Source organism: Gasterosteus aculeatus, chromosome 21 (assembly GCF_964276395.1).
Source record: "Gasterosteus aculeatus chromosome 21, fGasAcu3.hap1.1, whole genome shotgun sequence".
Lineage (NCBI taxonomy): Eukaryota > Metazoa > Chordata > Actinopteri > Perciformes > Gasterosteidae > Gasterosteus > Gasterosteus aculeatus.
In genome coordinates, this window is record NC_135708.1 from 11,483,626 (window position 1) to 11,627,804 (window position 144,179).

Here is a 144,179-nt window from a genome sequence, read left to right on the forward strand (position 1 = left end):
CATAGCCGTAGAAAGTCATCAGAAGTCAGTGTAACATGGGGACCAAAAGACAAGTATAGTAGCTTTACCCTGACTTTTTTGCATTTCATACTATGACATACTTTTTTGAAATCCTTGTCTTTGTCATAAATTACCATGACTTTTTCAACATTTCATTATATTCTATAACTCTGTAATAGTTTCTTTTACAAACTAAACTGTGACTCTTTTTGACATATATTACTGTGACTCTTGATTGCTTTTTTATGGAAGACTTTTGCCAATATACTTTACTATTACTTTATTCAACATACTATAATATGACCTTTTCTGTTTTCTGCATTACAGTAAAAATTGTTTTTCAACACATTACTTTTCCACGTATTCCACTATTATTAAGTAATTACTTTGTGTTACTTTGTGCGTAGCATCCTATAACTTTCATACACATACTACAGGATTACTCCAACAAACTTAAATATTTTTCTCCAGACCAATTTCATTCAGTTTTTGCATCGGGGTGAACCAATCCATTGATCAATTTGATCACTTTTTACTGCATTTTGCTGTAAATAATATTTTTTTCATGATGTACATATAGCTTGGTTAAGAGTTTCTGAAAAAGCAGTTTCTTGTACACTTGTGAAATCAAAACTTAAACCCTTGAGAAGCAAAACTAAGGTCAGCCATGGCTTCATTCATGTGACAGGGAATAGTATATTTTATGATTGTATTACATACCAGATTATGGACTTGAATTGGGTTATAGACCTATTCCCAATAGCTACTTATACACAACAACTCTGAGCTGGCTATTTTATTGTGATAGAAAATGAATAGGTCCTTTATATCGTCAAGTGCAATGCCTTTATTTGTTACCAAAGTGATTAAAATAAACAAATATATATTACATACATAAATATAATTAAATTGAATAATGTCAAAGTTCACATTGTTATTTTTCAAATCAACTTAGTTTTTTGTTTTGTCTAAATCAGGGAGTATACATTATCAAAACTTCAGTAATCAGGAATGATAGAGGTTTGGAAACTACAATGGTTGTAATCTAACTGCCTGTTATGACTTTTGGAAGACTGATCAAATTTCAAATGCAGAACAGCATGATGATCAGCATGTCATTAACCGGCCTGTTCCACTGCAACTAAAATGCACTCAAAATAAAGCCTCAGCCTGCTTCACACACACAATACCAATGTGCAGTGGGAGATTTGAAAAAATTGTGACAAGTACAAATCCCTCGGCACAATCGCTACATTTAAACGTACGGTAACTTACAGCTCCTGTACTCTTCAAAGATAGTTATGCTGATGCAGAAAGTAGTTCTGGTGTTATTTCAACGCACTTGCTATAAACAGTTGCAATACCATCATGTCTGCATCTACCGTAGCAAACTATTGTATGTGTGTGTGTGTGCGCGCTCATGTAGATATGGAAAATAGAAGAAGAGAAGAGTTTGGGGTTGCCGTGGCCCACTTCTTCTTCCCCTTCTCCTCTGTATTCCCTCTTTCTCTGCGGTGCTGTCAGTCTCCCTGGGGTCGGATCAGCGCCGCCGCAATAGGTAGGCCGAGGCTATCAAAGTACACTTTTAACTTTTTAAGACTTTGCAGGTTGGCTTTGTTCTCCTTTTCTCTCTGTTGTGTGGGCTCTCCTGGGCCCTGGGTTGGGGAGTCTCTCTGGGTGCTGGCGAGTGGCTCTGGGCTATTAAAAAAAAAAAAAAATGCACGTTATCTACTGGGAGAAGTATGGGAGCCTTTCAAATTGAAGTGAGAGCTCACGACCAAAGGAGTTTCGAGGGGAAATGGTGGAGGGGGGGGGGTGTTGGTTTCCGATGATGATGAGTATGCAAGTACTCACACACTCCGGGTACATGGTGTCGCCGTGAAGCACGCGATGGTGATCATTACAAGTCCATTGTTTGCATCCCTTCTCGGCGATACCTCGTTGTGTTCGTCAAACCACATACCGCCCCCTCCTTGTCCTGTACACATGCATTCAGACAAATACACACATACACCCGTTTCCTCCCCCCCCCAACACGTACACCCACATCTGCTAAATCCTCCACCGACACGACCACCACTTCAACCTCGTCTCCCATCAAAAAAGAAAAAAAAAGAAAAAACCCCGGGCTCAAAGCCTTCGGGATGATTTGATCAGCAATGATATCTGAAAACGGCCTCATAGTGCTAACAGGATTAAGGTGAGGCCCTGTCTGTTTTCAGTGCTGGAAATTTGCTAGGTGATTAAAACTGTTTCTCCCCGCTGGAACAGGAGCCTTCGCTGGCTTGTGGGACCGTTGCCAGGTAACAAGACATGGCTGCTGTGTTGACGGTGGCTACATGCGCAAAAAGGGCTAAAGCTACAGTGGGCTGGACGGAGATAAAGTGAAGCTCTGTCCCGTGCCCAATGCAGCTACCAAAGAGATGCGGCACCAAAGAAATCCAATGAAGCTCCACTCTCTGATCGTCTCAAAACAGAACGACGGATGTAAACTAAAACTAACTTAATTAGGCGAGACTTTACAAGCACTCTCCCTGAGGCCAGATCTCGATAGACAATAAAATGTTTGATTTAAATCATGTGGCTCCCTATTTGAATATGAATTATTATCACAAAAGCCACATTAAGTTCGAGGATTACTACACATGTCTTCTCAAAAACTGAACCCAAACACATGTGGTTCATTTCCCGGGTAATATCACCTTCATATTTGCTGTGATGTATAACAGTGATTTAGATTGAATTGGGTTATGGGAATTAATACCAGTTTGATACACTAAAAAGTAGTTAGTTCACCCTCCATCAGTGAAAAAAAGAAACTTGTGCCTTGACCGGTGCAACAAGGAAATAATAGTAGCATTAAATATTGAAGTAAGCCACTGAAAGGGTTTTGGTGTACTAGGACATAAGTTATACTTTAAAGTCTTTTTCATTTCACTTTTCAATTTGAGTCAAGCTGTAAAATCACCAACTCTAAGTTTACTATGGGAGGGCGATTAATTCTTCACTCTCACGCCGTATTCATTGAAACTGGATTATGTATGCATGGAAGGCCTAATGAGAACTTAAAAAAATGCATTTATTGCTTAAGCAAAAGATTTGACTTTTTTGATAAATGTTTCAAGTACCTAATAAATGGAGAATCAACAGACTTAGGGAACTGCTTTATTCACGGCTTGAAATTAGGCCATCAATCATTTGCAGTTTGTTAACTATTTCCCACCTTTTCACCTCCTTCCTCGGAGGTCTGGGCGATATGCAAAAAGGAAGAAGGGTAAGGAGGGAGTGAGCGAGAAAAATAAAGCATATGATAAATCTATTAAAACACTGGGGGCGAAACAAGGGACAAGAGGGAAAGACATACATAGGGATATGATATCCCCTAACTGGCCTATGATAATGAAGTGTATTTATAATTCATATGGTCTATAATAACAGGTCAGTGGCGCAACGTGAACAAGGTTAATCAGAAGCAAGAGGGTCACGGAGCGCCAAAAGGTCATCCTGACCTTTTATGAGCATATTGATTATGTTTTCAGAGCAATGAGTATCACATTGTAGCAAATGTGCGTTATTGTATTGATTCGGTGAGTTCTCATCCATATGGGACTTGCAAATATCAAATTGATCCCAATAAATTGTCTGTTATCATATTCAGGAGAACGTCAAAGCGAACTAAATATATCATTCCCGTGCTAACTTTCAGCATCCTGCAAAACCTACAATTGTTCCTATTCCCTCAAAGAGAAGTGTTGAATAACGGACACATTGTGCCTTTATTCTGCATGTCTATCGGTCCTTTGCGACTAGCCTCTATCTATGTCCAGGTGCAGTGGTCTGATCAATGGGAGAGTGAGACAGGAGCCTGTAAGGGAGCAAAAACAAAAAGAGGCTGTTTTATTCCTTAATGCAATCTGAAATGAATGGAAAGTGGCTCCTCTTGTCAGAGTTGATTGGGAATTTGTTTTGATCGGACCGACGCGTGAAAACGGGACAGGCGACATGAATGCATATATATATACGCCCTGTTCTACATCAATTCAAATGCAGGAGAAGGGAATATTTAAAATATATTCATGGAATGTTCTGTGCTATTTCAGCGAGGGATCACACAATATTACCTCCACACGGTGATAAGATAAGGTATTTTTCATATTTCCATGTATTTTCATTCATTTTCTCATTTTGGGGAGTGGAGGAAGAGTTTGGCCTCAGGCAAGATTAATAAGCATTTAAAACGGTTTCACTGCTAACCGGCAAATCGCAGTGTGTGTTTCAGAGTATTGTTCACCACTGAGTGGCCATGAATGACATAAATAGATTGCCCGGGTAAACCTCACCAGCGAGCTTTTGAAGACAGGACCAAATAAATAAACAAAGCCCATGTGCTTTACCTATAAGATGTCACACCTTCAAATGCAGCGTGAAAAATCACACACATATTTCAAAACCACATGCCAAATACGCAGCACACAACACATTCAGTATATTATATCTCCCATCTGAGCTATAATTAAATGTAAATTTGCCTTCCGGTGTCTGTTTTCCCCCCTCAAAAGGCAGATTTCAAAACACTTAACCCCTATTAGATACCAATTGACGACCGAGCCTAAGACGGTTGCTGCAGCCGCCGTCGGCGAAGACTGAGTCGGTGTCAATAGCTGGCTGGAAGCCTGTATATGTGGCTACACCCCCACCAACATCAACCTTCCTCCCACCAACAAAACAATGCACATGCATGTACAGTCCACAGGAATACAGAGACCTATACAAAAACTTGCATGCGTGCATGAGCGTACACACACAACTTGTGCCCAAGTAGTGCGACTGTAAAGGGGCTTAATAGCTGATGTTCAAACAAGCGAGTGCAGCCGCCATAATTGAAGCCCTCCCCAAATTGTGTTTTTATTTTGCTTCCCAGTTCTGAAATATAATCAGTTTGCCTAATTTTATTGCATTTCCTAATGATGCTCGCCCAGAGCAATTGTTCTGTGTGTTCCTTAGCAAACAGCGTGTGTCAGCTCGCTGAGATTAATCTTGATTACTTTAGCCCTTGATGAAGTAGGCTACAATAATGCTTTAATTGGGGAATATTAGCACATACAGAAAAAAGGGTGATAGATAGAGCAGGAGATGGATGTTTGACTCCAAATTGCACTAATTGTAATGCTGTTTGGAGTGATTAACTTCGGATGGATCAGTGGCTGTGGCGGGAGGCAGAACCTGAGCCACGAATAGGGAACAATATCCATGACTGCAGCTGTAGTTGTTGATGTGATTTTCTTGCACTGCGGCTACTGACAAAGATGGTCGTGTTGGGCATCTATCAGAAAAAGGAGCCACTGGCCCCACTGGGCTCGTGGTACCCGCAGGCCGAGTCCCATGTTTTTGTGTTTCAAATGACTCATTCGCTAAAAACAAGCGCGCAAACAAGGAAATCAGGGCAACCGCTTTCTCCCTTGCTGTTGTAAATAAAGAATATTCCTGAGCAGGTGCATGCCGGTCCACAGCGCAATCAACACAAGATACTCAATTCACAAGCTAAACAAACTCTTGATACGAACTACGGGAGAGCGTGATTGATAAACACTATCAATTGAGACCAGGTGTGCCATGAGACACACCTGGACCTCATCAAGGGGCGGGTACAAAAAAACGTCAGTAACAGACAAGTTGGAAGCGGAGCAGTGGGGGTCCGATTCCTTAAGTTTTCTAAAACTTAGTTTGGTGAACATGCTGGACACGAACTTGGTGATCAGTTTTGTATTTTCACGTTGTTTTTTTATTAAAACTTTCAACAAGATCAAGATCCCTCTGCCCCTTGACTGCTGCTTTGACATTTTTCCAGAATCCTCACCGCAATCCTGTTACAATAAGAAAAAACGCAAATACGTGCCTTCATTCAAAGTGCCCCCTGCTCTTACGTTGCGAGGTTTGATGTCAGATGTATCGTCAATTCTCACTCCGTCTTTAAAACTTAAATCTAACCAGCTCAGAGTTGCAGATTAATCCAGCTTTCCAACCTCATTACCCTGCCCCAACGTATAATACAGGTCTGAGGCCTGTCACGTCACTACTGAGGGAGACCACAGCACACACACACACACACACACACGCACACACACCCACCCTGGGGGGCAACACCCAAATATGCTCATGCAGCTCTCCTGCTATTCTGCCCCATCTTCACTTGTGTTCTATTGTACATGACAAGGGTGAGCGTGAACACACACACATTGTACAGTAAAGTGCATCACACACACACACACACACACACAGCTGCATGCCACACCATCATGCCGGGACTGTAGGAGGGACCCAATCTGCTTGGTTGGGACAGTTGTCGTCTGAGGTGTCCTACGCCGACTGGACATATGCTGACCCCTTCTGATTTTTATTTTTTTTGTGCTGACTTCCTAGTTGGTGCCACGTTGTGTCCCGACTTTTTTGCTGAGTTTTTGTTTGCGGGGGTGCAGAGGGATGAGTGGGTTGCTAGGAGTGTGCGAGAGATTGTTCATTGTGTGTTTGCAATAATGCAAGTGTCGCATTATATTTGTTTTTTGTGTGTGTGCATCGGAGGGAAGAAGGGGGCGGGGGGAGGGGGGGTGTACTCGCTGACAAAAGTAAAGAGGAAGCTTTGCCATCTCACCTACGCAAATATTTGCACGCACACACTCTCGGCTGTACCAACAAGCGAGTGAACACGCAACGGGAAACGCGTTGGTTTGTCTGTGTACACGCACCGACTAATCACAGAACAAACACACAATGCAGTGTCCCTCCACTCCCAGTCTGCACCAAGTCCACATGAGTGACACCTGACAGAACGTGTGTGACCAGAGTTAAAGGTAGACACACGCGCACACACACACACGCCAACACCTTCGACTTGTCACCTGCGCACGCCGCGGTGAGCTGAAGTGAAGACGGCACGGGGGGTAATGGGGACAACGGCCTAAGCGTGTGGACATTGGCGCTGTCTGGCGAAGGTGTGAATCTGTCATTAACGAAAACGTCTCAGCCCCCCCCCCCCATGCACGTTAAGGCCAGACACTCGCACGACAAACGCATGCGCGTGCACACACACGGCCCCCAACGGGGAGGACACATGGGCCAGAGTTCTTTGTTCAAAGAGACGCCCGGCGAGACGCAGACGCATCGGTCACACTTTACCGGAAACGTCACCAGAATCCGTTGCGACGCGTTTCACAAACGCTGAGCTCAAACAGGAGCTGTGCAGTTATTTGGTGATGTTAATGTATGACGACAACAAGCAAAAAAAAAAGAAAAATAAGTAACATTTTTTATGACATCTCCATCTCCCCGGCCTGTCTGTAATACTATTCAAATGGGAACAATGATGATGAGGCCTGGCCTCTATGAAGGGGGGGGGGGGGGAGGCGAGGATGATAGAGGGGCCCCAAATAGCTCGCTTCAGGGTTGTCTATGGTGCCATAAGCTGTTTTATTTCCATTTTTTTTGGGATGTAATCAGAAGAACAAATACAGTATGTAGTTGGCAGGGAGGTCTGAGGGTGATCCCCATCTCTGAAATCATACGGCGCATCATCTACATACTGTAGGCTACATGAGGCATTATGAGGAATGTGTCATCTTGGATCCACTCGGGGGGATGTGACCAGAGGTTCAAAATGTGTGTTGTTCCACCAGCGTTAAGCTGTGAAATCCATACGGGGCATATGTCAATATATATTCAGTGCCATCTATCCCAACATTAGAATATACATTTTAAATTCCAAATACTAAATGGACTTCTCAAAGAGAGTGGCCGTATTTGGCTTACGCTTGTCATTGAGAGCCCCCGTGTTGGATGTACACCTTGTTAGCTACACGCCTGTTTAATCCGTGAGTAAACAGTTGAGGTGCAGTCACTTAATGCGTTTTCACTTTGTCTAGTTGTGTGCGGTTTCCTCACGGGAATCACAAGGGATTTCTTTCTAATCTTCTGGGTTTACTTTGTGTACAGTCCAACAGCGGCTCGGGCTTACAGGGTGTTCTGACGTTTGACAGTCACCGCTGGTTTGTCTTGTTGGAGCTCAGCAAGACAAACCAGGGCTGTCAACTGTCGTTTACACACACACACACACACACGTACGTGTACGTACACACACGGCTACATAGAAGCAGAAGGGGAGCCAACTGTACACTAAATAAACCTGCTTGTCATAATAATGATGAGAGCCGACTCCATTATGTTCTTTTGAGTTTATTTCTCTGATTTACCGCAGTCGAAGCGACGCGCGCCTGGGACGGTCTCCAAGGTTGCTGTCAGGGGGAATTTAATGTCCTTGGCTTTAGCGTCTTTCTGGGAGCCTGTCACATCGGCTCAGCACTGACTGGCGTACCAGCCGGGACCTCTGGCATTGTGAATATTAATAGAATATTGATACCGCCAAAACGCAGCGGTGGGATCCTCGTGTCGTCTCCCCCCGTGCTCTCTCTGCAGGACTTTAAGCCCCTTCTGCCTCCCCGCTCCCTCTCGCATGCGCTCTCCTTTTTTTTGTCTTAATTCAATGAGACCATACACGTCTAATATTATGCAAAACGCGATTAATTACTGGTTTTACTGTCTCTCTCACATTCAAATGAATTATTAATTGAGCACAAAAATACAGGTGTGCTTAATGCTTCAATTATCAGCAGCAGTTTGTGGGAGCTTATTGGATGAAGGGGAAGGTGGTGGAGGCCAGACTATCCTCTCTCTCTCACACACACACAGGCAAGGATGCAGACGTACATGCACCAATGTCATTGCTGCAGCACACTGTGCATGTACCTTCACTTGGACAACGAAGACCTGGAGCTCCTCCAACTATCTTTATTCATGTTTCCGCCTCTCCAGTTACACCAACCAGTACGAGCACGACCCCACAGACGCTTTGAATCCTCTCATGAAATGACTTAACGGATGCTGGTTTCCTTTCCCACGCTAGTTTTGCATCTCATTAAGTGCAAGGTAAGAAGAATGACTCATATTACCAACAATCAAAAGCTGAAGATTGGAAATAAACATATTTAATATGTGCATTTTGACCTTAATCATCGTCATTAGGACTGTGTGATTGTGGTTTGATCAAATTCGATTGGAAGAGCCGACAAAATAAGCAAACGACCCCATCTTGGTTTAAAGGGTCCCACGTATAATGCAAATGACAATTACTTTAAAAATATGAAGGATACAATTCTTCAGGTCTTTTAAATAACCTTTTTTTTAAACAACCTTTTCCTTTTTTATCAGAATAATGAATTCTAACATGTTTTAAAACAAGGGGCATTGATTTTGATGTAAACATAATCATCAAAGAGCATCAGACTTAATTGTTCTGACAAGATACAGTAGATAGTTCATTATCAGCTAAGACGTGTGTGTTACTAAAATGCATTTGCTATAATGAACCCAATGTTTTTGTTAAGCTCGGAAATTGTTTACTGGGAGACCTGATCTAAGCTTGGCTTATGATGGAAAGAGGACCAATGTTAAAGTGTCATACGCTCTCTTTCACAAGGCGGAAGTTTGAATTCTTCAGTTTTGTTGCAAGAAGTACTGCGTGCACTCTCGCCCACCATACCGGGCGGCGTTGGCATCAGAAACTATTTTCAATAATTGATTCCACACTCTAATTGAAGAGCCCGACTGAACGACATAGCTCATTACTTTACTCATTAGTTAATTATCGGAGAAGTAGGACAAGTCAATAAAAGTGAAGGCAGTAAATTCCGATACTAATTAGCCGCGCTTCCTTCAAGACATATTTAAAGGCAGATTAGTTACCTGAATGTCCCACGATGGGATAGGAGGGGGCCGGTGGGGGGGTGGAGCACTGGCAGGAGAGCTAGCTAAGGTTAGACGCTCGGCATCATTAAAGTGGGAGAGATCATAGTTACAGCAGTGTGATGGAACTCTCCCAAAAGGGTTTTCCACCACTTGGGGATTCAAGGTGAGGACGGCTAAGAGAAGGAAATGAGTACGCGGGGAAACCTGAAAATGCTTCACTTATAATTTTAGCTCTGTTCCTTTCTTTCTAAATGATGTTGTCATCAATCAATCCAAAACATCAACAGAGTATAGAAAACCTATGAACATGAAACATTGACTAAAATGTTTAAAAAATATATAGCACAAGGCTAAATAAAAATAAAAAAATGCAATAACTCCTCGTGATTACAATCCGTAAAACAATACAGTAATTACTTAAATTGTGTTTTTTGACATATTGCTCCAAATTGATTTAATGAGGAGAAATTGACATATTGCTCCAAATTGATTAATGAGGAGAAATGATTAAAACAATCTATTTGCTTTTATTGTAAGCCTCTCTGCCTCTATTTCTTTTCCTGGCTAACGCTGCTTATAATAACCGTTTGACACATTGGGCGCACGGTGAATAGCCGTGACCGGGTTCATGCACTCCTAACGGGGGGATTTGCAACAGTACAGCGCAGATGCCCCGTCGGCCAATCACAAGGCAGGAAAGAGGGCCGGGCGAAGCCAGCGCTAGTGTCTTTTTCACATGCAAATGCTACAATGTGATAATAGACACCTGACATGGACCATGACTGAATTACCCTGCCTGTTTAATCAAAGGCGCTGCTTATTGCAGCCCTCTGTTGCCTCTCGCTTTCTGGCTCCCTCCTCTTTTTGTAGTATTCCATCAACCTCCCCTTTCTCAATATGCCTTCCCTCTTCATTGATATTCGTCTCTACATATTTTGTGATAGTCTTCCTTCCTCCTTCCTTCACATCTCCACCCTTGGCCTGTGTACTCTTCCTCCCTCCCTTGCCTCACTCAGCTGTTTTCACAGTCATACATTATCACTTTTTCCGTCAATTGGCTTTAATCGTGCTAAGTTTTGTGAGGGCCCATCAACGGGGGCCCCTTGGGGACGAGGAAATGACAGAAGGCGGCCTTTATTTACCTCTGTGGCCCCTACCGTGTCGTCTGCTTAATCATGTGGCTAATCGACAACACTGTCTCCCCGCTCGCCCGCACCCGGACAATGGGGAACCTCATTCATATTTAATACAATGGAGTGTTTAAGTCATTGCACGCGTCTGAGAAGGAGGATATTGTGTTTCATTGTGAAGGGCTCCACGGGGACCTCCTCCCTGCCCACCCAGGCCTCCCTATCTGCCCTCCTCCTCGCAACCGGCATATGCTTGGCACTTCTGGTGTTAAGCAGGCGGGCCCCGGCCCGTGCAGCTGGCTGGACGCGAAAGGCCCCGGCCTGGTATCAAAGCGTTCGTTCCCATGATTAATTCAAATGGTTAACTCCGCTTTTATCAAGGCTTAAGAAAAATTACCAAGACAAATATGTACTCCTCTGAAGAATGAATTACGTGTCATTAATGATGCAACAGGGCGTATAATGGGGCCTTTTTTTCCATGCACTAATCTGCTCGTCACCTCCGCGGCAGAGAGCACAGTGTCAGACGCTGGGCGCCATGTGTTGCCTCTGTTCTTTAATAGCTCTGAAAAAGGGGGATTCTTCCTATAGGAAGGGTCACGTCGCTGGTTGAAAACTTACATAACTGCAAACACGTCAATTGCAGCTGATATGTACATGTAGTGTCCCTCCCTGTCCGTCTCTTCCCCCCATGTCTCTCTGTGGCGGCCTCATCTACTCCCTGGTTCTTTAAAAGATTAACCAGGGTCATTAAGGACACCAAGAAGGTTCATTTTGTCGTTACGAGTGGCAAATTAATCATGGGGGGGGGGGGTGCCGTTTAATGACACACTTCCCTGGACTGATTACTTGTGTTCTTGCTAATTACATTGGTTAACTACAGTGCACCTATGAAGGTCCTTTTGGTATTTGGTCTCTCAGGTCCACCGGCCTCCTTAAAGACACACTCACACGCTTTATTTTCTCCTCCGAGCAAATTGAGAACATAAAAGAAGCAGCTGCGTGCGGCGCGGTACCCCCGACGAGCCCATTACTGGTCCGCCCGTCTGTGCCGCGGAAGGAACTTAACTGTGTCCTATAACCTTTTTTTAAAACGAGAGCGCGCCGCTCGCTGCAGCTTTAGTGACTCGTTGCTGCGGCGCTTTTTCCTCCTCGTCTCTCACCCCCTCGTCCAAAAAAGGGGAAAAGCACAAAAGCTCAGTGTCATTAAAAACCAGCACCATTAGGAGTGGTTCCCGCTTCATTTGTTCTCCATTATTACTGAAGACGGCTGAGCAGTCGGCGAGGGGTGTCGGGGGGGGGGTTGTAGGCGATAGAGTGCAGGTTAGACTGAGGGCCACAGCCCAGTTAATAAGGGAGGGAATCTTGGGCGAGGTAGAGGTCAAACTGGACGCTTCCTAGCACGCAGCAGAGAGCCATTCATTTGAATGGAAACGTCAGCAGAGAGCATTAAGGTCAACCGCTCGGGGGCCAACTCGGACCTGGGTGTGACTCCTGACACTCCACAGTGGACAGAGGCCAGATAATGGGTTAAGGAGCCTGATGGTTATCTTCTCAAATGTTGGCTTGTTTTCATTCCTCTTTTTCCTCACCCCCCCCCCCTCCCTCCTCCTTCCGTCCCCGCATCCCTCCATCCTGTCTCCCCACCTCAAACGGCGACTGAGGAGGGGTTAAATGGTCCAATTCCACCGAGACGTTTGGGGGGGAAGAAGATACGTGACAGATGCATCGCTATAAAAGTGTTGCTGGCGTTACTTAGAAAGAGCAACACAGGAGGAGACAATAATGAAAATGTTGTTCCCTTTTGTGATGTGTGCCAGTACTATTTATAGGGTGTGTGTGTGTGTAAACAAGTCCCGCCTTATGACTATCATAATTAGAAGGTTAATTTATTTATCTTTGCAGTCCCCAGCATTTTTTTAATCTCTCAAATGATTCTCAAAGTCTTTTGGAAGAGACTTTTTTTTTCGTCACCACGGTCTGATTTGTTTTTCATTTATTATCAGTTGTGAGGGAAATTGCAGTAATTGAGTTTTTACTGTCAGTATTTTTCAATTACAATACACATTTTATTTGAAGATTTAAATCAAAAGAATTTTAATCCCATGAGTGGGAAAAAATACTTTTGAAATGAGGAACACATTTTTGTTCAGGAATGCAACCCCTTTGAGTGGAAAACAGCAGACAAATATCCACATCTTCCTCATGTCAAAATCTGTCAGAGCATTTTGAGTGCTTTGATTTTTTTTCCTTCTCTTGCTCATATTGAGACGGCTTAGAGGAGATCCTGAAAAGACCTTTTGAAATGGACCAGAGCTGGCAGTCTGGCTATTTGGTAACCCCCTCCTTTTCCTCAGCCTGTTTTACAATCTCATTAAATCGGCCCTTTGTTTTGCCACTTTCCAAGCTCTGATCTCTGGCTTAGGACGAGTCAAGAGGCCGAGACAGTTTGAAAAAGGCTCCCTCCGCCACAAAGAGGCCGCTTGTTCACAATCGTTCCCCTCTCCAACGCCACCCGGACAAAAACGAGAGGGAGAGAGCAAGGGGGTCATTCACTGGCGGGTTATCGTGAGAACTTAATGAAAGTTTTATAACTCTTGAAATGTTTATGACCTTCCCACTCAGCACCGACTGATGGCTGATTCTGACAAGAGTTTGCAAGCTGAACTGGTCCTGCAGGCAAATAGAGAAAACAACATATAGAGATGAATATGTGGGATGTTTGTCAAATGCACTTGATAGTTTCTTAAGCGGACTCAAGTGTGAAATTAGGATGAGAGGAGGGAGAAGATTTCTTATGATTTACTGTTTTTATTAAAAACAAGCCGAGGCCTCACTGGCTCTAACTTCTTCCTCTTCTCTGCCCGGCCACTTTACAGTTATTGCTAAATACTGCTCTATTGTGGCCTTATTATGTAACGTTTAATGTATACAGGGGTTAAAAAAAATAAGAGACAATTGAAAAAATCCAAAATCAAACCGATTCTGCTGCTGTCACGGCAACGTGTCAAGATCCAAATAACGCACTCAAAAGTGTTGCATCAAGGAGCGAAATGAAGACTGGATGCAGCCTCCTCCACTCAGTAGACAGTACTTACTGAATTACTCCTCTTTGCAAGTACTGAGCAGAGATCCATCTTGGTACCGTGAACCTGTCATGGAGCAATGAAGGGGAATCCAGCGCCCATCTGAAACAAATGACAAAGTCTATCGCCCAAGGCCCCTCTCTCTCCCTCTTCTTAACAGCTACGCCGAGAAGCCATCACTGTCCACAAAATATGATAAAACCCATGCCATAATAGGATTCATAAACATGCCCAAATACAATTTGCTGAGATGTATTTCAGGAAAAGACAATCATTTACAACTTCTGAGGGGGATTTAGAATAAGTATGTTTGTATGCAAATCCGGCAAACACGTTTTATGTACTCCGCTCCCACTGATCATGAAAGCGCATTAGATTTATGGCAATGTGTGTGCATAATTGTGAAGACGGTTGGGTGGGGGGGGGAAGACGAAAGACGAAAAAGTCTCTGGATTTATGCTGAGACCTTTTTTGGGGGGTTTCGATTAGTGTAGAATGAGCCCAGCTTTCATGCCCCCGACATGGAAAACAATCGCTGCCACTTGGCTGAGTCGTGGGCATCCAGGCCCCCATTGCTTCCACATGGGATGCCGCCAACATTCGCTTTTGGCAATAAAGATAGCTGAGGACAAAAGACAGACAGCAAGTACCTCTTGGCAAATTCTTATTTGCAAGCAGGCCTTCTTAATTTGTACCCCCCCCCCCTAAAAACAAGAGCATCCGTAAGTGAAAAGTTTAACGAGGGGATATTTTTTGGAGGTTGGGGGCTTACTTTCATATTGGAGAAATCTATAGACATTGACTTGACATTATTATGATGAAAACATTATAAATTAGAGTATAATTTCCCAACACGGCTCAATGTACCTGGCACATTTTTTCATATTTTTGAGACAAACAACTCAATTCTTCTCGATTGGGTATATTACGACTATTCTAGCAGTTCCTGTCATATCCTGGAAGGTTGCAAATGTACGGCCTGTCTTCATCTGATAGAAACATTTACGGTCTTATCAAATACTGTAGGAAAGAAACTAAGGCCCCCTGATTGGCCTTCTATAGACATGCCTCTTCAAATAAAGAAAGCGCTACGATGGCTAAAGACTTTATGCTACCGTGGGCTTATGTAAACACCGTTATGATGTTTAATCTAATAAAGCCCAATTTACAAACTCATTTATTACCAATAAAGGAGAGAAGAGTAACACCTGCTTCATCCCACCTTAAGCTCACAGGGAGATGTGTTTTCTTTTCTCTCTCCGTCCTTCTGGAGAAACCGTTGTGTGCAATATGGCCTGAATGTGTGTGTGTGTGTGTGTGTGAGACAGCAGCCTCCTCTTCCTCAACCGTTGGTGGGAGAAAAGAAGGAAAGGAGCGTGAGGGGGGGGGGATTGACCCAGGAATCTGGAGTTTTTGGAATGAGAGTTCAAAGGAACTCCCCGCAGCCCATATAAACCACCCTCAATTGGCACAAAGAGGAAACTCAATTTGCAGGGAGCTGCGCTGTATACTTTTTATAGAGGAACTTTTAGTCATTAGGCCATATACTCCATCTCACTCAAAGAGCCAGTGGACGCGGCAGGAGGCCGCAACGTGCCTCTTCTACAAAAAAAGCAGGACCAACCCCCCCCGTTCTCCCCACTCCAGGGAAGAAAAAAATGTCTTAATGAGAGCCCAGTTAGTTCCTGTGTCTTGAGATGGTGTCCTGTTTGTTGAGCAAAGCAGGGGGATCTGCGTTAACCCTTCCACAACGAAATCTGCTTAGAAGGTGTAATCCTATCTAGTATGCATGTAGCAGTCTTCAGGCGGGGCTGTGCAGGAAAAACAGCCAAAGATGCTGTATCAAATTAAACATATGTGTGAAAAAGATCACACTCTTTTGGGTAACAATCAGTCCGCGTTGAGAGAGAATGAATTTCCTCTGACAATCTAGTTTAAGGTTGTCATATTCATTTTACTCAAATGGGATTTGAGAACAAAACAGTTTGAAACGTAATAAAAAACACACCCAATAGTTGATCTGTTTACAAAAACATTATTCACTGTGCATCCTGAAGGACTGAAGGCCACAACCGTTAAAATCAAAAAGGAAAATAATCTTTCAAACAGAAAAAAATACACTGGTTTGGATTTTATTTACTTAAATGTTTAATTTTAATACTAAATCCGTAGGTAAAATCAGATTTAAAATGTTTATAGTCATCCTTTTGGTCATCATCATTAAGATTATTTTGAATATTGCACAAAATTACAACTATTTAGGTTGTCAGTTTGAAATGTCTTTACAGGTAAAGAGGAAAATATGTGATGTGTGTTCAGACATTTAGAGCCTTTTATCATCCCGTTCATCTGGTTGCAGCTCAGACGTTGTGCTAAACTCAAGTCCATCTCTTCCATTTTCCACTTGATAATTTGGGGGTTAAACTGTCCACCTACTCAACTGTTGAGATTAAAAACAACCCGGAGTTTGTTTGGGTGTTTGTGGTGTCCTATTTTATAACCTTGTTTTGTCCACCTGGGTTCCCGCTAACCTTTTGAACTCTGACCTTAACACACAAGCCTCGCCCGCCATCATATTTGCCTCATTATGTCCTTTGTTGCCCCCCCTCCCCCCATTGTCCCCCTTCACCATGTATGGCAGATTAATGACAGCTAATAATATCTGATGTTCCTGGACGTTGCGTCGGGTAATGAGATGCATTCCCAATGGGTAGGCAAGGTGTCACCACTAACAAATTCACCGTGGCTGTGTGCAATTAGCCTGTGAAAAGGGTGGAAAAATACACTAAATCAGTACTGGCCAAGACGGATGAAGCGAGGGAAGAAAAATACCTCATTGTTACCAAACACCCAACAAAGAGGACGAGAGAGAGAGAGAGAGGGAGAGGGGGAAAACATGTCTCTCTTCCTCCTCCACATCCTTCTGCTGGAGGAGCTGTGGACAGGTTACCTTTATGGAAACATTATTCCTTGACTGCTCCCTGGCAGGAGTTCATTACAGCTCAGCCGTACGTTGAAATATTTTGTGTAAAATGTCAGCATATGTAAATGAGGACTCAGCACTCGTTTGCGTGTCGGGTTTTGTTAAAAGTTGTTGCAACCTTTCTTTCCTACTCATTTCTGGCTTTTATTTGGCCCGTCCTCGTCACTGAGGATACGGCTAAAATTATGCGTATCCGCAGTGAACCAACAAAAATATGCATATATTGTTTTACAATATACACCTCAAGAAACACAGTTTGAATTTATTTCGAATGAATAATACACCCTTAAATAAAGCGACAATTGATTTCATTATTTCATAATGTATTTAAAGCCAATAATATTTAAAAAAAACGAGTGTGTCTGTTTTTTACCAAAATTCTTGAACTTAACAGACAAACGTAACAAAAAACAAATCGATTTTCACTGTAACGTGGTCGTATTAATATCTGCACTAGGAGGCCACATTAAATCATGTTGAACAGCATTGATTCCTGAGGGCAGTTTAAATATTAGTGAGCATTAAATCAATATCAATGCAGGCTGTTGTTACACTCTAAAAGGACGCTGGCATGATTCAACATTTATGCAAAACAACAGCTAAACTCTGGCATAATGTCTTGGCTGGTGCCGTCCTCACTGTGCGGGCCCCGTGGCTACTCTAAATGATGAGAATGGATAGAGCTTCCATTCACAGCCATCCATGTGTGCCCAGTAGCTCAGAGCATCGACTAGTTGCCCAGTGATCCCCCCCCAATGTGACAGCTAGCACAACTCAAGCACACCACCCGGGCGCCTAATGCTGAAACACCGGCCACTTCCTGCCGTATAAAACCAGTGTCTGCGCTGATCATGTTCACATTCCAAAAGCTCTTCTTCTTCTATTCTCCTTTTTAAGACTTGTCGGAGGCAGACTTAGGAGCAGGGCTTCATGGGAAATCATTTCAGTCCTTTGAGGGGGGGGGGTCCTCTTCACATATGTTGCTATGCATGTATAAATGCATCGACTTTCAGTGTTGCATTGCTAAAAAATGCATTTCATGCAAAGGATGCAGAGGACGCCGACTAGTTACTGTGAGGAAAGGGGATTTGGTGCATTGTGAAGAGAACGCTGCAATACTCCCATATTTAGCAGTCAGTTGCTGGCTCTGCTTTGTGGCCCCACTGTACCCCGATGCACGGGCTCATCCGTCAGCCTAATGAAAATTGCATTCACACCCGCGCTACTTCTGCCTATACTGTCTACATTATGCAACAGATGAGCACTGGGGCCACGGTGTCTAAGTTTGATAGCATTTCTTAAGCAGGATCAAACTGGAAGCGAGGGAGGAGTGTTGGCAGTGATGTGAATTTGATGAGTTCAACAGTAAAAATATTCACTTTTCTGGTATAATAGGAATGACAAACAGGTCGGCGCCGGGGAAGATTTTTGGAGACTTTTTTTTTTTTTTTTAGGGGGGAGGAACCGTCTTTGCAATATCATTACGTGGGGAAGAATTGATATAAAAATGAACTTTTTGGAATAATTGACTCTGTGCTCATAACGAGAGGGGATCACGTCATTTGTTATGAGTCAAATGTATGCTACAATATAGGAAATCCAGTTAGGAGAAAAGTGATGAGTTTCAGGAAGGCACTGAAATCTACATGCAAATGCATAATAATCACACATCTACAATATTGCAATTTTAAGAAAAAAAATACCTTGAATTCAATTATCATGTGGGCTGGAATAATCATAATGTTATTGGAAACTCAATTACGGAGGCAAGCCATGTCTGGAAATTAGCTGAACTTAGCTAAGGCAAGTCAGCCCCTTGAATTCATCAAGTATGGATTATCACAATATTACATGTTCACTTTGATTCTGCTGTCCAAAGACAAACATTCACAGTCACCACTGCACACTCCCCACGTTTGTTTTATTCATGAACTGCGCTCTGATCTATTATACATACAAAACTGATTCTATGCTGATCGCCTGCGGCTAAGAGGCTCAGACATAGAATTAATTATATTATATACACATGCATGATAATTGTGTACGATTCGGTCAAACACAGAGGTATTTCTCTATGTGTGATTACCATTGTTGCTTCGGCGGCAATTATTTTCATTATTGTTGCTAATATTGTTAATGTTATTGTTTTCTCATTACAGCGTTTCTCTGGGGCTTATTTTGAAGATATTAGGATGTATGTGACGGCTACTCTGGAATAAATCATGGCGTAGGCTGACTGGGTCCATGACATTAATACATAAACGGCACACTCATATAGCAAGAAAATTACTTTGAAATTAAACACCAGGCCAGCACAGGTCGGGCACAGGAAATAGAGATAAGGCTGTTAATTCATTAAAAAACATTAATGAAATATCCCCCCTCTGCACAGTGTGCGTGGAGACGACCATACTTTTGAATATCGCAACATTAAAAGTATTTCCTCTGGCTGATGTGAAGGGTAGATCGTTCCTTATTATTAATGCTATATTGGTTGACGCTGGTGCTCTGCATTTCCATTCCTGAGCATGATTGAAAATATCAATTCCACTTGGTACTGGGAGCGTCACGCATGGTTTGCTTATCAAAATTCCAACACACACTGCAAGGTCCAATAAGATTCCACCCAGATTGTGCAATAAATATAGTGGGTTTATGCAGAGTTTACTATCAGCAGAGTCCTACGGAGGTCAATTGCATGCCCGGTTGGTGTGTCCAGTGAGGATATTGCATCTAGGGATGGATCACGGAACAAGGTTCTGTATTGATATTTGCATTAATTTAAAGTACACATGTGTGGTATAAAGTGTGTGTGTGTGACTGAACGTGGAAGCCTTTCAGTTCCAACCGAGAAAGAATCATTATTTTAAACTGTGCACCTTCCAGCTAACCTCCTTACCGGGACTGAACTCTCCGAGCACGTTAGCAGCAAAAGCCCTTTTTAAACCAGCGAGCGAACCGAAAAGGAGAATCGAGTGCTGTGATTTATTTATTTTTTCCCCGCCATCCAGCATCTGTGGTTCTAGTGATCTGTATGTTCCTGCCTTCATGTTTGTGTGAGAGTCTGATTCCGGTACCTTGCAGAGATCCTTCCAGTTCACTCCGTCTCCAGCCCAAACCGCTGTTCCCCCTGCACCGGGGAACATGCCGCCTCGCTCCGAGACGACTTCAATCCCCTATTATCAGGAGAGCGCACATTGCCGCTCACAAGGGTTTAATTTATTTGTGCCTGTTTCAGCCCAAGATTAAAGTTTAATTGGCGCTGACTGGCAGCTCCCAAGTTTTGACTAATTCTCCTTATCTGGAATCCTTACCGAGTAGCTGTGGGCAATGTGAGGCCTGCCTGCGTGCGTGGCAGCAGTGCCCACACACACACGCAGTCAACACACTAATCCCTTCTTTTAATTGGTCAAAACATGGAGTACCTGTGACTCCCTGTTTTATTTGTGCTGTGGGTTTTAAAGGTGTGAATGCAACCTGCGTGTTTGCGTTTGTTTACATGTTTGTGTGTTTGGTAAAACATGTGTTAGCTTCATTTCTTCCTGGCAAGGCCCCCAAAAGCTCCTGGATTGTCGGGTGATTAGACATGCATCGTTTTATTTACTCTGGACTTCATAATTGATTTGTAAAGGTGGAACTATCGTGCTTTTGTGTTCCCGGAAACACAAACTGAAGCTCGGCGACTTTGACTGTATGTGAGTGCACACATTCGAAAAATGCTGGGTGAAAAAACAACGGCATTGGATTGTGGGCTTGTGCTGCCACATTTTACGCCAGTCGTTCTAGCATAAATCATTATGAAGTGTATTACCGTAGAGGGATCGCATTTCCATAAGTGCGTGTTTATGCCAGAGTGATACACAAGCGTAAATAACACTGATAATCTCAGCCTGTGTTTGATCAGCCAAATCTGAGTCTGAGGGTGCAATCATTTGTGACCTGTAATATTAGTGGCAGCTATTAAAAGCTGGAGGATTTGCAAAGCTTCATTTAGTCCGTCGGGGAAATAGAGTTCCTTTGGTCGTAACTAATGTCTCTAATTCTAATGAGCGGAGCTTCTGTGCAGCTACATGCATCCTAAACTGGGAAGCACTGCATTAAGAAAGTACTCGCGAGGGCAAATGGACCAGTGTTCAAAGTCTTCGGCTGTGATCAGGCATGCAGACATTGGTACAAAAGCCTGTTTCAAAACGATTCCACTTTTACTGTGTGTGCTTGAGCATAGACTCCCTTTCATCCTAGAAATAATTATGATAAACCTATAAATGTCATGACATTTTCCATAGCACGTTTAGACACATTTAAATATGTGGCTTTGACACTTTTCCAATAAGAGGGACTTTTATAATGTGGGAGGAAGGATGGAAATTCTGCACTGAAAAAAAAAATGGAAAGATGGAAGGGAATGAAAAAGGTGGGAAAAGTGGGAAGGAAAGTAGGGTGACTGAATCGTCTTGGCCAGTTGAAAGCAGTTCCTCACATGCCAGAGCTAATCTGGTATAATGCCAAACTCACAGGTAGCCTCAGCGCCGTGTCCACCTGGAGACGGCGTGGCTCCGCTCTAATGCAAATAATGTGTTAACACACGGCCCCTTTGGCTGGACTGTGCAACGCCACGTGCCACCGCTGGCTACAGGCTTCCTGCCACACCGAGAACACGCATATGCAAAAACCCATCACAAAGATGTCCGAGTTGAACAAATGGCCAGATGTGACATGTTAGGCGAAACTTCACTTTCACTGTGCGAAATATACTCGTGGATGTCGGTTTGTGATTGCATTGTGTTTGCTAGTGCGGATGTGCGAAGCTCACGGACATTTTATGAAGAAATAAGTGGGCGAGGACACACACGCACACATGAATAGAAGCTCTTCAGGACTTGGGGAGACTCTCTATTCACTATGTGGGGCTTTGGAATCAGACGGCAGTGGCCTGGGACCGCTCAACATGTTTGTGTGTGTGCGTGTGAAGTGTCAGTGTGTTGGCGCGGGGGAGGTTGCCCCTAATGAATCCCTCAGGTCTGAGGGTCTCTTATTGACGGCCGCTAATTTCACCTGACATTGCCGAGTGCAGCAAACAATCGGCGCCCATCAATCAGGAGGAGATGTCCCCTCTCTGGTGCCGACGCGCGCGCGCTCGCACACACACACACACACACAGACACACACATTAACACAAGGTCAGTGGTTCCACAAGTCCCATCTCCAAGCAGAGCACCTGATCCTGACCAGGAGGGGAAAGGTTTCCCTGAGTCTAACGCTTCCTGATCTGCAGTGCTGAATACCGCGCTGGGAGGAACGCATCGCTACGACCCCGGCGTGACGTCGCCTTGGCTTGCTGCCACCTTCTTTGCACGGCCGCGTGACAACTCCTCTCAAAAACGCCACGTGCCACCACCTGAGTGGCTTCCTCTCAAGCTGAAGTCAAGCAGCACCATACAAACAGCACCCATAGACAGATGGTGTCACGGTGCAGAGCTGAAGCACGGGGGGGGGGGGGGATGGTGGGAGGGTTGCCAGTCGTGGTATAACGCCATCCATGAGGGATGCGGATGTGTGTGCCCAGGTTTTTAATAGCTGTGAGTCCGTTGGTGTGTCTCCTGCAGTCCTCCAAGGCGGCGTCAGTGAGAAACATTCCCGGATATCAGAGACACACGTTGGCTGTTTCTGCTGGTCAGCGTTGCGACAATAACTCAACAATGATCCGAGAAGTCGTAAAACTGACAAACATTAACAAATATTTGCCGCCTGTATCATCCTGCGACTGGTCCTTTTTATTTAGCCCCCTTTTTCCAAGGTCGTTACTGCGGGGGGACACACCATTTCTTTTCTTCCCGCCGTCCAACATCGAGTTATGATGAACAAATTGCGAGGCGGGAGTTGTTTACAGGAGGAAACAAAACAAGAAACACGGTTGAAAAATGGGCGCCGCAGTTAGCTGCTGCAAAAACAATTAATGTTGTTTGCGGTGGGCAAAACTGCTCGCGGCCAAAACCCATCTCTCGTTGTATGTGTGTGTGTGTGTAGTAGACGTCGCGGGTTTCTCACTGTGTCAAGAAAGAACATATTCAAATGTGTATGGCTATTAAATGTTAATTTGCACAACAGATGAATGTCAAGTACGGTGCTTCATCAACAGAAAGCCCCTCTGTTTCGGCGGGCAAAGAGCTGCGTTTCCGCTGCATCAAATGAGCGCTGGATTTTTGGCATTAACTTAAGTTTGTAGAAGTTCTTCACGTGTCTAAAAGAACACGCAGGGCAACCGGCAGCTTCCGACAAGAAGAAAAGCAGATCAAACGCTTTGCCCCACAGTGACACAAGCAGGAGAATGAGTCGTCCTCCACCTTTTCCCGGCACGCGATGATTCAACTCGTTGGCTCACACCCAACACTTGATCATCAAAACAATTGTGACCTCGCCACTTGTATCTACTCAGGATTTGGTTATTTCCTCAGCACTGTTTTCCGTTTTTAGAAGGTAATCTTGGGCAAACAGCTTGACTTGTCCACGGGCCAGGAGTGACTAACGGCGGTTGCCCACGAGCGTCGACCCGTATTATTGACAAATGTCACCAAATAAACCAAATCGCTGGAGATGGAAGAGTTTATCGCAGCCCGCTTAGCGTGCCGACAGATGGAGATTATCGCAGTGGTCGGCGGACGGTTGTACCTCCACACACGCGCGATTTAAAGATTTTCAAATCCGAACTCAAACGGCGTCGGAGATTGAGTCGTGCATTATGGAGGCCTTGATTGTTATGGAACATTCCCTTTGTTAAGTTTTTGTTCTCCCCGCAAGGCGGTGGCACTGAACTTTCCTTTTCTTTTACTTTTATCCTTTTCACATTACTATATCATTTCCTACAGGCCCCAGTTTTTATACATGAATGTATCATGTAGGTTAGAAAACAGTAACTAGTATGTATGAGGCTTTTACCCGTCGGTGACTAAACGGAGGCCCGAGCTTTTAACTGTAGCTCAGCCATGAAGCATTGTCCAGATGTGAGTCACCCCTCTTCTCGAAGTCTCACACACACACACTAAGTGTCCCTGTCAGTAGTGCTCAGGTACGTACAGGGGCCTAAGCACCCGACAGCTTCTCCCGCCCACGTCCGCGACAGAGACGGAGACGCGCACACACCTACACCCGAGTCGCTGAAACCGAGACGGGAGACGGGAGCGGCCCCGCGCCGCCCCGCGCCGCCTCGCGCCGCAGTCTGAGCTGATGTTGCTTGACACGGTCAAAAACAAAGCTCAGTGTTTCTCCGCCGCTACGTTAAGCATCGAGGCCGCTGTGTCAGGCCTTACCTGCTTCCTGTTTGAAGGCTCCATGGAAACCCGTTGTGACGACGCCACCTGGTCAGTGTCTGCAGAAGTCAGGGCGAAGGGCGAAGGGGAGGAAGGGAGGGAGGGAGAGACCCGGAGGAAGGGCACACTATCCTCGTGCACTCGTACTCTACCGAATTGCTTACAGGAAAACGTATATTAGCCAAATATTCCAGCACGCTGTCCTGTTAGCACATGTTGGTTCGTCCACCACGCTGACCTTTTGCACTTTATTCAAACACTCGTAGAAGTAAATGTTGTTGTACTTAATGTAATGAACTTAATGTAATAGTCTGTAGTTAAATATTAGATCATTACTGTATTTTTTTCCTGTCAGTCTTTGTTTCCATTTAAACAAATATGTTAAGCTGTTATAGTTTGTTGGAAAAACTGCAAATAATATCATGTCAAGAAGGGGGTGTTTAGACAAAACAAGACTGTCTGTATCGTTAGTACAATAAGTTGGGTGTATGAGATGTCAGCTGAGATTAGATGCCCGCACAGGATATGAAATCTGTGTGTGTCCGGTGTCCAGAAGGCCACTCAGTGTCTCATCATGATCAGATGTATGTCTCAGGATAAAGAACATGACGGTCCTTGTACAATGAGATCATTGTGCGTCCGCAAGTCCTTCCTGTTTATCATACCTCATGCCAGTATATATATATATTTATAGAGCTGGGCGCATGACTTGTATGTGTGTCAACTCTGTCTCCGGTTTGCAAACATTAAATGTCCCGTTTTTGATCGTTTTACACCGGTGTCGAGTCTTCATTTTTCTAACACAGTTGATTTGTAGCACCTGCAGAAAACTAAACGGTGGAAATCAAAAATGTGATTGGGGTCTGACTAAAGTAGGGCATCGCCAGAGAAGTGCAAAAGATAAAGAAGCGCAGAATGCCTGTGTGTGTTTTTCAGCCTTCCTCCCAATTGAGGCCACACTTTTAAGGTCAGCAGAGTGCGAGGAAGTGCAGCGGGTTGCAGAATGTTGCCGGCACTTAAGCTCGGCGCACTTCTGAACCTCATGGACGTCTGTGGCAAGGTCACTACAGGAAGCACAAATGGGAGCTGATGGCTCCGCCGCCGCGCTCTGCACCACACTGTGTGGGCACGAACGTGCAAAGGAGGCGTGCCGTATTCAAAAAGCGCTGCAGAAAAAAGAGCCTGGCCCGACATTTTTAAGTTGGCCCACACAGTGTGACGATGGGGTATGACTGATGCCTTTCCTGTCGTCGACCCGAGAGAGCTCTCATCATAATAATAATGTTGGACCACACAAACATCTTGAGCATCATTTTAATGGCAGTTTTTTGGTGAGTATTTATTGTGAAGAAGTTTTCTCACCAATAAGCGCAAGTGTGTAATGGAAATTCCCGATAAGAGGCCAGAACCGTCCACATCCTCTGCTCACCCTTCCTCTACTCACGACTTCTTCTTTTTCCTACTTTACGAATGCATTGTTTTACTGCAAATTATAACCATAAAAAGCCTCTGATCCCCCATTCTGTTAAATTAATAGAATTACGCAAAAAATGTAATGATAGCAATTAAGTCTTGAAAATGCAAATTTTATAGTCAAGGGCGATTACCTCATTTATAGCATGTGCTGGAATGATGCCAGACGAAGGTAATTTAGATCCGGGTTGCTCACGGTTACATCATGATGAATATGAGACGAGCGGCGCCTCATCACGCACCTCAAGTCGCCGCGCTCTCAATCAATTGGAGAGGCCGAGGCGGAGTTTAGGGGGGAATGAGGAACAGGACTGCTGTCAGGGACAACCCTTCTGCAGGGGGGAGGGATACATCAGGAGTAAATGGGACTGAGGGAGGATGGAAACTGGGTGGGGGTGTTCTCTAAAAGGTGGGAGCATTTCAAATGAGTGAAAAGGGCACTTCTGCACTGACCGTAAGCTTTAAAAGGGCCTGTTCTTGACTTCTATGACTTTACAAATATTATGCGTTCCAGCAATTCCTCCTCGGCAGGAACTGTAATGTATTTCACAATGAATGCTGACATTTCAGAGCGAAATGGATTCCAACACAGGTTTGATGGCGGCCTCCCAGGACGACGCTGCTTTTCCCATCTTCAGCGCGCCCTGTTAACCTCGTAATGTTTATTGCCCCGGATTAGGTATTTCACATCTAAACTCCACGCACAAATGACATTTAAATGCAAGGATTTTTAAACCGTAATTGCGTTTTGGCTGAGTAAAATACTCACATTAGTTAATTATTTGAGAAAGGCAGCTGTAGTGGAATGAGTCTTTTATGGGGTCTGCCTGGTGCCATGATCTCTAATAGCTTAACATTTCACTTTAGCACTCTGTGCATGCTAGTGCACTCTTCTAATCAACAACTGTTTCACGAGCTGGAGCATGAGGGGGAGAAGCGGGGCACTAAGGTCCCAATAGAGTACACTCTGTGTTTTGAAATTCCTGCCTCACTGTCTGAAAAAAAAGAAAAAAAAGAGATCCTTTTTCATTTGGTTGTGACAATTTATCCAGAGAGATTTCAGTGGGTTACCATCTACATAGCAGATATGATTCATATTACGCTTTCCAATATGACTTGATTCAGTTTGATTTCACCTCCAGGGAGATTTGATGGTGGAAAAAAAAGCAGAGAAGAGATAAAATATGAGAAATAGCGGCGGTATCCATCTTTGTTTCTTTTAAAAATGAAAGCCATTTAACTAACATTTCACCCAGGTTTTGCCATTACACAGTCTATTGACATACATTGCACCCGGGTTGGACTCCTTCTCAACCCCATCCATCGGTCACACAGATTGTTCCCCGGTAGGCAGAGGCCTGCCGACGGTAATGGAAATGGGGCGACGCTGGGAGCGTAGAGCCCGGAGAGGCCCCGCGTGATCCCTCAGGCCACGGCTGCCACGGGATGAAATAGAGAGACTATTACAGCCGAGTTGTAAAGCCCCACACGCTCCACGCACTATCATAATAGAATATTGATTCTATCAGATGCCAGGCCCGGGCCTGTCCCCGCAATGAAGGAAAGAGCACTAAAGGTCACTGTGTGAAAGAGCAGAGTGGGGGAGAGGGACAGAAGAGTGGACAGGAAAGAAAGAATACTGTTTCTGTATTAAGTAAATGCATCACGCGGTGAGAGCGCGCTACAAAACCATCAGGAAACGTAAAGACGACAAGCAGAGATGTGTTTATTACTGTATGAATAAAGTTGAACCAATCTTAACACATTTTTGCTGTTCAATTAAACCATCTTTTTTTCCCCTTTTCATTGCTGCATCTGTCTCCACAGCCATAAGTAACAAGGAAGCAATTTCAACCATTAATTGTTGATCAAGGCGGTTGGGAAAAGCGCCAAAGGAAAAGGATGACAAATAAGCGCCCACCACGCGAACAGCAGTACAAATTACACCACAAGCAGGAGACGTTTATGCTTGATTGGAGCAATTTAATGTTTTCGAGCAAAAAAAAAAAAAAAAGAAAGCTTGCGAATCCTGGGAGGACAGTTAAGGAAATGACTTTTTAATCATCCGAGGAGCCGCTGCGCCTTGTCTCTCCTGATGGCCCCGTATTGAAGACTTAAAGTCATTATGAAGAAGGAGTATCGGTGGAGGCCGTTCTTAGCAACAGTTGGACTGATCTTTCTTTGAGAGAGACAACTTTTTAGGGCGCGACTAAAGTCTAGACTTAACAGAGGAATAGTTTGTTTAGATGATTTGAAATCATCCACTGCTGGATACAGATGTGGAGTTTCTGTCTACCGACTGTAACGCGCCGACCATGGAAAAGTAGTTCTACCTCAGAACACCCAAACTGCCCCGTTGCAATGTGCGGTATGCGCTCCTTATTTTTCTTTACATAAACCATCACAGTCTGTGTACAACCACCACGTCAGGGGGAGGGAATGCTGAACAATACCACACGCACAACACATTAGGAAATTGACTAATCTCTGCTGTGGCATTATGGCCTGTTCAAACTTCATGATGAATTCTGTTTTTCCACGGCCCTCGGAAAATATATTCATGAAATTTCAATGTCCGATAAAACAAGTCATCTTTTGAGCTTGACTGTGACGTACAATTCCTCATTTCCCAGGCAAGGCCTTATTTTAGTCAAATAAATATCCATCTGTCTTGTTGAATTTTTTTTTGCTCAATTCAAACACAGCCCCGGTAATTGAACAGTTGTCGTTGGGGGGGGGGGGCGGAAAAATGAAACTGCTATTGTAGCATCAAAAATAATCAATTTGATGAGTCTTGTATATACTCCCATACTCAAAGTAATGTGATATTGATTCGGTGCCCTGATATAGTTCTGCTCTTCTGCCACAGAATGATTACCGGCTTTAGACAAATTCCAGCACCATCTTTCATCCCCCAGCACGTGCTTTGCTTCTGCCACGTCTTTTGTCTGAAATCACTGTGGCCGAAGCTCCAATTCCACTGCCACGTTGACTTTGTGTGTCTTTGTAATTCGCTTGGACAATGGAAGACTCTTTCTGTATTACTGAACAGATAACGGAATACAATTTGAACCGATCCATCTGCATCAAACCATTTTACACGCGACTCAATTTGCATCTAAAAGACAAGCAATGTAGTGTGTTTCTCTCCTTCACCTTCACACACACACACACACACACACACAGAGGCGTACCTTTAAGTTATTATGTTTCATAGTGGTGTGAGGCATTGTGGATGGTAGCTCAGAAAATCTAATACATTATTTAAATCCAAATCACCCTCCCCTGTCCGGCCATGTTATAGATGACAATGACGCTGCCTCTCACACACACACACACACACTCACACATACACACACACACACACACACACACTCTTTCCCTGGCTATTACTTCCATCCCTTTTCTCGCTGTCCTCTCCCTCTGAATCAAAGACATGTCAAGGACCAAAACGGATGGAGTGATGGTTGAAGCGCATGGTCGAGGGATGTGAGACGACGGATGAATGGAACTCAGCGTTGGAGAGACGTAAAGTTGGATGAATGAAAGGAAGGTGCGGCAGAGATGAGCGATGGGAAGGAAGTACGACGAGGGAGAGAAGGAGGCTGGAAAGGAGGAAAGATGGCAGGCGTCAACACCAGGCCAGTCCGTATTGATTAGTGTATGTAATAAAGAAAGCGAGACACTTGGCCCCAGAGAGGACATGGTTCACTTGGTGTCTGCTATTGTGTCGATGTGTGTGTGTGTGTGTGAGATCTGAAGCTGCTAAATATGCCGATGCGTGCATTTTACACAAAGAAATGCCTATGGGTGTCTACAGAAATGAATAAATGAAAAAGCATGCGTGTGTATGTGTCGGGCCGACGTACAGAGCACGCATGTGTGTGTGTGTGTGTGTGTGCACGCTGCAGGCTGCATCCCCTATGCACCATGCATGAAAACACCTCAGACACACAACGGGGGCCTGCTCATGGAAAAATCGATATGCCGGTGATAGAAATATGCTAGAATGTTCTCTAGGTGAGAGATTGATCAGAGCTCCATAGAGGGCCTGTCCAAAACCAAATAATGGTTAGGGGCCAGCGACCCCCAGAATCTCCACAGAAAACAATAATTATAACCCCGCCGAGTGCGCCTGGACTAAGCATAAAGGACACGATCAATGAAGGCTAAATGCTAACACAGGAGAGGTGGTGCCTCAGCATTGTGAATAAAACTGAGCTTTCAACAATAATTAGGTGCACACTATAATTGTCAAGATTGATGCTTTAAAAGGGTCCGTTCACTCCAAATGACCACGAGATAGTCATCAATTATTCCCTGATGCAACCACAACGGGGATTAATCTTTTTTGTCAATAACTTCGTTTACACTTTAAAGTGACCAACCTCCCTGATATCTGAAATCGTGTTACGTAAAACCTTTAGCTTTAGTTTCTACGTGAATTTATAAATCACCCGAGACCCATTTAACATAAACAATAATCACCTTTTTTAGATGATGAGTTCGAAAAAACAAAACTACAGAATAAACTAAAGAACATCTTTAAAATGTCTGTCCGCCTGCATTATAAATATTAAGTTGGATGCGCTAACATCCTGTATGCATGCTGGCGGTCGCACAGAAGTACAACACACGAGCAACAGAGCTGCAGACTTTGCTTCTATTCCACGAATAATTCAGATAAAGAACACTTGTCCAAGAGGAGTGTGTGTGTGTGTGTGTGTATGTGTTTCAAGCCAGATTGAAATCCAATGCACAATATGTTTAGGCCATAGATGGCTCGGTCAGGGGAGAAGTCTCTCCCCTGTCGGACGGATGGACAGATGCAGCCGAGCCGAGACCCTTGTGCAGGTGTGAGGCAGGAAACCATAATCAACAGGCAGGCCGACTAAAATAGTATTATCTTCAGTTTATTAAATTACAAGGCAACTCCTTATCACAAAACTGCTGCCAGCCTGAGTCCGCTATGAAATATTTCATGAAAAGTAGTTATTTTTAATCCCAAAAGAAGAATATGGCCTCACATAAAGCAGTGTTCTTTTCTGAAGGCTGGATTGGCCGACACCACATCCTGATATTACTTAGCCGGCCTATCATCAGCACCGCCTCTTGTGAGTGATGGGTCTCCTGCAGGAACCAACAGCTGTATGTGCAAATCATGCATATAAATCAATTACGGGGGCCCTATGTACTTTAAATGCACCCATTAATTAAGCAATGTCCAACACAATGAACCGTGAAGTTCATTACATTTTTAGCATTCAAAACCCGGGATTATTTGAAGAGTGCGTGAGAGAGAGTAGGAGACGGGTTTACCCGATGATCCATAGCTCACCGGCGGGCACACGCCAGCGGAACATTTCACGAAAGCCGCCATGAGACGAGGCAGAACAGCAGCGAGCTGTCCCAGCAATCTACGAGACGGGAAAGAGCCGATCAAAAGGAAGGGAACAAATACAAAATGACCGTGCCTAATTTTGAGCTTCCAACTAAAGCAAACACACACACACAACCATCCACACAAGTTTGTTTCTTTACGAGATCTTACGTGATTGCGCGTCACTGCACATCTATTCTGTGACTATTGACGTGTGTAGTAAATATTTATTTATGTATCAGAGCCCAACTCCTTAAGTGACAATATCAAATCGACAAAACTGAGTTCTTCTACAGCAATATGCAGGTGTTTTGTGTTTGGATGTGTGTGTGTGTGTGTCTACATGTGCGTCTGTGACCTCTGTGTGGGGTCGTGCCAGCCTGTAGTTTGGTTCAAGTTGCTGTGAGATGACAGGAGAGGTTGAGGGGGGGGGTGCAGAGAGAAGACGCTGGGCCCAGCTGCCTGGCATTAAGCAATGACCTCTGCATAATGAAAGATGGCGACAACATTTCCCGCTCGTTACAAGGTTCCACACTGTGACATTTGCATATTCATATATTTTTCCCTCCACCTCCCACACACACAATTTTTTTTTCTCCTCCTGTGAGCAGGACATCTGCCTCCCTGACACTGCTCTGGAAGAGAGAAAATAAATAAATATGTGTGCAGAGAGGCACATGATCCATCCAGATGCCACTGAAATATGGCACGATGTTGACTTCTCCGCGCACCCCGAACCGTGTGTGTGTGTGTGTGTGTGTGTGTGTGTGTGTTTTCCGCGGCTTAAGCACCAGGAAATGATGTTCGGGGTCAGTGGAGGAGAATACAGATTGGGCAGGGAAACCTGACAGAGGTCTGGAATGTGATGCTGTTTTGCATATTAAGGGACATTAATGCCCCCGTAGCACTGGTGTGGCAGGTTAAGCGTAGTTGGGGCCGACTCGATTCATGTCATGTGTTGCTGAGCTGATCGGAGCTCGGCCCGGCCTCATCTTACGTTTTTATTTTGCATAAATTATTACTAAAATAAATGAAGTTGTAATGAAGAAACATTTATTTACAGTTAAAAGTTGAAAATTACAAATGAAATAATATAAGTACGTTTTCTTCCGAAGAATAAAAGTTGTTAATACATAAAAGTCTGGTATATTAGGTTACACACATTTTTGTTTTCTGGTGGATATTGTTGGTTTTTTTTTTTAACAACAACCTCCTCCAATAGGTACCACACATAATTACATTTCAACATCAAACAAGAAGATGCCATTAATAAAGTTGGGTAAATATACAAGCACATGCAAACACGGGAAATGTACAAAGTTCTTCATCAAAAGAAATGCATTACAAAAAATCAATCAGAAAAGCTCTAGAAAGACAAAATAAATCAAAGCAGTAAAAACGGGAATTTGAAAGCCTTTTTATTTAGTTGCTAACTTCAATTCAAATGAATCGGGCTGAGCCGTCCCCGCCAACCGCGCCAGAAGAGTCGCCGATCTCACCGCGCAGCATAACGATCACCGCAGCACTTCTGAATACAAACTGTTTTATGTGAACACCTCAAGCTGAGGGCTACATAAATATAGAATTAGAAAAAGTGTTTTTTTTTTTCTTTTTATGTTTTATTTTCACACTCTACAGCAACATCCCCAGGTTGGGTGGGCTCTAAGCAGATGCAGACGCGTATACTTCAAAAAGTTGCAGTTCCCGTATGATAGCTCTGCAAAAAGGTTTTCTTTTAACTTAAATCAGCAAATGTGTGGAGCGGAGACCTGCCGGCGTGTTTCTCTCCCCTGGAAATAATTGCTCCCAGGGATCAATTTGAAATTTAAATTGTGGTGAAATGGTGTTTGTCATTAACAATCAAATATTTGAACCGTTGAAATACCTTTTGCCTCCCATTGTATCCGCGCCGTCTGGGCCCGGTACAAACATTGCACGGGGCTTTGTTTTGATGATGTACTAAAAAGTTGACGATACTCTCAGAGAACATCAAACGAGAGAAAAAGCGTATTCAAAAAGAAAAATCCTCAAATAATATAGATTTATATAAGGTAATTAACATATCAAAAGAGACCGGAGCTATTTGTATGCTTTTCGGCCGTGTTGATTTGGCTTCAGAGACCAACATTGTTTTGCACTGTATTATTTTTTTAAAAAGATATAAAGGGGAAAAGAAAACGAACAGGGGAGTTTGCAGAGGATAAAAATAATAATGAAAGGGAGAGAGGAGGTAAAGTAGGACAAATGGAGAAAGGGAAGAGCTCCCTGTCATCTCTGAGAGCCGGCGTCTCTGCTTAATGTTCATTAGGGGGCTGATTGAATCGGGGGGTGTAGCACTGTCACTGTTAATGGAGTGATCTCTAATTGAAGCGCATTAGCTCTGCGCGGTTCTGGCTAACGTCACAGGCAGACAGAAGGCCAGGATGCAAACACCAGAGTCTAACACATCCTGCCAATGCAGGAGATACATCGCATTAAACAAAACGTCATTATCTGTTGGACGCAAAGCAATCATGGGACCCCCGTGTCAGGCCTCCACGTCGGGCTTTGCTCATTTCATAGGACAGAGACATGATTCGCTCCTTCAGGCAACTCCGAGGCTAAAGTAAGGTTTGTTTTCTGATAATGACGGACAGGAATGGTCGCCGTCGCCATCCATAAGGCCAAGAAGTTGATCTGTAACGGCCGCCATGGATGCAAATCTTTGTCAATGAAAATGACAGGTTATTAAGATCCGATCTTGGTGGCGGGGGGGGGCACGGCTTTATTATGATCTATAAAACCCCTTAAAGCCCGGCCGTCAACGACATCAGTCCCGATTCCCATCTCCCTGTTCCCCGTGCAAGAGACACATGCTAATAAGCTCACAACCTTTAATTAAGCAATATGTGTAAGTAGGCAGCCATTATGGCCTGATTTGTGAGCCACTTCATTACGCTGAGCACTGGCTAGCAGACACATATTCAATACAAATCAAGCTGGCCTGGATATTATCCTGCTTAATGTGAGGCCAATATTGATATTTTATCACTCGTGTTCTGATTAGTGAATTCTCAAATCTTCATTTCTCAACATGTTGAGGCTGCGCTGAACGCCCAACAACCCGCACTCACCGGAAGCGTTTCATTAGGTTACAACACTGGCTGTGTTTACTTTCTCGGGGTCGCAGGTTCAAAATAATTTACAATAATTATTATGGTCGCAGTTATTCCGATGAGTCGACCTTCGCCTACGCTGTACTCAGCATGTCATTGTCACCTGGAATTGATACAGTATACATACATATTCTTTTACTAAGAGAGAAAAAAGTTAATATCTTTTATATACCACATTTACACCGGCAATATAGCGTATTTACATTTTTGATATCTAAATCCTACAAATATAGAAAAGGCACAAAGGATTCAAGAAATGTAACACCTACAGAAGCAAGTTGCAGACGACTCAAGTCGACCGACCGTTGATGAGAGGAGTTACGGTTCAACTACCTCATCTGCAGGTCATGCGGTGCTAAACTGGAGCCACGCCCACTTCCTCCTACTGGCTCAACGCGATTGGACCCTGATGGAACAAAACACCCGATGAAACCGTGTCAATTTTACTGAACAAACAGCAGGTAGAAAAAAAGGTTTTACAGAAGTAAGATGGTGTGTGTGTGTGTGTGTGTGTGTGAAAGAGATGAGGTGACGAGGACTTTGTGTACATTAAAAAGTAACACTCACGCCCAAATGCTTTCTTCCTTTTCCGTAGCCGTTGTGGTTCCCCCGCGCCTCCCTCTTCAGCTCTCTGACCATACGGCGGCTCGGCCGGGCCGGGGGCCATCCTGGTCCCACAGTCCGACCCTTCCATGTCACCAATCACCTTTTTGGGGGAAAAAAAAAATTAAAAATGTCACGGGACGCGATAGTCAGCGAAAGCAACATGAACGGAGGCTTAACAACAAAGGAACAATTGACGGACTTGGCCGAGGGGCCATATGCATCAAGCATCTTCGCGTACAGGTTGAACTGGGATGACAGTGGCTGAGATTGGCAGCAGAACTGCTATTTTCCTGGAGGCCTTCAAGGAGTGTTGTCATGCACGGTCTCCACCTCGGTCCCGGTGCTTCGAGTCGACTCGGTGGAGAAGCAGAAATGGAGACTTTATTTGACACACTACCTCCAGTCCCAGAGGGGAAACCGCTCTCAAAAAATCTGGGTTTGGCCTACTTGTGTACAGTGATGTGAAATTCAACTTAATTCTCCCCGTCATGAGCCACGATCAAGACTAAAATATAAATATATGAAGGACGTGAAGACAACACCTGCATGCTTTACGCACATCTTAAACAGCATCACAGTCAAAAGGTAGGCGGACGCTTTTTTTTTAAGTTGCAAATTACACAGACAGGGCAGCAATTGAACGTACTTGAAATATGTGCTTCTTTATCTGAAACTAGTATAAACCTGCCAGATAATTACATGCAGTGTACTTTGGAGAAGTCCTCTTGCAAAGCAGATATGGCTGCCAGGGAGGCATTAATCTCCTCATGCAACATACAGTATGAAGCCAAGGACACCCTCTTTCCCCCCCCTTATCTTTCTCTCCCTCTCTGTGTCTCTCGCAACCACACACACACACACACACACACACACATGCAGAAAAGTCATCACTCATAAGGCATACAGCGCACACTCACTTCCTGTATAAATCATATTCATATTTCTAAGCGCTGCCGATGACCTCACGGCAAATGAAGCGTGGGTCCTCAGCTCCGCAGCGGCAATCAAATGTGCGGCAGAGTAATTACAAAAGAGGGGTAGGAGGGAGAATTGATGCGGTGTGTCAATTAATGTAGCTGCAAGGTGTTTTGTCTTTTTTTGCTTTTTTTTTTTCCAAAGGTTAACTTCTTCATATTCTCCGCATGATAAATTGGGTCAATATTGGTCCGGCGGAGAGTCGCGGGCGGCGTGCAGACGGACGGCGGGCTGAGTCATGCTAAAGACGAGACAAAGGCTCCTTGTTAATGAGAGATCTGAGGGCATACCATGATGATGAGGTGTCAACCCCTCCCGTGCATCGTCTCACATATCTCTTCTTCTCTGATCATCACCAACCGCCGGCAATTATCGTCATTATGCAGCCTTGTCACTGTATTTATAAAAATCTATAAACTGTAAAAGGATATCCTCTGTATAATTATACAACACATGCATAATAACACAGTCCCTCATGCTGAGGTTCACATAAAGAAAAGCTAAATAAAACGCCATACTTTTTGGTTCTACAAATGGTTAAGCACCCCCCCACCCCTCGCCCCTACAAAAAAGGGAGGGGAAAAAAAAAGCACCACGGAAATTGCAAAGAAAAGTGTTTTTTATTTATACAAGTCGCTGGAGATGCTCATCATCAGCGCTTTTTCCGAACCATAAATAATTTGCGGAGAGAGGTAATATTCAAGCTGGCAGAGCCTTAGTTGTGCATCTTTAATGGAAGTTTTACAGAAGCTGAGCCAGTTCGTGCATATGCTGCTGCCTCACAGATGGAGGAAAGGAGACAAAAGGGGCACAGTTGGCTTGTCCTATCTTTTTATAAGTCCATGGACACTTAAATGCTAGCCCCGGAGAAAGAACGACACAGGGGGACATAAACCCACTGTGGTTTTAGGAGGGAGGATAATGACTTTGCCTGCATTAATTTCTACATCAGCCATCTTGTTTCCTCAGACGGAGTGGTTATGAGGCCTTCTCTGAAGGTCCTAGGTTATAGAGATGCATTTCTCTGCATAATTTCGGCCCCAACAGTTGTTGTCAGCAGTGCATTTTGCCAGTTGGCAGCTGGGGAACATCTGTTTCTAGGCGATGAGCGTTTGAAAAGCTACACCTCACTTTACCTTTAATGTCTTTTATTGGAGCACACTGATGAGAGCGCGGCTTTAACTTTTTTGTATTGTTGTGCTTCAGCGGGAAGATTCCTTTAACGTGGTCAGTATTACACACACCTGCCGTGGGCACACACACGCTGAATGGGAGCATACGATGGATCATTAATATTAACAGAATTCTATATGCAAGTCAATAAAGACTTCATTATTGTTACATTTTTACCGCAAACTCACAACTCCTTCCGTTGCGCTCCAACTTCTTGCTAACGATGCAACTTCAGTCAACATAGCTGCTCCGATAATGGCTGAATAAACAAGCGAAATATTTAGTTTCTCACTCTGCAGCAAATCAAACAGGGCACACCTGGCTGTTGTGTTACGTTCAAACATTGTCTCGCATTGTCTATACCTCAGGGCACTTCTTCCAGGACTTGCTATTTATTGTGTTCGTTTAGACACATTTTGGATGTAAATTTAGGTGTATTTTGCTGAGCAGCTGCCTCTGGTGCTTTGGTCATGTTAGTCTAAGGGAGGAGCAAGTCCTCCGGGGCATCGGCGTCCAGGACACTGCTTAAGACAACAGAGCTGTTAAAAGGAAATGAGCCGTCCGTCAATATTTCCTCAGTAAATGGAAACAGACTTCTCAAGTAGGATTAGTCTTTTAACTTAATGGGATAGAGGAGTCAACGGTAGTCAACGGTAAATTATGGTTTTTATCACTGTCATTCGACATTTCAATCGCCGCATACAATTTAGAGTTTATAAAAAAAGAACGAGGATATTTGATATATTGACCAATACTGATAATAATGAGCTGAAAAAGATGTTTGAGCATAGTAGGCTAAAATAAAAACAATGTTTTTAAATAATATGATATGTAAGCGTAAGCCAGTTGTTGACATGTCAAATATACCATATTCGGCTTAAGGTAAAATAAAATGGATCATTTTTTATTGCCCAAATAAATTGGATTCATGCGATGTAATACTAAGTCAAGTAACATGGCTGTGTGAATACATCTCCATGAAACAAGCTATCAGTGGCATAAGTAAATATGGTAAAAAGCCTTTTCAGGAAAACCCAGACAATTGCTTTAAAATGACAAATAAAGAACATAGGGGAACTTCTTTGCATTTCTATGGTCACTGCATCTCATACAGTAGCGGAACAATTTTCTATTTCATTCAATATTTTTCATCTATTTAATTTTTGCAGAAGTGCCTGCACGGCGGTTATTCCTCTCCGGGGAGCTGTCACCTTACATCTGAAGGCCAGTTTGTACACAGCACCCTGTCGCAGTGTGCGTACCGCTGCCAGAATTATATAAAGCACTAATAAAATCAGCTCAAGTGTTCTTCGGAGTGCTGGGGATGCCCTTTGGTGATTCCTGGATCTCGCTCTATACATAAAAAACAAAACAAAACAAAAAAAACAGTCTATATATTCAGGAGAGGATTAGCTTTGAATATGTAAAGCGGGGGTCCGCGCTGCGAGGAGAAGGGGAATGGCATTCTGCTCTCTCGGCGACTGCTGCGCGTCGGTGTCATCGCTCCCCGCTACCAGCGGGTGAAAGAGGACGCCGTCGGCGTCTCTTGCTGCTGGAGGTCCCTGCCTGTTAAGTTGCGAGGAACAGACAGCAGCACCCAAGGGACACGGTGTGTGTGTGTGTGAGAAAAGAGAGCAGCAGAGGGATGGAGTGTGAGAGGGTGTGTGTGTGTGTGTGTGTGTGTTTTCCAAGGACACTTGCACCTACATCTCACTTAAGGTGGCCTCTCTGAAACTCCCTTCACACTTTAAAGAATAGAGAGTCAGCACAGCGGTAATGATTTCGGATAGCAGAAATGGCATGAATTCATTTTCTCACTCTCGGTGAGGTAATGTTTCGGGTGGCGGCGTTACGAGTGTAGTAAATTTGCGTCGACATCTGCATTTTTCATTCTTTTTTTTTTTTTTTTTTTCCCCACTAGAAGTAAAGATCTGTGTGCGTTTTGTCTGCGTCAATGGGCGTGTGCTGTTTGGCTGTGAACAATCCACCCAGATGTCTCATCTGCTATGTGCAGGTCTAGAGGCCTAATGTGCCCACACACACACACACACACACACACAGGCAGTGCGACACCAGTAATAAATATACCATGCTGTGTGTTTACTCACATAAGCTCACCATCACTCAAGTTATGACGGAGAACCATTAGAACGCAAAAGAGCCTCAGAGCTAATTGTTAGCGCCTATAACCCCCCCCCCCCCCCCCCTCCTTCTCCCCCTCTCACCTCCTTCCTCACTCCTCTGACATTCAAGCATCAAAATATTAATTTTGTGGGGGCGATCCAGGTTGCTCCTGGGAGACTGACAGAATGATTGAGGAAAGGAACGACTTCCTGCTACTGCACAAAGTCACAAAGTGATACTTTTAATTAGGCAACAATCGGAGAATCGGTGCGTTTCTGACCCGCCTGTCACGCGAGCGCTTGAAGGACGAGGTCGCAAAGCTCGGCATTGTTTTTTTTCTCTGCTGTTTTAAGTTTTACTATTAATGCACCGTAGAGAATGTGAATGGTTGTTACCAGCAGGAGAGACAAAGGAAAGGTGAGCTTTGTTGACTCGTTACCTACATTTTTAAAAAATATTTTGCAAGATCCTTTTAAATTCTGGTTTCACCAGAGGAAAGGAAATCTAATCCGTCATGGTTGTTCACCCTTTCAGACCACAGAGCTGTACTGTTGTCTTTTTTATTGTTCTCAAAGAGGGATAAGGAACTACTCCTTGCATCCATTTCTGCCCTCCCCCTCTTGGAGAGGAGAGCGGGGGAGAGAGGAAAAGAGGGAGTGTTTTCTGAACCTCAAACTCATTTCTCCACCTTCTTTCTTTGTCCTCCACTCGTCATTTCACTTTTGAGCTACAAACTTCAGTCAGAGAAGCACTTTTTTGCAAGACTCAGTTTGATGCGGTTCCAGATGCAGAATTAAAGCTTATTTTCTTTAAGGAAAGCAATTGGTTTAGAGGATTATGCAGCATTGCATTTGATATGTGCTCCATCCAATGTTATTTGTTAACACATTTTTCACACAATGTACTTCTAAGACTACCCCTTCATTGTATTTTGCCAACATATTTTGTACAAAAGACGTTCAAATCCCACCTCGACGATCGCCCCGTCCGGCTGTCGAAGGAAGTGCCTGTATCTTTGTCTCAACCCACTCAGGTAGAGGGTGTAGACCGCCACGTGGGTGCTGGTCTCGCCCTCCGGTAGAGTCGCTCCGTCTCTCGGGAGGTCGGTAGGAGCTGCAAAGCCTGCCAATGGGTCTTCCACCGTGCAGATATAGTCGTAGACTGCAACCTAAACATGAACAAACATGGAGGGAGATGATGGTGTATTAAGAGGAGGCACTGTCACCGTTGTTGGCTTGTCCAAAATATTGCGCAAAACTCTTAATAATGAAGGCTTTATGGAGGGGGGGGCTCTTGAATAGTATTGCATTGTTATATTGTTAGAAAATCTGTGAGCACATAAATAATAAATAAATTGAAATTGACAATGTGAGTCAAAAAATAAACGTGAAAATACTTCAAACCTCAGCTGCAGTGGCAAACATTGGGTCAAACCCAATCTCAAAAGCCTGTGTACTCTACATTATATTGAAATCAGTCTGAGCCATTCCTTGTAAACTGCTGAGTTTATTTACATACAACTGCAGCCACCAGATAAGCACCATTTGCGTACAGTAGATCAGCAAGCCAATTCCTAGCAGTGCATGAGTCCTATGGGGCCTGATGTGTGGCAGGTAAAGAGACGGGTTGCGTTTGTGATCATGCATACCGATGTATAATCCGGCTGGCTGGCTGGTTTGTGACTGTGTGTGTGTGTGTGTGTCTGTTAGGAGATTACACACCTGTAATGCGCTGCCCTTCTGTATTAGGGTGAGACACGGGGAGCAAGCGGAGCGTGTAACATGGTATATAGGTCATGTAACTCGAAGTCATCCATGTGTGAAGATCATGGAAGCTCTCTCCCTCTCTGATAGTGTCTGCTGGTGACGGCTCGAATGTGTGCTGATACATAAGCAGATGATGTGCGTCATCGTATCCGGTAAAAGCTGTAGGTCCCTACACTCCAAGATACAAAACCGCTTCACCCCCAAAGTAAATCCCAATTCATTCTGCAGACGACCAGGCGGATTTGCCCTCACGTCAGTGCTTCACATGGAGTGAGAGGATGGTTTTACTTGTATGCAACAACATTATCACAAGTGTGTCTTATGTACACGTGCATGTAGTATCGGTAGCCACATGGGCCACGGTGCAAACCTTAACCTTTTTTACACCACAGACTCAAAACAGTGCAAACCTCAAGCCCGCACAAGCACGCACACACCCCTTGACACGCACCAATGCACGCACACACGAAAAGTTGGGAGTATTAAAACGGAGGACGTTTTTCAAGTAGCTTTCTCAAATTCAAGGTGACCCTCCAAATTGGCTCCTTAATTACGATTTGTCTAAAAAATACAGGGAAAGTAAAAAGGCAAACTCATTCTGGGTGCTGCGAGTAGCAGGGTCAAGCTGAAGGAGAGCTTTAATTTGGCGGTGCATCGCTGTGGCCCCACACTTACAAACGTTAGCCAAACACAACTCTAGGCACTTCACGGAGAAAAAAAAACACAGTGGGAGCCATTACCCCGCTCGTAATTAGAGACATTGCATAAACTCCAAACCAGACAGCCCCATGAGAAGAAAGCACCTCATTGTCAAAATGTCAAAGAGTCACGAGTGCAGAGAGGGAGAGAGAAGAGCAGCTGAGGATATTTAAGGAAGGTGTGTGTGCATGTGTGTGAGGGGGGTGGGGGGGGTGCATCTCTTCAGCGCTAATTAAGACGCTCATTAGTGAAATCGCCTCCACTGCGCCTTGCCTCCAGCTTGGCCTCGGCTCACACTGGGGGAAACTGATTACCTGAATTCCTTAAGTAATCAGCACCTCTGTTGGGCAGCAATCACTCTGTTTGGATAGTGCGCACGTTGATTTACGGCTTATTTTGCTCATTTTGGGGAAACACAAATAGGGTTGTGCAAAAAGTCATAGATGGCTCCCGATGCAGTGGTTCTTGGTCCGGTAAGAAGTCACACATTTTGGAGAGGACTGAAAAAGAAAACGTTATTTCCCCGCTGTGCTGGTGACAGGAAGTTTGCTTACGTCCCGGTCGTAAACCAAGCTGTACAGCTGCGATAGAAGCAACATGGATCCAGCCTCCAAACTCCAAGTCACTTTGGTTAAACACACCTGCTTGAATACCACAGTGTGGTCTTTCATGCGTGTGTATTTTGGCTTGCATGAAAATAGATTTTTCTTTTTTTTTTTTTGTTCTTCAATGTTAGCCATGCCACCATCCTACGCTAATTAGGACGTGAAATCCACTTGACAAGACCAGACAAAAGCCTGAAAAGGTGTTTGTGTGTTCGGTTCGGGTGATGCCATTTCATGCAATGCACCGTGGCTCTCAGGATGCATCATTGCTGAGACACACAAAGGAAAAAGAGCATTAGAGGGCCTGTCTGCTCTACACCACTCTGTTCCTGTCTGCTGCGTTGCGTTATGGTGCTAGCCTGGCTTCTAGCCCTAGCTTGAGTGCTCTCTCCACTCCACCATTGTTCCATTTGATAGCACTAAGTGACTGATTTAGGTTCAATGCCTGCATGGAGCAGACAGGCCAGCTGTGGGTTAAGCAGATAGCATTCAAGTGAGCTAACCCAATTGAAACCCAATCAAACCGGGATTTATTGCCGGGGTCTGTATTTATAAATCTGATTGAGTCTGCATCAGTCCCTTGACTTGCATCAGGAGGGACCGGCCTTATTTCTTTTAGCGGAGGACTATAAACGGCAAACCATGTTTTCCAGCAGGGACATAAATTTCAGGATTTGCAGACATTACCGCAAATGCACATGAAGAATGGGAGGGATGGGACGGGGACACAGGAAGTGGAGATGGCACAGCTGCAGACATGGCTCCATGGTGCACAAATAGTCTGTCTGTCTTTCAGGGAGAGGATGGGATTTCACGCCAACCGAATCGTAGCGTACCACATATGCGAACATAAGCAATCACTACTTAAATCCATCCATCCATCCATTGTCAAACCGCTTATCCTGCACACAGGGTCGCGGGGGGGCTGGAGTCCATCCCAGCCAACTTCGGGCGATAGACAGGGTACATCCTGGATTGGTCGCCAGCCAATCGCAGGACTACACAGAGACACACAACCATTCACACTCACATTCACACAACTACGGGCAATTTAGAGTCACCAATTAACCTGATCCCCAGAGCATGTCTTTGGACTGTGGGAGGAAGCCGGAGAACCCGGAGAGAACCCACGCAGACACGGGGAGAACATGCAGACTCCACACAGAAAGGCCACTGGGTGGAATCGAACCCAGGACCTTCTTGCTGTGAGGCGACAGTGCTAACCACCACGCCACCGTGCCGCCTCACTACTTAAATGCAGGAGTTTATTTTTTTAAAAGCACTGTGACTTGTGATAACATTTGACTGACCTGTCAATCGTTTTAATTCAAGTGTGAGCACATATGTGGTGAGATGGATTTTGAATTCCTTTGCTGTTCTGTGAGTGTGAGGCCAACACTGCCTCACAGATAGAGAGTTAAATGCACTATATTTTTAACAGGATATTATTTTGTTTTATGACCCATATTCACACATAAATTAGGATTTTAGCTTGGAACTAACAGCTAAAAAAGAGGCCACACAGTTTCTGGGAATTGAAGTTATTCTTCACTGGGGGATAGACTGGTCCAGTAATAACTGTGTCTGGGGTAGATGCATATAATTGTCTCAAATGTCTGACATTTTCATCACATTTCGCTGGGACAGTGTTATTAAAAGAGGACATGTCTGCTGTCTAGCATGTCCCTGCTAACAAAAAACAACAATGGTTCCAAAACTTTGCTATTTTCTAACTGTCATCAAAACCCTGTATGAAAATGACAATCACATAACTAGAAAGCACAATTCACCCGTAGTCAACAAATGCACACTTTCATCCACCATTTTGAGGACACAACCAGAAGGGGGGACGCACCGCTGATTAATAAACACAAACTAACAGGGCCCCAGAGTGAGCCATCCAAAGGCATTAAATATTAAGCTTTTATCGGGAGGGTGAGCGTACGTGTGTGTGTGTGTGTGTGTTTCGATGCATCTGTGTGTGTGTGATATACGAGTGCACACTGTTTGTACACGCGTGTGTGTGCGCGCGTGTGTGACTGAACTGAAGGGAGGGGAGAGAAGGAGAAGTCTCTGCGGCCTGGCAGACTGAGCCAGGCTGGCGACCGTCCAGGACAGGAGCCTAAGGCGTGGGCTCCAAGAGGCCTGTCAGTCCCCCGATCCTTTAATGATTGATCCAAACTAGATAGCCATCATTACCACTCGTGCACTCTCTCTTCCTCCCCTTCCCCTGTCTAATTTTACCTTCCATTTGCATGTTCCCATGAACTAATTAAATCTTTCCCCTCTCTCTGCTTCTTCCTCTCTCACCGTCTTTCTTTCTCTCTCCGTGTCCACTGGTATGAAAAATAATGCAGCACATTTTTGGCACATTATTATGTATGGAGTGTGAGGGCGTAATGTATTCCACTTGGTTGAAGTTCTCCGGACCCCCCCCCCCCGTCTGTGATGAGCACAACGGAGATAAGGCTCGCTGCGCTGCCTGGGTCAACGCCACGTGTCCCTTCTGTCCCCTCTCTGTCCCCCTGGCTGTCTGAAGCTGCTGACCTGTCCCACGTCCATCATCCCTGCCCTCTGCGACCCTTCACGGCTGTGGTTTTTCTCCTGCCACTTCCCGTGATCTTTTTGCTTGGTAGTTCTGTCCCACTTGGCTTTAATTTACAGTGTGCAAATAATTAGAATCTCACTTTTGCAAAGACTGGAGTGAAAATGTAAACAATGCTTCCCTGCGGGCGGGTGCTTCATCACTTTGACAGGTGCATTTGAATTTGCCTGGGTGGCGGACGGGCTTGGTTATTTATTTGTCAGTCGCACATGGAAGCCCCGGTTGTGGCTGCAACTGCGGGTCGGGACTGAGAGCCGGGAAGAGATTGGAGCTCTGTGGAGTGTGTGTGGAGTGAGGGGGTTTAGTTTTGGGAGAAAACAGGGGAGTGTGTTGGTTCTGCACCTGGTGCTCGGGACGGGACTGCAGCTGGTTCTGGTGGTGTTGGCAATGGGGCTGGATGTGGACAGATTCATCTGTAGAGAGGGCTGCAAGTAATAGGTGACTAGATTCACAGCAAGAAAGTGAAGTTTGGACGAGGGATGGTGCCATATTGGTTTGTGCTTCATTGGGCTGGATACCATGAATATTTCATAAGGCGTCGAGTCATTTTCTCGAGTCAAATTCTGATACGTTCCTCAACCAGAAAATGTTGTACTGTCCGAGGTATGTATTTGGGCAGTTCTGGTTGCTGGGCCCGTCTGGACCACTGCAGCATGTGAAAGGCAAGGCTTGCCTCACACAAACCTGGAGGAACCAGGTCGTTGACTCACGCGGCAATGGCTGAGGCCTGATGGCGTCCATGATGCTTTCCCTTAATGACTGGCTAAAAATGAAGAGGGGAAGGAACGTTCTCCTGCGCCAATTAAATTAAAAATAGTCCAAGGACAATGGGAACTTTCTAGCTGCAAAAGCTGCATCATTAAACCAAATATGCTTATTTGAAAATAGATAAATATGCAGTGTTCTACGCTAATAGAAAGGGCTTCCGCTTTATGCTCATAATAACTCTGCATGGAAGCTACTGGATCCTCAAATGGGCCGCTGATTTCTGGGTCCCATTGTCTGCTGAAGTGATTTGAAAACCAAATGCAGTCATAACATGAACATACAGTGGCCACACTGTAACAGACAGAGAAGAGTGCAGCATCAATTTTAGTTGTTATAAGTAAGAGAAGAGGCAGACATGGTTGCTTCTTTTGTCCACAGATCCTCTTCCACACACGCTCATCTACATGTTAACACACACACACACACACACATCCAGGCTCACTAACAGACAAAAGCCTCACACAGTGCGAGGCAACGCATGCGTGCATCACCAGTGCCTGCGGGCACTTGGGGCTAGGCAGCAGGGAGTGGGGGAGGAAGGAAGGGAGGGAGGGAGAGGAAACAGGGGTGAGGAGTGTGCACTGTGCAGAGGCTCTCAAAGCTATAGAGGTACAATCCCTCCACTACCCCCCCCCCCCCCCAAGAACCAGCACCTTGTCTGGCAGTGCTGGCCCAGGCTCGAGGCCTGCTAGCTGAGCACTGGGTTGACGCCACAGACACAGACTGCATGTATGGGCGCACACATACAACACAACCCAGACATACAACACAAGCTCATTGAGACACGCACACGTGCACTGGGTTCACGCGGCAATTTGAAAAATATAATAATCAGCGTGTATACGGTAGTACAGATACACAGGCTTTATACGTGTGGGCAAATGCACATGCTCATTCATAGAGATAGTAATGTGTGCACATGTACACACACAGATGCACACGCACTGGCTCCATACAACACATACAAGGTCAAGACAGGCTACAGCACATTGCACATGGCTGGGAACAGACCAAACCACAAAGCATGAACGACCACGACACACATGCATGGGTAAGCCAAGCAATGTCAGCCATTAGAATGGAAATAGATACGCTATTATTGTAAATTTGGCCAATATGTGGACGGTCTGCAGATATAATTGGAGCAGCTTGAAAATGGCATGGATGCACACTGTCTGCGTTGGGCCTGATTTGGCTGAAGCAAAAGTCTACGTCTGGTTAACCGCACCACTGGACAGGACAGGCCACCCATTCCCATTTGCATGCGGGGACACGCGCCGATGTGCACGCGCACACGGCGACAAAATGGCGAGCGCGCTACAGTAGCTTTCATCCACCCTCCTCTCATTACTGTGCAAATTAATACTTCAACTTGAGTAATCAGGGTCGTGCGCAACAACACACACCGTCCAAAAAGTAGCAGAGACCCAATTGGACTTTGAGAAAAGATAAACAAGCGACAATGAGTGTATTTACCGTCAGAACTAAAACAACTTTAAAAGAGATTATCTCGGGAGATAATATCTCTGAGTGCCTGAGATAATGCATAATTCACTGTTACTAATCTCTTTTTGGAAAATAAAGCCTACTCACTGCCTACGGTAAACAACTGGGAAAGTCACCCATTCTACTTCCACGGCATGTCTGACTCACCCTTTGCCCCAAGGGGACCACTTTTCCAGGTTTGTTTTAAAGACACCTTGAAGTTTACCTGCAACTTTATTTAACAAAGAAAAATATGTGTGCTCATGGAAAATATACAAGGATGATTAAAAACGATTAAATGAATGACTCCACCTGAAAATACGTAACTTTAAACCTGCCACACTACCACTCATAAGCCACATGCAAGCGATATGAAATATCAACAAAAAGATGGAATATATGATTGATATAAATGAAGCAAATGCAGATGCAAAGCACGTTAACGCAAATATTGAAAATGATATTTGCAATTTACCGAAACAAATCAGACAAACTATACAAGTCCTATTTTTTGGGATAACGTAGCCCAAACTAACAGTGTTTGTGGCCAAGACACTTTTTGGTAAATCCCCAATGACCCGTTTTTTTCTTTTTTTTTTAACTGGAACACGTACTTTCAGACGTTTCATGAGCCCAGGCTGCGTATTAAGATGCTGCAGACAGATGTCAAAGTTGAGCATTGCCTTTGATATCCAAAATTTGACTTTGGATTAGCTTCAACCTAATCGGGCCTTGGAGGCTGGAGGTGATAAGTATCCAAGCCAATAACCAAAATGAGAGCTGGAGAGTCCCACACACACACACACACACACACACTCTCTCTCGCGCGCTGTCTCTTTAAGGTTATGAGCGAAACCCTCATGAGAAAAAAAAAAAATCTCCAAATGTCTATTTCTCCTGAGGATGTCATGTGGGTCTGTTAAGATGCGACACCTGTCACAATCACCAGACCTTTCTCGTCCCCCCCGGGCCGCAGGAAGTGGCCAAGGTCAAACTCTTTAAAGGAGAGGAAGGGAGAGAGAGAGGGAACGAAGTGACTCACAACGGACAGTCAAAAAGAATCGGATCCGTCAAGTTCAGGCGGCGAAAAACCTCCGTGGAGTCTGCGGCTGTGAATGCATCTTCACACGTGTGTTTGAGCGAGTGTTATGTACAAAACCGACGTTGTGTTTATGCGAGGTAGGATTCCTCCAGCTAACCTACTTTTATGATACTTACCTCCTATTGGTCAACACAGCCAATCATTTTTTGAGAAACCACGCTGTATACCCAAAACCCTTTTTGTGTTTCTTTCATATATTCAAATATTTTCTCACTCTACAACGGCCCAATTTTTGGCCTTCTGTTTCACATCATGGGTTGGACGGGGAACCGGCCAGGACTCTGTCCAACAGAGGGGGAAGGAGGGAGAAGGTGGACGATGAGAGGAAGGAAGGAAGGAAGGACAGAGAAGCATCTCAAAGTGGTGAAAACCTGCCGCCAATTTAATCTCCCCCAGCTGCAAATGTTTTGACAGCTGACGGCCGAAGTTCATATTATGAAGACGTTGGAGGAAAAACGTCTTCCTCACACGTGGCGAGTGTCCCAAACAACCCCCCCCCCCCGTAAAACGCAATATTTTGAAATACAGCCTTCCGACAATCTTGGCTTGACCCATTTGTGTGACACATGGTACAGGCTGCAAACCCAAGACACGTCGGCTTTCTCTTTCCCTCCCTCCTCTCCTCCCTCGTCTCCCCCTGACAGAAAAGCCTGCCCAGGCCCAGGCTTTGCTAGATAATGACATCCTCTGCCTGCATTAATTGTGAGGGACACATTAAGCAATGGGGCTGACACTCCCTGTAATTAAACCGTTCACACCGACGAGTTCATACTGGAACACTTTCTCTCTCCTTGTGATGCTGGAACTGTTGGCCTGTTTAGAAATGGGAGGAGACGTTCTAGTGGTGTGATGGTGAAGAGCGCATTTACCTCGTGCAATGAGTGAACTCTGCCTGCGTTCACAGAACTAGAATGCGATACGTGGCCGACACAGAGGACTGCGGTTACCAATCGGCGCACCAATCCATGTGAATATTGTTTTCTTTCGGCTCATTTAACAGTTGGTGAGAGTCACTCACACTCCGCTCCATACACAATCATTCAAACGCTTAACTAGTGTGTGTGTGTGTGTGTGAGTACAAACTGACAGGACCTACTATCAATAACCTAACAACAACAGATCGCTGGGCTTGCCTTTTTATTAATCAAAATGATTTTATGATAATCTGCTCACACTGTTTCGTGACAAAGCACCTTTAAGACGTCGTAAGAAGTCGTTTTTTACTTATTTGGTAGGTCTTTTGATGGTTAGATATTTACTCTTCAACACAGTTCTTGCATTTAAATTCCAAATGTTCCATTTTAAAAACGTATGAAGGAGTTTATAAATATTCCATTTAAATTCTTAGTGAAATTTCTGTTACATTGGAAACGCATCAGATTTGATAACTGCAGAAAAAAATAGCAATTTGACTTCCTCCACCTGCTTGCATTGTAAAGCCTATTTAAGCATAGTTAACCTATGCTGTGGAAAACCATGAAATGTAATAAGAGATTGCAAGACAAATTTAACACAAAAAGATATCTGAATTAAATTGGTATTGGCAGGTATCCAAATGCAGGTATTGGAACAAAATGACTAGAGACCAGCTTTTGATTGGATCACACACGTCATGATGACGAATCAATACAGATTAGGAAAGTGGGTGAATCAATGGCTCCTTCCCTTTCTTCCTACCTCCCTTCTTCCGTTGCCCTTGCTTGGAACACCCATCTCTAAAATCCGCATTCATTTTAAAACCTAACTGTAAAAGTTTAATGATAGCATCTGAGGCGCTTTGTGGTGACAAAATCTGTCAACAGATATAAAGACACAGATAAGAACACCTGGCCGTACACACTCTGTCATGGCGGGTAGTAAAACGACTCACATTTAATGAACACTCCCGTTTGATGGATCTGATGCTAGTGAAAGACATTTTGAACGTTATAGAAAACGAACGTGCCGACGTGTTGAAACACTAATGGAGAAAAGCGCAGCGCCGTGCAGCTCATTAGAGCCAGAGGTGGCTTCACGTTAAATGTGCACAAAGAGCCCTTAAGAGAACGGCTGTGTTAAAAGTGGTTATTCAAGTCATTTGTTATCATAAAATCTCATATGTGTGAAAGGAGGTGAGGACTGTATACGTGTTTGATCTTTATCTGTCTTTTTTCCACCTTTTCTCTTTTAACCGCCGTGTCCCGCCTTCACACATTACCGCCCGGAAAAGTCTGTGACCTTTTCATGAACACAGGCATGTAGCCTTTGCAGTCATATCTCATATTGAGCTCCCTAATGCTCTAACTGTGGATGCTGTGCTTGCTCCTGTCCTTGCCTGCCTGCTTTGCTGTTGCCTCGGGCCATCGGGGCCCTCAGTGCTGTCCGCTGGAAAAAAGAAAAAAAAAAAAAGCTATCCGCTGTAATTGAAGAAGCCACTCTAATGTGACATGCAGGCTCGCGGAAAGGTTTCCATGCATGTGCTCACACATCCAAACGTGTATGATGGTGGACACACATGCACACCGTGCACGGGCCTGGATTCACACACAGGCCGCTGAGCACACGGATGCACACACACGCACGCACCCACTGACCACTTTGCTCTTTGGTAGAGGTTATTGGGGGGGTTGGTTCCACACACACACACACACACACACCAGTAGTTGCCCTCTGACTCTACACGACCCCTGCTGAAGCACTCCGCTCATCCTCTCCTCTGCTGGTGTTCCTGTGTTGCTGTTATGGGTTCCTGTTGAGGAGCTGAGGACTCTATTGTTGTGTGACAGCGGTTCCTGTGTATCATGTCACGGCTTACTGCTCCCTGTGTCCGTCTTCCTCTCCGAAAGCCTCTTCTTCCTCCGCTGGAGTTTAGATTTGAATCTCAGGTGACCTCATCCGCACCCTAGTGTAGGAACGGCGCAGCGAGACTGACGAATAAAGCGGGTGAAGAGCTGGTCGTCGAGTTAAGAGACCACGTTGACTATGAAAGCAATGGAATTATATTAAATAAGTTTTACTTAGAGGTCTGCAGGTTTATGCTAAATAGCGACACATCATAATATTTTGAAAGTCAACGCAATAAAGAATTCATATTTTGCAATGAGATTAAATGAAGAAATGCTGTTTTCCGTCACGTGGTAATTGGCAGGAAAAAGGATGACCTTGGTATCTCTTTGGTTAGATGATCACGACACTGCTGCATGTACATTCAAATGGAGAACACATCTGACATGATTAACAGCCAGCCTCCCAGACTCGGGATATCATTACCACTCCAATCTGTGCTGTTTGACTCTCAACAGGTTTACTCCCCATCAACCACGCTGCTGTTGCAAAGCACCTTGGGTGTTCCCAAACTTGCCCGCTGGTAACCCATTACCTAGACATACGGAGACAAACGGCGCGAAAGGTACGCAAATGTTGATGCAATCAGGTTGCGAAAACATCTCCAGGGCCACCGCACCCCCCCACTCCCCTTTCTGCTCTCTCCTTCCCCACTTCTTTTAATCTCTCCCCCCTCTCTTTCAATTATCACAATGTCACCAACCACCACCACCTGGGAAACTTTCCTGTACGTGGTATAACAGGAAAGGGGCTTTGCAGCGGGCGAGCCGGCCCTCCACTCCGTCATTGTCATGGCTGTGGCTCTGACAAAACAGTTTGCGTACCTTCTTAAGTATTACAGAAATTAACACCTCCCTTCCAGGTACAGTAATCAACGGGGTGACGGGAGACAATTAATTAGGTCCATCTGCATCACTGCCTTTTACATAATTAATGGGGCTCATTACTGAACCACTACTATTATGTGGAGCATGCTAGCACGCTCACTAGCTCAGAGCTGATGATGATAGTACCAAACGCGGCGGGAACGTCAGGGCTTCTGTGTCTTTGTTTGTTCGATTCATTTTGTGTAAATTGCCCTCTGGTTGACTACTCTGCAGTGTTGGCTGCAGTTTTCCAACTAAATAGGACAACTTCTTATTGCTTATTAAGGTTTTGTTAGCTTTGATGCTAAACCAAAGCTGCAAAAAAGAAATGGGTAAACACATTGGGTAAAAGTGAATGCAGAGATGTATTATTACACAATAAAACTACACATGAAGTGTGTAAACAGTGTGACTTTTGCTTTGATGGAACGTCGTTCTTTATCCTCCCTTCTTGCGATCAAATTAAAAGAACTCACATGGCGATGGATCCTTGACTCGTTAGTATAGCTGATACGCTCCACTGCTGACATCTTAACCCGAGAGTCATATTTAAACCTCGAAGCAGCTCTAATGATCATATGGCATGGATGAATCTATAATATAAAGTTAATTGGTGAGAAAGCAAAATCAGATTATGTTTCATTACTGCCTTGTGAAAATTACAAGTTTGATAATAATAGGCCATTTGCAAGTTGGTTATTGAACGTGGGTTCTTTTCTTTTTTTATTGTTTCGGTGCTGCAGGGAGATTTAGACTCAGAGATTTTGCTGACTTCGGAGTTACAGCACATCCAAAAATATAGTTTTCACTCTTTGCTTAAAATATTCTCCTCATTTTGTTTGTTCCTCACTATTATAATCAGTTCATGTCACAAAATGACACATGGCATTGGGAGGCCTCAGATGCTTTGCATCCCTGCAGATGCATTTCACACTTTAAAACCACATTTTGCAGCATAGTTACGCATATATTTTGCGTGTCAACAATTACTCACTTTTTTCCTAATGGTGTGGTGACATCATGCGTAGTCTACATGGGATGTGACCAGTGGTGACCGTTCAGGTACAAAAGAAGGTTGCCTTGTCAAGCAAAGTGCTAACCTTGATTTCTACCACGTTTTTTATTTAAAGTTTCCAGGCTGATGCACAGTCAAGAAACAAATTACTAACTGGTGTCCAGAGCAGCTGAAAAGACTTTAAAGGGTGCAGAATAAGAGTTTCTAAAATGAAAGAAGCATGTTTAATACTTGTTACTTGTGATTCTCTAAATCATTTTCCAGTTGCAGTTTCCCTGTCTGGCACCTGACATACAACTGGTATCAAATTAGTCAAAAACAAACAAGAAGCATTTTCAGTTCCTGCTTGCCCCACATCAGATTTGTTGAAAATGTCAATCTTTTTACTTTCAAGAGCGTACCGTTCAATAACTGTCAAAAATTGGCTCAAAATGAGCCTGCTGCTGTTCGTGTGAGTACCTTGTTTTTCTTCTCCTCATCCGTCCTCACTCTCACCCAGCTAATGAAGGCCTCGTGGCCGACTGTTATTAAAATTACGCCCTTGCCTCTGATATTAATTGGGTCCGTAATAAGGAATGCGTCGGTTTCATTATTTAATTGCAAGGGCACATTTGGAATACAGTTTCTGAAATGTATTTTTAATGAAAAACACTACATCCTGACCTAATCATATCAACCTTATTCTATCTAATTAAGGATGCAAAAAATCATTAGAGTTGCAAAATATTAGCTTCAGCTCTGTCGGGCTGCTCCTTTGCTCGCCTTCATGAATATATTTTTTTCCTGTCTCTGATAAATAGTTAATGAGGGAAAAATGACAAAAGATTTGCATGTAGCCAAATTAGTCTAATAGGGATATGTCTTTGCTGAGTTAGGAAAGTGACCCTTTTCACAGGAGAAAGTGTTACAATAATTATGAAATAATAGCATGAGCCATCTTATTTTGATGAAAAATGGCCAGCTTCAGTAATGTAAAAATCATGAAATGCAATAACCCTACATTTCCATCATGCTGGAGAATGTGTTAACGTGTAAGCTTTTTAACAGTTTAATAACGGCAAATTAGGGACAATATGAAATATGCTGTAATTGTTGCTTTGGAGGGAGATTTGCAGTAATGCGAGGATGATTTAGCAGTGCCACCACAGCAAGAGGCCATCAGCGGCTAAATGAAGCATTTTCTTAATCACAAACTTTGGGGGTGTAATTTCCTTCAAAGTCTCCAAACATTGGGAGGTTCAATTTTCTGCCACGAACAGGTCCATCACCCTCCAATTAGCATTAGTGTTGTCACCTCTGGCGGCCAGGGCTGCACTTCGTTCCGGCTTACAAGACAGGTGTTGAAGAAGGAAAAAAAAAGTAGTAAGTTACAGATAACACAATTCATATCTGGTGAGTGAACTAATGAAATGTGGTCAGAAGGGCGTTCCTTTTTCTAGCACCAACACTATTCATCATCTTCTGTCTACTTCAGGTCAATTACTGAAGATTTCTATGATCCGCCTTCATAGTGCTCAATAAAGCAGCAGATCGACCGTGTTCAAAACAAGCCTGTTGTAAAGACACTGACTGATGAACTGCAATCACTGCTTTTATTTATGTGACACATTCCAAGAGATACTCTATTTATTAACGGTGATCAGGAGACCGTTTCTATTCGGATTCAAACGCTCCTAACAGCGAGTCTTTCACCAGAAACCGAGAATCAAATGTAGATTCTGGTTCCATTTTACATCTTTACAACCACGCAAAACGCGTGCGAGCAAAGAGCAAAGGTGTTAATGAACACGGAGAACACCGAGCGACACTAACAAGTCCTGCGGAATAAATTAAAGGGGGCTGCAGTTTGATCGCTGGTGTTCCATTTCTCTTATCTCAACAATTCACATTTTTCAATCACTATGCAAAGATTCCGCAATGGGTGTCGGCTCGGTGCTAATACACTGCCCTTCCCTGCGTCATCCCCATCGACCTGCGCCGGGACCGCCAAACATGCGACAGCCTCTCCCAAGCAGCAGTCATTTCATGGGCACATGGATTTATGCAAACTAGAGGCCCGGCGTGGCCTACGTGCCCGTGCACCCTACTGTGTGTGTGTGTGTGTGTGTGTGTGTGTGTGTGTGTGTGTGTGTGTGTGTGTGTGTGCGTGTGTGTGTGTGTGTGTGTGTGTATGCGTGTTGATTGAGAAGTCTTTCTTTCATGAAATATCTTCGGAAATTGGTTTCCACCGACTAATCAGGCAGCCGAGTTTTCTGTTTTGGTAATTATCTTGTACTAATTAGAATGAAGCTGAAGACCTCTGAGATGAATCTGCAGCATTCTGAAATGTAACTAAAGAAAATGTGATGATATAAAATGAGCCTGTCCTGTACATCCTCTCGGACGTGACCACACTCAATGTGGTGTCATGGCTGCCGTTAAATGTTCCTTCTTGCGTCGCACTCATCAGTCTTTCCTTCAGCGTCACAACATGGCAGGATTTTACTGTAATACCTTGGCTACGCACAGTCTAATCTAACGTGTATCATCGACCAATTAACCGCCGTGGGTGTGAGGACCGTTTTCAAGAGCGGCAGCAGAGGCTGAGACGCTCACCTTGCGTCTCTCCCCATTAAAGCCTCGCCACTGCTCTGCCTTCTTGACGATGTAGCTCAGCTCCTGATTGGACAGCTCCAGGTCTTGAGGCAGGAAGTACTTCCCCTCCGTGGCTGTGAGCCGCTGAAAAACGTCCAGCATGCGACCGTCGTTGTGGAATCTGGAAGGAAAGGTGTGAAGTGAGGGAGCGGCAGGAACGAGGGTTGATCCGATCCGAGGTTGATTGCGACCGACCAACGGGAGCTAACGGAAAGTGATGCTAATGCAAATTAGCAATCCTTGCTTACCAACGGACACATTTCATTTAATTCAAAAGCAACCCAGACGGACTCCAATCAGTGCAGGTCATCTGACGCTGCTCTACACTGTGTCTGCTCTGCGATGGTCACACGGGGTCAAATGGCGCAGTATCATATGCACATGATACTAGCTCTGCGTCTACCTCCATGCTAAACATCTGCTCTCTTTTCACGATGGCTGGCTGCTGTGTAACTGGTTAAGGATGATTCCGGCTTGCTGGTAAAAAAACAATATGAATCTTCTATTGATTTCACAAAGCACATTTGCAGTGTGACGCTTTTACAAATGTCTAATACATCAATACAAACACAATAAAAGAGCAAAAGGAATCAAACAAATTGGCCTCTGAGTGGGAAGCACTTTGTTAACACAAGCGCCAGTGAGGTCTGCGTTTGGCTGTGGGTCTGCTTGGTTGTGCATCTGTTACTGTGTGGGAGTCAGATCCCGGGATGTTCTTCAGTGTTAATACCGCGCTTCAAAGATGGCAGATGCATTGGACGTGCCGGTTTGCGGAATGCGTCTGGAGAGACCGGCTTGAGTCACAAGAAAACGTTCGGCGCGGCAGAAGGCATATTGATTCATACCTCCAGATGAGCGCACATCACCAAAGTGTTAGTTTTCCTTTTGCACAGAAGGGCGCATGCAGCCACGACCTAAAAAGAATCACCATATCTGTAAACAAATGCCTTGGCTGACCATCAAAACCAGCAGACCTTGTGCCCTTCCGTAGAGATTCAAGTCAGTCAGAGGGTAATCAACTCTCAAATAAAACCAACATCAAGGAGACGGGATTTATACAAGAAGCTGGTACGGAGCTTTGAACTCAGCATCATTCCCCATCGCTCTTGGGAGGGGGCTGTTTGTAGAATCTTGACCTCAGACACAGGAATAGCATGTATTCATTTTCATCCTACACTTCTATCTTGCTTCTCATTCATTTATGCGGTCCGGCTCTTGGAGGATTTTACCATCTTTGCATGTTGGTGCTTCAAAACAGGCTCTTCCTTGGCGTTGGAAGTGCTCTGAATGCAAGCATGTGATACTTATATCCGAGGTTCGACCTGGATGGTAAGGCCCTCTTCAGCGCTTCCTGCATAAGGACATGTGTTAACTCACTTAATATATTCTAACGGAATATTCACCATGACATGACATGGACGTTTTTTGGGGGGGAATCGTTCGGACATTAAACAAATGAATTTCGAAATTCATCATTTTCTGTCTGTGACCAAATCCAATCGCTGAATATTGTATATAAAATTACCATAATATTGCTTAAAGTAAAAGACCTTCCAAACACATGGCAATTCACAATTTACAGTATATAATAGTACATCAGTGCATTGGACATGAGGACGTCTGTGCTACAACTGGTGTATCTACATTTCAAAACATGTCCCATCCGGAACCACAGAAGTTATGTAAAGGAATGCAAATCAAGTATAACATTAGTCGTATGAATCACTTGGTGTTTATGAAGTTTCAAAGACGAAAGAGATACAAAACACGTCACTGACGTGTATATTTGCAGCCAGTGAATAAAAGCTGCCTAATATGTAATTAAAAAAGGATAACAGTCCATTCTATCTATACATACCGCCTGAGGGATTTCTTTTAGAAATAGGTCACGCACTGTGTCAGAGCACCCTTCCTTGCAGCCAATAGGAAACTGTAACCCATAAAATGATCAGCCTTGCTTCAGCCTCGTGGCCTACATTCAACTCAAACCCGCGTGGCGGTTGAGTGGCAGAAGTCATTATTCCCGGCTGCTGTTTTAATATTGTCCATTTAGCCGGAGCCCGATAAGCGTCCCGCTTACTGAAATTAGATGGCACCCTCTCCTCGGCCGAACAATCTCAAACTGATTAATTCAATAAGTGTTTTCTTACATTTTGAGCCGTTAATGGGATTTGGTCTCGTGTGAGGGTGGGAGAACACACCTTGGATGAACACTGAGTTACATTATTCAGTCATTTATCACCCGGCGATGCCCTTCTATTATTTAAAAAGTTCAATAGCCATCCTTAAAGCTGGAAATTTATAATCTTTGGTGTGCTGTGCATGTTTATTTCCGTTATCCCACAGCAATACGCAATGACTTCTGCTGTCATTTTCTAAGAGAGAAAAAAAGAGTTATTGACCGGAGCTGTTTGGGATATTCTAACAGCTTTACAAAGGACACGAAGGCTTAGGAGAGATAATGTGTTAAAACTGTCTGAGGTGCTAAAACATAATACAAACCAAAATGTGTGACCTCAATCTGCAAGACATGAGTGGAACACACGCTGCAGTAAAACAGGGTATTTCTGTGCACCGTCATGCAGAAGCAGTCCATTTCAATATGTATGAAACGTGCAACAATACCGACCATCCTAATCGGATAGTGTAAGGCCGTTACATATTCACGCTATTTTAAAACACATCTAACTTTTGAATTCCCACCAATCGCAGAGCGTGGTGTGCTCAAAAGAGGCAACTGTGTGGTGCGTGTATTTCTGCTTTTGTGTCTGCTGACTGTGTGTGTGTAGATGTGTGAGGTAAATGCATAGCTGCATAAGTAATTCCATGCGACTATAAAATCAAAATGGATTAGATCAACATTTGTTTTCATTTTCTTTTCTCTTTTTTTTGTGCTTTTCTGTGGACAGAGAAGGGCAGGACTTGGTGGAACGTGGCACGAGGCTACGGCAGGGGGGGGGGGGGGGGGGGGGGGTTTAGTCATTTCTGAACCGGTGCATGAGAGTGGTGGGCTGGAGTTGTTTCAACAACGGTCTTCCCCTTTGATTGTTTTTTACTACTCTGAAGGCCGCGTCATTTCTAAGATACCCAAATGATAATTCCCTGCTATAGCTGCTCTTTGTCTTATGTCTTATGTACCTCTCTTCTGATGATTTAATAGCTTCGTATAAATATATGTGTATATACATCTATCACCATATTGTTGATATTTCTGCCAGTGAAAAATAACCTCATGCAAGTTGCTCATTCATCATCCCCAGTTTGCCAAATGATGCGGCATTGGATCCGGTCATCTGCCTCCCGTGTGTCTCACCTGAGGATGTTTATGGAGAGGATGGTTGTGGAGAGCAGAAAGAGGACCGTGTAGAGGAAGAGAGTGATGATCACTCCTGCTGCACCTGATTGGTCAACCCGATAGAAGTGCCAGTAAAGCTTGGCCGCGTCCCCCACTGGTGTGTCTGGGCTGTAGGCGAGACGCTGAGGAGACGGAGATTAAAATAAAGACAAACAAACATCCTTAGAAGGAGGGACGCTGTTGGGAAGCATGATGATGAGGATCACATGATGGCTCGAGAAAAAGCTTCACATGCGCTTCACTTGCCTTGCTTGCAACTTTTTAAAACCCAAAGATTGAAGAAAGGTTTATTTGCTGGGAGTTAGCAGAGCATTTGATTTACACGTCACTCACCTCTCAACTGCAAACATTCAGTCTTCCTCAGTGACAAGACCCAAGCCACAAACAAAAAAGACACCCGTTCAACCTCGCACATTGTCTTTCTCACCCCCCCCCACCCTCTTTTTTGTAATCTAAAGTCACTTTGCCAAGATAAAGTGAATTCCTATTTAGAGTGCACAAGTGTCCAAGTTATATTTAAGTGACTTACCCCGAGGACGGCGTCCACTGCAAAGACTGCCAGGGGGTCGAGGACTGTCCACACTCCCTGAGCCATGATAAACTTTGACGTGAAGGAAGGGAGTGAGCCAAACATTTGTTGACAGCCCCATCTGATCAGAACCAGCAGGAACGTTACTGCGTTCAAGGTCAGGGGACCCGCCACCACCATCGCCAGCTCCTCCCGGGTGTGGAGCAAAGAACTCTGGTAAACGAGGTCCACCGTGTGTGCGTGGAACTGGAATCTGAGGGGGGGGGGAGAAGGAGAAGGGTGATGTTGTGCTGCAATGTGAGTGTTTGAGTGTAAACTATGTGTATGTGTCAATGTGCGCCTAGTGTACTTGTGTTAGTGATGCTTTGCAGGGCAACTGGCTCCACCGATGTTGTGTTGTTTGTGGTTCATTCAATCATAGTTAATTAGTCTTATGACAATAACATATTATTTTGCTGTCTTACTGGCATTTAATACATGAGTATAACATATTCTGTGTATATAAGTTATGGATAAACAAATAAAGGATAAAAAAATGAACAGAATAACAGTATTGACACCTGCGCGGTTACTTGTGAGAGCTTTTCTTGGCCCCCTGTTGTAAGTTACACTCCCCGTTTACCGCAAGCCTCATGAGTCTCTTAATCTTCCCATCAGTCAGGGGGAGGCAGAGCCAGTGGTGTGGAGGGGAGAGGTCCAGTTTTTGCTCATTAATTTCCATCTGATTTGCTCCAAGAGTCAAGCCTCTCTCAGATACTGTCCATTAAACTGACAGCGGAGGTCCATTGTTGTTTTATCTGAGACGGTTCAGACTCTGAACACGGGAGATTTTATCCTCAAAAAAGGTACACAGCCTTCGAATGGCCAGGACACTTCAACGCTATTTTTAACACCGAGGAGTTATATATTCCAGATAAATTGCACTTATGAATCTCATTCCAAGAATGACAGTTGAATATTTCATTTATAAGGAATCTTGATTTAACACAATAAAACTTTCCAGTCCAATAAATTCTAACAGGGTTTTGACATCAGAGGCATCGTTCCACATGAAATCAAATTTGTGTCCCTTCAAATGTGATATCTGAAATTTCAAAACTGCATGAACAGGTGCTCAGGAAGGTGTATGTCCTGATCGGTGGTGGTCAGAAATACAAAGCCACAATATGATATATAATAATATACATCTATACATACTGACAGGGGCATCCAGTGTGTCAGGATGCACAATGACTAGTTTTTCTTTTACTTTAGTTAAGCTAAGTTGGGAAAGGAGAACTTGTACCAGAGTAATTGTTGGCGTTCTGACTTGTGTCAGTGTATAAAAGTAAAAGAAGAAAGGAGAGCTCACGGTGGACCGCACCAACATTGGGGCCCCCGAGGCACATTTGGATGTCCACTGGTGTCCGAGGGCGGGGGAAGAAGGAGGCAAAGAGACACGGAAAAAAAACGAGATCAAGGGGGAGAAAAAAAAACAAAACAGAGTGAGATAAAAAAAAAAGAAGGGAGGACGGCCTGTCATCACCAGCCCTTCTGACTGTCACTTGGCCCCTCTCTCTCTTTCTCTCCCTCCCTCCCTCCCTCTCACTGGGCACCAGCAGCTCTGGCCATCACATGGAGAGAGAAGTGCTCCGAGGGAGAGCAGCAGATATGGACATGTGGAAGTTGTCATCTGACGCTGACCCCCTCTGTTTTCACATTTTTGTGTTTTTTCACCTCCTCCATCCCCTCAGTCCATCCTTTGTTTTTAATCCGCCATATTATTTTTTTTTTCTCCCTTTACCACTTTCCATGATTTAATGCGTGATGTTTGCACCCCCCATGTTGCTGTGATAAATACAGCGTTGCAGGCATGTTTGCAGCCGGCTTGTTTTATTGTGATGAATTAAATCAGCACCATATGCCATTGAGATGTGATTTAACAGTCCTCTGGTATCTTATTGCTGTTTATTATCAATGCTGTGCACCAAATAATAACAACAATAAATTCCTTCCATATAATGTAACCCTTTGGGACTTAAATCCATGTGGTGAAATCAACAAACTCCCCCAGCAAACGGTTTGAGTCTTGTGAACATTTTAATGGGGGGATTCCATACAGATGATTTGGGCGTATGCAGTGTGTGTTTTCAGTGTGTGTGTGTGTGTGCATGTTTACCAACACACACTCCACATCCTCATCCTTTCCTCTCCTCCTGAACCGCTTCCACATCCCATTTCTAAAAAAACGCACTTTGCATCTGTGTGAATCAGCAATTTGCTGCGCTTATCTGTTCATGTATCTGGCCTCCATGTAAAAGCATTCACGTAGTCCTACTCTTTGTGAGTATACATACCCCCCCCCCCCAACGCCCTGCAACACTCCACACAAATGTGTGTGTGTGTGTGCGTGTGCGTGTGTGTGCGTGCAGGGTGATATCAAAGCAGGCAAACTCACTTGTTGACAGGAACTGCTATGGCCTGGAGGTAGAGCCACTGGCTGCAGTAATGCAGGTAGAGCCTCACAAACCACATCAAAGCCAGCAGCAGCATAATGAGGCCGAGCTGCCGCACGGAGCAACGCCAGCTACCGCGCGACCGCTGTTGCCCAGGCAACGGCAGGCCCAGCTCGGACGGTAGCATGCTGAGGGCCAGACGGGCTCGCTCCGACAGGCGTGACAGGCGGGGGCCGTGCCCAGTCGGTGCTGAACTGCTTTCAAACAGAGGAGAATCAGACACAATGCAGATGAGAAATGGTTCTTTTTCTTTTCTTCAGACCATAAATGTACTAAAATTGCTTTTTAATTGCAGTATTACGTATTAGTGTCATCCTCTAACTGAACAGTTTGAAAGTTTCATTGCCGTTTCATTCTTTGATCTTTACATCTCCATTCACCCTGCAGACCTGACAAATAAAAAAGTGAGTTTCAACATTAGTTACGTTCACCTACACATCCCAGCGCAAACACTTGTCTGTGCATTACTCGTAGTATTCAAAGGCGTTTGTTTGCAATCATCGATTGCATGCACTGGAAAATAGGTAGGCCGATTGTAGTATTCAAATCATTAACACGAGCGCACACAAACAGATAGGAATCCCTTCCAGCAGTGCTCGGCTTCCCTCAGCACCTCTGCCTCCTTTGTGCCGCCCTTTGTCAGGCCTGCTCAACTATTCCCTTTCAAATACAGGGCACAGATGGAACGGCGGAGAGGATGAGAGAGGAGAGAGATATTCAAAATATGTTACAATGGGCTGGTAACCGCCTCGCACAGACCCCTCCATACAGAGCATGTGCAGCTCATTTGCTCTGCACTCTGTGTGTGCAGAGCAAATGAGTGTACAAAGTGCATAGAAATCAATGGGTTTCTAGGTTCAACACAAGCAGCCGCTGATTAGACGGAGGCCAAAGTGGGTGTGTCCAGCAGAGCCGTGGTTAGCATCTCACGAGTGTGACTTCAGGGCCTTTGCCTGTGGACATCCCTGTGTCTCCTCACTGTGTCCCAGAGCGCAGTTGGAATTCACTTTGTAGTGTGTATCTAGGGAAAATGGTACACTGCCTAAAGACGAAAAACAAGAAAAAAACAGAATCAATTGTATAGCGCCCCCCCCCCTCTCTACCCACCCACCCAAATAATTAGGCTAGACTTACATTGGGTCTTTTGCTTGTGTTGCTGCTGAAATAAGAACTGTCACACGGCTGCATTTAAAAACAAAAGACATCGTCTTTCCTGTTCCTGTGAGGTGGGTGCGCTCTCTGAAGTGTTAAAACTATTTGAAGTTATCGAGTTCCCCAGTGGATGCACACGAGAGCCGCGGCGAAGCGTCCATTACACACGGGAGAACTTCGGGATTCATTCAGAAATCGCTCAGTCAACAGTTTGGGCCGCTAAATATTCATAGCTCGGCTGAAATAAACTCCGAGAGGATAAACATCTGGCAGGAAAGTGAGTTACCGGTTGCGATTTGAGAGTACGGCGTGTGTTCCCACTGGATGCACAATGTAGATTTCCTGTGGGAGGTCAGTGAGATGCAGTAATGTATGCAGCAGGGATGTAGGAAGAAGTCGTGACATCTATTGCTTTTTCATTACATGTAAATAAAAACATCTGAAGGTCTTGTTTACAGTATTTTTTATTTTTATTTCACCCTACTGTTGATGTTTATTAATGCTTATTCAGTACGTGGTGAAAGAGTGCGATGATCCCTTCCTCCATAATGATGAATGACACCTTCATGTACAGATGAAGAAGCCATACATTACATCCAGAAGATAACTGCAACATGTCGGTTATGAGGTCACCTTAACAAATCGAAGTTTCGCTGCGACTTTATTCTTGGTTTGGGCAAGATTTTGAAGAGCGACGCAAACCGAGAGATTCTAATGTTCAAGCAGAAGCGCGTCTCATCCGCTCTGTTCTACACCTTGACAAAGGCGCTTCCATTCTGTTCCGAGCTTTCTCACACGTCTGGCCTCGCTGCTCGGTGTGTGTAAAACTGCTTTCTGCACGTCTGCGAGAGTGGAATTACGGAGTAGACAAAAAATGCATAGCGTATCACAGACACAGACAAGATGCTTCCCTGTCGAGTGACATTAAAGGAACACAGCAAATGCAACCTGACGCCCATCTTTCATGTGATGAAGATATTGATGACGCATGAAAGAGGAATATTTTTAGCCGTCTTCATGTAGCGGGCCTCTTCCACAACAAACCAGTAACATGATGTGAAATCTGTTATCACCCCTGAATGGATTTCACGACGGCACCTCCAATTACAAAAGTACAATACAGAAAAAAGAGGGACCCGTCAAGAAGGAGGGGGGGTTGTGGGCTTTTTTTTTTTTTTATCTTGCAGGAACGAAGGATGTTTCACAGCTTGTCCCTAAACGACTGATAGCGAGTGGCGTAGCGGCCCGGAGATGAGACGAACCATTTCAACAGGCGTGCGTTGGCACATAATGCGCTATTTCAATTGTAGTATACGATACGTGGATATGTGGGCCAGAGGATGTTCCCTCATTATCTTGGCCTCGATATGTTTGTTGTTCATTCCAACGCCGTCGGAGGACGCCGCAAAAAAGGACTCATCGTTCTCCTAAAACGTTGCCAAAGCCTGTAAATCACATTTAACTGGCGAATATCTGTCAACCATCGGGGCACAAATGGGAGATGTGGCTTTAAAAATAGCACAAAGTGAGTGGCAAACACAGACATGGGGTAATGAGAGATGGGAGGGGGGGTGGGGGGGGTACAGTGGGTTATTACACTTTAAATAGCAGATCTATGCTGAAGAGGCTTGAGGGCCGAGGAGAACGAAGGTAACCCTCAGAAACCTTTTGCATCGCACTGAAGGCTTAAACCCTCCAGTCTAAGGCCACTTAAAGTATTGGACTTATCACTTTATTTTGAGGATTAAGCTATTTTCTGTCACTTTATTTTTTGGGGCCACCGGCATTGTTTATAAATACACTAAAACCACAAATCTTTCCCCACGTAGTCCAAGAATTATTTGCTTTCGGGGGAAACAGAAAAAAAAAAAAATAGTGTGAAAATAGACTTAAAAGATTGACGGATAATGGGATTGTTTCCTCAGTGGCCCAGATGCACGAGTGTTTTGGTGATTAAGGAAGTGTGATTATCGTAGGTGACAAGAGATAGAACTGAAGATACCGCATCTTTGTTCAGGTTTCACTTTTGAAGGATACTAATAATAGCTTTTTTTATTTCAGATTGTGACACTATCAATCCTCCTCTCTCATTTCTGAGGCGTCCTCGAAAAAGAATATAAATCAAGAGAAACTTAATATGCAACCTGCAAACAAAACAACAGACTAACAGAACATAAAGGGTATTTTAAAACTGTGAAATGTAAATAGTCAATAGATCAATATATTGAAAATTGGCTTTTCCAACAGCCCCAAATCAAACATTACATCTGTGGTCAGTGACGACACATCCGGCGGCAATCTGCATTGTACTTATTGCACCCCTGCAGTTACCTTTGTGTTGCATATACATGAACAAATGCACACTATTGCTTTTAAGTTTATAAATCATGTACAGATGGTACAGTAAATCCCACAGTAGAAACTTTAACTACCTATTTATTGCATCTACGCAGAAGCACATAATCTTACGTAATGATTGGCATGTTGGCAGGGCTGTGCACAGGTGGGGCAAATATAATGCAGGAAGCCATATAACTTCGTAAAGTGGAAATCACAGGGAAACCGTTCCCACAAGATTTATTAAATGATAATCATTGGTTGCAAAGCTGGTGTTGTTTTCCAAAGAACCTTGAATGTGTGCGCATTAAAAAGGAATTGCACAAAAAATAAATATATGCCTACAAGGCTTTTAGATAATTGAGTTATTTTTCTCAGAAGTTTAATTTATAATGAAGAAAACAAAATCACAAAAAGGCAACAAAAAAAAGGCCGAAAGATGCCAGATGTAACATTTTGCATTCCGTCCCTCTCTGTTATTTTGAATTGTTCCAAGGACTATTATCTTACCATTAGGGGTTAGCTTTATGAGCACAGCTTTTACCAGAGACCCTAGCAAAGCAATAATACATATAAATCAGTTTCATTGACAAAATGGGACCGCAGTGGCAAGTATTTTTGTGTAATCAAAGGAGAATGAATGAATAGTGACTCAGCTGCAGAACTGCAGTCCGCCATTATGTAATTAAAACAGTATAATACCACACCACCAAATTACATGAATTATTTGCAGCTGACAGGGAGTGGGGAAGAGAATATTCAGAAGCAGTGAAAAAAAGAAATGTTCCACCAAATTAGGAATTTATGTTCGACTAAAAGTTGGCTGCTCATTTTTACAATGCGAGGGAGGTTCTGACATGCAAGCAAGCATGCGAGAACGACGGAAAAGGCCACAAGTGCTGTTGTTTTTGCCGGCTGGGGATGACATCCAACGCTGGAACGCAATCTTAAACGTGTAAATGTGTTGCGTTGATGATTAGTTCCCTTGTAATGTGAAACGAAGTGGACTGGAAAGAATCTTTCGCACGGCCCTGCTGGTAATTGAAGGTAAAATATTGAGCATTTTATGTGGGCAGTTGCCATCAAAATGATCCACTGATCTATATCTCATTGACTTGCAGGAAAATACTAATTGCTGCTATTTGCTTTTTGATCAATAGTTTGGCATGCAATTGTTTCAACCGTTAAAAGTAACTTGCTGGAGTCTAGATGCTTGGCGAGCTCAAAGCAAAGATACGACAGGAAGTCGCGTCTGCTACTCGCACAGCTGCTCCAGCTACCACCCCGTCCTCCACAATGACAGACAGGTTGGTTTTCTCTCAATGAGCTTTTTCGTTGTAGCAAATGCCCAAATCAGGGTGTCAGTAGATGGACGAATACATAATGTCCTCAGGTGATCCATTCATTCATCAACGGGTGAGACATACGCAGAAGAGTGAGTACGGGCCTCCAGAGAGTCGCATCGGTATTTAAACGGCTTTCACCTCTCTGACCTTGCCTCGTGACTGCAGGACGTTGTCACCGGAGAGAGAATGAGGAGAGGATGACAACGCAAAGACGGCGTAAATTAGAGGCGGGAAACTAACCATGTGTTCATATGTGTGTATGGACGGAGCAATTAAGTGGTTGATGGACAAAAAAGAAAGTTTTTCCTTGCAAAGGCATGAAATGCCACCGATCATCAGAGAGGAATGTCTATGCAGGATGAAATGGGCTCTTAAACCTAATGGCTGGGAAAACACCATAAATGGGCCACGTGTCTGTGCCGGGCAGCGTGCTTTTAACAGACTCACTCTTATGTCATACATGTGTGCCCCACAACAAATAAAGTGCGTGACACGTGAAAACTATGTGGTGTCAGTACAAATTTCAGTTCAGTGTGCTCTGGTTCTAAACTGGCATCGGCTAACGTAGTTGCTGATGATATCAAGCTCATATACACACAAATATCGGAATCAAATTCCGATTACATCGACATCTACGGCTTGTCAGCTTTATTATTAGAGCTGCCAGTCAGCGATGTATTTCTAAAAGTTCATATTTATTTGCACAGGGCCGAGTGCACTGGCGCATGTTTGTGCTACAGTGCATTAGCTTACATGTGATTAGCGTGCACAAATCCACTTTTAAGATCTTCGGGAGTTGTTTGTTGACTTTTGAAACCTTTTTTAGATGCTCATGTCAGACTCGGGCACCAGTGATTACAGATGAAAAAGAAGAGCGTGAGGGAAGTGTCACTTCTGGTCTACCACTCTTTCTCTTTCACACACAATCATGCACAAATCGCAAGTAATCACTCAAATCCTCCCCCCCGCCTCCCGTCTTCCCCCGCCACACACACACACACACACACACACTTTCTCCTACATGTCTGTGGGAAAGGCATGCATTTGACCCAGACCACCAATGGGACTGGAGTCCGCTCTGACTGACGGCCACATCACAGCAGATTATCCAATCGTATCGCAACACCAGCCTGTCGTAGAGCTGACAGTTGTGATTTCCATAAAGGAAGCAACACGTAGGTTGTGTAAGTGTGTGTGTGTGTGTGTGTCTGTGAAATCCGGAGTGACCCAGGGCGCGTCTGGCTGCAGAAAACCCTAACATGTGCACTCGGGCCGCGGTAGCCAGGGGCCTTCTCCTTTCACACATGCACGCACGCGCGCACGCACAGACACACTCCTGCCCCCTTCAGCACAGGAAAGCCTCGGAGAGCCAGGGGTGAAACGCACTGCCGTCTCCACCCACCTCTCCTACCAGCATTACATCAGAATTGATTGACCCTTGCACTGAGTTGTGATTTGAAGCTGCAGTATGCAGCCAGATTGACAGCCTGGAACTAGCTGTTGTTTCAGGTGTTTTTTTTTCTTTTTTCTCTCTTGCTCTGTCTGTTCCTGGAGGCCGCTCTCCCGCCACCGTGGTAAAACGGTTAGAAAAAGAAGGGACACCGCAGGGCGCACGTTATCAACGTCCTCCGCGCACGATAGCGCCGAGCTGAGCAGCCGTGAACAATACAACCGCAGACCTCGCTGCGAACCTTACACTGGAGCATGCACGGTGTGCAGACTCAAACAGATGGAGGGCGCGGGAAGATAGCGACAGAGACACTCGGTGACTGAGCGCTCCGATAGGCTCGGTCGGGGGAAACGGGCGGAGAGAGGATTGTTGGTCCCCAACGAGGCGAGCTAACTGGGGGGAAATTAGGTCAGTGTGTTCCCTCTGACTACACAGCAAGAACAGGCTGTGCAAGTGCGTGCGTGTTTTGCCGGTGCATCTACAGCGCCGTACTGCACCGCTATAGTGACATACTGTGCAGGTCTGTGTGGGTGTGTGTGTGTTTTAATTGTGTGCTGTCGCTTTCCACACGTGGGCCTGTGATTGACTGTGCTACCAAATGTCCGGTTCTGAATGCAGGGGATAATTATTTCGGCCTTAATCCCCATTGCGGCTTTAAATCCTAATATAACAATGGTGTTTGAGTGCTCTCAAGCCAAATGCTAAAACTGTATTTATTTTGACTCCTCATTGGGATGTAACTAATCATAACATCACTGTAATAAAATGGTAGAATATGAATGGAACAAATGAATAAAGTTTAAGTGACATTTATCCCCAAATGGCTGCAGTCTTTTGGAATAAAAGCTTTTGGGACAGATGGATCTAGTTCTGCAGTCATTTGGCCTCCGGAGGATGTGGATGCTCTTTTTTTTATTCTACGTCGCATCCAGCCTTGTCTTTACTCTTTACTACACTTTCTCTCTTCATGTCTCCTGATCAGGACAAGTCACACATACTATAATTGATATGAGATTTGGGGGGTATATTTCAATGTAATTAGAACCTTGATAATTGGACTAATTAGATCTAATTGCTGTGCGAGAATGACTTTGATTAAAACAGGTTTCTCTCCTCAAAACCAGAGAAAGAAAAAAAAATAGGTTGGTGACATTGTTGAGACACAAAGCTAATTGGCAATAATCAGGGATGCAATCTATATCAAACTTTGTATTGACTAATAGGAGCAATACTTTTACTTAAAAACAACAAGTGATAAGGGATTGTTTGGGTCGGTTAAAATTAGTTCAAAGAATGAAAAATGTTGCTAAAGTACCCCAAGGTGTGCAATTCATTTAGTCATGGTGTGTTTACCTCTTTGAGAAGTTGTTGCCGCGCCGTCCATGAGCATTAAATTGGCCCTATCGAATTACACCAGCTGTATTGAATCAGGTGCTTTGATTTTGCTCCGTGCTATTCGGTGAGAATAAAGGTGGTTAAGATTACATTTGTTTGACATCAAAAAGGATGGAAGGGCGGCAGGATTCTTTAATGCACGTTCAAACAGATAGCAGCAGAGGACAAATCATTCCTGACTTCTTTTCATAGTTTCTGTTTTTAATTTGCCCACAATCGACTTCCATTGTCTTTACCTGCAGTGAAAGGTCTGTTGGTTTGTCTTTGAAATTGTAATGTATGGTTCACGCTTATTATTTGGTGTGGGGGGTATTTATGTGCTTCAACCAGGATTTTTAATTTTAAAAAAATGCAAAGAGAAGCTGAAGGTGCCCCACCGAAACCAAAACTATCAATTAGATTTAGCTGAAAATATAAATTATGGATAAAAAAATGTAATCTAGAACCAGGAAAAAAGGCATCTATGAAACATGAACATTAATATAACATGACTGACTTTATAATCAGTCGGTTAGTTGCCAAACAATATATATATATTTTTTCTTTTTCGGACGGCTAAGTTGCATTCTTGAACTTTAATGAATTCAATGTTCATGCAGTGATTATGGGCGGGTTAGGCCATGATGCACAACATGTATTCCACTTGGTGAACAAAGTGATCCGGACTGTGACCTTCTGGATGCGTTGCGTTAAATATTTTGTCTGATTCTCAGACTATCCAAAAACTCAGTGTCACAAAGCGCTTGCTTAATATTGCATGAGCATCCGATCTGCCCATTTGTGCCGTGACGCCGTGTGAGCATGTCGATGAGCTCAATCTCTGGTGGCTCAATAGATGGCAGTAATATCCCTCAATCTTCCCCATCCCACATGAAACACATGCACACGCAGACATTCCTGCGCTCACACGCTGCATACGCACACAGTCAAGAGACGACGTGCACACAAACACACGCGCACCCACGTGCACAGATGCATATAAAACACACACACACGCGCGCAGATACAAACGTAGCAGTGCCAGAGGAGATGCAGATGACATCATTACGGCAAATAAAATAAAAAAATAAAAAAACAGTGAACCGTTCCTTTGGTCTGCGCCTCAGTCAGTCCTCAGGTGATGTGGAGAATCCCAGAAGAAGTCAAACACAGCACAGTGGGAGAGCCGGGTGAGGGTGTGACTTTGACACTGCAGTGTCTTTAACTTCCCTGTGAAAGCCCAAACTGGCACCGTATCTTTCTATTGTTGTGACGAGGCGAGGGCAAAAAAAAAAAAAAAAACCCGCAGCCCTCAGCTCAGAGATACCGTAACGTGTGCGCTTGTAAAGATAAAATCAATAGCAGGCTGCACCTTCACGGGGCACCAGGGAACCGCCGGGGCTCCGACTCAATACCATCCGTACCTATAACTGACGCAAACGTCTCATCTCGCCGAGCCCGGCGACTGCTCAGAGGTAAAAAAAAAAAAAACAGTGGCACTATGAATAATCGTGAAAACCATTTAATTGTGTCCCTTTGTGCGCAGCCTGCCTGGGTTTTCTGTGTTCGTTTTGTATTCGCTCTCCCTCAAGATAGTCCCTGTGTCGTCATTTGTTGGCAGGATACGCTGGTAATCATTTGAATTCCCCCGGTATGTTCAGAAGATGTCAGGGAGTAGTCTCTGATCTTGTTTAATATGTGACCAGCAGCTATAAATTACCAACTCCCAGAAATGAGGAAACATGGGTACTTTTAAATCTCCAGGGAGAGGCTCGCTTTCCTTCTCCCCCCCTCCCTCCCTCCACCCCCCCCGTGCGGTAGTGTGTGCAGTAATCCCCTCCCCTTAATTTAGTTGACGTTCAAATAAAAACAAATACCTGTGACTTTTCTGTTGAAATAAGCAATTTTGCTTTTAGCCTATTTTGATGTTTTATTTGCGTTGGTGCAGCATGTTGGTTCTGACATGTTTGGTCGAGGTGTTTGAACTGCTTTTCTTTTCTACATTTAATGCATCCCCGTCTTTTTTCTCATTAAATCAAATGCTGTAAGCTATGGCAAAAAGGAAAAACACATTGTCCCAAACTTCCTTTGTTTCAGAGGAAAGAAATAAACCACGTAGTGATGTAGCAGGTTTGGTTTGTACTACATGCTACAAACCAAGTCAGTGGCAATGAGACAGATTTCTTTTGGTTTTCAAAATCCGTAAAATTCCAAAATGAAATTTGCTCATAATGCTCACAACATTCCTTTTTTTGTTGTTTGAGTCCGTGTTAATTCCGATGTGGAGAGGTTGAGGTATGATGACAAGACAAGTGACAGTTTTGCTTGGCAAGAATAAAGTAAATAAATACAGGATGACACAGCTGCTCTCACAATATAGTATGTGTACATGAGGTGTTGTAAGCACATTCTGCTGTCAGCATCTGTCTGCTTGATGCCGTGCTCGGTGTTACTGAGCGGTGCGACTTACTGCAGGGAGAATGTAAACTCCTCCATCTCCTCCTTGGAGAGGTTCTCCGTGGAAGGCTGCATCTTCTGTTTTTCTGCCTGCAGATGCGGTGCACTGCCGCCGCCGCCGCTCACGCTGGGGCCGCGGCTATTTGTCTTCTTGATTGGCTTCTTCTGTGAGGAGCAGAAATCGAGGGAGGTGGGGTGGGGAGGGTGAGAGAACCGCATGCGGATGTCATTTGTAATCAAAGCAGGAAACAGGCCTCTGAATTTATCTCGGGGGATGCAGACGGTGACAGTGACAGTGTGCGGCGGCGCTTTGGAAGCCTCTCCCACGTCTCAGCCCCGCCTCGATTGACACGAGACGCTGAACGACGGCGAAATCGCGTTACGGCACCCCCATCACTCACGTTGAGTCCGTCTGGGAGAACGGGTGTACGGCGGCGTTAAATATGTCATGTCTGAGCAGCTGGCACCGGATTTTCTTTTTTCCACGCAAGTCATTTACCTTCATCGTCATAAACACAGTGGAATGGAGTTCGGGAAGTAAGGGGTTTTAAATATTTCACCAAGGTTCTTGGGAGCAAATATTTTTTGTTGAGCCGCCAACATGTTAACGGCTTGCTTTGCCCGGCCCTGTCAGCCCTGCCTGGGCTGCCCTTGGGTGGGCTTAGTGCCTTTCTGCTGGAAGTTGTGAAATACTCGCTGATGTTAATGAGAACCACAGTTGGAATAAGCAACCTCGCTCTCTCTTCTGCCCTCTCTCCATTTCTTCGTCTTTCTCTTTCTCTCTCTCTCTCTCTCTCTCTCTCTCTCCGAGATGAACAGGGCCCAGGAAGTAGTAAATGGGCCGGGCCCCATAAAAGCTCCATCCGTTTTCATAGGGCAATCTTTGCCAAAGCAAGCTTGGATTCCAGAGTGATGATCACAATAAAAAGGTGGAGAGGAGCGGCAAAGAAAGCACGCGGAAACGAAATGCAGGAGATATATAAACCACAATGTTCTCCAGTGTCTCCGCACAATAAATTTAATGCAATACCTTAAGAGCAGATTCCGTATATAGCTGGATTCCTGCCCTGTGGGCAAAGTGGTCGCCTGGAGAAAATTCATTTTAATTAGCCGTGCACTGCAGGTTGAAGGGTTGAAATCTGATCCCCTGCGCTCCCGGGCTGGTGCAGGTTGGAGATCACTCCACTTAATCATTAGACAACTGGGTTCCACACCGCGACATTTGACAGAGTTTGCAGAGGTTTTAAAAGGCCAAGAGGAGAAGGAGAAAAAAACAACACGGTCTACAGAGGCTCACGGAGAAATAAAACCTCATATCAACAAACTCATTTATTTAACCGGTCATCGCTGATTAATGGCGGTCTAGAGAGCCTTTTGTATTTCAGTGGAGGGAAGTTAGTAAGAATAAAGACTCGGAGGGATAGAGGCTCAGGCGGCAGGGAAGGATGTGTACGCACTGTTCATATGCTCCTCACTGCCTCCACAATAACATCACAACAACAAAAGGGCGCGGATGAGATGGAGGGCCGTTCCGGTGAAGCCAGATCAGCACACAGGGTCATTTTGCAATCACCACTTCAAAGTATGCCAGGTAACATGCAGGCTTTGATTAATTTAGCTTAAGTCCTCTGCAGCACAAGAAGAGGCGTGTTTAGAGCGGTTTGGAGACAAGAAGGAAAAAGAAAAAGAAAAGAGAGGCCTGGTTGGCGTTGCTGATTTCACAGAATTTGAGCTGCTTTGGCTCGTCAAGCAGATCAAAACTGTCTTTGAAGGTTGAAAAATACCTGTTAGTGTGAAATGTATTTTGACAAATCTCAGATAATAAGCCGGGGAGGTGTGTGTGTGTGTGTGTGTGTGTAGGGGTGCAGAGCGGGAAGGGGAAAGCGGAGAGAGGGTGATCAATGCAGGGGAGGGAACACTTTCCCTTGTTACCTTGTAGTGAGTCCCGCCCTCTGCTTTCTCCCCACATGGATCACTCTTCTCTCTCCTGTCTCCAGAATTGGCTCCTGAGGAGGAATTCTTCCCTGCATCCCCCCCCGCAAAAAAAGAAAGAAATAATGTGCAGTGTGAAAAAGGATGAAAGGTTCATGTTTGTTTTCTTTTGCAACTCACATCTGGTAATCATAATGAGGATCAAGGGTGGCTGAGTGGTATTTATATTACGAAATCCAAATGATTACGAGTATACACTTGAACTGAAGACAAGATATTCAAAAGTCAAATCGGAATCGACAATGAAAGCATTCTGAATAATACATATATTTTACCACACCGAATAATATGTTTTTACGGTACATTACAAAAACATAATTCAAAATGCTAAAGAAATCCAGGTTATTTGTATTATTTCCAGGAAAATAATAAAAATAGAAATAATAACTCGTTTTAAAATGTGTCCATAGTGGAACCAAGAACAGGCCTCCTGATAGTATTTCTGAGCTATGGGACTGATTTCGGCTTACTGGACATTCAGGTGTTTTAGTGTTCTGGTGACTCGACTCTTTAAACAGAGAAGTAGGACTGTTGCATCGTCTCTGAGAGCTGAACCTTCTCAGCCTCAACGCTCTAATCTATGCAATTAGATAGGATGAAAAATCAAAAAAGAAATTCATTTTGGTTGATCTTACCATTCTTCTCTTCTTTAGCAAATTACTTTTAAAGTATTTTTTTCACCCTCTTCTTTCCCTCCTCCCTCGATCCGTCTAACTTCTTTTTTTTTTTTTCCTGCTGTAATTTAAATGGTAAGCCGCCAGATGTGTGTCTCATGCTTGAAGAGTTGGAGATCTGCATTATTTAGCATATTAACATTCAGAGAATTTAAAAAAGGGTTCCCGCATTGCCTGGAGGTTGTAATTAAGTAAACCTTAGCTTGATACATGTAAAAATCTCACTATGTGAAACTTTTTTTACCCCTTTAAACCAGTCACATCTATATGATACATATGGAAACCTAGCAATGATAGATTGTTTTCTTGCTGCGGGATTAAATATATCAGTGGCAATAACTTAAATAAATGCGACACATCAGAAATCCTTCTGACAGCTTAAATGGCAGGAAGAGTCTGCTCACTGCTATTTATAAGCCAGTCTGAAATCAGATTTCATCCTAACACAGATGTAGTTTTTAATTACCACTGCTTTGATGGTAAACATGTGGAGTGCCTACAGTTACAAGGTAATAAGGTTATATTTGTTCTAGTCAAGGGATACATTAATACGTATTAATACATTAATACATATTAATACATCGCCATGACATTACATTACTGTAAACTGATTCCAATAATCTCTCAGTCAAATTTTCTCGTTGCCATTATATCTTAATGCGTAGAAAGAATATTTCTACACACTGTAAAATGAGTGCCAACAAGGAATTATCACACACCGTTTCAATCAAACATCCATAATATGGGAACCTAAAGTAAATCCAGATCAGCTCATTGTTGTAGCAGTTCATTGGTAATGTGTACGAGAAAATCATACATTTTAATAAGCATGTGTGTGTTGCGGAACGAAACCATCCACACGTACACACACATCACAATCCAACAACAACAACAGCAACAGCGAGCCTCGACTCACAAATTCGGACTGAGGTGGGTAAGGATGCTTTCTTTGACTGCAAAATCGCACACACTCATCACACAAGGCCCCACTTGCTGGTGCGCAGACGCCGTGGAAAACACAGCGAGCGCGGAGGCAGAATCGACAGCTCCGACAGCTGAGGGCTACGTCTGTGAACTCGGGAGTGCTGGAGCTGCAACAACTCCAGCCTCTTCGGGCACTCAAGGCCAACAACAAACTCCTTGTTATCCCCCATGCTCTGAGCTGTGTTAAGACCAGCAGACACACACACACACACACTCATCCAGTCCACTGCATTGACTCACCCACACACAGGAAGGCGTACAAACAAAGATATTAAAATGTAGACACTTGCATGCATGCACAAAACATTTTCCAGGGTGGAAATACAAATGAGTGTACCTCACAACTGCATAACTCAACACACCTCTTTTTCTCTCTCGCTCGCACACAAAAAAGACGGCCGGCGGAGGAGAAAAGCCTGAGGGCCGTAAAACTGTCGAGACCTCGGCGCCGCGCTACCGTTGTGAGAAGCAACCAGGCCGGGATGCTGCTTCTCACCTGGGCCAGTAATTGCCTGTTGACTGGTCCAAAGCCAGAGCGGGATCAGAGGTCAGCGACTCACGGATCACCCCCGAGTCCACGTCCGGATCTCGTGGTGAGGTTGCTATGATACGGCGAGGACTCTGTGTCGCTTCATACAGCAGCATCATAATGGCAATAACAGACGCTCCATATAAATACCTTCATGTACAGGAACAAGACTGGTTCTCTCTCACTGGTGAGGTCATTTGCTCTTGAGAGACAAACCTGCCTTGACCATGTTCAGCTGCATGTTTTCAGTGTGTTTTTGAGGCAAGAAGACACTGAAGAAGTCACCTGTGGGTGTGTTTGTCCCACACGGCTCCCCCACGTGTAATCCTTTACGTTTGTTTACCGCACCCACCGTGAGGGTCTACATGAGTAACTTGATCGTCGGGATGCAGAGTGCGGCTGATTGAGACATTGCGACGTCACGCTGTGGTTTTAAACTCTGGTCAGAGGGACCGGCCTGGAGATCGGCGTATCCAGAATGAGGCGGGGAGAAGTTGCAGAGTTGCAGTTATGGCAGAATCCTCGGCGTGCTCAGAGTGACTCACTAAAAGCAGTCGTGAAACCAGAAGCTAATCTAATTGGGTTCAAACAAACTCAAAGTAACTGGATCGTTGAGCTAGTGTGAAAGGTCACTTGACCCTCTGTGCCTCTGGTTTATTGCTACGTAAAACACCAAATACACTCCATCATGCTTCAAGTCTACTGAGGAATAGCAGGATAATTATTATCCAACACAACAGCACTAAAGCAGAAATGTCATCTTCAGATTTCTTCTCTGTCAGTTTTTCAAAAACCCTGGATTGGGATGTCAGGTTTGTTTCTGTAATAGACACCTCACCCGCACGCTGCTTTTTCAACTGGGATTAATTAACTGAAGGCCTCAGGAAAATAAACTTCCAGTTTCACTGTCAAGCTCTGCTGTGTGTACATTTTCGCAGTGACAAGAGGTCTCCGAATACTTGTCCCGATTCTGAGACAAACGGGTAATGAGGAAAATCCGTGCGTCACGCGAGCGGAGGAAGCGATCGCCACACGGCACGTCAGACACGGAGAGGCGCGATAGGGGAAGGAAATGTCTGAAACCCCCAGACTTGACGAGGGGCCGAGGAAGGAGGTAATTTGTTCTTCTTCTCCTCGCTGAATTGGATTTCCATTTTTTTTTTTTTCGGGTGAGGTCGAGGTTGTCCGATCGCTCTCTTCAACCTTGACGTAATCTCCCCCATCTGAAGGCCGTAATTCGCTCCAGAGGTAATGCAGAATGAACAGATCTGTATGCAAACGAGGCGCAAACGTCAGGTCGGCTTAGGGTTCGGCGCGGACGAGGTGTTGTGCAGGACACCTTTTGATCCGTTATTTCACTCGCGGATCGGGTTCACTTCCCAGCTTGCCAGAATGTGTGTGTGTGTGTCTGTGTGTGTGTGAGCCAAAGTACGCAGCCACGTTTTGGTGAAGAGACCTGGTACCTTTTGCCTCGTGTGGCAGAACATAAATCTCTCATGGTGAGTGAGTGCGTCCGTCCGTCCCTCTCTCTCTCTTTCTAGACAGGCAGTCGGTTGGTTGGGGACACTTGTGGGCGTTAGGATCTCTGTGGGGGGTCACAGGTCAGTAGGCGGAGGAAGCGACAAGCTGTGAAATGTAAAAGACCAATTTCTTCCACATGTTTCAGTGCTGGGAGAACACTGCCGAGCTGTCAGCCGGCATCACGTTTAAAATGGGCCAGGGTGCTACCCAGCAGACCTGTCACAACTCATTTGTAATTAAAAAGCCTGTGTGATGTTTAAAGCAGAGCACCCCAGAAACTTTTGAGAACTGTTAAATAAAGATGAGCTGTGCGTGCAAAAAAAAAAGAAAGAAAAGGAAAAGGGGGGATGTATTAATAACAAAAGAGGCTAGCCAGTTGCCTTTGTAGTAGATCAATACCAAGGGAGCCTGGATTTGATTTGTGGCAAAGGCCAGGATGTTGGATTACTTACTAGGTGGGAAACGAGAATAGTTTGTTTTTTGAAAATGAGGAAGTGGACTCTCGCTGCTATTAACGGAGGTCGTTAGTCACCTCTAGATGTGGTTGCAATTGTGGTGTGACCTTGCCTACAACGCCAGATAAGCGGGGCAACCACATCGGACCCGTGCGTCGGTGGATCTGATGGACGTGTGCAAAGAAAAGCAAAATAGCTCCATCACATGAACAGGGAGACATAATCATATTCACACCCGGGAATGTAAGTCTCATATAAACCCTGAGCTGCATATCTGCAGAATCGACAGCACCCTGAGGAGCACAGAAAGCACATTCTTACTGAGAGGCAAAACTGACCACCGATCCAACGGTTCAACTGCATCTGAAATCATTTTCACGATGGATAATGGCATTTAGAGATTAGAATATTTTGCATTGATCTTTTCAAAACGTAATTTGTTAAAGCCAGATAAGTAATTGACGTGAACACAAAGTAATGAAACAACATGGGTCTACCAGGTTCTTTGTTTAGTTTAGCTTAGTTAGACAATAAATAGATACAAACTGTATACATGTAATACTCAGTGACAGATTTCTGTACTCATCCCACATATAATGGCTAAGAAAAGTTCAAAAGTGGTACAAGTATCAACCGCTCATTGAGTTTTTATAACCGTGGAACCTGATGTTTATTTATTTATTCAAAACCCACTTCATCATGCTGTTATTTCATTGGTCTATATACTCTTTTATCCTTCCGCTTACTTATTTAAGCTGGTGGTTACATTATAAAACTGCTTTATTGGAATATGTTTGAAGTCTCAGAAATCAGTGTTGTGCATGCTGCTCAAACATTTGCCTTGACGCTCACTAATCTCTTTTTGACAAGAAGACAACCTTTGTTTGATTTACCTCCCATCTGTCAAACTTGGCCCAGTGTCTGTATACCCGACCCCACCCTGGAGCAAACCCGAGCTGTGAGTGAGGCCTGCCACTCTCCTCGCCCCAGCGCTGGTGACATTAGGGTGACATTTCATCCCCACTGTGGCATTGTCAGGGGGGAGGGGGCGGGGGGTTTATCATAGGAACCCTACCTGGCAAAGATGAGGAAGAGCAAGCGGAATCGGCTGACAGGTGGAGAGGAGACCCCCCGGTGAGAATGCACCCCGGGGGGCTCGCCAGCCCCTGCTCCCGAGGGCATAACTGTGGCTGGGTTAGAGCGGGTTGGACCTCCGTTTGGGTCGTGACTGGGGGGTAAGGTGAAGGATGGAAAAGGGTGATGCGGCGCTCCGGTCCCCCATAGGTTTGGGAAGGGAGCCTCTTTACCTGAAAGATTACAAACAGTTCGAGGTTTTAGTGTGCAATGAACATCACTATAACCGTTTTAAGTTAATGTCATCAACAGTTATGTTCATAGCATTCCAATGAATCACCATCTTGTGTGTGTGTAATTACCCTGCAGGTGTTTGACCTCGAACTGTAGACGTAGCTAACTATTGGCGTTTATCATACCGGGACATAATGCCATAAAATTATTCAATTAAGACCATAAATGTGCCTGGTATAAATATTGCCCATTCTATTGCAAAGATGCACGAAGAATACCTCCTATTTTCATCCCTTGGAAATGAATGCAGTGATGATAGTGCAGTAATACAAACAACATGTCACAGTCGCAGGGACGATTAAAGAGACCGACCCCAGCCAGAGAGCTTTGTTCTGGCTTTTAATTCAATTAAGATGTTTACTAATCTAATCAATGCATCAGCTCAAATGCATCCGGAATTGCTGGGTAAAGATGTGGTTCTTGTTTTCTCTCTGGGGCCATTTTCCAGTTGCTTTTATCATAGAAAACCCCAAAATCCAACCCTCATCTACCCAGATCCACCAACCTGCCTCACAAATTATAGGGGACGGTCACAGGCAGGGGGGGCACATACATAAACACATGACCCACAATCACTCATACCTGCACACAATTATGTATATGACATGAACAAAAACAACAGATGCATGCGCGTGTTTCCTTATTGCACACGCACACACACACACACACACACAGATACAGACATGCAAACACACACACCTGAAAGTACAGGTTGCACAGCCAGTGGTCCAGATCAGAGGAGATGATGGCTTCCATCTTTCTAAACTGGTCCAGTTGTGTGCTCGGCTCCCCCCTGAGCAGAGGGGTTTTGAACCTGGAACAACGACACAGAAACAATATGTAGGAAGGGCGAGGACTGAAAAAATTACTATAATATCATTTCACACCATTTGATGTTTCAGCAGATTAGTGACCTAAATAATCATGCACGTGTATTCTTCAAAACACAAACGGATTCGCCATTACCGCACCTGCCCTGGACGAGGCCGAGGCTCGGCCCGCAGACGGGGAAAGCCCCCCAAGCCAGCACGGAGCCGACGTGGCTGCTGCCTCCCGGGAGCGAGATCAGTTGGAAGACCAGGACCATGGAGGGGACGAGCTCACAGGCCGCAGGTAGGAGCTGCACACACACACACACGGAGTCCAGTCGGCCAGCGTATGTACCACAGTACTAGGTAGGCATGGACTCACAACCAGGAGGACAAGTTACAAACAGACACATGAACGGTAACAAACAGGACAGGAGCCCTCGGGGAGGTAATTAATCTACATCCTAGACTTGAATCCTCATTTAATTTTGTTTTCCGGTTGCTCTTAACTGCCATTCTTACAGCGTCCAACTTAGTAAATAGCCTGAAAAGGAGATGTCTGAATGATAAGAAAAGGATCAAACACAGGGTGGGGCAGGGGGGAGGAATTGACATTACCGTTGAGTTGTATGAGCAGACAGATCCATCAATCAAACTGATGACGTTAACGGTATCTTGCATTAGGCAAAAAGCCTCAGCGGTTAGCAGTCAATGGCAAACATTCTTATTTACCCGCAGAATGGTGGGTTTGTTTAAAAAATGAACTGACAGTGAGGTGTGGGCCACTTCATCCATCACTGGGTGGAAATATTTTATCCCTTTTATTAGTTGTAATGGGAAAACGCACAGGACTTGTTTTAAGACATAAATCATGTGTCCCTCCCACCCGGCTGATAATCTGCTTTTGGTCGGCACCTGTGAGATGATGGGTCGTAGTGTCTGACTCAGGACACAAATTTATGGCATAATATCACGGATTATGGATATTGAGTATATTTTATATGATTCATTTGTTGTAAGAAATATGACCCGCATAAATAGTTATTTGTGTGCATGTGTGAGTGTGACATGCAGTTGTTTGCATATGGGGAGTGTTAATGTGACGCTTGTGAGACTGAATGATTTGCTTCACTGGTTTTCTCACTTCCTGTGTTAGCCAGGGGAGCTGCTAAAAACCATCAAGTATTTTGTTAAATCGAAAACAAAATTGTGTTTGTCCTATTAGGGGAAAGCTAGTATGTTTGTTCACAAAATAAAGGAGGATAGTATTATTGAGCAGGACAAATGAGTTATTTGTCCGACACTAAACCTCCTTATTGCATAACCACAGCATACGATGAAATATTTTAATTAAAAATAAAAAATAAAAAAAATAGTTCTATTTAAAATATCTCCCAAAAGACTTCCTCTGACCATTAAATTACATTTTCTTCCTCAGTTTTCTTCCCCTTTAACATAACATGTAAAATCGTATGCATATATTCCCATTCGGTGCACAAAGACCGTGGGCCCGACTCCTCTTGTGTGCTCCCACTTGCCAGCAAATCCAAGACATCTCCAACTGAACTGCACTGTTTCTGTCTAAATCCAAACCCAGACGCACAAAGCAAAGGGTGATTGAAAAAAAAGAAAGAAGGACAGAGAGGGAGGGAAGGAAAATAAGCTCCTGGCTTCCTCTTACCATCACTAATTCCTCATTTCCTCTTAGAAGGCACTGCGAGCACTCCTACAATCGCAGGCTACAGTGTGGGCAAGAGGAGGGAGGAAGAGAGAGAAAACATCCAGGCCAATCCTGATAGTTCTGGAAACGTGGATCAGATTTGTCTGAGACTATCAATGGGGACAACAACAACAACAACAACAGGTTTGGGTGTAGGAGAGGAGGTAAGGAAGAGTGACACGAGGCATTTAGCGCGCCGTACTTAAACCTTTTTTTTTACCTCTGAATCAGATCCCAGGTCCGCATTCAGTTCATGCCAGTTTTTACCCCGTCCTTTTATGTTTGATGGGAGCTGCAGACAATATTATCAGGATGCTCTCGCTCAGTGAATACGCCCACTTGCACATTGGCAGTGTCCACATGCGCTAAATGCTCCAGCTAAGGCCTTTAGAGTTGCCATCAGAAGACTGAAGAAGCCCTTTCTGAGCCTGTACAAAACTATGTGGAATCGGGGGGGGGGCACTGGATTTAGTGGCTTCTGTTTTAAGGTTTCTCTTGTGTATCTGTGCACACACCATTGACGAATAAACGTCAACAGGGATTTCTAATCCACTGGTCAATATCAAGCATTCAAAATATATATGTAGGTTTTTAAATTTAGCGCAGCCTCTATAGATGATGTTTTTCCTCATAAGAAGGTGGTGGTGCAACGTGCATTGATTTTGGTATGTAATCTGCTGTGTTGTTTCATCACAGGAACCAACTGTGAAAACATGTTTATTCTTGGACCATATATTGGAAATGGAAGTTGTGATATTTTGAATACTAATTTTAGTCAATACCGCCCAACTTTTCCATTACTTCTTTTATCCCCCACAACTGTTTTACAGACGCTCAAATACGTAGAGAAAGTGAGCTAAATCTTTTACTACATTTGTACATTTTCATTCCAATAAAACATTACTTCCTGATATAAATGAATAATTAATCCTGGGTTTGATTTACATGGATTAAATGTCATGTTTGAAAAGTTGTTGTTTTATTCATACGAAGATCCCCGGAGAAAAACCCAGAGGCTGCGTGTGGCATATTTTCATATGCCGTCTTTTACAGCAATATAACTTCTCATAACCCTTTCAATCTTCACTGCAACTGATGAAACCAAGCGAAACAGAAAGAGGAATTTAGAATTACTGTGGCCAATTCAAAATAAAATAAAAAAACGCACTCTGGCCAGTTCTGTCATATTAGCAAAGCGTGTTCTATTCTTTGCTTTTATCTGAGGGGACTGTTGGTTTTTAAGATTGTGTTTTACAAAAATATTCCATGGAATTTCACATCAAAGGCTCCATCCATGTCATTAAAATTTAGCGTGATTTAATTCAGGTTGCCTTAATGTCAAAATTGCTTTCAGATAACAGATTTTTTAAATATTTATTCAAATATTTTGCTGAAAAAAATAATATTCAAAGAGACTTCCACCCCTAATCAGATGTATTAAGGGATTCTTATTAAATAAAATGCACAGTCCCAAATCACAGCTTGTTTCTGTCCTTTGCTTGTTGAATAAAAACACACTAACCCTAACCTTAATTCTAAATGTCTGAAACCAAACATCTGCAGTGTATAAATGTGGTTTCAGCTTTTTGCCACACCAACTAAAATGAATCGCTCCCATTTTTGATGTGTATTCTGATTTGTTACAGCATCATCACCATTTTCCCAGTTTTGCTTTTGTCCAAAGTGTCCTCACCATTAACAGGCTCTGGTTAAAGTGCAGGTCGGTGTCCCAGAACCGCCCCCGATGCGCGACCGGCTCGGCGGACGGCGCCCGCTGTTGCTGCTCTTTCTTGCTGCACCAGGCTAGAGCCGGGCCCCCGAGGCGGCCGTGGAGGGCCACGCTGACTGTGTAGAGGCCCCTCGGCAGCTTGTCTCTGGCAGCTCTTACGCAGCACACACGCACCTCCACAGGCTGCAGCGTTGTGCTCTGGGTCACCTGTGATACACAAAGTGCAGAGCATCAGGTTATAATACAGTATATATTTTTTCTCATCAATTGAATTCATTACTGTGGACAGTTGGAGTAATGGGTTGCAATGTTTGATCATCTATGAAGATTAAAGTATGTTTTTCTGTTTGTAATTAAAGACTGAATCATCAGAGCGTGTCACTTACTGGTAAAAGGAATTAGTCAACGTGCTCCGTTGGCAGTCGGATGCAACGATGTTGACCACCGTTTCAAATGCTGGCAGCAGATGTGATATTTATTCTAATCTGCATGCGTAACTACTGGTTTGGAGCGGTATGTAAATATAGTTTTGTACTTTGTTTTTTACTACTTCCTCATTGATAATTAGCTGTTTTTAAAAATAGAAATATCCTCCCATATCTCCGTTCTTGTAGGGAAGGATGTAAATGAACCTTCTTTCTCCTGTCTTATCTTTGCTCCGCTTTGCAAAAACATTTTATTTTCATTACTGAGGTTGCAGGTTGCAGTGGTGCCGTACTGAGCTGCATTATATGGTGCTTTTTCCCCTTTAAAAAATGAGAGGGGGAGGGGCTAAATATTACCTCAACCCCAAATATATAATTTAATTTAACTTCCATGAAAGCGTAGCGACAGGCATCGTAAAAGGAAACTTTATGGCAGAACACTTGTACTGGATTCTACTATGCTGCCCAGGTGTAACTAATACAGGTACTACAAGTAACACCTAATAAAGTGGCCACTGAGTTTATGTTTGTAGGGAATAGAGTGTTACTGGCATTAATAACTTTGTGGGCCTACCAAGGCGTTGGTTGCACTGGTCCCAATAAAGAACCAAGAGGATTTCTCCTTTTGGATTTTGAATTATTGACGAGAAATATGTTATATGAACCAATTGTCAGAAGCAAAAAGCTAAAAAGGACAAAAAAAAGCTTATCTTATTGTCTTATTTAGCCAGCTTTTAAAAGTTGCCTTTTTAATATATGCTAATTAGGGATTCACCAATATATTGTATGAGTTAGAACAAATTCTGGTTATTTAGCTGGCGTTAACCACAAATCCTCAAGCATCTAAGAAAAAATCCATTGCAAAGTCCTGAAAGTGCAAAGATGCAACTCAATTCAAGGTATTAAGACTCATTCCTGCAGCACTAAGAGAGTCACACACATTGCGTTTGATTTGGTTTGGGAGTGAAGTGGGAAAAATATCCTGACCCCGTTCCATGCAGCAACACACCAAAACACCAAACAACAAACAGAAAATTAGGATGTTTATCTGGAGATAAGACAGCACGGCCACAGTAAATCAAGTCACTAAGAGACCTAAATGATATGGATCCATATACAAACAACTATTTATTTCTTCATCCGTTTGCTGATCGACAGAAGTGTTTTTGTCCGATTGCATACAGGCAGTCACATATGTAATACATGGCCAGTGCAGCTGCAGGCTTCCATCTGGTGAACTCCATTCAACCATTTAGGGGCTAAGTGCCTTGCTTCAAGGGCACATCAGCATTCCTTGTTACCGAAGGTCGAGAGTGGCGTTCTTCCCCCCCCCCCCCCCCCCCCCTGCGGGCCGCACTGCCCATTCAGATGATGGCATCGAGACGCCAACCTTCTGGTAGCGCGCGCATCTCACTAACCTCCAGGCTACATCAGCCCACTTGTTGTTTGTTTGCTTGTTTGTTTTGGTGACATGTGCCTCTTTTTTAGGGCTTAGGATGAGTAATAGGGTAAGCTGGTGAGACAGTTTTGTTGATTTATTTTTCATGAAAACATAATTGGAGAACAAAAGAAACACATATTCCGTCTTTTGTCCCCGATGGCATCCGTTGAACAGCACTGAAAGAAAAGTCAATCTGGCTTAAAGAGAGCCAGCCGGCCTCCATCAACATTTATATGGTTTTTTAAACGTCCAAAGCAATGTTGGTTTGTCCGTTTCTTGGCTGCTTGGACAATTTGTCCATCCGTTTGTTCACCAACGAACCATCTGAATGAGCATTTCACGTGTTGACCAACTTCCTATGGCTACTTTTGAGAGTGTGGCCATTAAAGCCCTCAATTCCAATCAATGACTCAGTAACACGAGGCCACGTGTCCAACCCCTTTCCTTTAGCGCGCGCTTCACATCCTAAGCTAACGCCGGCTGGCGGTGCACATTGCTCTGCTAGTCCGCGTGGAGGGGGCAGGCGCGTGCGGAGCCCCGCAGTGATGCCCCTCAATCTTTCCCACTGTGCGCATCTTTGCATACCAAAACAACAAAAACAATTTAGGCAGAAGTGAAATTAGTATAATTGGTGGCAAAGCGGTTTAGCCCACACATCTCACGTTTGGGGGGAGGTGACGGAGGCCTCCGAGTCCCCGCACTGGAAAGAGACGCATGCACGAGGACTGAAAGGGGAAGAGGAGGAAGATGAGAGAAAATCAAAAATAAGCAAACAAAAAAACAATAACATCACACCGCTGTCATTTCTTCGCTCCGTATGTTACCGAGTATTGTGATTATCTGGCCCACATGCTTGCACAGACGATGTAAGAGACAGTCAAGACAGAGAGGCGAAGGTAAAAGGTGAAGTGAGCCAATTTTTCATATCAGAGGTGGTTTGTTTGCCCCGAGCTTGAGTTGTGCCTAAAGTGCCATAACATTACAGCACTCCTACAGATGAGATCAAAGGCTCCAGCGAGGGATCCTCTGTGGTTTTGTTGGCAAGCAGCCGTCCTTTCGCTGAAATATCTTTTCAGGGCTTTCCACACATTGACTGATCACACAGAATGCACTCCTAATAGAGACAGGAAATGCCACATACAAAAACTTCCTTTCTTTCTAAGTATGGGCTAATATTCAGAGATTAAGCTTTCTCGTTAATTATTTTCATTTTAATTAGTAAATCTTAATTAACAATGAACATTTACCCCTTAAAATTTTTTGGCTTCGGAATGAAGGAGGGGGGTGAAGAAAGGAGAGAATAAATATGACAATCTTTTCGGGACCTGCGGGCAGGATTACTGATGCAGGCTGCCTTAGTTATTAAACACGTTCTAAATTAAATGCCTCCATGAATTTTGCACAGAAATATATTTTCATAGTTTTGCATGCCAAATGTGACATTTTATATTTCAGATTCTTCTCGCTGCAGTAATTTTAGGGAAATGTCATATAAACAAAGATTTTGTCATTTACCAAAGGAAATTACTATGCGTGGCAGGTTTGGCCATTGCTTTCTCCCTCTCTCTCTCTCTCTCTCTCTCTCCCCCCTTTGCCCCCTATTCTGCCTGTGCCGGTTGTTTCAAGTCAGCAAGCCATAAAAAATCTTTATCTCAGTGAAACACAGCAATTTGGGAGATAATCGAATGGTGACTGGGGGGCACAAACGCCAGTCTGAGGAATTATACCACAATCTCCCCTGCATTTACAACCTTCCTCAAAGCCAGTTGTCACCCTGGAAGGAAAGCCCCCGACTGAAGATTCATTACATCTTTAAGCCAGCACGGTGGCATGGCAGCCTCATCCCCAGATGCAACACAACGGCGCACTCCTCCCACAGCGGCTGATGCTGCGACTAAAGCCGCATCTTCCTTCTCTCTTCCCCGCTTCTCTGTTCTCTCCTATCGCTGCCTTCAACCTTTTTTCATCTCCAAAGACTCCTTTTTTTCCTCCTACTTAGATTCCTAAAACCACAGACAGCATCCACACAAAGCAGGCAGAGAAAGAAAGTCTTTGTTGTATCTACTGTATAAAAATAATGTGGCTGAATAGTTAGCATCTGTGTACGGTTGCCGCATGTGAATGCGCCTTTGTGTTGGTGTGTGCACATGTGTCCATTAGTGCAATGAATAGAGGAAAATGACAAAGTAGAAGAATATGCGGCATTATTTCTCCATTCATCACGTTATTTTTACATAATTACGTCATCGGGCTGTTTTTGAAGAAACAACTCTGTGTTTAGTTCATTTGGAAAAAAACTCTGGGATCGATTCTGCCCTCGTGTCTCCTCCGGTGAAGAGACTCAAAGCGCGTGTCACGATCTGTTTGTGTATTCTCTTTGCAACCAGGTGTGCAACTCGCGCCGCGGTCTGAGCGGCTAGCAGATCTTACCGGCCACGGGGGCCGCGATGCTGAAGAAGAAGAGGATTCTGGGAGCTCTGTCATCCGCCCGAGTTTGGCCGTCGCTTCCTCTTGGCCTTCCGCCAGCGCTCTGAGGGAAGGGTTTTCACTGCTCGTACTGCTACACACACAAGAACACAAGGAGCTGACGCTGTTAACAGCCACCTGCATTTTGGACTCTCTGTTTTTCCACTCTGTAGCCAACAGAGGCTCAATCTAATAACAACACAACAAAACACTTTCCGCTGGGTCCCCCCCCCCCCCCCCCCCTCTCTCTCTCTCTCTCTCTTTCCCTCCTTCCCTTTCTCGGCCTTTCAATCTTATCAGTGGTAATGTAATAAGCGGTTGCTTCGCTCTGTGTCCTCGCCGCCGCTCTTAATTCTTCAAAATAAAGCAATATCACAGGGGCCCTGGCCTGCCTGTGACTGGGGATAAGATGCTTGTAAAAGGAAGGATAATTCGGGCAAATAAATGCTCTGCATCAAAGGCAGGCGCGGGGTCTTTCTTTCCCTTCTCTCTCCCTCTCTCCCATCTCGCTGTTTGCCTATCAAAAGTATTACATGTGCTTTCATCAGTTCACAACAAGGCACAACGTGCTTCCTAATGCAATTACTCGACCTCCATTAAATCAGAAACAGTGGAAACAAATGAATTACACATTTCTTACGAAAACCACAAGTCAGCTTCCCGTCTCTCCTCTTTATTTTTTTTATTTATTTTTTTCTCCTCTCAGAGGCGGAGGGAGAGAGAAATAGTGAAATCATTTCTCATTAAATTTCAGGCAGATGTAGCCCTAGGTGATGCACAGAACGTCTCCCATGTCTAATAGCCACCCACCATTGATATAAGAAGGAATTTACAGGGTTCAAGGCTGTCGAGAGGAGGTCATCTCGCTAAACTCCGAAACCACAGTAATCCGACGGGGCTGGTGTCCGACTCCCACCCACCCGTAAAATAACCAAACACGAGACGCGCTACTGATGTGCGCAGTAGTTTCCTGATGGTATCACGTCAGCCAGCACGGTACTCCATAATTGCTGAAAAGTTAAACATGCTAAGCTGCCGGCCCGTGGCGCTCCCGCTGCCAGATTTGACGTGTGATCTCCGACTAAAGTGGAGGCACCAGGAATTGATGCGGCTGCCAGCCCAACGACAGTGACAGATTCCCGTCACCTCCAGCCACGCTACCCACAATGCAACGCCCATCAACGGGAGGAGCCACGCGGAGCACATCCGGATTCCGTGCCACTCAGTGGAATCGCAAACGATTACAAAGCTTACAGTTATGCGACATCGATTGCACGTGCGGAGGGTCAAATGTCAAACGGTCCAGGCTTACCGGGGCAGCGGCGTGTTGAGTCGGGGCTGCGGGGCGTCGCTCGCGGCCCCGTCACAGTCCCTTTGTGTTTGGGGCGCCTTTTAAATATTAAAGCGGATATGTTAACAAACGCTGGTAATGTGTTAACAGTCATTAACATTGTCAGCTAATTGAGAATGTCATGTAAACACCACATCAGTCTAAATTACAATGTAAGTTATTATAAATGTTTATGACTAATAGTCATGAAATACTTTAAAAGTGAGCTGAGGTAATGGATAACAATGATTGAGCCTGTGAAATCCTCCCTAAGCAGCAGTCCCAATGTCCTGCAGGATTACTTACGACTCTAACTAACAAAACAGCGAAGGATTCTTACGTGTGCATCACACGGACCTTTACCTCAACGCTCCCAGCGAAGACGGCCATCAGTCTCTTCTTTCTCTTTGCCCACTCGCTCCTCCTCAGCGGCCCCTTCCGAGCCGCCGCCTGCTGACAACCGGTGTAAACCCGCGTGCGCGCTTTCTTTGGATGCCGCTTTGTGAAAACAGGGCAGTTGCACCATAATGGCAGAATTAAGCACAAGGAGCAACTGTAATGCAATCTGCAGGCAATCGATAGCGAGCCAGGCCCTAAAGACATGTAGCGTTTGATGAGTATTTCTGCCGGTTTTTACATTCAGTCAGCACATTCACGCTCCCCATTCAGACGCATTGACACTGCTAAGTGACAGCGTCTCGCCCTGTAGAGGCTTTGTGCGGCAGAATAGAGAAGGAAGAAAAACACTATTATTTTTAAAATAGATGTGAAATCTCTGGTGGATAATGTGCTTTCAATGGGAGGTGGGTGTGAAGACAGAAGGAGAGCGCATACATATTATAGCAGAGTAAGATAACACTGATCCAAATACTGATACAGTACACAGTAGACGCTACTATTATCCAGTCAGGGAGGATGAGTCAACTGTTGCTGTGGCTTCCAAGTGATTCCCCCCCTCCCCTCCAATTATGTGTACCTTCTATTCATATAATATGATGCTCCTACTCTCTTTTCAAGTGAGATTATGACTAATACATGGATACAAGTTCTGCATTCTCTGAAAATGCATTAATGTTGGGGTTTCTGTGCAATCTAGATTTGCCAACACAATTGAAGCCCTGCGTTCTTGTGTTTGAGTAGCTTCAGAGTCTAACGCCGGTTTGCGAGATCCCCACAAAATAAAACGAGTCACGCTCTATTTCTCCTGAACAGATCATGAGACGGGTAAAGAATGGAAGTAATCAGCTGTTTTCAGAGACAAATATGCAAATTAAAGAAAAAAAACAACAACAACAAGTTCAAAGAGAGAACAAAACTCGCTCCTCAAATAAGTTCATTGTGTGAGCACATCGTACGTAGCAGAGATTATGCAGTTGAAATCCATGCACAGATTGTGAGCTGACGATGAATGAGTTATCCAACCCTGAATGAATGCATGTTCTGCAAAAAGCAATTTCAAATGACTGCATTCAGCTGAGATTGAGAACATCTCTGACGAACTTTTATAAAGGTAGGCTGGGGACAAAAAGAGGACCAAATATGGAAGGAACAAGAAAGAAAATTAGTACGGCGAGTACGTAACCCTCCCACATATGCACAGACAAGACACACACACACACACACACACACACAATGTCCATTAGCCAAAGCCAGTGATACACAGCATAATGGACATGGCTGATGTGCTGGTGAATATGGGATGATGACACAGATATTCCTCTTTGTAGCCCTGACCTGCTGCAGTGAAAGGCTGCCAAGCGTGATCATGTCAGGACGCACGCGCTCCCTCGGCTGCTGGGCGTAGTGGGGGATCACCTCCTCAGCTGGGCTCACTGCAAGAAATACTAGTTACACGCCTTATAATATTATCACAAAAATACTGCAGCATTATTCTTTATTTTGATATAATGTCATGTGTCCACTATTAAAATCTGAGGTAATAAAAAATTTACCAGATATAAAGAATCGAAAAAATGTATCGCACTTCCTGGAGTGATTCCTTGCTAGCTCTATCAATGAAATAATGCAGGTTTAAAGGAAACACACGTTACTATCACACTCGGCTCAATGTTGTGATATCAACACAATAACAAATAACGTACCAGTGTAAAACATAAATGAAAGCATAGCATTACTTTTTGCAGTGACTTCTCTGTCCATTACCATCCTCCCTGCTTCGAGTCCAGCACATACACCAGCCTGGGTTTTGGCGGCGGTGTTGGTCTGGGAGGGCCCGGAGCCCGAGGCCTCACCACCGCTGTGCAGCAGCAGTCGCTGCTCGAGCACCGGATCACCCGCCTTCACCTCCAACACCTCCTCATCCCTGAAGGCTGGCAGCGTACCTGGAGAGAACCGCATCAGTGGGCACACACACACACAGTTACTGATGGATGTGCATACTTACTCAGATCCAGAAACTGTATTCACAGAGTATGTACAAATATGTGTGCAGGTGGACAGTGGTACAGCAACTCACATGAATACGATGCGTACATTGACAAAGGATAATGTTAGTATCGTATTCAAGCCCACTTTTGATGCAGTTATGCCTAAATCTTGTCATTGACTTATTGAAATTGAGAAAAGACCGTAGTTCTAATAGGGCTCCATGAAAGAGTTCTTCATTCAAGCAAAGTCAAGGTTTTTTACAAAGAAAAATCTAAATGTACCTGAAACATTGAAAAACGTTTAACAAAATGCACGTTGGGAATCTCATAATGAAATACATATCGTAGCGTTGGATAATCTTAAGAGCATGTAAAATTGGTTACTTAAACTTGAACTGAGAGCAGATATAGAATGCGTTGCTATGCAAAAAATCAAAAGGAGATGTTGTGTTTTGGTTGCAAATAACGGTAAAGTTGTGAACGTATTACAATAAACCTTTTCCCTGACGCCATAGGTGAAGTTTTTATTTAGTAGCCTGTAATTAATTGCTGTAAGCAGGGAAGCATAATTCACAGCAGCTAACCTGCTGGCTTTGTCTCTTTTCTAGTCTGCTGCACCGCCTTGGTGGAAAGCGAGAGGTATTCTTTTGAGCATCAGTGTATTCAACGTGTGCAGTCCAATGTGCACAACAGCCAAAGCTGTTCTCACTGACTAATGCTTTTCACATAGAAGCTGATATCAATTCCTGACGTCTTACCGAGAACCAGAAGGAACAGAACAGCCTTCAGTGTTCTTTCATCTCAGCCAAAGCAAGAAAAATGTATTGAGATTAAAAAAAGCAAGAACTGAAGATCTTAGACAGACAGAAGGGATTTTTCTAGGAACGTCTACAGCGCGGGCCTCTGCGCATTTTATTAACGCTCGTATCGTATTCATGCTCTGTCTGCGCGCGCCGCTTTATGGCAGGCTATAGACGCCAACACAAAAGCCATGGGAAGCAGTCACAAAATGTCAGGATCAGTGGTGACATTCACAGCGCCGGCTGCAGAGAAGACACGCGGCCTACACCGGTGGGAGGCATCTATACAACAGCATACGGTGATTGTCATTGAAGCCTATTGTAGCTGGGAGAAGTGCTTGCTGGCAGGCGCCGTGTCCAAGCCGTACAGAAGTAAGAAGTGTCTCTTCCCTTCCCTTCCCTGTCTCTCAGCCTATTGCACGGAGGGAAACTGTTAATCCAAGATCCTCTTTACTTTTTCGGTGGGATTTCATGAAACATTCCCGGACAATGGATTGCGCCGCTAATCTCGGCGGTACAGCTAAATCCGAGACAATGGCGAATAATACAAGCCTGCTAAATTCTACCGTGTTGAAGCGGGCCTAAACCCATCACTTGTGCGCCGGAATTACAAGGGAGATGTGCGTCGTGTCAACAGGATCTGCTGCGACTGTCTTCGCCCAGAACAATGCAAAGCTTAAACCACCTCAATGTTGCCTGGCTGGCTACGCATTTAAATAAAACTGAGCTAATGAGGAAAAGACACGCCTACTGTGGGACAATGGCTGTGCTTAGAAAGCTGACTGCAAGCGAAGGTCCATTTCTAGTCTTATTCTTTGTTCCACGTTAGTGCTGCTTCCAGTGTTAGTGGCATTTTATTTTTGTCGGGGTTGTTTATGATTTTTATGTCTCGAACTTAACCTAAAGATACTGCACCTCTTTAAAGTCCAACTTAAGCAAAAGATCAATGTGACGTGTGAAATGTTCGATGACTCATCCTGGACTTTTGTAATTTTGTATGACAGTGTTTTATTTATTTATATATCTCCATGTAAATTTAGTAAAGTGATTAATTACACACCTGGTCCCACAGTGTGAAAATTAAAAAAATTCACAAAATCTTAAAATCATTAACCAGCAGTTACACATTTGGATAAATGTTTCAATTGTCAATTTGTACTGTAAATAGTTCTCGATTTAAGAAATGCAAAAATAAAGCAATCTTTCTGAATTAAAGGAACAGGATTACTGGAGGAACTCCAGTATTAAAGTAAGATGAGGATACATACCAGGTATATTAATGAAGGTATCCTCCTCATCCAGCAATGCAGACATTCCATGATACAGTCTGTTTTCATCAGCATTCAATGTTGCTACAAGTCAAAACAATTATAAAATGAGTACAGCGTCGAAAGCTGCTGGGAATCACATGCATATGTGTGCTTTAAAATGACTTTCTACTTATCAGACAAGTCAATCTAAACCTCATCTTAACATGCAAACCAGAGATATTAGCCGTGGCTGGAGAGGGGTGAAAATCAAGTGTGTGCAGAGGGGTAATGAAATAGGAGCATTAACATGCCTGTTAGCCGGCCTGTCATCATGTGATGAGATTTGGTCTGGCGAATCCTTTGATATTACACGGCACTGATATCCAAAAGATACAGGTGAAATGGCTTCTCCATTAATAGCCATGTTTCATTATAACATGCATATTACTTGGCTCCCAAGAGCTCGCTTTTAATAGGCCTTCTTTGGGAGGGGTCTGCAAACTATTGATGTGGCTCTGCGTGTGTCATCTGACAGGAGAAAGAAACCCCGGCTGAAATGAGAGCCCACCGACGCTACGCGACCTTCGCCAATGACAGCGAGTCGCGCAGCCAATCTGCCGACGCCGCCTCTCGGTGTATTTACATAGACCGGCCCCGCCGTCACAAACGGGCGGCCTGCTGCCGGTGATCTCTCTCACCTCACTTTAATGAACCGAGGAGAACTATTATGACGGAGAATGACATACTTAATTCCAGCTCATCTACCGCGCCGGCCCCGGCCGTCCCGCTACGCCTTGGGTCTGTCTGCTCGGCCCACGACGGGTCAAAGTCATTTTGGCCGCGTTGATTTCCTGTGGAAAGGTGCGAGAAGCGGGAGAGTGAGAGAAACAGCGCATGGGAGTTGGCATTGGGTGCGTGGGTGGGGAGATGTGGTGGGGGGGTGGAGGGGTTTGAGGGGGTGCACAGGTGCGGGTTAGTGGTTATTAGAAGCACGTGAAGCGAAATGTTAATTTTCAAACCCACACTGTAGAAGGGCAGCGGCAGCGGCTGCTACCAGATAAGGCGGAGCCGCGGTGAGACAGAGACTGCAGAGGCGGCAGGAGAGAACTGGGAATGAGACTGCCGGGTTCCCCGGTGCAACTTCTGCACGGCCCGCGGTGCTCTGGGGCCTAATTAGCATGCCAGCAAAAGGTCACGGCAGGCAATCTCTTAAATACAACTGCCATATGTTTGCCGTGTTCAAAAGGAACTAATGAGAAAGTCTTCAAGCTCAAAAGTACCTGGAATTTCAAAGACAATACCTTCTAAATGCTCTGAGGTCAGCGGCCCAGAGGACCGGGCAAGTTTGGAGGAGCAGATCCAAAGGAAAATAACCTCAGCCCATGTCTCATTGACTTCTTATTAGCAATCATTGACCTATGGGTATCAAGTCTGCTCCGCAGAGTTTATGGGAATCCAACGGCTCCGGGGCTCTTCCTATTAAGGGTGCACCCCACCGAGCAGCTTTCTTAACCCCAAATCATTCTCATTACAGGTATTGAATATTCCACTCCAATCTAAATTGCTTTGCTTGTATTTCTCAGGTTGTGGGGCGAAAAAAAAAAGAAGAAGGCATGGCGCATTAAATCATGTCATATATTCCACACAAGAATTGCCTATACAGAATTTGGTGGGTATTGGTGCATGTGTGCATGTAAATTGGGGGAAGTATGCTTTTATAGAAGCACCACTGGTCCACTATACGCAAAAAAAGCTCCCTGCGATTATTCCGTGTTCATATCACGTACCTGGCAGAAGGTTTTCACACACTGTCCTTACTCAGACTGAAGGAAATATGAAAGAGGAGGAGCTGTATGGGATTTAACGTGAAATTCACACGTTAAATCCCTCTACATTAACAAACATTTTGGACAATTTCTCTGCAAATAGCTCTGAGGTTATAAAATCCTTTTTTTAAACACAAATTTGCATAATGCTGGTGGCCTCGTGGATCGCCTTTTGAATCATATCTGTGATTTACCTAAATAGTCTGGCTGTCCTCCAGTTCATCTCTCTAATGAAAATTTCAACCCTCTGTTCTCATATGCACATTATCAGTAACTGGAATGTCTTTCCAGCCAGAGTTACTGCTAACAGAGAATGATAGATGAGGAAAAGATTTTGGTTATGGACAAGTATAAGTGTCACAAGCACGATTTAATGTGCCTTTGTGATACACTGAGCGGCCCTCCGTGTCAACACGGAAGAAGTTTTGCTCATTTTGTGCAAGTGGTTTGTTTTTGCAAATCATATTTTGTGTAATTACCACAAAAGTTATACATTTTTCTAAAACACACAGTGTTTGATATACATGTATTTTTTAAGTGGTCTTGACAGAGGCCTGTTAATAACAAAAACGTATTCATATGGTGCCGTTATGAAATATTTCCTATTTTCCAGAGTTGTAATTTCATTAAACTACCATATGGTTAAGTTCATTTTGTATGCTTTAAGGGTATGGTAAGTGGCCTAATTAACATTTCCAATTAATAGGACAAAAAAGAAAAGAGGAAAATCAGTAGCCTCCCTCATCAGCATCAGCATGTCAATATACATTTGGACATAGTCGACATTGATGCACTATAAGAGACACTGGATCTTCTTTTCTCATAAAATCGGACTTAGTTATGTTTTCTTGATTTGGTTGACAGCATTCCTTCACCAAAGGGACAGTTTTGAACCTTTTAAAGTGTGCTTGCCTGAGATATACTGATTTGGACAAAACCTTTTAGCCGCCCAATAGATAGGCTCAACCAAAGATAAAAAGTGTATGTATATTTAGAATATTTTCCCCTGCTCTCTTCAAAAGGCCCAAGACTGGATCAGTGCAGTCAAATGTCACTTTCAGTGCGGTTTTCCAACAAAGATACTGACAAGAAGCGTGCTTGACTGCAGAAAACACACAGGACAAATGACCAAATACCTCATACAGACCCACTTCAAAACGCACACATGCATAAACAAAACGGAAAGAAAGAGGATGACTTCTGAGACGCTTGATTGCTCTCCTTAAGTTGCTCTCTTTATCTGCAGGTTTATACGTGTTCATGTTGTCACGACGGGCAGATCCACGCACCACGGTGATGTGCAACCATGCCTCTTGTGTATCACACATCACGACAATAAATGATAATAATTACTTGCCATGCACAGCGAAAGGCAAAATAAAGCACATTAAATCAAGAGTATCACATGTGACTCATCCTTGAGAAAACTGGCACGCTCGCAACCTTGAACGCATCCTAATTCACCATCCCATTCCTCAAGAGTTCTCCCTGACATCCTGAATTATAAGGGGCCACATTCGTATGCCTCGATCGGCCTCAAGCCGTGTTTCGGGGGCGTTGTGAGTACACCGCACAGACAGCGGATCGGCTCGGTTAGCGTAGTAGCGTATGTAAATGCATCTCTCCGATGACTCCAGCCCACCACAAGGCATGTAGCCGAGAGTGGGAGTCAAGGCTGATTGTGTCGAGGGTACTTCTAGATGGAGACGGAACACCCACCGCTGTGGCGTTCTCCAGCGGAGGAAGAAGTTATACGAGGGTTTTGCTCGTTAGGACGCGCTCGCCTCGCAATGCGGGGACCACGGCCCCCCCCCCCTCTCCCCTCCCCGCCTCCCCTCACGAATTGGGAGGGAGTCAAGAGAGAGAGGAAGAGAAGACGGAAGAGTGGAGCGAGAGAAAGGTTGGATCAGGAACACAGCTACTGTCAACGAATCTGAGGCTAATGAAGAATGAAGCTTCACCTCTTTCTTTGGCAGGGGCTCGCAGCTCCATTTTTTTTGGGTGAGCTGCAAGGGTGCTATCTGGCCTGTCACCTCGGATTTCTCTCCCCAGCCACGCAGGAGGAGCGAGGGAGATTTCGACGCCTCCTCCTCCGTCGAATGCCGGGTTCTCTATGCCCACCAGAGTGTCTCTCTGCTCTCGCCCTGACGAAATAAGGAAGAGCATGAATTTAAAAAAAATACAAAACGCTTACAGTTAGGTCAAAGTAATTCAAAGTAACTCATAAAATAACAAAATAACATTTATTGGCCACAAAATGTTTCTATTGGTGATTTCTGTGCCCCTAAATGTTTGAGCGCATCCTCCGAGAATGACACTAAAACACAATTAGGTTAAAATTAAATTTGAATCCTGCAAAGGAGGAGAAAAAAAAGGGAAGAAGAAGAAATGATTAAAATAATTACAAATTGTGCCCTGACAAGCAAGAGCAAAATTTAGCCCAAAGCCATTTGTCTGTAATTAGTTAATTAATCCTTACACAAATTATGAGCAATAACTCATCAAGCAGGACTCACCCATCAGAAATTCAGCCGACTTGGATTTCTTCTGCTTAGGTTGCTGCAGAGCCTTCTGCTGTAACTTCTGGAGGGAAATTGTTAAATGAATAAATTAGCTGCAGAATGAAGATCATCATTTATGATCCGCAACTAACGCAGTATTTTAAATATGGGACGACACTAAAATGTCATTTAATTTACATCGCCGCTAAAGGGGTCAAGCACTAATTGAACAACAGGAGTGGAAAAGAATTTAATCATAAATAGATAAGAAAAGTTGACATGAATGTGTAATGAAGGTCACATTAAAATACTTTCTCCTTGTTTCTAAAATGAATGGGCAACTACACTCTCTCCTGGAAAATTATGCATTTTCTCACAGGCTGCATGAGAGTACACAGTCTCTGTGTGCAAATGAGTATGGAAATCCAGGCACACTGCTTCTCATTAGTTCCATTCACAGGAACCCAACCTAAAACATCTCAAAGGAGAGAAAAAGGCCTGTTATCAGGCCTCCTTGTATGCTGTAAAGCTTGGATTTGTAATATATTAATTTCAATATATGTAATGATTAAAACAAATGTGACATACAGGTGATTCATCTATCTCTTATATATATATATATATATATATATATATATATATATATATATATATATATATATATATATATATACTGTAAATGTCATCACTATTGGGACTTGTAGGTGGTCTAAATTTCAATGGATGGAAAGAAACGGGTTCCTTTGAAAATCAAGAGTACGGGAAGCAAACTGCAGTCCCACATTGCTCTCATTTCTGTGGACATGCCAAAGAATGAGAAAGCTGAGGTAAAAGGCATAAGTAGTTGTTTTTGTTATGGATATGTTTACATAAGAATGCACCATATGAAAGGGCTCGGTTGCTCAAAGCGCATGGAGCTTTTTAAGCATCATTTTATGCAGATTTCAGTGATGAACTGTGCTCATGCCCATGAACAGCATGTATTTGTATACAATATTTAATTTCAAAGGCAAAATCAAGGGGCAGAATGGGGAGGGGGGGTTATTTCAACTCTAAATGACAGAGCAATTAAAATGGAGAAGGACTACTTCTAGACCAATCTGGTAAGAGGAGTTTTTGTAAATCTGTTTTTACATTCAACAAGCCCTACAGCAAGACATCCATTTATACCACTGAGATTAATGCTTATCTAATTGTAACTTATTTAAAAACCATTTTCATTTCGACTGGGTACCAATCAGTTTTTCTGAGTTTCACATACTGCCGAGTGTGACACTGGCAAACTCAACATTAGTGGTGATTGTCTCTCTTGGTTTTCTTAATTACTTTTTATCAAACACACCTTTCTGCAAGACAAAAATTGTTTTGTTTGGGCGCATATGCAAAATTTGAAACTTCACGGAAAACAATCATGGAAAAATGAATCAGGTCACTTATTTATTAAAAAAAAAAATGATACAAACAAGCACCATTTGCTTTTAGTGACACAAGGCCAGCGTAACATTATCGAGTTAATATGACGTTTGCATTCATTAATTGTAAACGATAAAGAATACATTTTAAAATAATGTTTCTCTACAATCATTTCTTATATTTTAACTGCTTTACTTAGATTTAACAGTGAATACTTTGTAAAGTATTGTTGGAGTTGATATAATATTTTCCTAAAGTAATTAATCATTAAATTAGAACAACGAAGGAGGATAACATTCTATAATGATTGCTCTTGCCTTCAGGGCTAAAGGCACACTGGGTAGATCAAAGGAAAAAAACACATTCAGTTTTATCTTAGGTTATTCAAATTTGTTTTGTTCCTCAGTAATTACTGAAGAGAAAGAGAACATCTTCCAGCCTATAAGTGTTAAGCATAGCTGCCTCCACATATGTGTAGCTTAACCTGCAACTCACATAGAAAAACGTGCCAATGGTTCTCACTGTGCAAAGTAAATCAACTCCATGTTCTGCAAATGCCAATGAGTCCTTTGATGACAATGAATGTATTTTTGCCATAGGGTTCAGTTACAATAAAAAAAAAAGCATATACACACAGCGGAAGGTACGCAGAAGGAGTACAGTACATACACCCCAGGCCTAAAGCTTCGGGTCATTGTCACTAAAAATCTAATCCACACAGCGCCATGTGAGCCTCTGCGTCTCGAGAGCTGAGACAAATGCCTGCTTCTCATCTCGCTCCCTAGACCCCACTGACATTGACAGCATGCTCCTTGTAATACGCGGACTGATGTTTAATGTGCCATAACCGGATGGAACATGCAGATGCTGCATTTCTGAAAAGATAAACAACAATTCCATCCCGAGGGGGAAAAAAAACTAAAGAAATAGGTTAATGGATGTTCATGAAACAACAAAGTGAACTGGCAGAGGTGAGAATTCTGTCCAATACCAGTGTAAATCGGCCCAATGCGAGCTAACATTTAAAAAAATTCCTGTCAACATTAAAACATGAATGTTAAATTCCGGGTGCTGCGGCAAAATCAGGTGCCAAGAAATCTGGGTGCATTACAACATACATGCACGGTAGCACAACGCAACAGCCTCCGAGTTTGGTTGTCGTGTCATGTGACATCATCCCCGCATGGCCCCTTAAGCCGTCACACTTCCTTCACTTCACCGTGCGGCGGCACACAAACTGCTTATTTTGCAGTCAACATGAGAAAGAAAATCATCTATAACTGGTGTCAAAAAAAAAAAAAAAAAGACACTTTTATTTTTCTTTCCCTCTTGTTTTTTTTTTTTTTCTTCAAATGTGATTGTTGTCAAAAGGAATTGAGCACAACAACGCCTTGTTCAGTTCTTGTTGCATTCAAAGGCATAGCTAGAAGGGCTTAGGGAAGACCGCTCGCTGCTAGGGGCTGGTGGGCGCAGACCAGCTAGAAAGTGAATTTTGCATACTGTACGGATCATCGCCCAGTTCAGCCCAGTCACATTGAATCTGCCATCAACCAATTGTGCTTCATGAAACCGTCAACCCTCATTTACGTCTGCCTGTTTTCTTCTTCCCCGCGCGGGCTGTAAACAAGGCCCCGGCTTTGAGCCGTCCGCCTCTGTCGCCGCGCGCCGGGGGGAGCGAAGACAGTAAAAAAACGCGTCTTCGCAGAGCGACTCACGGATACCGTTTGTGGACGAGCGAGCCGGGCGTTAGGAGTCAAGGACACGAGTGTTTCTGGGAAATGACACGAGTTTTAAGACATAGAGATCCCTGAAGAGATGTAGTCCCTCCATTAGAGTGCATGGATGTAGAACATTAGGTCTGTGTTTGTTCCCGGGCTATTCTGGCAGTAGAGTGGCACAGGATGATGTTGCCCTTATATGAATACATGTGTGACTAAACGTCCCAATGGGAACTACTAAAATGATAAATGACATGAAGATAAACCCAAATCAACAGACATTGAAGTGTTTTAATGTTTATAAAGTCCTGTGTTATCTGTCAACATAATAGAAATGACCATATCAATAAAATGTCATAGGAATAATGAAAACATCTACAAAGCGTCTTTATTTAAATCACTGCAGATAAGGTCAGCGTTTAGTTTCAAAGGCACACAAAGCCAATTCTACCCTGAAAATGTGAAGCCCTCTTAATTTATGGAGCGGCCTTATATGTGCGCGGTGATTGTGACCCACCAAACAGTTTCTTATTAAACAACAACCGCGTCAGTTGGTGTAGACAGAAAACATAATTAGTATTCAAGCTTAATTAATCTACGCTGGCCCCCTTTAAGTGAATTAGTCAATTATTTATGCATGTGTGCTCCTTTGATGCTAACAGATTGTGTATGTTACTGGAAAAGAACCTTAAGAAATGACTTTGAAAACTTTCCACCATTAAATGTCACTACAAGCTTTTGCACCGACATGAAAAATGTCAGTGAAGACCATGAACGCGGCATGATTATGAAAAAGAAAGCTGAACTTAACTGTGAAGCTTGTACAAATTGTCCATATAGAAAATCCCCATGCGAGACGTGTCAGTCAAGGAAAACATTGCTATTCATTGTCCGAAATCCAGTGCAGAAGATAAAATATGTCAGTCAAATCTGTCGTTTTTTTGTGTGCCCCTAATCCCTGGAATGGAAATCTAACACAGGTCGGATCAAGGTCTTTCCTGGGATCATGGGAACTCCTTGGGATTTTCAAGAGCCTTTTTGTTTTTACCCTTGAGAAGCAGGCTGTGGCCTCTGCACCCCTCGACCCCCCCCCCCCCCCCCCCCCGTTGAGAAGTCAGCGGCAGCGCAGAGGAATGCTAAATGTCAATGGTCAGACTGCACCAGCACCTTCAGCGAGCGGGACGGAGGTGCAAGGGGCCCGACCTCTGTGCATTCGGCTACACTTGCTTTGAGAGGCCAGAGGTGAAACTGTACTCACACCGCTGAAGGTGTCCATCCCCGCAAAAACTGCCAAAAGATCATCGGCGGCTGACCCCGGTCGCTGACCCCCGGCGAGGCCTGCAACACAGAACACGTTAGTTAAACGTGAGGTAGCAGCGCTTCCAGTAATCTGAACTGCACATCGGGGAGAATATTGACATAAAACCCCAACTTTAAGTTTACCTCATACTTTAAAGTTGGTTGATGTCATTAGCGTTAGAATTTGCAAAAGAGCTTACTCTGCAGAATAAAATCCTTCCTGCCATGCGGCGTTACACCAGCACTCCCCTGCTTGTGTGTTTAAACCCGTTATCTCTGCAATGCATCTCGGAGAATAAAAGTACAATAAACACCATTTATAATCACCGATAACCAATTATTTGTACTGATTATTCAAATAGTTTATTCATTTACATCTGATAGAATGTTATTTGGTATTTTTATCATCTTTTTTCCTCTGGTAATTCAGATGGCTTGCACAAGTTTCTGCTGAAATAGCAAAACAAACCCCGGGCAATATGTGAAAGATTATCCCATACCATGCGAGCTACAATGAAATGCTATACTTTTTCACACTGAACACTGCTCCACTGGGTGTGATTGAAAAACATGTAAAGCTATTGAATCTGTGGTTTGTATATGTGAGGGCAAAATGAGTGTTGTAACAAGTGGGCCAGTGTTTTTGTAATTGTTTCAAATTACACTCGGCGTAATAACTCAGTGAAAGCCGAGCCAGTGTGCGGTCCGTACACATTAACCAGGCAAAGACCACAGGATATCCATGCACCTTATCGCGGCCCGCGGAGAAACTTGATTGTGTAAACAACTGTGGAGCCGTAGCTACATTTCCAGCTGCGTCTATTTGTGTCCAATGGCGCTTATCGCCAGCTACACAAAGGAAGGACGATACTTTGAGATAAGGAGGTACTTTACAGAATTTCCTTTACAAGTGTATTTTATTGAATTACAGACAGCCTGGAATTCCTGTTTTTAATTTGCTGTGTGTGTGAATGTTTTATATGGGCTGTAAAATGGTGATGCTGTGAGAAAAATAAGTCCAATAGTTGTTAAAACTGCATGGCTCCTGCCAAACACTGGCTCCCAAACCAATGAGATTGCCAACAACGTTGTTAACCGCTTAAACGTCTGACTCACTTTTCAGCTCGAGGATCAGGCTTTCTGTCCAAACCCGAACTCAGATTTTATTGCAGTACGTGCAACAAACCCCTGAAGTCCTGAACCGTAGGATGGACTCACTGGACTTTAGTTAGTACCAAGGATAAACACGTTTGAGTTCACTGCTGTGTAAAAAAAACTCGCTCAGCAACACTACCAGGCCGGTATGCACAGCCAACACGAGGCAGCGTGCAGCGAAATGCAGGGACCCGTGTGCGCCGCGCCACTTGGAAGTCAGCAACATGCCCGGAATAAGCACATGTGGTCAGACATTAACCGCGGAAAAACAAAACCGCTGTCAAATGATGGCTAAGCAACATGCCACATGCATGCCTGAATATTTTTATAGAAGTTATTTCTGCCCAAGCAAGTGTTTTGGGATTTCAAAAAGTATGCAAAATTAGTGGGAACCCCTACTCATTGTTTAGTTATTGAATTCATTCTAATACTTTTCTATTTCTTTGTATATATTTTGCATTCTTTGCATTCAACATTTTTACTCTTATGTCTTTACCTGTGTGAATGCTGCTGTAGCAATATGAATCTCGGTCTGTCTTTCTGTGAGAGCCCCCCCCCAGTCCCCCGCCCATCCCATTTTTAAAGATAATTATATAATGAATGACACACTTATTCCAAATTCCCACAGTCTACAAATAATGACAGAAGGAACCTAAAAAAAGGACCTCCTTCCCACATCAGTTACAAAGAAAGTGAGTATCCGTGGTGGGTTTTTTTTCATCTCCCTCTCCTGCCCTGAGAATGACCATCTCCTCCGTCATCCAGGCAGCTAAACTCCATCGACCCTTAATCCACAGTGACAGTGGGGTCTGTGTTGCACTACACAAAGCACTTCCCCTTTTCTATGGCATAGTGCGACCTGAAATCTTTGCTTGACATTCTTTTCCTTCCCCGTGAACACGGATAAGGGATGTAATTCAATAGTCACCAGGGGACAGGGCACCGCTTACCAAAAGACTATTTCATTCGCTTGTGGACGGAGGCGTTTTTTAAATGTTTGACAACAGCCAGTCTCCCTGAAGACGTAGAAGTTCACGCGGCTGACAGTGAGGGCAGGAAAAGGGCAGCACTTTCTTCTTGGCTGGGCACTGAAGACATTTTGCATCCGCATTCACTATAAATGTAGTGTTTGCACTTTAAAGTGCACGAACGAATACTTCTATCAGCAGTGCACTGTGAAGTGACCAACAGCGGGGTGAGCGAGGTCATGCAAATATTTGACATTTTATTTAGGGGAATTTAGGAGCACATTGCTCAGGTAATGTCTTCAGAATGTGACTCAAGTCAACTTAATTTACAATAACTAGCCCAATATATTATTAACTGTACACATGCATGTTGTTTTTTTTAATAATCAAATGGTGTTTTACCTTGCGAGGCCCGAAGTCTTCCTCTTCATGGTCAGCTACACCGCAGTTGCCAAGGTGACGATGACGCAGTCCCTAACAACACACACACGTACATGTACACACAGTCTCAGGTAACCGCCTCCTGCTCACTTTCACTGCCGGAAACAAGGAGCAGCAGAGAGAGTCTGAATTAGATTATAGACCTCCCAAATATATAACATACATCATTTACATCTCAGGTTCCCACCTGAGTTGTGTGTGTAAACTAAGTTGAGCAAAAGGTAAACGGTACTTAAATGATACAAGCAGCAGCTGTGTTTGTTTCCACCGAGGGAGAAGGAGAGATATCTGACAGTCTAACGCCATTTACCAAAAACCATAACCGTTGAGTTGAGATAAAGTTTCATCTGTGTCAATCTCACCCCCCCAGATGGCATCGCTGCTTTTGTGTTGCCTTTTTTCATTATTAATGGGGAGTGTGGCATAGCTTTCTGTCAAAGAGATGCTAACTTATTGTCTCACCGAGGCCAGATGTACTACGGGTGAAACGGGCTGCTTTGTCACCTTTCTGTGCTTATTACAGCAAACTTCCCCCAGAACTGAAGGTGACGTACTCACACTGCTTTCTTGGCATCCATTATGCAGGATATGGCAATTCACACAAAAGTTCCCCACATGCATTATTTAGAGGGAAGTGCAGACAAACAGATTTTCCCCACCCGGACACAACGCAGCAAGCAGCTGCTGTGAAGAATGGGTGCAAAACGGCCCGGCGGATTAGCCCGCTCGCGATCTGCATAAGGGGATATTTACACCGATGTCCCCCTTAGAACAGATCAGGAAGTACATCTAAATTCCCCCCCCCCGGAACAAACAAGCTAGACTGGGCTTTATTGATGAATGCAAATCAGGCCATTGGTGGCCTTTTCAAACGAGGAAGAGAGATTGTTTAAGTGAAATACAAATAAATAGTCCTCATATGGTCAGTCCTTGCTTTGAAAGATGAAGCTATTGTTATGTTACACGTAAAGTTGTATGTTTGGTGCTGTGAACTTTGTTGTGTTCATTCAAGTGACCCACGTTACAATCACTTCTTGATTATCCTGCAGTGCTGAAACAATCAGAAGTTAACAAGGCACAATAAAACCTCATTAATGCACATTATAATCAATACTGTGCATGCAAAGTGGTTCTTCATGCGACAAACCACAGGGATCTTCTTTTTTTTTTGCTCATTAAGCAGCTAAAATGTGATCTAAATAAGATGCCCACCGATTTGGACCTCCCATTACCCGGCTTAGCTGTCGTTGATCGTTTATGCGATTAAATATAGACCTAAATCTCCTTTTTTTCCAATTAATTTTCCATGCAGGCATAAGAGTGGCTAATGATGTTATCTTACCTAATTAACCTGTGTAGGGATTCAACTCCAGGACAGGGGATTGTTCATCCTTCATCCAAGTGTTCATTATTATCATTACAATCATTATCATAAAGAGGCTAACTTATGATGTTGGCCGCGCTATCACCATTAATCTAGATTGAGTCCTATGTTTTTTTTTTCTTTTTTGGGCAGGGGGATCCTTTGGGGTCATTTTTAATTATCACTAAAAGGATGGGAATTCTAGCAACGCTGGGTAAGTGTAGTTGTGGTCACAGCAATCACTGAAACCCCGTGAGAACACGTTAAAACGGATGTGACTTGACTGCTTATGACTGAGGGGACGTTTTCGATGTTTCCGACGTTGCCGTTTTCAGGGCACTGAGTCCTGCGCGCTGCGAAACTCTCCTCGCAGTTTTCTGTCAGCTTTCCCGTCGAATGTCGGCCTTAACCTATTAACGCAGCAGACTTGGAGCAGATCAATAGCCTTCATTGGGCCATGTGTCATTAGTTAATCGGATATTGATGAGGGCATCGACACACTCCTAATTAATCTCAGGCCCAGTGCCGACTTTCATACGTTTCCTTGATTATGCAATTCATCTTAGTCCTTGTACATCAGCAAGCTGTCACTTCCTGTTTGACAGAGAGTCGTTTGCTGTCAAGTCTCACTCTTGTATTATATTTTCTGTCTTTACTCTTTTTAAACTGCCACATACTAGCAGCAGCCTCACAGTAAACAGGTATTAAAGCATGTGTATATATATATATATATATATATACATATATGTGTGTTTACTAGAGATGTGCTCATCAATTCCTTAGAGATTTATGACATGGAACTTTTAGCATTAAAAGAAAGAATAAGAAACGACTAATCGACAAAATAAATCTTAAAACCAAAACAACAAATCAGTCGACTAATCCACTAAAAGGGTGGGGGGGGGGGACCAAAATAAATGAATGAATAAATTCCTATCCCAATGCATCAAAGCGTCGTTGTACTATCCCAGTACCCTGATGTGTATCTATACGGGATGTGTGTGAGTATCTATGAAGTATCATGCACATAACACTGTGTGTGTTATTATGTGTTGACGCGTACATGCTGATCAATAGAGCTGCGCATTAGCGTGCTGGTGTACAGATGAGAGAGCACCTGAAGGTGACCCTGACTACAGGCATCACCACAGGGCTCCAATAAGCTCCTCAGCCGCTGCTCTGCAAACCGCAAATCTCTAACTTTTAGCCTGCTGCTGTTGGTTTGATTATTGTTTATAGATACAGCCGAGAATTAAAGTATGGCCCGCAGGCAGCATAATTATTTACAGCTGAAAACTCATATCATTACCAGCATGCTCCTAATTGCCAGAAGTAATATCAATGTTAGTTGATTAAGTGCTTTTTTTTTTCATCTTCACTCTCCATAATGTGAAGAGATTGTTTTTCGTCAGCATATGGGGTGACGGTTTATCTCAACACAGCTGTTCATGTGGCTTGACTTCTAGTTGTTGTTTTTTTTCACTGTTCATTCCGAAATACAATATTGCTGCATCTTCAGAGGGTAGCGATCGATTGCTCCACTTTCTGTAGTTTGTTCACAAGGTCAAAGAAAACACAGGAGATTCAACCCTTCGTTTCTCAAAAATAATTTATCTGCGTAAAGATTTTCTTTAAATAGATACAGACCTCTGACTCAAGCTGATGTCAGAACTACAGAGAGAGGCCAGTGGGCTGTAAAGCTACCTTTAATGCACAATATAATGATTAATTAAAACAAATGTTTATTTGCCCTGGAACTCCCTCCTCTGCTATGGACATGTCAAAATATTTCATCCTGTATTTGAGGCCGCCAAGAAAGATGATGCTATTAATAACAGCGCCCGTGAAGGGGAAACACATGAACCTTGAAGGCTACTTTATTATTTACATGTAGATTTCTCAAACATGGATGTGGTGCTGCAGCACTAGAAACATATTGCCCATAGAAATCATAGAGTGAGTATATGTTGAATTAAAAAAAATGTAAATTTAATTTCAAATTTAACGGCAAAGAACAAATTGTTCAGTCATGAGTCATTTATATTTGAACTGTCAATACATTTTTATTTAATTAACTATTTTGCACATTTTGAAATTCATTAATCTTGATAGCCGATTAATGAATGTTGTTGTTACAATGTTGTTTATGATGAATGTTTGTTTTTCTTTTCTAAAGACTAAATCTTAAAAGTAATGAGTAATCACTTTAGAATGTGTGTATTTTAGACACTGTTGTTTAATTGGTAATGCTATTTTTTTTTTTAACTACACACATTTGATCATCTTGGAGGCAGAATTCCAACGTCACTAGTTCAACATGTTGAACTCTTACTATTTAAAACTATTGTTGACAACAACATCAGATGTGTTGCTGTGTATTACTTATGTTTTTGTAGTTCTGCAAGAGTTCAACATGTTGAACTAGCGACCCTTCCTGCTGTTCTTGTGCACTTTGCTCTCAACTCTCCACGATTAAACGGCTGTGTTTGAAGTGGCAACAATCTCCCCACATTTGGCCAGGACGTTTTCAAACTACGGTATTTTAGGGACACAGTGGTGGTCTTCTGCAGACTGTGTGCCGCGCAGTGTAACTTAGATGTTGAGATGGAAGTAGCCAAGTAGCTAGCTTAGCCTAGCAATGTTTGAAGTGGTCCGTTTGCCACTCACCCTCCTTCTGTTTGACACTTGGAGTAATTCCTCTGCACAGTTCTCCGGTGTATGTGGCATCGCTATTTGTTTTATTTCTAATGCAAAAGGCTCTCTCCATCTTGATGTAACTGACTGCACCTAGCGGCCGTTTCGTTTCCGTGGTCAACCTCCGGTTTACTTCCGGGTCCAGGAAGTAAACCGGAAGTAAACAAATGAACGTTAACTACGTTAAAATATTTTGTTGTATTAATCTAGGCCACATTAATCGCATAGATTAATGTGTTTATGTTGACAGCTCTAATATACTTTTGTAAATACAACAAAAGTATATAGTATATAAGTATGAAGATACAACAACCGCCATTCTCATCAAGATTACAATTGACAAATATTTAAAACTATTATTGACAACAACATCAGATGTGTTGCTGTGTATTACTTATGTTTTTGTAGTTCTGCAAGAAAATCTTTGTGACCAGATAGTTCATTTTGGCTTGTAAGAGTGAGAGTGAGTGACATTTAAGAAGAAGAAAAATAAACAATAATCTTCTATCTGATGCCTCAACTTTTCTTCAATCAAACTTTGGAGCAAGTATTGTGGAAGTTAACTTGCGTGATACAGCAACAGAAATACATGGAGGGAAAGCCATAGGAGACAATATTTCTACATTTCCATTAGCGCATCTTATTTTGTGAGAAAAAAAACGAATGCACCCCAAAGTATTGCGTCTAGCAATGAACAACCACAGGAATCCATCCCATTCTTCAAGAGTTAAATTGTGCAGAGGACTGGAATAATTGTTAAAAGGGCAATGCAAAGAGTGATTAAAAGTGTGCCTAGGGTCATCATTATGGCATGATCTCAGAGAAACTGAGAGCAAGGGGGGAGTGTTTGAGAAGCATCCTGCTGACCAACAAGGGACATCTTGCATGCTAAAGACTCCTTTGTGACAAGGATTTATTAATTGATGATTTATTGAGTCAGTGAATCTGCCCCTTTGATGAGTACACTGACTTCACCCACAAAGCGCTTGAGGAAATTAGACAATTGCCAGAATGAAGCTTTACACTATTAATACATTGTCTTTCTTTCTTTGTCATTGCTTCCGAGACGCTGTGATGTCATCACACAGTGATGGCCTTGTGATCCATTTTAAAAGATCAAGAGGCCACAGGCAGTGGTGAGACTGTGGCTCACAGGTTCGGTATGTGCAGGAAAAGATATGAAATACAGTCTGAGGCATTAAGCCACATGAGCTGACGGATGAGTTTGACTCATTCGAATCTTTTGCGGAAACCACACTTTAGTGACCCACGATGCAAGAAAAGAGACATGTAGAATAATGATGAGATCGTCAATTGTTCACTGTATATTGTGGTAATGCATACAATACTCAATGCATTTATAAATAGTTTTCTTAGTTTGACTAGAACATGACCAACATCAAGCACCAAAGCCTCAAACGTGTGTAAAGTGGCTTTAAGAGATATTTATTGCTGTTTAAAAAAAATCAAGAATAAATCTAGAAACAATAAAATGTGCATGTGCTATTTATCTCCTTTAAATGAAAGTTGCCGATTGAAGTAGTTGTTTTTCCAGCCAACTTAATGTGATTAGTTTGCAGCGCTGCTCATTTTCTTCTGCTTGACAATGAAGCCTATGTTTCATCCCTGTCGTTAGCTGAAAAGATTATAGGCGCCTCAAACTAGTGCGAATTCCCTGGAGATGGTGTAACTACATTTTCAGTTAGATTCAATAATAGTGGCAGTAGGTTGCAGTTTTACGGAAATGTGGCAGTCTTTAGACTGCAGTGTATTTTCTTGAAAGTCAGAGTATAATGAGTCATTTTTTGAACAGAGACAAGATAAACTTTATGATGGATGTTGAACAACCTGACAACTAAACGTATGCTTTGTCAGAGAAAGAAATCAGGGCTTTAGCAAATTCAAACCTTTCACCATTGCACTTTGGAATAAAAGATTCCACAGTAATTATTGTCTCCTGAAATTGATTCTGGATCCTGGATTAAAACTTTAGATTTCTCAATCGCATAATACTTAGCTTCAGTCTGCCATAAAACTCTGGGATTGGATGTTTCTTACTAAAAGTTCAGAGTGGTATAAAAGATCTTATCTTCACATACATACACATTTTCCCCAACTATGACTGATTCAAATTCTGTTTAGACAAAAAATGAATGCAATTTTTACCTCACAAATGTTATAACACAATGCAGGTGAAGATAATTCAAACAATGTGTAGTTTAGAATTCTGGGGGTTTTGGTTATCAATAATAATAATCAATTTCTTGCCGCACCAGTGAAAAAATCTTTAATGTGTTGTCTAGCCCTTAATGTGCTAAAATTGTCCCTTGAATTCTCTTTCTTTGGGAATTCTCCCAAAGGGAACCATGCTGCCTCAGTTGTAATTCTTTAGTTCTATTTCATGATCTAGCGTTTGAAACGTTAATACATATTTTTTGTATTGCCGCTTGCATCTTGTACCTTGAGAACCACTGATACAAAATGGTTGTATACCATTGCACACAACAGCACAGTGTGTGACTCACAGTGACACAAACATCATAAAATTTGAGTGAATGGCTTCAGCACGAGCGATGAAGTCATAATGCTTGCAAAGTAATGTAAAAAAAACTAACTCAGACATCTTATATATTATAATTGATTCCCATGCATGGTGCTTTAATTATATGGCTTAATTACAAGGCTACTATGACATGTTCAAATAAAATGCTAATCTTGTAAAATTAAAATTGGCTCAAAACTTACAAATGCCATAGCTTCCTAATACTCATGATATGCAGTAGTCAAAAGTTTGGACTCCTCATTTAATAGAATGAGAAAATGTCTCTGGATTTTTTACTGCAAACGCACTGCAAAATATGCAACCCAACAGTATCGGCTAGTATACTTACTTTGTAGTTTTGAATACTTCCTCTAACATATACAGTTAGGGAAATGTGTGAAAGTAAAGTTAAGGCTAATGGCATTAGCTTGGGGCCTGAAAAAAGGCTAACTCCGCTCTAAAACAAACACAAGTCGCAACTACTCGTGTTGAGGAACATCGGTGAAACACCCAAGGGCTGACTGAAACATTAAGAAACACTACAGTACCAAAGCGCTGACGAACAGCTGACGCACAGACTTTGGAAGTGGTCGCATGCCTTGGTGGCCCGCATTGCTTTTGCGTGAGGGTTTTAGACCAATTTCTTAAAAAACCTTAAAGCCTGAGAGTCATACAAAGGAAAATTTATATTTTGCCATCCTTAAAAATGTAATACTTGGCTTCTGATGTTAAAGGGCTTGTATGAATATGATACATTTGTTTGCAGTTAGTTACATTTCCTCTTATTTTATGACTGCAAAACATGTGATACTGCCAAAGGAAAAACATACATAAGCAGCTACATACAACAAGTTTTTTTTTACTGGTGTTTTTTTATATAACCGTTTCTCGTTGCAGCATCAGTGTGAACAGTATGTCTTGTGCTTGTCCATTCAAAAATGCTGATTCACAGATGAGTAACGAGAATGGGCCGATTTTTCCTCGTATTCCTGCTACAGCAGCCTGAAATGAGATCAACCCAGAAGTCCCAGCTCACTGGACAACCCACACATCAGTCTTAATATCTAGGAGAGTGTTTGAAATGTAAATGCCTTCAATGACCAACTCCACTCAGCCGGCCTTCAATGGACATGCAACGTTGACCCCTGGGGCAGTAGCAAACTCATTGGACTATTCATAGACTGTGTCCTCTGCCTCTTTCCTTTTAAGTTTTTTAAAGGGTGTAATGTTCACTCTGTGAGTTTAACCTGGATCTCTTTTGAACTTTTAATGATCTATTTCCTACAGTTAATGATTCAACACTAAGTTTACTACTGTGTGTGCACTGACATATTAACATGCAGGCAAAGGAAGGACAACTTATGATGTAGAGTTAACCGAGGTAACACTGTATTCTGCGTTAGCCTCATTTAACCTACTGGATGTTTCATATTTGGAAATGATTTGAACTAACATTTGTCAGCGTGAGATCCAATACGATAGACAAGAAATACAGGATATTCTGGAGTTTTCTCCCACAAATAACCGACTGTCAGTTGAACAGGATTATTAAAAGTTATTTGCCGTCTACACAGTCTCAATTACTTGACTGTTTAGGCAAATAGATTATTCCTTTTATCTACGTAAGCTATGTTTGTTTTGAGTGAACCAGTACTACTGCTCTCCAAGGTTCCATAAGGTCACGATAGCTAATGTAGACTTAACCTGAAATAACTTCCACTGTATTTCCTAGTTTTCGTCTTTTATTTTGTCAGGATGTAAACCACAGCGCAAACACGGCACATACCTGTGAACTCCTCTTGGAGGTCATTGAGTGGTGGATTTTCTTACTTACAAGTACCAACAAAATGAATCTTTAGTTTTGGCATTTTAGGGCTCACTAGATTATCTTATTATTATTACTCATTCAAGTATTACTATTAACTGAGAAGTGTTGAAGGTTGACACCCTGAACTCATACTTGATTTTGAAGAATGCACTGTTTAAAGCCGGATAATCCTCAGACTTACTGTTAGTACACACCTTGTTTGCTGTGAGATGAACAGCATCAGCGGTCCCTTTGAGGAAGTTGTTTAACCAGAGATGAAAAATACATAGAAGGCTAAGTCAATGTTATTACAGGTGACGCATTGTGTCAGGATGATTCCTTAATTGCTGGCTTCAGATTACACATTTTAGCTCAGCATCCCTCAGAGATTAGACTCTTCGATGAGTTTGTTGACAGAGTGTCTATCCTGCACCTTGCATTCGATTTTTTCCCGTCAACGAGTAAAAGACGAGCATTTAAAAAAGTCAGGTTATGTCACTTTTTCCATGCACTCTGTAGCCTTTATTACTTTACTCCATTCCCGATGACATAATAACTACATTACATAAATCACATTTGTGCCCCTCTTGATGTATGCTGCATAATACAGTCACGGTTTCACAGTGTATGTTTTACATTTACAAAACTAAAAAAATATTGGCTTTATTATTGGAGAATGTTTCAGAGTGCTTACTGGTATTCAATTGAGCTCTCCCGTCATCATTTTTGCTCTCTCTCCATCTCTTTCTTTCTATGCGGGACAAAAAAAAGAAAGAATAAATAGCATACGCAGTCGAAGCTGAAGGCAACCACAGCACCATTCTCACATGCGCGAGTGTAAGACGCGGGCCTGAACAGGGCAGGTCTCAGAGCACAATATCTCTGGCACATAAAGTTATAAAGACGGAAGCAAAGCATCCTCTGTTGTATAAAAGTCATACATTGCTCGCAGGCACCCAAACGCGGAAGAAGTCGAGCCGTGAACGTATTATGAAACGAGATTGGAGAGTGGCAAATTGGTAATTAGCCTCTACGTTGCAAATGAGCATTACAGTCTTGCTTATGACTTTCCTCTCTGGTCCCCAAAGCCTCTTCTATTAATTTAGCTCTGAGGGGCCATCCATAAACAGGCGGAATAAGCCGTTAGCCTTAACGACGAGTGCAAATGAAGGGCTGGCTAAATATGCTGAAGGTAACAGAGATAGTGAAACATCCAATACTCAAATTACGGTGAGTAGCGGAAAAAAATAGTTTTTCTCAGGTATTGTTGGAATCATACATTCTTCTTGTGCAATTTCAGAGAAAAAATGTTGTACCAATTAAAAAGAATTTCCATCGTGCAGGAAATACCAGCATTGCCTGATCAAGTTACAAACAAAGTTAGCCCAAGTGAAAAATGTCATTAGGCAGTTTACTTGTAATTAACTCCTCCCACGTTTATTATGGAAATGCTCTTCTTTGTTAACTAAAACAGTTTCATTTGATAATACTTTGATGCAAATTGTGGGCAGGAGAATCCGAAAAAAAATCCAACAATTTACATTAAAACTATTACAATAATGATGTGTTGAATATTTGTTGTAGAGTGCATAAAAGAGACACCGATTATCCACGTGGAAGCTGCATTCATGTACCGACTTGGCACAATATGCTGGTCTGGCATCGTTTGTCACATATCATGTTCTGTCTCCCGGCTTTAATGGAAATGTCTCTAAACTCTTGAAATGCTGTCTCCCTCCCTCATGAGGTCAGTTTCCTGCTTCAGAATTCATTCAGCCCTCCGGTTGTCTTGCATAAGAACAAGCGCAGCCCATTACTACCAAATGGAAAGGAAGTAAGACAGAAACTTCCAAATTAATTTACAGTGGAACACACCTTACAGGTAACTGACTTGAGTTTGATGTAATTACTCCAGAAACCATAAATGGGTGTAATTGAGAAAAAGCCTACAGCATACAAGGATAACGGATGATGCGATAATGAAGGCAGTGAAAGTCTTAGCTACTCAGATTAATGTTTGGTGGAGAAATATCTGGCTCCTTTCTGATGGATTCTCACAAATACAGCTCACCAACACTGGTAGCACTGGTGCCCTGCGCGTGCCCTCCCCTAAGCATGGCGCTCATATTCAGATGAGACATCTATTAGCTCTAAGTGGTCTTTACCCCCTAAATTCTGCCATTTCACAAATTAGCCAATTTTCAACATTAGATGTTAGCCAGTGGCTAAGGTCGAAAGGTCAGCTGTGGTAAATATGAGGTGCAAACGCGCAGTTAGAGGGATTAATAAGGGCTCGTTCAAAAGCACTTAAACGGAGCGTGCGGCACGTTTACCGGAGAGACGGATGGGTCAGCCGGCCATTCAGGGTGAGTGTCATTGCAGCTTTTAAAATGTTGGCAGATATTTCACTTGAGTTATGCGCCGCTCTGACCTCAGCTGTGGCTGGCTCAGGTTTTAAAGCCATCTCTCTCCCTGCTGTGGCCTACATAGTGTCCTAAATGGGAGCCGCGTGGTTTAATGCAAGAAACAAAACAGCATTAGCACTGCACCACAGTGGGGAGGAGAGAGGCTTGTCGGCGCTGCAAAGCAGACTCTGAAATGGTTGAAAGAAAAAGGGAACGAACACTCTCGCATCCCTGCCCTTCCACTCCATCGAGTATGCACCGGGGCAGACGGACATATGGGTGACGCTACATTCTTTAAAGGGAGTGAGGCAAATTCCTGACCCTCACTTTCCACCCCCATGCCTCTCTCCCGCCCCGTCGCTCACAAATTGCCCGTTCGAATGTCAGCCCTCCTCTTTATCAAACACGTCCATTGTCTGCCAATCCGTGGGGCGCTGACAAGAAGAGGCTAGCAAACTGGGGAAGCTCTCGTCTGTGAATGAGCGCGTGTGTGTGTGTTTTTCAGATACGCTGGCTAGCTGTCGTATTAGCAGTCTGCCTTTTTAACGGGGTGGCACACATTCAGACCAAAAAATCAATACAGCTTTGCATGGGCCTGACCCACATACAGGGAGGCCAATGGCTGCCGAGGCGACATTGTTCCATTATTTTCATGCGCGCGTAGGGGGAAATGTTTGCTACATGTATATCTGCGTTTGCAGTTTGTGGATGCATGCATGTGTGCACATATGTGTGTGTGTATGTCTCTGCGAAGGTCAGGTGTCTTAGCAAGTGTGCAAGTTTATTTGGGAAAATACACATACATATTTGTGTTTGTGTGGGCGTGTGTGCAAATCTAAACATTGAGCCCGAGTGGGTGTTGAGTTCACACAAGCCCGTCCTGCTGCCTGACTTCACTGTCACTGATTGCAAGCGACGCAGAGCTAATAAAAGAGCAAAGCTGACTGTCAGCAGCGATTAGGCCGGCCACGCAGACAAGACAAAGAGGGGCGAGCACAGCGACATTAGCTATGGTCATTAAACAACTTGAGTCAAGGACACGACTAACCTGGTTTATTAAAAAGGCGTTGCAGAGCTGTTTGCTATCGTTCTCAGGCCACATTGTACAGCCAACATTTTAACGTGAGTTTGGAAAACTGGAGGTGGTGAACACAGACAATCACACGGATGTGCCTCTATTTATTTAGTAGACAACAGCTGTTCTTCTTCTCACTCTTCTTTTTCTTCTCGGTAGCAGTTCTTTCCTGTGTGCCGGTGTCTTTTGCTCTCCAAGTAAACATTATAACAGTGCTTGTCTTCAATGACGGTATTGGAGCCTACTAAGGGTTTTGTTTTTACAGGGAAAGGAAGTGATGTCATTTTATAGAGCAGAACTACAGGTGAGTGATGCACAGCTACAGAGATGTCTGTATGGTGAGATTGTGCGTATTCCTTCCTGTAATAACACTATAGATCTCTGCATGAAAAAGTTATTTCAACCAAAAAAAAGTTTTTCTTTAGAGCGTTTTGACAGTTTCGCGTGACGCACGCTCACAAACACATTGTTGCTCTCAAGCATGCAAGCTTCTTTATTGAACAATGGTGCCACGTGTACCCACAGTTGTTTCTTTACTTCTCACTTCTCACAAACACACACACATAAGAATTTATTGACTCAGTTCCAAGATTGGTTCCTTTAACGGTTGGCTGCCTTTGCAGGTAACTAATTTCCTGACAGGCAGGTGGAGATTAGCTTAAGTTTCCTAATTTTGCCTTTCAGCGATGTGAGCGCCCCGGCTTGCTGGCTGGTACGAAGGTTACCTCACCATCTCTGCTCCACCCTTCTTTTAACATCATGCACACTAATGATATTATCTCCAGATGAATCAGATCTTCAGGATTGAAGGGTTATGAATAATGTGTAGCAATGCACTAAAAATTGCAGAGGGGGTGTGTTGTTGGTATAGAGGGCTTCTAAGGCAACCATCAACCAGTTATAAGGAGGGTTCCTGGCATATCGGCACTCAATGAGACATTTATGAGCCAAACCTAGCAGCTACGTTTCATCCTCTGTGGCCCCTAGGAGGAAATGCAAGCTTAAATCAGAATCTGTTGATGACGGCTTGATTCATGAGATAGATAAAGAGACGGAGAGAGACATGAAATGACGTAAACGAGAGAGAAGGAGACAAGCAGAGGGGGTAAACAGAGACCATTTTCTTTACTTTTGGATCTGAATCATTAGTGTGTTATTACCACTCCACCTGCAAGTTTACAGCAATTCTTACCTCTATATTAGTTGTGAAGAATGTATGAATCCAAAACGGTGTGTGTGTTCCATGCTTGGCCTGTAACTTTATTAACCTGATACTTCCCTGGTGATACGATTTAGGAAATGCCAATGCTTTTTAGTGTGATCAACATCCTTCCAAAGTGTGCTATCTGCGATGAATTCAAAATAACACAACACATACTGCTACCAGGGAGCTAAAAACACAACGTCCGTGTCCTGCCGAAAAGCCGTCCTTTCTTACTAAGTTGAATTGGAAGAATTAATATATGGATGTGGGGATGTGGGGACGGACAGATGGAGGTAATTAAATTAAAGAGGTGACCTGAAAGCCCAGACAGGAGGCAGTAAAAACAGCAGTTAGAAGTGCATGTGGTATTTCTTAGGGAAACGTGTAAGTGAGATGTAAACGGATATCCTTCTTTTAAACTTTGCCTCAGTAATGATATCATAACCCTGATCGGTTCAATTGTGTTATTATGGTCTGATTCCACATATTTGGCTTTGTGTAGTATTGGGATAAAACATGTGAGTTGTCATATCTCTTGAAGAGAAGATACAGATATTGAATTCCAATATTATTCCAATAACTCTGACATGATATCAAGTTTTTGATGCCTCTGAGGGAATGTAGCCCCAATAGAAGGAATGAACAGAACATTTTTAAAATGTACACTCTGCCTTCTATCATTTATGGATTTGCATTTAAATCTAAGATTTATTTTTATATTCACCAAAAAATGAAGGAACAGACAAAAAATGGTCTGTGCTGAAACATTTTGAAAACTTTTTTGGGATGCACAAAAAGTGAAAAGTGGTTGATACAAGTTGGAACTGTCTCTTGTCTTTTCTCATTCTCTAACTGTTTGCTGTTTCCTCACATATTTTTAATTTATTGCTCAGCGTCCCGATCTATTCATAGCTGTGTTTTTGCCAGCCCGCAATCTGCACACACAAGAAGATGTGCATGCAAGCAGAGGCATGTAGACACAAGTCACTGCACAAAAAAAAGCCCAAATAAAATGCACATGCCTCACAAAAAAAAACACACTCATGTGAAAACAAAAATGAGTCAGAAGCACAGACACGCACACACAGTAACCCAAAGCCTGTTTTTCCAGCTTGTGTTAGAAATGACTGCCAAGAAGCAGGGGTATCCCACAAGCCCTGTAGCCAAGAGACCAGGCCTGATAACAAGAAACTTTCTCTCTCTCTGACACTGTGTGTCTGTGTGTATGTGTGTGTGTGTGTGTGTGTGTGTCTGTCGGTGAAAGAGGACGATAATGTTTTGTTTGATATGTGTGGAATATAAGTAAGAATCTCTGTTCCATGCGTGTTGGGTTCGGATAAACAATGAGTTACGTGTTCTTCTTGATTAGGACAATATATGTTTCCCACATGTGGTGTGTGTATCTGTAATCAACTTATCTGCTTGTTTCATAAACATGTGAGTTTGCTACCTGAATCCCTCCCACCATGTGAATTCGCAGGCCCAGCCTTATTGCTCCGCTAACTGTCTGCAGGTCACCTTCTCTGGGAAGAGGTGAACCACTTGAGAAGGATTTCCCACATCTCTCCTGGAGCAATTATTCTACTACCACCTCTTTCTAAATGTTTTTGCTATTGCAAATTGATGTTTACAGACATCTGACACCCTTTCAAGACTGTAATTGTCTGGCCGTGCTTGTAATCAGGAATGCTGTCTGAATCTTTTGGATGCTGACACATCCAACACATATGAGGAAATACATTTTTGCATTTTAGCTCCGCTTCACAATGACGGTCAGGTAAATCGTTGATTGGATCAAACTAAAATTCCAGAGACACGGTAATGCTTTTGATCACAAAGAGCTCATGGACACATGAGTGATTATATGCAATACTAGAAAAAGCATTTCCTGCTGAAAATGCGTTGGAATGCAAAAAGCTGAAAGCTGCACTGAATATTTAAAAATAGCTGAAAATACAGAAAGTTGAAGGGAATTTGAATACATTTGGTGAAAAGATTAGAAAAGCTGAAATTAATTTGAAATTGCTGAAAATACAGAAATGGGAGAAGCTGAAAGGAATTTCAATAGATTTGCTGAAAAAGCAGAAATGAAAACAGCTGAAATAAATGTGAAATATTGCAAAACAGAAGTTTAAACAGCTTAAATGAATTTTAAAAAGTACAGAAATAACAAAAGCTGAGATGAATAAAAAGAGGTTTAAAATTGTTTGTAGTAATGTTAGTTGTAATTTGGGTATTAGTACTAGCAGTAGAAGTCGGTTTAGTATCAATAGCAGTAGAAACAGCTGGAATACTGATACTATTAGCCATAGTAGTATTTTTAATAACATTAGTAGTAGTTGTATTAATAGCAGTAGAAATACTAGTAGTATGGTAGTAGAAGTATCAGTTGTAGTTCTACTAGAAGTACTAGTAATATTCGTAGTGGTTATAGTAGTATTTGAAAGAGCAATGCGTATTTCAACGAAACCGCTTCATGGTTAAGGTACAGATAATCATTCAGGCTTTTAGTTTGTAATGATGGAATTGGGTGAGGGGGGGTTGGGAGACAGAATGTTTGTTATTCAAACTAAGAAGTTTTTAATTAATAGGCCTCATCACAAACATTACAGTAAAAATTCCCTCCATGTGGCTTTTATTTTGAAACTAGAAAAGGCATTTCCTGCTGAAAATGCGTTGGAATGCAAAAAGCTGAAAGCTGAAATGAACTTTTTAAAATAGCTGAAAATACAGAAAGTTGAAGGGAATTTGAATACATTTGCTGAAATTATAGATATTAAAAAAGCTGAAATGAATTTGAAATTGCTGAAAATACAGAAATGGGAGAAGCTGAAAGGAATTTCAATAGATTTGCTGAAAAAGCAGAAATGAAAACAGCTGAAATAAATTTGAAATATTGCAAAAAAATACAGAAATGAATATTGAAAAATTGCTGTTGATAGAGGCATAAGAATAGCTGAAATTATTTTAAAGAACTGCTGAAAATACAGGAAGTGGGGAAGCTGAATTTCAATAGATTTTCTAAAAACAGAAGTTGCAGGAGCTTAAATTTGTTTAAAATTGTTTGTAGTAATATTAGTAGTAGTATTAGTTATAATTGTGGTATTAGTAGTACTAGCAGTAATAGTAGGTTTAGTATCAATAGCAGTAGAAACAGCTGTAATACTATTAGCCATAGTCGTATTTGTAATAACATTAGTAGTAGTTGTAGTATTAATAGCAGTAGAAATACTAGTAGTATGGTAGTAGAAGTATCAGTTGTAGTACTAGAAGTACGAGTAATATTCGTAGTGGGAGACAGAATGTTTGTTATTCAAACTAAGAAGTTTTTAATTAATAGGCCTCATCACAAACATTACAGTAAAAATTCCCTCCATGTGGCTTTTATTTTGAAATTATTGGATTGGGTGGGTTGGGGGGGTGTAGATAGAGGGAGGGAGGGTGAGAGGGTGAGGAAGGGAGGGGTGGTGAGGAAGAGATAGAGGGAGAGAGAGAGAGGAGGAGAAATAGACAGACATACTGACTGACTGAGTGATTAACAGTGAGAAGAGGTCAGGGTGGAGGGGGGAGGGGGGGCGAGTGTCTTTATCATATTGGTCTGTTGACAGAAAGCATAGCTGCGTCATGTGACTCCACTAATCACGTCATTGGAGCAGCTGTGAGTCACACACAGAGATACTGCAGCGTGTTTACGAGTAACCACGGCAACGGCGCACCTATTGGATTGGGTGGGGTGGGGGGGTGTAGATAGAGGGAGGGAGGGTGAGAGGGTGAGGAAGGGAATGGTGGTGAGGAAGAGAGGGAGAGGGGAGGAGAATTAGACTGACTGAGAGTGATTAACAGTAAGTAGAGGTCAGGGGGGAGGGGGGAGGGGGGGCTAGTGTCTTTATCATATTGGTCTGTTGACAGAAAGCATAGCTGCGTCATGTGACTCCACTAATTACGTCATTGGAGCAGCTGTGAGTCACACAGAGATACTGCAGCGTGTTTACGAGTAACCACGGCAACGGCGCACCTATTGGATTGGGTGGGGTGGGGGGGTGTAGATAGAGGGAGGGAGGGTGAGAGGGTGAGGAAGGGAATGGTGGTGAGGAAGAGAGGGAGAGGGGAGGAGAATTAGACTGACTGACTGACTGACAGTGATTAACAGTAAGTAGAGGTCAGGGTGGAGGGGGGAGGGGGGCGAGTGTCTTTATCATATTGGTCTGTTGACAGAAAGCATAGCTGCGTCATGTGACTCCACTAATCAGGTCATAGGAGCAGCTGTGAGTCACAGACAGATCCTGCAGCGTGTGAGTGCTCGTAACCACGACAACGACGCACCTGTGCGGCTGCAAAAGTGCAGACACAGGACAGCGAGTTACACAGAATCCACACCTCAAACAAATGGGAACCAGCGCAAAACTATAACAGCTATCTAAAAAATACTACGTTTGTATGAGACCCAAGACTCTACCGAACGCGTGGATGTGTGTTTTATGTCTGTCCGGTAATAAATACGGCTCCTATGGCCGTTCACAAAACGTGTACCTTGTGGATTTTTGTGAGAAATATGTCGGCAGATTTGTATTGGAGCCTATGGGGCTTTTGGCAGAGGTTGTGTCACTCAAACACTCCTTGCGCCAAAACTAAAGAACTCTGGGATTCCATGAACACATTAATCCAATCAGCACAACCATACCCTCATTAATCTGAAGAAATGAAGCCTCTAGAGTGTATACTTTGGCTGCAAGGACAGAAGTTCCATCTTTTTTTAACCAGATTCCTGCGATGCCCCACACTCTAGCCGTCGAGCTCTCCACTCTAGCAGACGCAATACACACTCATGTAAAAGTCAGAAACGGAGCGAAGAACTAGTGAAACATAATCAGTGATTATGAAAAAAGTACAATAGATATCAAGAAGCAGTTTTTTTTATAAAATAGTTAAGACTTGTGTCAACATTTGAAAGTTTAAATGGTGTCTGTAGCTGAAAGATTTGCGAAGCTGAAAAATCTGAAAGTTGAAGAAGTTTAGGAGGATTTGAATACAAACTCCATTTGAAAACCATGTTAAAATATTAATGATTATTGATTTATATAAATTCAAGCATAAGAGGTAGAAAGCTGAAAAGTCATAGCCCTCAAGCCAGAAAGGAGCTGAACATTTTAATATTTGAACGGTTTTAATAGCTGAAAGTGTGAAGGAGTTGAAAGGTGCCGCGGAAGAAATAGAAGAAGTTGAAATAAAGATTCGAAGAACAATACTTGGAATGCATCGTTAATGCATTCCAACAATTAGTATCATGAGACTGCAAGTCGAAAGCATTTTTATTTACTGCTTTTTGCTAATTGCTGGATTGGAAAGGTGTTTAAGTTTCCTACAGTTTAAGTTGCATTTGTCCCGACCTGTTTGTCGCTCAGGTGTTCACACGGGGGAGCCAATCAGGGGGAGGCAGGGTCCATGCATGTGTGTGTTTGTGGCAGTCAGACAGAGAGAGAGAGAGAGAGACAATGTCCCTGAGAACGACTCAAATTGGACATAACGGTAAAGGCAAAGAAAGCACATCACTTTTCATTCTTTAGATCTTCTGTGGGTATTCACACTGTTCCAGTCAAGTCGTGGCCTTTATCAACGCACAAATCTCTCAGATTTAGCATAGCTTCAAGCAACAGAGAGAGAATAAGCAGAGTGAGAGAGTAAATGATGAAATGTTTCTCTGAGCCATCAGCAATAACTGACATTTCCGGTTCCTCCGAGTGAGTCGGATTAACAGCTGTGCTTGACTTTGTTCATACGCGGCTGACATCACGGTGATTTATTTCAGAGTGAAAGACCAAATGTAACCATAGTATGTTGTTGAGTGTATCGAAGATTCCAACATTTGAACCAACACGTAACTTAAAATGAACCAAACAGGGAGGCCATCCTATGTCCACACACTCTATACATGCACCGTCAGGCACTTATACTGTTACACAAATACAATGAATGAATTCTAAACGCTTTGCTTGCTAATCTGTATCTTTTTTCTTAGTTTTTAGCATCTTTAAACTCTTTATCAAACTCTACATGAAAAGTCCAATGTTCCATTTTGTTTGTGGCATTGGCGAAAGCTCTGTCAAAAGAACAAACACAAACTGAGTCAAGCCAGACACACAAACATGCATCCACGCATAAAACTACACAACCACAACCTCGGTGCCGAAAACATTATCAACAGACACTTTTTTGAACGTCTCCGCATGCTAAACAAATCAATACAATTATCTTTTGTTCCTGGGAGGTGTTCTATTTCCCCAATAGAAATCGAAATTTATTTTTATATGCCTAACGCACAGCGGCAGCGTGTTCAATGACAACACGGTGTCTGGGGAACGAGGGGAGTCTTCGTCCCGGCAAACAAATACGTGCATGCTATTTTCTGCTCCTCCAAGATCAGATATTTGGGGCAAGGTGTTCACAGTTTCCTCGTGGGTTTCTCTGGGGACTCATGTTTTGTGCTTCGTCTTCGCTCTGAGATAAATGAAAAACCTTTTGACTTTCCCTCCAAGGAGAGAGAGCGCGAGCGGGGAGAAACTGTGAGCTATGCTGTGGAGAACGCCGGATGCTTCTAACGGAGAGTAAAGGGAGAAAGGAGGGGGGGAAACATTAATAAAACAATTTCTTCTCATTATAATGCTGTTCGGCTTTCTATTTTTATTTTGCGTCGGGGAACCTTTGCGTGTCTCTTTAGTCGGGAATGAATCTGACACAGAACACTTTGCCATAGTGGCATATTGTTGCATGTTTTTGTCATTACTCAATGTCAATTTTTTATGACGTTCCAGAATGTCATATATTTGCCTGTTAAAATAATCATAATAACAGTTGCATGTCTTTTTTTTTTATAAATTCAGTCTTACACGTAAAAGCACACCGGTTTATTCACATTATTAACTGTGCTCCTGTCTGTTTGGCAGGCATGTTTTCAAAAGAATTCAAAAGAAGTTGGGTGACTTCTATGGTGTCGTCATCTGTTTTTTTCATTTAACTTTTTATTGTTCTATTGGTATTTGGATCAGACTGTATGTACTCTAGAGGGAGTCGCAAACTTTGTGGTTGATAAGACAATTCTTTTTCCAAAAATGTAAATGTCTTCAGAATCATAATTGTATGTATTGTCTTTAAATACACATTAACATGAATCCAGCACAGGCGCTAGCCAATCAGATGACTTTTATGCTCAAAAATAAAAGAAGGCGGACCAAACTTCGTAGAATAGGGGGTCCTTGCTCCATCTCGCCATCATCTGGGGCTCCTTGGCATGAAAAACGCAGACTCCCGCTCTGCACACATCTCTCCGTCCTTCTTGTTATCATCCCTCTGGTTTTCCGTCAGGCTGGCTGTCAATGCCACATCACTTCGTCCGTCGCCAATGCAACAGCCCCCCTCGATTGAATGAGTGGAGAGCGAGAAGGGAGTGTGGTGATCAAGGAGAGGTGCCAGCTGGCGTCAGGCCTGTTGATGGGTATTAATACAATAACCTTGGGGTTAGTTTGACACTCTGAGTTCAAGTCATTGTCACAGACACAGTCGTCTCAACAAGGGGGAGTTGATTGAATTGACTATGGAAGTGAGTCACAAATCTCAAAGTACTATTTGTGTAATCGTTCTAATTGCACTTCACATAAATATATGGAAAATGCGATGAAGCTAATCTTACAGTGTTTACGTTTGTCAGAGTCCGCATTATTTTCATGTATTTTTGGAGGATTTATTGGCACTTAAATCCTCTTTTGAACCGTCCTAAGCAAATGTAACAACTCGAATCCAGCCCTTGCCTGTCGTTGCCTGCCCAGCCGCAACTTCCTCATCCGCCTCCCGAGTGGTGCACTTGAGTCATTCGTCTGCTTTCCTTGTCAGAGGTTAAGGAATTCAAATGAAATAAATCGGTCTTCTTTCTTCTCTACAACGGTGTTGCAAGTAACCTTATTGTGAAAAGAAGTATAACACGCAGGGCTTAAAGAAACACTACTGTTGTTCCACACACACACACGTGATGATGCATCATTTCATATCTGCAGAGAGCAACATATGCAGCTGAGCATGAAACGTTTCATAATGTGTCCTAACAAACCCTCTGTATAGGTGTGTAACCTTTGAGCGTATGTGTGTGTGTGGGGTTAATAACCGGCTTGTTGCCACCTGCTACCACCCCAGATGGGTAGCGCTGGGCCATACCTGAGTGTGCTCATAAGAGTCACCTGACGCTGAAGGTTAAATCAATGAAAAGATTTGACAGTTGACCCTAAATCAAAATGAGCATTTGTGCAATTTTCCCACCGTGGTGGATGACATACCTGCACACACACCAACAAATTATCTAGACGTTTTGATTTGACTTTGGCTCTCATGTTCTCTCTCTCAAGTTAGGCGTCACCCTCACCTCTTACTCATCGGCGTATCAGACTTCTCTCTCTGAAAGACTTGTCTATTTGGATACCTCATGTGTGTGTGGCTGCGTAGACTACACGTGTATGGCCTTGCAACCATTTGTGCTGTAGTGTTTCAGCACAACACAGCATGGGAAAAAACAAAATCCAAAGCACAGAGTGACCCTTGTTTCTCTGCATTTGCAACAATTGTATACCATTACACACAATAATTCTGAGATTGTGTGGGCTAATTGTCTTAAAAAACATGCACTGAACCGACACGAGGTGAAGGCACTTAAATTTCTACCACCCCTGCGAAAGGCAGAAGCTTGGCCATATATTTTCTCTCACTGCATGAAGGGAGGCGTTGAGCAAAAGCCTCCATCGTCTTCATCAATGTGTCCCTAACCACATGTTGAGAGGAGAGAAATACCGCAAACTTGCTCAAGTGGAGGTGTACGTTCAACTTAAGGCAGGGCAAAAACAGCATTAAAAAAGCTCAATGTTCCCCAGTAATCCAATCGCATCACACCAGTCCCTAAATCTTTGTCAAGGAAATGCAATTGTTATAATGTGTTTATTGAAACTTGGGCAAGGTTTTATTTAATCATGCTGCTCTCTAACAGCACTGGCGGTAGATGAGAAAAACACACAATCTTTCATCACACCATCATCCTCGGAAAATCCAATTTGTTGCTGTTGCTCTCGCCCCGGTGCGCAGCACACGTGTGATTGCTACAACTTAGAACACAGAGTATACTGTGTGTTAATGTGTGTTGCATGTGTTTCTATCCCTTTCATGTTCGCTCGTGTGTAATAACTGTTTCATTTTTCTAGTGATTATCAGAGTAATTCGGTGCGTTGGGAAGGTAGAAGGCCTCTCTTGAAGAGCAAATATTCACACATTCAAACGTAGTGGCAAGAAATAATATTTCTTATTCTCATCATGTGCCATCTGATGAGTAAAATAAGTACCGAAGTGGTTCATGTTTGGCTAAAAGGATGCAGCTGTACCGTTAACTGTGTTGCAACATAGTGAAACTCACCCTGCCCCCCCCCCCCCCCCCCCCCCAACTGGTTGGTGGATTGCCCCTTTTAAACACTCAAGTGGAGCATTTTGGATGTGTCCACAGTTATTTTTTGGCTTTTGGCCCCCGAAAGGGACACAAGAGGGCTGCAGAATGCTGAATAAGACATTTGACTTTCGTTAACTGACAACTGTAAAAAGGCTTAAAAGTTGTGAGACAAAAACTTGGACAGCGGCCAGAGCGGACAACGCCCCGATGGCACCTCGCCAATCTTAAGGTAGCCACACCCATAACAGCATAACCAGCTTTATCGTCCGTTCGAATCTAAATGGGACCGCAGTCTACAAAAAGAACATTGTGTATAGAAGAAGACTTGAGAACATAGAATCATGTTCACTGAGCTAATAAATCAAGGTCAAAGAAGGATCAATTTCTCATACTTCACGTCACTCTCTGCTTTGCTTTAGAAAGAATGCAACATTACCATAATTAATCAGTTTTCACACCTGGAGATTGATGACCGAGCTGCACAAACATCTTCCAATGATCCCCGAACACGCAGACAACCGTAAGGCTTCCCAACTACCTGGTGTGGTAGTAATTTAGTCTTTCACAACATTTGAAATGCCCAGGAGAGACGGTCCTGGTATTACAGTGAATTAGTTTGTTGTGCGCTAATTTCAATGAGTTATTACCGTCGTGCATTAATTTGTGGGTCTCTGTTGTGTGGCCTCTAGGTTTACACTAATCAGACCTCCGCTGTAGGCCTTCTCTCAGAGTAGCATTTATTAGAGTACGGGAGCTGCTGACAGCTCCCGGGTCTTGGGAGCGAAGGCCTGGTTGATCATTTCAAAATGGCACGGGCCACGAACTCACTAATCGACGCCTCCACACACTTTTTGTTGTGTGAATTTGTTATGTTGGTGTGTGCATGTGAAACAAGAGAACCAGTGCCCGAAAAAGGTTATGTTTGTGGTACTTCACAGCGCCTGATTTCGTGTTGGTTAACTTTCTGGGTCGTAAAATTTCATGGAACCACAGAGACGCGCCGCTTTGTAAAAGTACCCACCACAACGGGCAATGGAAAGTTTTGTGTGTGTGTGTGTTTTGTGTGTTTGGCTATATAAATGGATTATGAGTGCTCCTCACTCCTCCACCTGCCAACCTGGCATCATTTTCTCCCTCTCTGCTCTCATAAAATGTACCAGATGTTACAGATTAGTCAGCATTTCACTTTGGCTCTAGTCTTCAGTCAAATGCCATCACCCTAAGCCACCCGTAGGTAACCATAAAGGCTTGAGGTTAACCAAATGGAGGAGGGCAACAAAACATAGTTGGGCATTGTTTGCAGATGGGAAACCTTGGTTGTAAACCAGAGAGGCTTTAATCCAGCTGTGTTTTAAGCCATTACCGCGACGTAGCCTCAGAGAAAATTTTACTCTAACATTTCAGCCAATGGTGTTTTGCTCAAAGACTTGCAATATGGTTAATAATACGACGAAGGCGCACAGTGGCGTTAGGAAACTCTCTTCCTCGGGGGGACCAACAGTGTGTGGAAGCGGAGCCGTCACTGTTTGTGAGGCGTTCTCAAAACAACGTAAATGACATCTGTGTCCGTCAAACACATGGAAGGCATCAAATTCCTGTGTTGTAGATGTACGGCCTTTATCATGAATCCAGAGGGTGCAACGTGTCGGCCTACTAGCTGCCAGTGGCCGACAAACGAACAATGGTCATTTAGGTTTCTCTTTAACATGGAATTACAAAAGTTGAGGGTTTTCTTTGGCTATAAAAAATTCTCCACGATCACAAATTGTAGTAACCTATTTAGTAATAGTGCTTTTTAGAAATCAGGAAAAGGAACACATGGAATCGTCCTGCGTCTCAATAACTCCTCGATCTGCAGGACGCACAGGGTGCATGGAAAGTCATGACACGCAAACTAACACAAAAGAGAATCAACAGAGTCTTCGGCCTTAATAATCCCCAACCCAAACATCTCCACGGGCACATACATACCAACCTATTGATGTTTTACAGTGTTTGTAGTGTATAAGGTTTGTGTGTCTTGTGTGCGTGAGAGTGTAAGCGTGTGTGTGTGTGTGGTTAGATTACAAAACAGGTTCAGGTCAAAGGGAGCATGTGATGTTTGGTGTGTAAAGTGTGCCTGTTTGAACAACTCCAATGATGTTGCATGTGTGTGGGTTTGCAGTAGGTGTGTGTGTGTGTGTGTGTGTGTGTGTGTGTGTGCGTGCAACATTAAGGTGCTTCAGATGTTGGAAGCTCAGGCCCTCTGGCTTCAGCCAGCTGGAGTTCTCCAAATTAGCCCAGCACTTCATTATGCGGCTCCTGTCTCCTCCTCTTCCCTCACCGCCTCCCCTCCACCTCTCCCCCAAATCTCCCGTCCTTCACATTCTCACCTCCCTCTTCTTCCTCACCCTCTAACCCCAACAGCTATCCTCATGCTATACCCGCTCCACTGCCTCGGTCGCATCACCTCATTTTTTAACCAGCCTATTTTTTTTCTAACATGTATCTGGCTTCTCTCGTTTAGCTGTAACATCCCCCAAATTGGCCGTGCCTGTCATCTCGAATAAGAAAATCTCCTCCTGAGCGTTCTCAAGTTAAAACATCGTTTAAAGAAATTCCTCCAACGTGGTATCAGACAACGATGGCCAGAAACAATAGAAATGTGCTATCCAACCGCACCTGCTCTCCCCTCTCTTCGGCACTCTCCTTGGCTCTTCCCCGCTTGTCCCCCGACCCTGTCCTCCCCCAACCCTTCTGCCCTTACTCCTACTCCAGCCCCCCCTCATCTCCCACACCTCCCTCTCCTCTCTGACTCCCCTCTGCTTTAGATATTTAGCTCCAGGTGAAACAGCAAGCCGACCCTTATGTTGCTTCTGTCTGTGAAGCTTTTGTCCTCTTCCTCGTAATTGCACCAAGGCTGTGAATGTGTGTGTGTGTGTGTGTGTGTGTGTGTGTGTGTGTGTGTGTGTACTGCGTGTGTGTGTGTGTGTGTGTTAGAGAGAAAGACCAAAAAAGAGAGGAGGAGAAGGTCCGGGGAGGTTGGGGGGCGCTGGGTCGTTTGTGCGTGTGTGTGTGTGTGTGCACGTGCGCTGGTGTTTGTGTCAGTCCGCGTCCTTTGCTTTCCTTCTGTTGCCCATGGTGCAATGGTGCAATCCATGACCCCCCCCCCCCCCCCCACACACACACACACACACAGTCATAGGCCTGCAGTGAGGTTGTTAGCAGGTGTATTTAGTTTATGTTAGCATTAGCCATGTTAGCCTAGCTGCCATGCCCCCTAGTGAGTCTCTCTCTCAGTGGAAGGCAGGGATTTTGTTTTATTTGAGGACTGAAAGGGCCTCCTTGCACACACACACACACACACACACACACACACACACACACACACACACACACATGCATACACAGGGCCTGAGGGAGGGCCAGTAACTGAGCCACCAGCCAAGGGAGCTGGACCAATTACATTGTTAGGATAAATGTAGCATCGGCTATGCATGGATTGTGGTACTTAACAACCGGCGCGAAAAAGAAAAACCCTCCCTTCCTCTATTCACTCGACTTGTATTTTATGCAGTTCTTCTGGCCTTTCTTAAATGGAGAGGAATTTAAAAACAGATTTATGGGTCAGTTAAATATAGTAGGCAAAACTGATTCCCTAACCAACCACCCCTCCTCCATAACTCCCTCTATCCCTCCCTTTTACCACCACTACCACCTTCCATCCCCCCAGTTCTCGACTTCCTTTCCCTCCCTTTGGTCTTTTATAAAATGATATATCCCTTAAAAAGGATGGAACTGTTCCCCCAGTGGAACGCTCACACACAAATTGACATTCCAGGCCTTGTGGTTTAATAGACACCCTGTATCTCTCTCCCTCTCTCTCTTTCTCTCACCAGCTTCCCCTCCCTTTCTTTCTATCTCTGTCTCCCCCCCCCCCGTCTCTTTCCTCCTGACCAACAAGGACTTATTAAATGAAGCCTTAACTAAATCTGAGTTAATGAATTATTCTAACACCTACAATGTGATTATTGTAATTAATGGGCCACCGAGGCACCTACCTTCACACCAGGTTTCCTAAATGAACATCTTGCAAGTGCCTAATGTCTTTCTTTTTTCAACACAGATTCGAAGCTTCCTGCGTCTGCCTTTCTCCCTCCTCGACAACCCAAATGCATTGTGGGATAGAAATTTGGGTGGTTTTGATAAAAAAAAACAACGTGATTTCAGTGGGTCATTTTCACCTCGGTGCAGGTATCTGTGGGGACGGTGACCTTACGTGACTTGCTTTCAATTTTGTAAGAAGGCTTAATTCAATACGATTGTTTTGCTTTATTATGAAAGCCCCTGTGTTTTTTTTAGGGGCACATACTCCTCTGGAGCGTTGCTATTTTAGATATTTCTTTGCTGCTTTTCCTTTAAAAATGTTGAGGAGGAGGGAGGGGGGGTTCACTAAAAATGTGTTTACCTCACCAAACTGAGAGTTGTAAATGCAACGGTTAGCAGGTTTTCAGCAGCGTGCATGGAGGTGCGAATCTCCCTCCTCACCACACGCTAGCCTCCAGCGCCAACACACAGACTTACACACACACTTGTTTCACGCTCGCACACAAACACACACACACGCACACATGCACAAGTGCACACGCTCCCTGCTGCTGCCTTCTGTTAATCCACGGTACCAGCGCAATCCACTTTCAGGGCTCCGCTGTTGCGATCGAGCCAAACAGGCCAGAAGTTTGGTTCCTTCTCCAAGACACGCAGTTCCAAACCGTGTTTGAGGTTGTGTTACGGCGGCATGCACACCGGCCAGCACTGTTCAGAGTTCTAGTAGTATGAAAGCAGATCATTTGACAAAAAACAAAAAAAAACTTCCTGATGTCGATGCTGGTTCACAAACCCCGGCCAAGCCTTTCATCCCGAAGCCAATGTGAATGGGGCAAACATTCAGTTTGCTTTGATTTTATAACCACTTAAGAAGATTCAGTCATGCTTAATCCAGTTTCTCAGCTGAATTTCCCTCCAAGCTGGTAATTATGGCTGAATAAAGTGTATATTTTAAGGGATGCAGTTTGTTGCTGTTGTTATATACAGTAGCTCGGGTGTAGAACCCCCCCTCTCCCTCCCCACCATGTTAACTTGCAGGTGAATTACGGAAGCTATCACCCAACCTGATGATGTGGGTTATGGGCCCATTCATTTAGGCCCATTTCTGGTATTAAGTTGATAATAAAAAATCAATCATATTTGGGGGGGCTATTGTGGGTGAGTGGGGAGCACGGTCGTCCTCCAATCGGAGGGTTGTCGGTTCGATCCCAGGCCCGGCTAACCCGCATGTCGTTGTGTCCTTGGGCAAGACACTTAAACCAACATTGTAACTCCTGTAGCTGTGACTACAGTGTGTGAATGGTAGTTACTGATGGGCAGGTGTCACTGTGTATGGTTCTCTTGTTATCAGTGTGTGAATGATGTCATGTAGTGTTAAAGCGCTTTGAGTGGTCAGAAGACTAGAAAAGCGCTATACAAGTACAGTCTATTTACCATTACCATATTTCAATAGTTCTGCACAGACTGCAAAGACGCGTATCTCCTCCTGGTGCCTGGTCACTGCTCATTTTTCAAAGCCGAAGAAGATGCCGTAAGTCACTTACCGTGATATTCTCACTGTTCTCACCTAGTTTCTTCAACACATTTCATCATCACATAGTGAGTTTTATTTATGATGTACAGGCTACCAAACGCAAGAAAAACTTTGTCAATTAGATTTTTTATCTATTTAATCCAACAAGCCTGAATGGTCATGCTCATGATATCAGAGGGAAATGCAGATGTGCTTGTGGGCTCCTGTGGAAGAATACAGTTGCAGCAGTAACAGTAGAACTATCTTACATTAGTGAGGTAAGGAGACCAACAAAAGGCAGGTCAGAGGTTGTTCTCTCCCACTCAGTTTGGATATTTCTCCTTCAAATTGCTTCATTTAAAAATAAATATATCATCATGTTATCTTGAAGCTGTTGAAACTTCAACTCTACTTCTTTGCCCTGGAGCTGTGACGGGTTAATGGTAATCAGCACGATTAAAACAACCTCTTGTTTATCTTTCAACAGGTGCAAGTTGAAGTTAACAGTAAGATTCCTGTATTTAAATTTTGAGAGATCCCTGCCACTATTTTCATGTATTTATTTTCGTTCTGTTGGCTCAGTCTTTGTCATCGATTGAAATATATATTCAACATTTTGTTGCAAACTAGTAACATGTGTTTTCATTTTTCTCTTTTTCTGTTTTATTTATCAGATCTGCCAAAACCATCAGCCCAGCATCTCCCAGGTACGCTCCTTGTGAGGAGATGTGAGGGGTACATGGCTGACCCGCCTGGACCCTCTGCTGTTCTGTGTGCTCTGAGCCTGCAGCAGAAAGCCAACCCGGCACTGATGAGAATCCCTATAATTGGCCCAAACCTGCACAAATGGCCTCCAGCTCCCTCACTCTACATTGCCAATGAGAGTGGAGGATACAGATGGAGAAACTAAAGCCGGTAAAGAGAGCTGACCTGACTGGAGATTCAGCTGTTGGTCTCGGAGAAAGGATGCGGTTTGGCTTTACTAAATTCTAAGTAATGAAGCTGCTCACCTCACTACAATAATGTTACTCTGACTGCAAAGCCAAAAATTAAAACTCAATCAGCTACCTAGCAGGCCTTAAAAACTCATCCAGGAGGCATGAATATTGTTTCACCGACTTTCTTTCTCACCCTTTTTCCTTTCCAGTATATCCAATTTATCGTATCCATCTTGATACATGCATTGCTCTCTCCGTTACTGTCGGTGCATGTTGGCTTGTGTGTTTGTGTGCATGGAGCACCACTACACGTGGGCCTGCTATCTCCCAGCCACACTTCTGGGGCTGGCAGTGGGACAGAACATCCTGAGGGCCCTAACTTTCTCCGGCTCTACCAACCCCTCCCTCATCTCTCTTTTCCTCCGTCTGTTAGCCGTCCAAGAAAATGCCAGTCAGGTCCTGGGCAATCTGCATGCTGCCCTCCTGCCATGTTCCACCTACTCTCTCATCCTCTCTCCCCTACTCCCGATCCTCTGCACAGCCATTCCCACTTCTCACTTTTCCTTTTCTCTCCTTTTCCTCACCTTTTGTTTGCGTCTCTCTCTGTCCCACACTTCCCCTCTGCCTATATATACCCTCCATGCTCCTCTCCTCTCCGGCCTTTGGCAGGCACCGTCAACCCGTTGCATGAAGCCGTGTCTGTTTGCAGCTCAGCACCGTATGTGTGGCGACGCCCTCTGGACGCGCTGGCACGCTCGTTGACAGCTTGATTTGGACCCAGCGTGGTGGGCTAGTATCGGAAAGCTTGCAATCTACATATCGGTGCATAATGAGCAATATTTTATACTTATTCTGATGACTTGATTTCAAAACCAGAGTGATGTGTGAAATGATATCCAGTAGTAGTAGATGAAATTATATATATATTTTTTTACTACAGTTGAGGTATACAAACAATCCGTACATTATTTGTGCGCTACTTTCTTGTTCTCGTCAAAAATCCTGCGCTTTTCTTTCTATTCTCAGGTTACCATATTCGTAGCTGCGTAGACTTCAGGCAACATTATGTATATTCCAGCACCTTGACAGCAGAAGGGCAAACCTAACACTATCACTGCCATGGCCTGCACCTGTTGCTAAGGGAAACAACCTAAACAAGCATGAAATTAAGATTTTAATCCATACTTCTTATGCAAGTCCTCTAAAGTTTGCTTTTTTAACAATTTACTTCATGAACAATCGTGTCTTCTCATCATAGCAGAATAGATTGTGTTTGACCTTTTCATAATTCCCTTTGCTGATATTTAATCAGTTTTCCTCCTACACTACACTACATTTGGACAGCAGCTTCCATATAGATCCTTGCTTCTTGTGCCTTTTGCAACACAGTGACAGAAAAAGTGCTTTACTCTGTTTTGTTCTTGTTCAGGTTTATTTTGCAAGTGCAATCTGTAACACAAACAGTGCGCAGCAGAAACTAGAGGCCATTGTCAGTGGCTGGGATGAAAGAGTGGACAGCCCGATGGGCAAATGGCCTGTTGTTATTGAATGTTATTGATTGGCCGTGTAATTCCACTGTATAAGGATTGATGTGACTTCACTGTAGGCCACATCTGCATTGTAACAAATGGGAGGAAACGCAACAGCTAGCGTACCAGGACCTCCTTGGAAAAAGGACTGATTAATGCAGACTCCTCCGGGGGGCAAGGATGGAGGGATGGATGGATGGTAAAGAGCCTGGCATCTAGCTCCTAATGCTACGGGGGAGAGTGACAAGAGGGAGGGAGGGAGGAGAAGGAGAGAGCGAACGTCCGGGGGCAGGCACGCAGAAGCGAATGCACGCACACACACGTGGGGAGGATTTTGACTCTTTAATCTTGCCCTGTGTTGCTTTGATAAGAAAAAAAAAAATCCCCCCCCACCTTTGCAACGAAGATAGAGCTGTTCTCCCTTTGTCTAAAAGTTATGGGCATATTTATGCATGAGCTGTTTATTTGTGTCGGGCTTACAAATTAATTTCTCAGAGTCCTTCAAAAAATAAAGTGCGCCCCTAAGTTGAATGTGACTTTGCAGAGTTTCCAGACAAAGCAAGGGAGAGCGGATGTATGTGTATCGATTGCATCCGCCAGCAAAGAATAGCTTACTTGGTTGCAGCCATGAGTATTTACGTACACAAACCCACGCACATTCACAGCTTTGCATTCCTCGGAGTCTTTCAATCAAGTTTCCCAAGAGCATGTGCACACTAACCCTGCAGAAGGTCACTGGATGTCAGGTGCACCGTAGCGCTCTGTTTCAATTCCAAAATCAAGTATGTACATGGAAAAAACAATTGGGAAAGCAGCTTTTGACAAAATGACTGCTGGCATGAAGGAAACACTCACTACCGTGTTCCTGTCACAGTATCCGCAGTCGGCCTCACGAACCAACGGTAACAGTTTTAAATTCAGTTTTTACCGTTGACCCACCGACATCATGCAACTGTCCTTTTTGGCAGACGTTCATCAAAACCCACAAATCAACCCCCCCCCCTCCTTCATGAATCACACACACACAGACACACCCAGGCATACACTCACACAAAGAGTATGTAGCTGTCAGAGGTGTGGAGCTCAGTTTGGAAGCTGCTTTCAGGCTTTGAAGTCTCTGACCTTTTTGGTCCGTCTCGTCACACGCCGGTGCAGAACCGGACCGTTGAGCTGCCGCTGCCTTCTGCCACATTCCGCAGTGACGCGGCGGCCCGGGAAGCTATTTTCTGCATTATTTCTGTGTCACTGGCATTGACAGGCCTCCTCAGAACAAAGCCACGCGCTGGAGCGTGCGCCGACGCTCTTGCATAAATACGCATGGGCGGCAATATATATGCAGAATGGAGATATACGGAGAAATGATCAGGTGAAGGTGGGCCAAAAACACGGGAGATTGTGGCCTACATAAGCATACACACCAAACTTAACCTGCACTGGATTCTTGGTGATCCAAAAGTGTTCCAATTGTACTTATTTGCGTTCTGAAAAACAGCGCTCGGGCAAACAAGACAGGGTCTTCGTATAAGCCTGCATAATGCTGACACTTTCACTGTACACTTTTATCTATAAAAACATCCGCATAAGTATGTAGGGGTGAATGTGCAGGACCTGCAGACATCTGTTTAGGAGTCAGTGCTGGCATTTTATGTCTCTTTGGTCCACTTTTTTTCCCTCTCCCTCTTCCAGACAGTTACTCATGCACTTAATTTATGGAACACCTGCAGAGAGTGCGTGTGTGTGTGTGTGTGTGTGTGTGTGTGTGTGTTTATATCTAACTGTGTGGTAACTCTCAGGTTCATAGTGGAACAGTTGATGAAAGAATGCTGCACCCTGTGACTCACCTGATGATTTGTCTCTCATTTTGTGAGCGGCGCGGCGGGGAGATCCCACACAAAAGGTATGAGCAACACACAACGGCAGGGTTGTTTTTTTTTTAATTCAAAGATGGTAATTGTCCTCTGAATAATATGAGGTTTGAGATGTGATTAAGTGTCCTGCGAGAACACGAAACACAACATAGCTGCTTCCTACAAAGTGTAAACAAGTCGATAATGCGCAATACTGATGAGAGATGTGTTAAATGAACAGAAGCCCATTGAACATACATGTGAGACATCACCCCATCACACGCCATCCATCACAGTCCCGAAAAAAAAGGAGTCCTCACGAGACTTGCCGGAGAACGACGTAGTTGCGCTCTAAAGCAATATAATCACATAATCATTGAATAAAGAGTGCAGTCCGCTGCCCTTTCTTGAGACAGACGGGCCATGGGGGAGAGCCGGGTGGGTGGTATTTAAAGTTCACATGTGTAAAAGCTTTGTGCGCCGCCTTGGATAGATGGAAGCGCTCATTTACATTTCTGCTTTTTTTTTACACTCGTGTCTGTCCTCTGAAGCGTGGTCTCACCCGCATGCTGCCCTCTCTCCCTCTCTCTCCCCCTCTCTCTCTCTGTCTCCCTCACACCTACACACGCACTTGCATTTTGTCTGTCTTCCTGCATGTGTGTTGCTCTCCCTCAACCGTCAGATGTAAATACAAGCCATGCTTCCAATAAAGCCTTAAGGCTAGCTAGAGTACACCCTAATTATGTTGAGTATTATTTAGAGGACACAGTTGTTAACGGTTACTGTTACTTGGCTGAGGTAAGGTAGACAGATCTCCACGGGGACAACGTCTTCAACGTGCACGGAAGTTGAGGACATTTGATTACTTTTGTTTCAATTGATATTTTGCGTCTCCACCTGTGATAAGCCGACTCTTGGGAAATTAACCTTCCAACTTCCAACAGACATAAAGGCCAAAAAACAGATGTGCCCCTTTTAACACAACACTCAAAATTAAAACTTGGCATTATAAACTAATGCTTAATTTGTATTGGCCAAAACATAATAACCAGCTGGGTGGGGTTAAAAGACGTGAGGCATTCATTCACCTCTTCAAGTGACGTAAAAAAAAGTCTAAATAATTTGCCTGAGAGGCCTGTAAAACATTCAACACTGAGTTGAACCATGTTGTTTCCAAGTAGAGACTATTCAAGGCTGATTATCACTCTGAATACCAGTTTCAATACTTTTTAAACATCTGGAGAGAAGGGTTACCGAACGTGGTGATAGGTGTATAATCATCCAACCTCAGCGAAGGCAATGTCTAAAGATAGCATTATGCAATCCCAATAAATGCCTTGTGGGGAGTACAAAATGCCTTGTATCTTGAGTCATGATTTACCAGTGCTGAGTTAAAATGCTGCAGAGATACGCGTACAAGCACTAATAATAGTACCGTATTTCCTGTTGAATGTAATAGAATAACAGATTTAGGTCACGTTCTTAAAAAGAATGTCGAAAAGAAATCCTCCGCAGTTCTGTCTGACTGTTTTGCTGTTATGTCTGCCTGCCGTCTGCAGGAATTAAACCACATGTTTGCAATCAGCAACAACACATGGCACGAGCGTGGGACCCTGGGAAAGAAAGGAGAGAGACGGGGGCCCACACAGCCCGGGTCAGAGAGGAAAAGGAAAAAGGATAAAAAAATGACAAACAGATCCCATCTTTATTAGCAAGACTCGGACTGTGGGGCTTATGTGTCCTTTTGGGCTCAGGTCAGAGCTTATTAAAGAAATAGAGAACGCACTCCCCTCCTCCCCCCTCCCATTGTCTCACGAGGTGGCGAGAACATTAAAATACCTGAAAGGGATCAGCGTTAAAAATGGCTATCGGGCGGTGACAAAGCCACTACTCCCGGCCCCCGCAGCCATGTGACAGTGATGTGATCTAGTTTAAACAACAGCTGTTTGTGATTCCAGGGGAAATTAGGAGCGAGATTCCCCCCGAGATGACAGCGACTCAGTACTCCAGTTTTCTAAATGAGGAGTCCCGACGTATCAGGCAGACTCACCTTGTAAAAAAACACACTGCCTTCCATTTGCCTCTGATGCTGTTACATCACTGCATCCCTCAGACCCCTCTTTGTCTTTCCCTCCCTGGTGGATCGGAACGCAAACGGCCCGAACTTATTCTCCTTTTCCCCTCATTCGCTTCCACGCACCTCAATCCTCTCTTTTATCCAATCTGATGTCCCAGAATCCCTTTCCAGGTTACATGAAACCAACCTGTTGTCATTGCCGTTGTGTGCATGAATCCACCCTCCTGTCTTGTCTCGGAGCGGCACTGAAATGATTAGCGAGCCGTTTATTACGACGCTTGCCTGCTTTCTAGGCTTGTGGATACTTGCACATGACTTATAACTGCTGCTCTTCATCCCCTAGCTATGCTTGGCCAATGCCATAAAGATGATGCACTATAGAATGAAATGAAAGAGGCTGGAAATATCTGAAAATTAAGCAGTAGTGCCCCCTATAAATTCCTTATGTTTGCAAAATAAGCTTAATACAGGTTTATTCAATGATTAAAATCTGACAACCAGGCATTATCAAAATGCACTGATACAAAACACAAATACTGGCGACATAGATGCATAGGTGCACGTCTTGTATCTATTGGTTATCAATGTAAGAAGTAAAAGTTAGTGGTCAATGCTTGTTGTCTTATATACCAATTACTCTCTTTTATCCGCAAAATCCAGATAGTTCACCCATTACTACAATACTGTTGCTAAAGGACACTGATATGTATCCTTTGAGTGCTAAAACTGTCATAGCCATTGGAATAATATATAGTTTTGTAAACTGACTTTTAATTTGGCGTCATATTTTCTACATTGTTCAGGGAAGCCAAAAAAAAGCATTCAAAAAGGAACCATGTATTGGAAATGTGACATGACATTAATGATTCCAGTGCTGCAGTGTTTTTGGGGAAACCAGCATGAAACCCTATACTGGTCCCAGCCTCCTGCGTCTCCCTCACATGTCTTTTACCAGTTCATATTGTTGCTGTTCCGTGTTAAGTACTTGTACCAGCGGACACATGGGTGTGTTTAATTAAAGTTATACAGCCACTATAAATGGGGTTGCCATCATGGACAAGGCCCCTTTTATGGGAAGTTAAAAAATTAAGCAGCTTCTTTGAAGTGGAAACCACCTCATGGTTAGGAATAGTAAAAGCTGTGGTAGAAGACGTATTCAAATGATATTTACATTTTTTTCCATAAAACACCTGGGTTTGATGTCAAACTTTATTGTCCTGGAGGTATTAATTGGTTATTTTAAAAAGATTATATTGGCCAAGTTAAGAGTTTTATAAACTGAAAAGCACATTGGCAGCATATGTAAGTGTTTTGATGTATGGGAATGGGGACGCAGCTAAATGGAAACACCGCCTGAAATACTTTGGGTTCAGTCACTTGAGCTCACGGGAAGACGCTGTAAAACTGTTTCTGAGTTAGAAACTGGATTTACTTTCTCTTCCACGTTTGAGGCCTGCGTTTGCTCTTTAAACGTTATACAAAGTGTGTATTTTTGCAGATGATGCACAATTTTTAACCAACAGGATTTTTGCGGATGGCAAAAAGATAATTTGATCATTAATTAATTAAACAATGAATGCATGCCAAAATGTTAGAAATGCCACACCAAGAGACAACTCTTATCCTGAAGATAAAGACAATGTGAGAAAATCACATCTGTGCAACCATTTCACTGAGCTGTGATTCTTGCAGTCTGCGTTTTAGGGCTGAAGGCTTTGTTGTCAAGTTCTTGCCATGAAAACAACTCCTCGCACCAGACTGCACATTGGCCACCAGTACTCCCACAAATATGCACTCATTCATCAAATCAATGCATTCCCCTCCCATTCACAGAGATCTCCTCCAGCAGTGAGCAGCGCAGCACAACCCAGCGCAGCGGCAAGCTAGACATGTCTGTTGGAGACTTCACAATGGTTCAGCAAGCAAACATACTTCGCTGAAGGCCCTTGGGACAAACACAGCATCAAGCGGAGGGACTCCAGGAGTGGTTGCTGCTGTCTTTTTTTTCCCCCTGTGTGTGTGTGTGCGCGCGCGTGTGTGTGTGCGTTTCTCAATGTGTTTTTCTTACTGAAGCACCTGTGTGTTTCCCTATTAACAAATCAGCCTCCCGATGGTTGTCAGGTTTGTAATGATACACTTTACAGGTTTTCTTTGCACTGTTATTAACTTGGTGTTTGGATTAAATGAAAGTATTTTGGTCAGTTATGTAATATAATGTACCAAAGCACACCAGAGGGATGAAGCACACGCCACTTGTTTTGGAGGAGAGGCATCACCACAGGGTTGTTGTTTTTTGTCCTAAGGCGCTCTTGAATATATTAATGAGGTTGTAGTTGTGAAAAATGAAATAGAACAGATGAGGAGACTTTTTCATCTGTTGAAGTATTTTACTTTTTTCTCATCTTTGCTGATGTGTCTTCACTTAAACTATCAACTCCTGTGGGCATCAATTATCTTTTCCTGTTGATAACTAATCATTAATTATGTAATGTACTGTCGCCGTAGCGTATAGAAGGGAAGTGAAGCAGACTTTGGGCACAATGATAGTCAGACATATTTTCCAATCAAATCCAAAGTTTTAATTTAATGGAATATCATTTTGGTAAAGCAACACTGTTTTGGGTTGTAAATCTAAAAGTGCTCTCAGTGTAGAGGACAGACAGCCAGCTACTGGTTCCCAATGGATCACTGAGCAGTGGGGTAGGGGGCGAGAGGTGGGGGGTCCACTCGGGTTGGCACGCGACACACTGGGCCTGTCGAAAAAAGCAGGAGGGGTGCACACATTCTTCACCTTCCCCAGAATGGCACCTTCCGAAGCGGATCCCCCGTCTACTCGTTCCCCAGGCCCGAGATAAGGAGCTCATCCGTCATCCACTGGGGCCGCATTAAATTTTAACTCTGGTTACCGAGTGTGGCCATTCAAACTTTTATCTCAAACCTTCTTTATCTTCTTTTCATTAAGTTCTCAAGCACTAATAGCCCTGCGAGTCTCCGCCGGGGTAAGGATGATGTTCTGAATAATGAAAGCTCATTATTTCTCCACAGAATGCTTGTTAATTCAAATGATGATATTAAAACTATAGTAGCCCTCAGCAGTCGGGTGATTTCTAGCATACTTTATCATGTATCAATATATACTCTGTTTGTCAAAACTGCCCCGAGCCTGGGCTGACATTCTCCTCCCGAGGAGTGGAGTGCTTCAACGGGGCCTGCAATACTCTGAGGTGACAACTGGCAGAGTTTGTGCCTTTGGGAAAGTGGGGGAAAGCAGGGATGAAGGCAGTGATGGGGAGAAGGATGAAACTCAAAGAGCAGTCATTGTGCTCCCATGTCTATTCGACATTTTTACATCATGCACACGCGAATCCCCCTCCACCACTTCCTCCTCCCACATACAACCATGCACGAATACACTCACATCTGTCAACCTCATCTGTCTCTCGCCTGATATGTGCACGTCAGCAGACATTTGCACATATTCTTTTAAATTCATATGTATACACACATGATCACGCATTCACATGCACATGGACACCCATGGCCATTAACCTTTAAATATATCACACTAGTATTATATCTTCAAGACATGCTTTATGCACAGGGATGTTAATAATGATTGTGAAAGAATCTTGATATCATCCTATTTCTTTTCAGATTCATCATAATGCTTCCAGTTTGACAGTATCAACATCAAACATGCAGCTGTTGGTTATATCAGCATATAATACGTTTATACTTCTATCACATTGACAATGGTGTCAAATATATAAAAAAAGGAAATTGTATATTGGGGAATTTTCTTTCAATTTTTTTTCTGGCACATTAATAATATCCAAATAGGCTGTGACGTCCAACATTATATTATTTTCCCAAATCCCACAATACATAATAACGAACTCTTTATAAATACATTTCCAACAGTGAAGAACGTGAATCTGACTGTCAGACTGAAACGAATACTGTCGCTTTGCTGCGCCTTTTTCCCCAAGAAATGCATTTTATTTAAAAGGTACCATCTACAGTTCCAACATAAATGTCACCATTTGATGCACGTACCAGATTACTGCTTTAAGACGATCTGCATCTGCAGTCCCATGACAAACATGACCCAATAACAAACAGCACAGGATGACATAAAGACATAATACAAAATTATAAGTGGTGAAAAGAACACACATGACACACAATACAACGCTACAGACTAGCACATTAAAAGTAGAAATAACATATTAACCTTTCCACATGAGTACAGTGCTGAGCAGCTTTTAGCATCTTTTTATATTTTTAATATTTTTACAAGCGCTGTTGGAGCTTCACCTCCTCACCACTGATGACGATTGACCAAATGCAGTGTGGTGAAATGGGATGCTGCAGTC

General features: G+C 43.5%; 1 protein-coding gene across 2 annotated transcripts; it reads right to left on the reverse strand.

The window, feature by feature from the left end:
- Positions 1-32,188: 32,188 nt before the first annotated feature.
- Positions 32,189-105,346, reverse strand: ofcc1 (orofacial cleft 1 candidate 1). Of its 2 annotated transcripts, XM_078095709.1 has the most exons (24): positions 105,213-105,346; positions 102,647-102,726; positions 98,273-98,339; positions 97,718-97,900; positions 94,677-94,781; positions 93,949-94,032; positions 91,629-91,835; positions 91,228-91,325; positions 89,857-89,991; positions 89,476-89,552; positions 88,128-88,257; positions 83,796-84,038; positions 80,545-80,693; positions 80,273-80,387; positions 79,281-79,512; positions 73,983-74,074; positions 72,064-72,215; positions 61,877-62,128; positions 59,440-59,692; positions 58,869-59,032; positions 55,517-55,676; positions 40,158-40,355; positions 34,877-35,015; positions 32,189-34,715 (listed from the first exon to the last, which is right to left on the reverse strand). In XM_078095709.1, the coding sequence occupies exons 2-24, from the start codon at positions 102,662-102,664 to the stop codon at positions 34,639-34,641; spliced, it is 3,330 nt and encodes a 1,109-aa protein (XP_077951835.1). In that variant the 5' UTR covers positions 102,665-102,726; positions 105,213-105,346; the 3' UTR covers positions 32,189-34,638. The 2 variants fall into 2 exon arrangements, with proteins under 2 accessions (XP_077951835.1, XP_077951836.1); XM_078095710.1 differs by lacking the exons at positions 32,189-34,715; positions 34,877-35,015; positions 40,158-40,355 and adding an exon at positions 53,008-54,246.
- Positions 105,347-144,179: the final 38,833 nt, after the last annotated feature.

Excerpts from the sequence above, each read along its gene's own strand:
- ofcc1 (XM_078095709.1), bottom strand. Across the intron at positions 88,258-89,475 it reads CTCAACACGCCGCTGCCCCG|CAGTACGAGCAGTGAAAACC; the intron begins GTAAGCCTGGAC and ends TTGTGTGTGTAG. Across the intron at positions 80,388-80,544 it reads CTCGGCCTCGTCCAGGGCAG|GTTCAAAACCCCTCTGCTCA; the intron begins GTGCGGTAATGG and ends TCGTTGTTCCAG.